At 38.5% G+C, this 144,179-nt stretch overlaps 8 protein-coding genes and 5 non-coding genes across 21 annotated transcripts; 4 read left to right on the forward strand and 9 right to left on the reverse strand.

Annotated features, from left to right (window-relative positions):
* Positions 1-22,062: 22,062 nt before the first annotated feature.
* Positions 22,063-31,448, reverse strand: caly (calcyon neuron-specific vesicular protein). 2 transcript variants are annotated; one of them, XM_056372788.1, is made up of 5 exons: positions 31,239-31,448; positions 27,975-28,137; positions 27,261-27,377; positions 26,534-26,647; positions 22,063-24,183 (listed from the first exon to the last, which is right to left on the reverse strand). In XM_056372788.1, exons 2-5 carry the CDS (start codon positions 28,101-28,103, stop codon positions 23,938-23,940), a joined length of 606 nt encoding a protein of 201 aa, XP_056228763.1. In that variant the 5' UTR covers positions 28,104-28,137; positions 31,239-31,448; the 3' UTR covers positions 22,063-23,937. The 2 variants fall into 2 exon arrangements, with proteins under 2 accessions (XP_056228763.1, XP_056228762.1); XM_056372787.1 differs by having other exon boundaries at positions 22,063-24,186; positions 31,239-31,444.
* Positions 31,449-39,677: 8,229 nt separating this feature from the next.
* LOC130166929 (trace amine-associated receptor 13c-like) lies at positions 39,678-40,673 on the forward strand. Its single transcript, XM_056372782.1, has one exon. The coding sequence runs from the start codon at positions 39,678-39,680 to the stop codon at positions 40,671-40,673; it is 996 nt and encodes a 331-aa protein (XP_056228757.1).
* Positions 40,674-41,360: 687 nt separating this feature from the next.
* Positions 41,361-46,638, reverse strand: nsmce1 (NSE1 homolog, SMC5-SMC6 complex component). 4 transcript variants are annotated; one of them, XM_056372785.1, is made up of 8 exons: positions 46,582-46,638; positions 45,922-46,053; positions 45,334-45,455; positions 44,911-44,988; positions 43,953-44,099; positions 42,704-42,820; positions 41,968-42,094; positions 41,361-41,587 (listed from the first exon to the last, which is right to left on the reverse strand). In XM_056372785.1, exons 2-8 carry the CDS (start codon positions 46,037-46,039, stop codon positions 41,553-41,555), a joined length of 744 nt encoding a protein of 247 aa, XP_056228760.1. In that variant the 5' UTR covers positions 46,040-46,053; positions 46,582-46,638; the 3' UTR covers positions 41,361-41,552. The 4 variants fall into 4 exon arrangements, with proteins under 4 accessions (XP_056228760.1, XP_056228759.1, XP_056228758.1 ...); XM_056372784.1 differs by having other exon boundaries at positions 45,922-46,048; positions 46,438-46,613; XM_056372783.1 differs by having other exon boundaries at positions 46,438-46,613.
* Positions 46,639-47,653: 1,015 nt separating this feature from the next.
* vps37a (VPS37A subunit of ESCRT-I) lies at positions 47,654-55,401 on the reverse strand. The gene is made up of 12 exons (XM_056372777.1): positions 54,934-55,401; positions 53,667-53,741; positions 52,758-52,875; positions 51,593-51,696; positions 51,123-51,348; positions 50,631-50,701; positions 50,352-50,479; positions 50,195-50,253; positions 49,999-50,067; positions 49,565-49,708; positions 49,373-49,461; positions 47,654-49,133 (listed from the first exon to the last, which is right to left on the reverse strand). The coding sequence occupies exons 1-11, from the start codon at positions 55,038-55,040 to the stop codon at positions 49,381-49,383; spliced, it is 1,182 nt and encodes a 393-aa protein (XP_056228752.1). The 5' UTR covers positions 55,041-55,401; the 3' UTR covers positions 47,654-49,133; positions 49,373-49,380.
* Positions 55,402-57,210: 1,809 nt separating this feature from the next.
* On the reverse strand, positions 57,211-57,426 carry LOC130167118 (small nucleolar RNA U3). The gene has a single exon (XR_008827231.1). It is a non-coding gene; the product is annotated as a small nucleolar RNA U3 (small nucleolar RNA).
* A 426-nt stretch (positions 57,427-57,852) lies between these two features.
* LOC130167132 (small nucleolar RNA U3) lies at positions 57,853-58,068 on the reverse strand. The gene has a single exon (XR_008827244.1). It is a non-coding gene; the product is annotated as a small nucleolar RNA U3 (small nucleolar RNA).
* A 736-nt stretch (positions 58,069-58,804) lies between these two features.
* On the reverse strand, positions 58,805-59,020 carry LOC130167133 (small nucleolar RNA U3). Its single transcript, XR_008827245.1, has one exon. It is a non-coding gene; the product is annotated as a small nucleolar RNA U3 (small nucleolar RNA).
* A 740-nt stretch (positions 59,021-59,760) lies between these two features.
* LOC130167134 (small nucleolar RNA U3) lies at positions 59,761-59,976 on the reverse strand. The gene has a single exon (XR_008827246.1). It is a non-coding gene; the product is annotated as a small nucleolar RNA U3 (small nucleolar RNA).
* A 1,163-nt stretch (positions 59,977-61,139) lies between these two features.
* On the reverse strand, positions 61,140-90,702 carry micu3a (mitochondrial calcium uptake family, member 3a). Of its 5 annotated transcripts, XM_056372429.1 has the most exons (16): positions 90,393-90,701; positions 85,516-85,663; positions 84,341-84,372; positions 82,977-83,055; positions 79,319-79,366; positions 78,355-78,437; positions 76,704-76,775; positions 75,427-75,468; positions 73,190-73,285; positions 67,897-67,911; positions 66,393-66,487; positions 66,092-66,263; positions 64,664-64,772; positions 64,357-64,514; positions 63,661-63,725; positions 61,140-62,784 (listed from the first exon to the last, which is right to left on the reverse strand). In XM_056372429.1, the coding sequence occupies exons 1-16, from the start codon at positions 90,651-90,653 to the stop codon at positions 62,778-62,780; spliced, it is 1,482 nt and encodes a 493-aa protein (XP_056228404.1). In that variant the 5' UTR covers positions 90,654-90,701; the 3' UTR covers positions 61,140-62,777. The 5 variants fall into 5 exon arrangements, with proteins under 5 accessions (XP_056228404.1, XP_056228405.1, XP_056228406.1 ...); XM_056372430.1 differs by lacking the exon at positions 67,897-67,911; XM_056372431.1 differs by lacking the exons at positions 61,140-62,784; positions 67,897-67,911; positions 75,427-75,468 and having other exon boundaries at positions 63,657-63,725; positions 90,393-90,702.
* trnar-ucu (transfer RNA arginine (anticodon UCU)) lies at positions 88,020-88,107 on the forward strand. The gene is given in 2 exon segments: positions 88,020-88,056; positions 88,072-88,107. It is a non-coding gene; the product is annotated as a tRNA-Arg (tRNA).
* Positions 90,703-96,129: 5,427 nt separating the features above from the next.
* Positions 96,130-100,794, forward strand: LOC130166488 (fibroblast growth factor 20-like). Its single transcript, XM_056372116.1, has 3 exons — positions 96,130-96,926; positions 97,916-98,019; positions 98,203-100,794. The coding sequence occupies exons 1-3, from the start codon at positions 96,593-96,595 to the stop codon at positions 98,446-98,448; spliced, it is 684 nt and encodes a 227-aa protein (XP_056228091.1). The 5' UTR covers positions 96,130-96,592; the 3' UTR covers positions 98,449-100,794.
* A 20,276-nt stretch (positions 100,795-121,070) lies between these two features.
* kpna7 (karyopherin alpha 7 (importin alpha 8)) lies at positions 121,071-125,742 on the forward strand. The gene is made up of 12 exons (XM_056372080.1): positions 121,071-121,381; positions 121,475-121,618; positions 121,693-121,778; positions 121,933-122,101; positions 122,281-122,380; positions 122,660-122,742; positions 123,368-123,454; positions 123,560-123,736; positions 124,008-124,241; positions 124,980-125,162; positions 125,280-125,426; positions 125,584-125,742. The coding sequence occupies exons 1-12, from the start codon at positions 121,316-121,318 to the stop codon at positions 125,668-125,670; spliced, it is 1,563 nt and encodes a 520-aa protein (XP_056228055.1). The 5' UTR covers positions 121,071-121,315; the 3' UTR covers positions 125,671-125,742.
* A 1,880-nt stretch (positions 125,743-127,622) lies between these two features.
* On the reverse strand, positions 127,623-131,144 carry xpa (xeroderma pigmentosum, complementation group A). The gene is made up of 5 exons (XM_056371992.1): positions 130,740-131,144; positions 130,353-130,458; positions 129,763-129,928; positions 128,958-129,075; positions 127,623-128,859 (listed from the first exon to the last, which is right to left on the reverse strand). The coding sequence occupies exons 1-5, from the start codon at positions 131,020-131,022 to the stop codon at positions 128,705-128,707; spliced, it is 828 nt and encodes a 275-aa protein (XP_056227967.1). The 5' UTR covers positions 131,023-131,144; the 3' UTR covers positions 127,623-128,704.
* Positions 131,145-144,179: the final 13,035 nt, after the last annotated feature.

Raw genomic sequence — 144,179 nt, forward strand, 5'->3', positions numbered from 1 at the left:
TTACCTGTTGTGGGGGTAAAGTGTCAGCTCACCAAAATGAAAAAGTATATATACATACCTGTATATATACTTCCTTACCTCTAGTAGTACTGTATCTAGCTGTGGAGAATAGTTTAGTATGTAATTTAGTAAACATCAACTTCAAAACCAGGGTTACAAGGAGCTGTACAGTGGAAACATTAAAGAAAAATACAGTTAAAATACAGATTAAAAACAATAACATTATAAAAATACTAAGAAATACAATAAATGTTACATAGAGGGCATTCACACATTATAGGGTTTAATGCATTATCAAATAAAGTACATATGAAACAGGTGAGTTTTCAACAACTTTTTTAATTGTCGACTGAGTCAACACTTTTTGTAACTAAGGGAAGATAGCGGGGGCTACAAATGCAAAGACACGGTCACCTTTGATTTTAAACCTAAATCTAAAACCTAAAAACAGCCAAAAGGCATTGGTCAATGGACCAATGTAGTTTTGGACCAACTGGAGCCGAGTTCAAGATTTCTGAAAGCTGCACTTAGGGGAAGTGTGCATGAAGATGTTATTAGAAACCTGGAGCAGAGCAATTTCAGTACTGTGCTTCACATGAAAACCAGACTGGAATTGATCAAAGCTGTCATTGTTGTCAAGGACCTGTACATGTTGTTGTACAAGTTGTTTACATGCTACTTTTTCCAAAACCTTTGAGATAAAGGGAAGTTTGGATATGGGTTGGTAATTATTGGGAAGCAGTGGGTCAAAGCTTGGCTTTTTAAAAAGTGGTTGAATAATCTCATGTTTACGCTGATCATGCACACAACCACTGCTAAGAGAACTATTTACAATAGAAACTGAATTTGGTCCTAATGAACTAAAAACAGCTCTAAAAAAAAGAAGTTGAAACAATGTCGGGGAGCTAGACGAGAGGTGCATTTTGGAGATGATGGCTCTGAGGTCTTCCAGTGATATTAGGCTAAATTGGCTCAATAAGGAAATATGGGCTGGACAGTGAATCTCAGGGGCAAAGGAAGGCAATCTTTAATATCCCATATATCTTATATCATAATTATAAAAACTATTCATAGTCATCAACATGTATATTGGAATCACCATTGATAAAACTTTGTCAAGTTGAACAACCATAGAGGATTGGAGGTAAATCAATACACAGAAAAAAGGATTAGTCAATCCAATCGTGAGCATACACACCTCAAAGGTATTAAACTCACAAATGTCCATAGAGTGGTAGTCAGGTCGTAATGGCAGTCATGCTCCCATACATCATTCATTGCACAGACACTGTAGGTAAATGTAACACTGGCTTCCCTTTTGCCTCGAAGAAAAAGTTGATCAGATGAGATTCAAATAAGTCCCTTAGCATAAAGGTTTTATTTTAAATAAAAATGTAGGCTTTATTTCTCCAAGTTTTGGGATACCGGTCAGGTGTTTGGCCCCAATACAATGGAGGTGAAAAGAACTTCTATCATGGTGGACACAGCAAATAAAAAACGTTCTGTAAAAGTAATATTCTTTAATCTCTTTCCTGAAACATTGTCCTCATTACTCTGAATTATCCTCAGAACTCACTGTCAACTGTTTTAATAGGGACTATTGTGTTTCAATTAAAACACATCACAATTCAGTCATAAAATATGTTTTGTTTAAATTTAGAATCTTAATCTTTTCTTTTTTTTGAAAGTAACTCTAAAGAGTTTGTTCAGCTTTTTGAATGATGTGGCAGTGATACAGCCGCTCCACCTGAGCAGGGCTACTGACCATTGTTTCAAGTCCAAGTCTTTTTTAAAGACAAATGTTTAAAGACAGTGACACAGTATGCTTTGACTACATGCCGCTTGTTAGTTAGTAGAATCAGTTGATTGTTGGGGTTTTCATTTCATGGTATTTCTTGACAATAAAAGAAATATTTGCCTTTTAAAACCATGTTGCTACATGACCTTTTGGTAGGTTTTGTTCTTTTTTTCTATATATTATGTGAAAAATTAAAAATAGTACAAAAGTTTATATTACTTGAAAAAAAAAAAGCGGTATGGACCAGATTTGCAAACCTAACACATTAAATTAACAGAGGCTGTAAATGACCTGTAGGGCCTACCTGAGCAGCAACACATTGACAGATCACATGCTGCTAAAATGACATGGTGAAAAGTCACATCTGAAAGGTCTGTGCTCACAGACCTGGTACTCACTGTGAGAGTGAGCTTTCCCAGTTGACTGCAAAAATTATGCCATAAAATCTCTGAGTAAGTTTGACAGGTCATGATCAAAACCAGCTGCCAATTAACTTAATGACTGGATCTATCACATTCAATTAGAGGGAGTCCATGAGCTGTCAATCCAGCTCGTTAAACAAAAACACAGGCAGAGAATGATCACTTTAGGAGGCATGTCTCTGTCTTTGTGATTCTTATCTGACGGGCCCTGTGTACCATTTGAAGCAGTTGGCCCTGACAGGTCCCACGGATAAACCGCTGTATGAAAGGGGTCACCTCAACCTCTGGAATCCATCGTCAGCTTTCTGTCTTGCACAACTGACAAATGGTTTCAAACAGCATTCAGGGAGCTTTAGAAAGGTATTCCCTTATGTTTGTCTGCAGAGAGAATAAGAGAAAGAAACAAAGAGAGAGAGAGAGAGAGAGAGAGAGAGAAGGGAGAAAGAGAAAAAGATTAGATAGAAGAGAGAGATCCAAGTGAGATAAATGAACCAAAACAAAACAAAGAATGAGAACCACTTTCCCTCAATTGGCTCCTTACTTTGGCAAAGGCCCTACTGTAATCCCCCAGAGGAGCTGCTATCTGGCAGGAGTTTGCTCCATGGTCAGTGTCTTTAACCCCAGATGATAACACTTAGCCCGGCCATAAAGAATAGGCCCTTTAACTGATCCATTAGCGTCCAATCCCCGAGAGTGGACCCACTGGTGTCTACTGAAACTTACCAGGAAGCCTTGAAGGAAAACAGCATGGCAGACATGTAGTGAGATCAAAGACAAACCTCCACCCTCTCCTCCTCCCCATCCAGCTCTATCTCTCTTTCTCTCCCTCCCTCTAAGAGTGTATCTGCACACGAAAATGTATCTTTTTCTCTCCTTTCTGGCCTTCTGTCTGCAAAGCTCCTGGTTTTCCTACTTGAGAATTAAGCATTTATTAAAATGGTTTTTAAGAAATTATGCAAATAACAATAAACTAAATGAAAAACAGACAGACAGACTGAAACATTTTCTCCATGTATGTAGTTATAAGATATAAGCTGTTTGGACCCTAAAGCTGTTATTATTGCAATTTGTGATTCTGTGGTGACTTCCTGTTTACATAGCCAAGTGCTTTTGATTGGATGGTCCCACAGATTTTTCCTAGCAACCGAGTTACACATTGCTTATGTCTTTACAAGCCAAGATATTTTAAGTTTAATGGCGTCACTTGATTCAGTAAATCTGCAGTTTGAAACATCATTAGGAAGGACTTTACACAAAGATTTAGTAATAGATTTACAAATAGCCCCCAACCCCCTCTACACATGTGCAAGATGCTGAAAGATAATGGGGTATGGGCAATTTGTAGTTAGTAGTTTTCTGCCTCTTTAGCCCCTTTTACACGGGTCAAAAAAACCCTAAAAATTGTCGCTTTTTTCGGCAACAGAAAAGGGTACAATCAGCATTCAGTCCCGGGTCAAATGACTCTACAGTAGACGCAGGTGTTTATTGGCTTTGGCTCCAATCGGCATTGATGTAAACACAATACCCGGGTGAGCACGTGCGTGTCCATCTCCAAACAGAAAGGCAAACTTTTGAGTCTTAAAAGGAGTCGATCGCCTTATTTAGGAAGTTTTCTCATGTTTAAAAAACTTGCTTATTCGTACAAATTTTGGTTTAAAAAGGCTATTTTAGTAATTTTGTCTCATTTTTGGTCATTTTGTATCAGTGTGGCTGTTTTGCATCTCTTTGTAGTCATTTGATTTACTCTCCAACAGGAAATGTTGACAGTCACTTCAGAGGTTCTGGCACAGGGCTCCCCTGACCCCTTGGGGACCTGGGTCTGTGCCTGATGGGCCAATTTAGTAATCCATCCATGGATGCAACCCAAGCCTGAAGTTTTAGAAATCATGCTGTAAATTTGTTTTGATATGCTCTTGGGTTGTGTAACAGTAAAGTGAAGGGGACAAATTGCTATCACCAAAATAACTGATCAGACAATACAGGTGTTGTCATTAGCCTGTATTTTATATTAATTATGTCAGCTACCTTTGCAATCATACAGTAGTTGTTCAGTGTCAGCACTGGAAATACCATTCAGTCCTTACAAGAAAAAAAAAACAGCATATGCTGTTTATTGAAATGACTGATATAACCTAGACTTTTGTGTACTATGACTATGACATTGCATCTGTGAGAATGCAAAGGTTTGCGTAGCGTAACTTTTTCGCATCAGAGAGTGTCGCTCGCCAATTTGTGACATCCGCACGGCCACCATGCTACAAGGATACCAAATGTGCATGCACTCCACTGGGTACCATAGTGCGCATGGGTATACGCACGTATGATACGTAGACGACGATCTACTGCACATATATTGAACATGTCCTCTGAGGAGAGTGTAAATGAAAACTACGACGTATTTGCAAGCGAGCATAACTTAGTCTGTCTGTCAGAGACGAAGGCAGAAATAGCATGACATTGTTTTCTTTTAACCCCGACAAGTCTTTTCTTAACCAAGTCATTTTTGTGCCTTAACCAAACCCACAGCGAAGGCAGATCAGAAAACAGTCATATAAATAATTATTGTTAAGGCCATAATGTGTTTTGTCATTTGGTCTGAACGACTTGTTGGTTCGTCTAGTTTACAGGTTGCATGTATGAGCCATGGCTAAACAGCGTTTTATTGGCTGTCCAGTTGTCTAACAACAACAAGACATAGTGTATAGTATGAAATAAGAGATGTAGTTGTTTTCCCATTGTTTTGGGATTCTTCTGTCACAGAAATCTCAAAAAAAAAAGAAGCTATCTGCAATTATCAGTGATGTTGTTTTCACATGTAACCTATATTGGACATGTCCAAACCTCCTCTTGCTCTATATGATCAGATACTGCTCCTCCTCTCCTCCCTCTTCTCCCTCTCCTTTCACTCTCTCTCTTTCTGTTTCTCCATGAAATTCCTCCTCAGCAGCCTTTCCTCCCTTTTCTCCTATCAGCATCCTCTTTACCCCGTCTTTTCCTCTCCTCCTCCTCTATCACCAAAACCTCTTCTTCCCCCTCCCTCTGCCTCCTCCCAACATCCCCCCTGTGCTCCGTCTCCCTCCTCACAGGCCTTTCCTCCCTCTCTTTACTACTAACATCCCCCTGTCTTCCTCCCCCGGTGTTTTCAATTTAGCGCCACTATGAACCAGTTCAGATTGTAACGCTATCAATTAGTCAGCGACTCCAGCACGTTTATTTAATGGGGCCGAGAGTGAGCTATGGTGATTTACAGGCTGCGAGGGAGATGTAAGGGAGAGATGTGCAGACATGGGCTGATATGGTTTTTTTTCCACGTCTGTGGGAACGGAGCCTATGTACTGTGTACCTTGAGGATTTGGTCCTGCGGTTTAAGGTCCCTGCAGTAATGTGGTGAAACCTCCATAAGATGAAAAGGTTCGGAGAGGAAGAAAAGAAATGCAAAGGAAAAAGAAAATGTTTGAGATTTTCTGGAAGGCTAAATGCCCCTTTTCACATGTATTGGATTTCAACCGCAGCCTTTTTTTTGTGCAAGAGCTGCATTCTTGTTATATACTATGGAAATGTTGAAGATAAAAAACAGAAGGTAAAGGTATAAATACTGTATATTGATTCAGTATTATGCTTTCAAAGAAAAAAAAAAAAAGCAACTTAAATCACCCTCACTTTAAAAAAAAAAATTGTCTGTTTGTTGTGATTTTCCTTAACTGGCCAAAAGTAGATGATGTAATGTCACAGGGAAATATTTCCAGTGTAGCTACAAGAGTTTAAGAAGAAAAACACTGATTTAAAACTACTATTAACAACTATTATGTTTGGCGAGAATAAAAAAAACAAACAACTTTTTCTTCTTTGTTGTTTCGAGGCAGAAATTATCATTGAAGACAAGATGATATTAATAACTGATCACACAATGTAGCTACAAGACATGTACTTTACTGAAGTGGTACAAGTTTTTTAATCAGGTAAAGTTTACATGTCCAGAGTATATCACTACACTGAACAGCTATATGCTCAGGCCCATTGTCAGAAGTTTTTTTTCTTGAGAATTCTGGGAAATGTAGGAGATGAGTTTTAATACCTGTTGCACAAATTTTGTCCAAATTTCCAAAATATTTGGCAAAAGGAAATGTTAATCGCTTTGTGTTTAACAACTGTTTTTATGTGAATACTCTGAAGAGGCTACAACATTATGTAATTAAAAAAACAAACAAAGTTTTCCTCCTGAATATTGAACAGCTTTACTGCATTTTTGTTTTTTACTTTCAAAAAATATTTTGTCTCTTTTCTGTCTGGCTGCAGTGTGGACGCACACCTGCTGATGTCAACACTCCTGGAAATAAAACCGTTGAAAAAGCAGATTTATTCATCTTTTATTCAAAATGTCTTTCCTTTATCACATGCTAACTAATTTTCCTCATCCAAACAAAACCCAGTTTTTCCTGGCATGTCCAAAAAAAAATTCATGGTCATTTTGGATGGATACTTGATTGATGATGTGTCAGCTGGTACTTTTATCCCCTTAAGATCAGACATATGCATGACACTTTTATGTTTTGTGTGTTCACATCCCAACATGCATTGATATATACACGCAAATTTCCCAGAGATGGGATTTCCTCACATTCACAGGTGTTACTCATTACCATCGAGCATACAGCAGCTTCCACACACACGTTACTGTCGTACCTGGAGATGGTAGATTTTCTTACATCACCATTGACATCAATGACACTCAGCCACAGGGGACACAACAAGACACACCTGTCAGTATAATGAATGAAGTACAATTCAACAGCACCACAAACTGCAGCATCTCCAAAATGATCACTGAATGAACACTTCTCTCAAACAGTTGAAACAAAAACCTTTGCAGCAGTCGTGTTCATTGAAAGCGTGTTGAATTGGTCTGTACTGGCTTTAGCTTTGTGGACCCAATAAAGTGACAACTGGGTGTATTTAAATAAGCAAGATATGTTTGTCAACGCAACATAGAAATTGGCATGTTGAAGTTCTTCAAATTTATTCCATCAAGGTTCTTATTTTCATGACTTGGCCATCGTTACTATTGATAATAATAACATTGCACTCAACAAGTAAAAGCAGACCACTGTCCTTGTTCAACTTTGACCTTCTTTGCTTGCCGTAGTTGAACATGCACAACATTTATTTCAGAGCAATGAGGGATTATTAGTAACTAGTAATTTTATGTGTTTTTTCCAAATACACGTATGTTTGTCGTCCAATCAGAACTGAGAGAAATAATGGCCAGAACTGCAAGTATCATTAAAATACGTAGACTTCGCATTGAAGAAAAACACCGCACACTCACACAGTGTGTGGTGATATTGACTCCCTATAGTGTGTTGGTTACTAACACAGTATCAGTATGTGGTATGTAGTTAGTTGGGGCAGCAGGTCAGGTATGTGTGTGTATATGTGTGTGTGTTTGCGTGTGTGTGTGTGTGTGTGTGTGTGTGTGTGTGTGTGTGTGTGTGTGTGAAACAGTGCGGGGGAGCAGGCTGTTATGAGAGAACCAGAGAAGGGTTTGTTGGCTTGTCGGTACACACAGCCAATGACCTGTCGCCTGTCACCGAGCCCCCGCCGTGCCTCTCAGTGTCTTCCTCTTAATTACCCATCATTCCTCTCACGGCAAGGCCCCTCACAAATTACAGCGCATTGTCCCCCGCCGATCAGCCTGTCATCACGCGGCTCCACGTTTCAGAGCGCGCCTCATTGTGGATGGAGAGCAGAGCTGGGGGGCCCGGGGAGGGACTCACACACACACACACACACACACACCCACACACCCACACACACACACAGACCTTTAATGTGTATCTGCATGCACACTCACCGATTAATTTGAATAGACATGCATGCAACAAAACCATTAGTGTGTCCACATTCAGACACACACACACACACACGCACACACACAGAGGCCAGGCCCATTAGCTCTGGTGCCAGCTGACTCTGTGACCCAGACGGTTTTCTGCCATGTCAGCAGGACCAATTGACAGTGCTATGGTAGCAATACCCCCTCACACTATCTCTCTCTCTCCCACACACACACACACACACACACACACACACACACACACACACACACACACACACACACACACTAATACGCAATACCACCAAGCAGAGAATCAGACGCCCTCTCTGTCGATCAGCTGAGCGACTGAGATGAGCAGAGAAGTGACCCTCTGTTTATACTCTCGTTCAGCGTTTGCAGCAGGATACTCCTCAAAACCACATACACATGGCAGATGCACATGTGCTGCTAAAGCCTTGATGGATGAAAAGCAGAATCAACAGGGTACATTAAGTTTTAACTTGCTTTGTTTAGAGTATAAGGAATATTACCTATGTTAGTCCATTTCTCAGCCTCAAACCCATTCATTCCCATTGAAGATGAAGACATACTTTCATTTTTATTAATAAGCGAAAAAAGATTTCTAAAGCAAGCGGGCACTTTAGTTTTTAGCAAATGATACTCAAACAATGGTAAGCGTATTAATACACATTTGTTGTTGCTGTAGTTAGCATTTACAGCAGCACAACTGTTTATATGTGAGAGACTGAAAGTAAACTATTTGCTCATGTTCATTTCATGGGCACTCAAACAGTTTTTGGATGCAACACAGATGATACTTCTTCACAGATTTATTTAAGATTTGATATTTTGGTCAAAATCCCAGACAACTTGTTTGTTTGTTTGTATATGTACAGAACTGGTTCAAAATACATATATTTTTACGTATATTTTTTTACATCTCAAGCTCCTTGTTTCTACTTTTGACCTGGTGAGATATTTTCATCAATAAACTGCCATTTTCTCCCCAGTTCTTCCCTCCTCCTGCTCACCTTGACCGGTTCACAGACACCAGTGAGAAAGATGTTTGTGGAGCCACCGTCCTTCTGCTTCATTCTCCTTCGTTCAGACTCGCTGCAGCTCTGTTTGTCTTGCAGGAGGAACTCTCGCTGCTCCGACTCTGCGTCTGCCAAGTTGTTGCATCAGTTGAACGTTAAAAATCTATTGAAAAACAAACACATAGTAAACTTTAATTGTAGGCATTTGCCTTGGGTATGAGGGCTCACAATTTTACTGGTTCTCTCTATTATTACCTAAAATGCAGGCAAAACACTAATTAATAATCACTAGCATATGCTGGGTGAAGTGTGGAATTCTTTTACTGTGGCATTAGGTGCAAATGAGATTAAAAGTGCAGTAATGGTTGTGCAGACCCTCCATCCAACATGTTCACTTTAAACAGCACATCTGACACCTTGTTTTTCTTGGAATAGGCAGAAATGTTGGTAACAACTTTAATTTGATTTCAAATTACATTTAGAATACATTATCACGTTAATATCCCTAAGAAAAGGAGAGCTTAAAGTATTCTTGACGAACTCTTGAGCTCAGTTTTCGTCCTACATTTGCACTGGAGCTTTTGTCCTACAGTGTTGCTAATATGACAAAAAAGTGCCATGTGTATGAAGAATTTAGCACCCCTCAGTTCCCAAACAAATACCTCTTAATTATAAGCAATTGGCCCTCCTTCCCCTCCGACCGCTGACTGGGACACATGAAAGCGTCAGTAATTGTAAGAGTTGCTGCGTTTATGTGGTGGGTGGGAGGGGAAGGGGGGCACTGAATGTGACGCGGCTGTAAAAAATAAAAATGGAAGGCTCTCATTGAATACTTCCCTCCTCTCTCTCTCACTGCCTTTATCAAGCAGGAGAGCGAGGGAGGAAAAAAAAAAATCTCCATTTGGCACTGATTAGGAAAGACGCAAATTTGAAGGAGGGGGCTTGGGGACCACAGGGGTTACACACATGTATCTGAAGCCACGACACTCCGGGCCCCCTCTAATTTAGATGTCTAAGAATTTGCTGTATGTGCTGCCTCATGCCAGTAAGTCTCAGCCTCACTGTAAATAAATGGCACAGGGCAGTGTGCAGTCACCCCCATTTGTAAGTCATTAAAATATTTTCTCTGTGACATATTAATTAGGGTGTTGCGTTTGTGTCTTCTCGCCTGGGCATGAAGAGAGCTGAAGTTCTGCATGCTTGCTAACAAATGTGTGTCTTTGTTTGTTCGTTTGTGTGTGTGTGTGTGTGTGTGTGTATGTGTGTGTGTTTGTGGCTTCATCAAAAATTACGAACTGAACAGGGACAAGACAGCTCTACACCTCTGTCGGCCATCTGTAACTCCTTGCTAAGGAGACTCGGATGTCTTACGATGGCTCTTACTGGAAGTTTAACTGTAACTGCAATAAACTTTCTTATAACAAACAGGGCAGTGTTGGGATTTTAGAAACACAGAGGTCATGATACATCCACAGAACACCCTCAGAAAATGTTCATCAGAAACAGAAAAAAAAACAAAAAAAAAAACACACTGTCTAATGTTTTCTTTGTTTAGAATTTCAAATATTTTATTTACTAAGTTCACTTTCTGTAAACAATGTCTACATGCTTGGAGCAGAACAGGTTGTTTACAGTGGGGTTTAGAGCTGTTTCGTTGCTCTCAACTACACTGATGAGAGCGATGAGACTTCACCAAAACTGTAAAGTTGTGGCTTGTAAAAACAAAACAATGAGCTGAAAGATGCTCAATACTCAGAGCATTGTATTCATTCTCAGTGGGTACATCACTACAAGTGACACCTCTCACATTGCACACACCCATTTGTTCCAATGTTAACATAAAGATATTGATGAGTGCAGCTTTAAACATACAAAAAATACTTGAATCAGCTTATAAATCACTCGTCATTTGTAAGTTTTAAACTGTTGACAAAACACACAACATAAAGAAAAAAAGAAAAAGGAAAAAAAAAAAAGGATGTGGGCATGTGTTTTGAACATTTTAATTCTTCTCTAAATGGTTGGATACTGGACATTTCAAAGTGAAACTTCTTATATGTATTCAATTATCGGGGTCACTCTGGGGAAATATACTGCAGATATATTTACCTTTTCCTCATCAACTTTTTCAGAGATTAAAGTGTAACACAGTCGGCACGCTAATTAGAATAGCAAAGGCAAATCTATTTCAGCTTTACTTCTCTTAACTGGAACTAATTGAAATTGAATTTCTAGATCTCTGAAACTCTTTCTGTCTCAGATACAAACACAGCGTTGATTTCCCTCTAGCGTATCTTCTCTCTCTTCATGACGATTATCTTTGTATCTCTTGGCCCCGCTGAGAGAATTATGGCTCTAATAACTTTCATTCGAGGCCCCTGTAGCATCAGTAAAATGTTTACAACAAGAAGGCAGAAAGGTCTTTGGTGAAGCCATGCGTTCGTTACAGAGCCTTTGACTCAATTCAATGTGTATAAATATACCCATTTCATTATGGAGGCCAGTCAAATATTTGTTTCAGCGGTTTTCCCCCCATATAATGTAAATTGCTGCAAGCTGTTGCACTTGGAAAATGTTTTCTCATAATGCTTTTCTGCCTTCACATAAATCACAGCTAAATGTTGCATTCAAATGACTACAGACAGGCAATTTATTCTTGGCTTCCCTTGTCCCCCTCGAGAGAGGTTTGTGGCGAGAGGGTCGCTTCGGTTTTTAATAGCGACTGTCATTATTTGTTGACAGTTGTTCATCATCGTTTCCAAATTTATTGTGTTCTCCTGAAAGTATTTCTTTGGTTTGACCACTGTCAAATGAAGTGAGGGGTGAAAACATGTCAAGAATTAGGCCACTGTGAGGCAATGAGCACATGACATGACATCTTTTTTTATAGTGAGGTTAAGGGTGATTCTTATAGTAAGACTGAATCTTGTTCAAGAGATTGTCTTATGAATTTCAATAACATTTGGACAAGAATTTCTTGTTTTCTTTCTTGTCTCACATTTGCCTTCCATGCTACACCATGTAACCAGAACCAGAAGCGTGGAATACCACCTTCTATCGACAGTGACATTTTCATTCCCATTACATAGGAGAATAACTTAAATGATATATTATCTGCAATAAGAAGATCCAGTGGTGAAACTGTAGTCGCCTAATAACCAGAGAACCACTGCTGTCCCGTGCAGTGTGAGTTAGTGCTGCTGCTGAGCCGCTCTGTGTCAGCTTTAACTGAATCTCAGTGGGGTTTGCCGACTGTCGGCTCAGTGTGTAAGCGGCCCTGAGTCACCCCACCGAGGGATTTCAGGGAATCTGTCAGCAGCTGCAAGCAGAGTTAATCCTGCAAAAATCTGCTTCTTAGCTGCCTGTTAACTGATGTTCTACATGATAATGACAATAAAGAGCAGAAGTGCAACCAACAGCGTGTTGAGGTATGCAAAGTGCAACCACCTCTGAGACTGGGTGTAGTGAAGTGGACCCACCTGCTAATTGTGGAAATGCTTTGGAAGAGCCCGTCATGTCAGGCTGCTTGTGGTAATTACATACAGGATATGTGGGATTTAAACACACTTCCAATAAAGGCTGAAGACAGCAGATTTGCCTTTGAGGTCTTTACTGGAAGTTACCGTGAAAATGTGAAAACAGTAGTTCAGTCATCGTTGCAAGTCAGAAAACGATGGGATTTGATAAAGAACAATTACACCAAAGGTACTATAAAAATGAATACAAGCAACAATGCAACTGGATTCATAAAATTAAGGCTGTCAAATATTTACATTTTACATAATTTTACATTTATTTACAATAGACTCACGTCCAAATGTAACGCAACTTTCAACTGAATTTCGAGACAATTTGCAAAAGAGAATGCGAATTAACATGTGTGTCTATCCACTTTTATTATGTGAGCACTAGGATTTGTTTTTTTGAGATAAACAGCTGGCGGTGCTAGTTCCAGTTGGGTGCCAGAAAACCATTGCAGAAAACGAAGGTGCAATGAGAATGTTAGTCAAACATCACACAGTTAAAACAATGTAGAAAATATGGTGGAAATATGTTATTTACATTTGTTCCATGTATTCATCTGAGGATTGTGACAGTCTCAGCATCGCTCCCCTCACGTGATGTTTTCATCCCTATTTTCGGTCTCTTCAGCGGACCTTTACGTCTCGTGCTTCATGTATCTCACGGTTTATTCGCTAAGTCTGTTTCCATTGCACTTTGTCGCATTTTGCTTCTTCTCCAACTTCTCCACCTCAGCCAACCATAAAAGCTTTTACATGATTTTTTACTTTTTTTTTTTAAATGAATGGAAACCGACATACAACACTGTACAACATAAGGAAGTACAGCGCAGTAATCAATCTGATGAACATACACAGTCCACAAGGGTAAAACTAAGAAGAATAGAATACATCAGTTTCAGACAGCATAAGCTAACAGCTAACTTGATTAGCATTAAACTGATGATAGGAAAGCTAAATTCTACTGAATAACCAATCACAGAACAGCTGTAATAATAACTGTACCTGCAGATGATGCTTCTGGGGAGTAGATAAAAGTGGCTTTGCTTGGTCACAGATTTAACAAAATGGTGGATGTAACTGCGTCAGTTAAACCACAGCTGCTACAGAAGCTGCATTTTCTCCCTTTGACATTTTCAACTTTTTACCATTTGTGAGTTTTAATGAAGAGCAGAGATGTCACTTAGTGGCTACTCCAGAATTATCAGTGATGTACAAAAATGTTAAATAAATAAATGATCATTTGGTTGTGGTGCATATGTGATGGTTTTCAATGATTCTTGGATTGTGACGCCTTTTTCGAGAAGCCCAGTTCCTGGACGGGGTCCCTGGAACATGTCAATGATTAGAAACTCGTTGGGGGTTGTGAGATGTTGTCAGGGGTCCCAGAATTTGTACCCATGCACACCCCACCCTGCTCATTGGAAACTGGCAAACTTGTCATATCCCTCAAAACAGCTCTTGGATATATGGTCATGAAGAAAAAGCAAGGGAAATCTGATTTGATTAATTTTGAAGATTATGCTGATGAGTCCTAATTCAGTTTTGTCAGGAATATTTGGCTAATGCAGGCTCAGAGTTGGTTTCAGAGTCAGTCTGTAAAGTGCATTCAGAGCTGACAAGCAGCCAGCTCAATAACTAAGCATGCAACAATATTGGGAGGGAAACAAATATATCATTATCATTTAACACGGGATGCTATAGTTACATGATTGTTGTGTATTTTTAGTCAGAGATGAGTGATGTAGAGGAACATCAAGCACCTTGGTGAAAACAGAGCTGGGGAAAGTTAGCAGAAATATAAAGTTTGGCAAAGTAAAGTCAGTTCTGTTAAAACATGATGACGAAGCATAAGAAAATGTTCTCTGAACATTAAAAACAGACAGATAAACAGACAGACAGATAAATTGAGATTCCAGACATTTACAAATGTAAACAACTTTTTTTTTTACACCCATCAAACATCCAAAGTCAGAGCATTGCATTGTGTCATTGTCAGCATTTTCAAGTAGTTTACACAAATAAAATGTCAGAAGGTAAATAGTGAATTATGTAGCATATAGGGAGAGATTTCAGTATCTTTATTTTCTATGTTATGGACAGTAAAAGAGAAATTAACACTTGAGTAGTCTGGTACAGTGAAAACAATACAGACGTGTTCCTTTAATCAAGCGATGGAAGTTGAAATATCGTTTGTGCGTCAACACAGAGACAGATGAAGAAACACAGAGGGAGATAGAGACAGGTCAGAGAGGACATCCAGGAATAAAGAGAAAGATACAGACACTTCATCAATAGCTGTGTCTCAATTCAGAGCCCGCATCTATCAATTACGTCACAATGGAGCGACTAGGCTGTCCCATTTCGAAGGCTCCTCCGACTGACAAATCTGACCTTCTTTTCCTGGGCAAAGAAGGCTCCAATGGGTGGATCCTTCGTTGCCCAGGAAAAGAAGGCCCAACCTATCCCAAGATTCATTGTGCGCCAGTAATGAATATAAAATGGCAGCAAACAACACCGACAGAGAGCCAGAGGATTACACTTTTAAATGCAAGTATTGGGTTTCAGCTCAGTAGAACAGATTTAACAGTACAACTGTTAAAACCATGGGCCTTAAAACATCAAGCTTTTGCAAAAAAAAGTCACATTTTGTCAAGGTTGCTAGGTGACAGAAGTGGCACTTTGCAACACGAGCAACAACAACGGGCACTGCTGGTGACGCAAAGCGAAAATCCTCCGTAAAATCCGATCGTATTCATTTCTGTTCTGCCTTGGCGCTCTACGACGGTTATGAAGGGCCACACCTTCGTAGACTGCGTCCTCCAGAAGATCCGGCCCCTGAATTCTGACACAGCTAATAAATGTTCTTCATGTCGATATATTAACGTAGGTGACATCACAAACAGCAATAATGTATCAGGACAGACCACAAGCAAAACTCTTTAATAAAATGGACAGAGGTGAAAAAAGTGGTCAATTAATCAAATAGTTGAATGTCAGAAAAATTATTAATTTAGTATTAATTTAAATTCTATTTTATCATACTATTTTGATAATTGTTTAAGTCATTCTTCAAAATAAAACTTGTTCCAGCTTATCAAATGAGAGGATTTATTTGTCTTATAAACTGAATGTCTTTGGGTTCTAATCTGTTTAACAAACAAAACAAGCAATTTGTCACTGATCTGACATTTTATAGACCAAATTCATCTGAACATTATAATGACCACAATCATTAGTTGCAGATATATTACAGTGATATAAGCTACATAAACAAGTCATGTCTTCTGCAGTTGCAGGGACACACAGTGGGTCGGTATTGGACTTCCATGAAGTCGAGGGACAAGAGACATCAAAGCAGCAGAAGTCGACAGACACCGACTTTTCATCTGTAGATTACGTCAAGCTCCAAAAATAGTAGCTCCTACATTTCCCATAATGCAGCTCAATGGCATCTTTCATCTGCGTTATTTTTTCAAACTTTGGAAAGCTCACTTCAGAGCCACAGAAGACCTCACACAACTGTTTCCACAGGATAAGCAGTATTCGTCATGATGGGTGAAATCAAATTTGCTAAACAAAATTCAGAATGTGACCTGTCCAACAAGTTAAATATATGAATACTTCAAAGTTGTAGAAATGAGATGTCATTAGGTTTTTTGACAAGGTCCACTATGATGTGACCACAGTGTAATTAGCAGTGATGATTATAATAGGTGTTATGCTCATAGACAGTATATTCATCTTTATAAAATTACCGATACCACAGATCTGGTATTACGACACACAAACCAGACCTCTGGTCTGATTACGTTTAGAAACCATGCTGATTGAAAAACAAATGTACTGTTTGGTAAACCCACTTCGGTTTTAAGTAACAGTTTGATGTTGAGTTTGTTTTATACTCAGAGTTTCCATCACTCAAACTGCATTTCTGCTGCATCATGCTCTGCATTTTTCCTGCAGATGTTCATTTGTTGATAACTCATCCCCTGCTACGTCTTAGCCGGCCGAGTCATGGATTCAGCAGATCATCATTAATCACACCATGACCTTCCTCTCAACCAGGCCCATCTAAAGCTCATTCATCCCCATTTGCCATGCAGCTCTGCGGGTCGATAATTGGCAAAGCAAAACACAGATTAAACCCAATTTAGAGGGTTTCAACTTGAAGCTTAGCAGAGACAGCCGGGCTCAGGCTGAACTGGAGTTCACTGCGCTCTGGTCCTCTCTGCCTGTCTGAGGCTGCACCGGGAGGGGACCGCAAAACCTAAATCAAACCAGTCTGTCCTCTGTGTTTGTGTTTGCATATGTGTGTGTGTGTGTGAGAGAGAGAGAGAGAGAGAGAGAGAGAGGGAGAGGGAGAGAGAGCAGAGAGAGAAAGGAAAAATGTGTGTGTGTGCATGTGCGTGCGTGTGTGTGCAAGGCATGCAACAGTGCACTTCTCCCTGCAATGCCATCACTAATAGAAACCAACTTCCAGTGTTCAAACTCCATTTGCCTCCATTAACCTATTAGCTTAAAGTTTAATTGCAGGATGTCGTAAAATGATTTGGTCTATGAGTAATGACAATATTTCGGCTCTGTAATGGCCAGAACAAAGCAAACTAAAGTTAAGCTAAGCAAATCCCGTTGTTTTTGTTCCTCACGGCATGTCTGGGCTGCAGCTTTGGGCCTTTACATCTCTGTGTCTGTCAGATAATTGTTTACTGGCGAGGTTTTTGTTGCATGAGGGCAACATCACGGCAGGATAACAAACTAATAACTAATTTCATGGCTTTTGAGTCATTTTAAAAAGACCATCATGAGGATCAACTTTAAAGAGCAACTGTGACTAATCCGACTGCAGGTACTCAAGGTATGGACAGTTCCTTGTAAAGTGAAAAAACAACAATATATACAACTTGTGACTTTAAATCCTTTTAAGAAAATGTAAACCGCTTAAATTCTGTTTATCAAACAAGTGGTTCAAAATAAGCAGAGGAGACCACATTCCTCTCTGCAACCATGGGAGATGACCCCTAGGTGGCAGCGAACCTCATGAAACCTCCACCACTGTAACGACAACATCACTCCTATTACAAAACCTCCTCAATTGTCCGAGCTTTTATTTGCTCCGCACAGCAACGAAACTGGATGACAGTGCGCCCGAGCGCTCGATAAGTTATGATCAGCTGCCCTGGCTCTCGCTGCTGCCCTTTAAACAGCAGCTTGATAGGATCTGTGAGGCACGCTGGGCATGTATAGTGTTACTCCCATCAAAGGGGACTGAATGGAGGATGATGTGTGTACTGCCTCTGCTTAGTGGAGGCATTTCCAGCTGGCGCCAGGGCAGAAGAAACCCACTGAGACACACAACAACACACACAGACACTGGGGTCAGCCTGGATTCACCCTCCTTCTCCTCCTCCACCACCACCACCACCACCTCCTCCATGCCTCTTGGCCTCCACCGCCTCCTCTTCTTCTACCCAAACCCTCACCCCCCGCCTTCACTTCCCAGGCCTGGCCGCCTCTCATCTGCTCTTTCTCTCTTGTTCATCCTTTTTCTTCTGTTTCTCCCTCCGTCTCTCTGCTGTCTCTTTTTCTATTCCTCACATTCACCTCCTATTTATCAAACTTTTAAACAATTACGCTTTCTCTAAATTCTATTCTATAAAGACCCAACTTAAAAAAAAGTTCTTTGCTGAGAGTAAAGAATAAGGCACATTTATACTTAGAGTTAAGTGTCAGACTAACTGCCAAGTAATCACATGATTATTCACATGTATGCATTAAACAGCAACAGCTAATCAGAGACAAGGATTTACCCTTCATCTTCCATTCTGTAAAGAATAGATAATTTTAATACTTAAAACATAAATTTTATTTGTGTGAAATATTTTATATCGCCACCAGCTATTAACATGTAGATTTAACAACAACAACCTAATAATATATTCATAATACATATATATCACTGGATCAAAAGGGATGAAATAATTGGAAATTGGCTTGACTGGAAACAAAAACAAAACCAGTTTGGAACAGGAAAGAATTTCTGGTGCTAGAGGAACATTAGAAAATTCATATGATAACCATCTTGCAGATAATGAATATGTATGGGAAGTGATTCCAAAACAAAATTAATATTAATATTAAGCTTTATTCTTGTGTATCTTTCACACGTGATAAATAACAAAAAAATTGCTTAAACATCCTTTTGAATGTTCAAATCAAAAGCAAATAATAGAGAAAAACTATACTCACCGTTATACACCACACGTTGCTTCTGCAAACTTATTACTCCAAATGACCAACAAATATTTTGCCCGATTGATGTCACTCTCACATCTGTCTGTTAAATTTAAGGGCAAAGAAAGCAGCCACTTAGCCTAGCTTAGCACAAAGAGTGGAAACAAGGGGAAACAACTAGCGGGCATGGCTCTGTCCAGTGGCATCAAAACCAAGATATCACCAACTCTAAAGCTCACTGATTAACTCATTGTATCTAGTTTGTTTAAACTGTTCAGAAAACAGAGTGTAAACACAAATAATTGTCATTTATCAGAAGTTATGCTAAAATCTCCACTGGTTGCCTGGCAACAGCCCCCAACCCCCATGAAATACCCCAGCTAGCTTTTTCCACATTCCCATCTTTATGCTAAGCTAATTGGCTGCTGGCTGTAGCTTCATGTTTATCGTACAGACATAAGAGTGGTGTCAATCCTCTCATCTAACTCTATAAGTGTATTTCCAAAAATGTGAAACTATTTCTTTGAGTTTGTGAACAAATATGAAGAAATATTAAATTTTTACTATTTTACTTTACCTAATTCAAAAACTTTAGTTTTGGCAGTTGGATAAATACAGGCCCTGCTCTTTCTCACACCTTTCTGCCTGTTTTCTACTCCTTCCTGAACCTTTGATCCACATCTTTTGTAATTTCCTTTTTTTGTAAACACCGACACCGTTTCAGAAGGAGCTGCATCTTAACACCTGGCTGATCAGCTTCAGATACAAAGGGAAAAGAAAAAGAGGAAAACAGTACTTACATCACCACGAATCCTCCCGCCTTCTCCCCAACATTTGAGTGACATCAGGGTTCAGAGGAATCTGATTCCGGTGGGATGTTAACAGCTAAATGCCTCTTGACTCGGCCCTCCTTCCCAGTCTTCAGGGGGAGCGCTGGGGAAGGGGGGGACTCCGAATGGTCAGGACAAATTAAAAAGCCAACCTGCTATTTTACTGTTCAGATCTGTTGATGCTATAAAGCAGGAAAATGGGGCTTGGCGGCCTTTACGTGACTACTCGGGTGATTTTACGTGATTTTCCCCCGGCCCTGAATCCAAGCCTTTTGGCACAACATGCTATGTCTTGACCAAGCATGGGATCTGTAAATGCCCTAATAAAGATTTTTTAGCACTTTATTTAGTTCCATGCCCTGGGCCAACAGCATCTTAAGTATGTCACTCAGTAACAGTGGAGAGAAGAAAAAACCCTAAAGGCTAAACAGGGCGTAATGTAGATTTAATTAACAAGCCAAGCATGGGCTCACACACATATACACACACACACTAAGGCATAAACACACACTCTAACAGACACAGAAGCTCAAAGATGCACGTGTTGAAACACAAAAACACATGCACAAACTTTAGCAAACACACACATGACTGTAGGTTAATGATTTCATAGTCATACACACACTTCTAACAAGGCAACACACACTCGTGCAAAAACATCACACACACATCCCTGGGTTTAGAGCAATGGTGTGAAAATATGTGAGTGTAAATGAGATGCAGACAGGCTCTCAGCAGTGAACCCAGCAGAGAGAGAGAGAGAGAAAGAGGATGTGGCTTGGCTTTGAATTGCTAAACTAAAGTTTAAGGAGATGGAAGGAATCATATTCTGAATTCTATGCATACTGATCATCTCTGAGCAACAGAGTGTAAGAGGAGCTGTACATTTTTCTTCTGCTGGTTATTTAGGATAAGATATTCTTTTCGAAAAAGAAAACAACCTACAAAAACATGACGTCGCTCTCTCCTGTAGCTGCAGTAGAGGTGGAATAAGTATTCACATCCTTTACTTAAACAAAAGTTGCAATTCAAGATTGTAAAAATGCATTACAAATTTTTTATAAAATTATGTCAGTTTTATCAGGAAAATGTGCTTCAAGTATCAAAAAGTAATATTGATCATTAAGCAGAACAGCCCTTGTCCTTGTTATATAATACTCAACAATACGGTAAACAAAAGAACGTGTGAGGAACAAATCAGGAACTATCATATTATGAATCATCCTGTCTCTGGTTTGTCATTAAGGAACTAATTAAAGATTATCAGTAAAAAAAAAAAAACAGTGGCTATGTATTAGTTTAATAGGATGATTCTTTATTTTACCTGAGGCTGCAGAAAAAGGATATAAGACAATCATAAAGTAATGAAGGTTTACTTGTAACTCCTCAGGATGATGTATCACTTTACTTGTAGGGGCAAAGAAAGTAACTAATTGAGGTAATTAGTGATTAATTAGTCATTATTAGTTTGTGCCGCTCAGCAGCTGATTCAGAGTTGATGAGGAATGACTCATGAGGAGGGTTTTTAGTAGGTCACTCCACCAGCCAGATTAGCAGATATTAAGATAGTATATCCTGGTGTGTTTTCAAATTACTCATCAATATAGTACCTTATTGTTAAGTGTGTGTTGTAGTGTTTGATCGTCACTATTGACGCATTAATGTGTAAGCAGCATTTTACTTTTACAGCTGGTTGAGGTGGAGAGAATAAAACAATTCTTTATGTTGTTAGGTAATTGAATCTACAACAAGTCATATTTATATTATAAGCTCTGTATCTAATATGTAAAGTAACCCTGTTAAATAAATATATTTCTGTTTAAGTTGCTTTATAGTAACTACTTTACTGCAACACTAAAATGCAAATGGGCACACTTACATAATTAGTGCTTTTTCAATTTTGAACGCAGGACTTTTACTTTTAATGGAGTATTTTCAACTTGTGGTTTTGCTACTTTTACTTAAGGTACATCCACCAACTTCAGATAAATGTGGTGGAGTAAAAAGTACATTAAAAGTTTGCCTCTGAAGTGTACATAGAGAGTAGCATAAAATAAAGAGGTCAAGTACCCCAAAGTGTACATATGTATAATAGCTACATGAGTATTTCCAGGCCCTGCATTTATCTGATAGCTATACTTTAATGATTTCACCTACAAAGCACATGATGAACTCATGTACTTAGCTACATTCAACTACTGATAATACTCTAAGTTGTAAAGTTCCTGCAGCATTTTGGTTAAAACAAAAAAAAGAAAAGCTCATGAATGTTTTTTGTTAAATCCAACCACCAATATTTCATCAGTTTCGATGAATCATTAATTCTGCTCATTAGAGGCAATGAATCCAAATCAACGAGGCTCACGGTGAGAGAGAGAGAGCTCAACACTTAAGTCATTTATTCCTGTGCAGTCAGTGACATCAGAGCAGATGGGTCTGATGTAAATGTTTGGCACTTGAACCCGGGGGACAAGCTGTGCTGTGATCTCACATTCCTCCTACTCACATGCAGACTGTTGTTTCAAAATAAGATTTCCGCCATAATGGCAAGACAAAGAGAAACGATCAGTCAGACAAATTACAAGACTTGTCAGGTAATTTTCTCATTTCTGGTTGTTAAAAATCAACAATAGCTGTTTTTTGAGAGATGAACTTCACATGATTGTTTTTCCTCTCTTTAAAATAAATGTATGTAACAGTACCTTCAAAATTTGCAACCACGGGTTTTCCATTCAAAAGACACCAAATAATAAACACATAAATAGTCTGTTAATGAAATAAATAGAAAAATGTAAAGACTATAGACTTGTTTAGGTAGTACATTCTAAGCACTAATTACATCTCTTGCATGATTAACGCAGCTACATTCATATAAAGATCATGACAAGTTAACCCTGTGATTATTACAGTGTACATGTTGATTTACAAGGCTCTTACAGAATACTGACAGCAACGTAAATCAAAAACAAAATTAATGACAAAACTTGGATGGAGGATAATTGGCTAGTTTTTACAGTCACCTTACACACATGAACATATAGCATTACGGAAATGTAGAGGTTTTGTAATAATACATTAACTTCTCAAGTCTCATCCATAATTACAGTAAGTCACACACAGAGAATATAACGTGACAAGATTCTTCAAATGAAGACTTGTTCAGTGGCTTGGGAAAGTATTCAGGCAGCTTTACTTGTTCCACACTTCATTGTGTTTTATATTTAATTTAAAATGGATTAAATTTACTTTTTGGTGATTAACTCCACACACAATAACCCAAGAAAAAAAACACGTTTTACAGACTTCTGATCATTTGATACTTTCCAAAGCCACTGTGTGACTCTATTTTAAAACAGACAGAATGATTGTTGTTGTGTAACTCAAGTAACTTGCTGTGTAAGAGTTGACTTTAAAAACACACTTTCAGCAGACTTTAATTTTACAGAAATGTCATTTTCAGTTTTGAGATAATAAGATCAGGAATCAACTCATTCCATCAAATATTAAAATGGACAATTACAGTTCCTTGTCTTAATGGATGAAGAGTGAGCACATTCACTGCTGATTTCATACATTCCCCTCTAAGACTAAATGAATAGACGGTGAGATAACAAGATGGAGTGATGAGGACTTGTTATCTTCACTTCTTGCTCCGAGGTCTCACCTCGCTTCGCTTCTCTCACCTCCAACTTTCTCAGACAAGTACACAAATCATACAGTGTATGCACACAAACACACACACACTGCACATGAATGTAAATATGCATTTACAGTGTATTTACACGATTGTATACTACACACACACACACACACACACACACACAGAACGCAGTTGGCGGTGTTTTCTCATGACTCAGTAACACTGTAAAAGTCAGGCACATTCTCCAACACTTTAATAACATTCCTGCCTCTAACCACAACAACTCGCCACACACATACATACACACACACACACACACACACACACACCACCACCACAGTTGGGTATTAGCTTATATTAAATATTAACAGAATATAGTGGATTGAAGTTGATTGAACTTCTTTACGTTGTTGATTCAACCGTTTGGCAGATATTCAAATACTTTTAAGGTTTAGGAGCACCACTATAGACAAAAGAGTCAATGGACTGGTCTGGGAGAGGAAAAAGAAAACACACACCCACACACACACTCTCACACACACACACACAAACAAAAAGTAACCTACGTTACTGCCCATCACCATTTCCTCCTCTGATATCTGAATTTCCATCAGACCCTTCACTCCTCTCCCTCCAGCACTCCTTTTGGCGGCTCGCTGACTTGTTTTGCCACCTCAGCCTCCTTCAGAGCGCTGATGACTGGTAGCCATGGCGATGGCAGCTCAGGTCCAGTCCTCTTGACCTGGTTGAGGTGGCTGAGAGCAGCGTACAGCCCGGTGTCGGTGCCGCCATGGACCCCTGGCTCCTGCTGTTGCTGCTGCTGCTCTGTGTAGTACATCTCCAGAGCTGCCGGGGTGCAGTGCTTCTGCTGTGTCAACAGGAAGAAAAGAATATTGTCATTGGTTTCTACTGAGGTGACTGCCCCGACATTAACAGCACAGAAGAAAGTCTCCAGCAGAGGGTCAACACGGGCTCTGTTTGACAAAATCTAACAGCTTGTCTAAGTTAAATGAAGCCTTAGCGAACAGAGAGGTGAAATCATCGTCGTTTGAAGATGCGCGTGAACATTAACAGTTTCCATAGAGTCCTCAGTATATTGTGTTTTAGTTTATGTCAAGGTCAAAACTTTAAAAAAGTCTCAGGGTCAAAATGGCAAATTAATCAAAAATGATTCCAGGTGGGTGTTCCTTGTTCACATTTTATTTGCGGACATGTCAAATAGTTATATGAGTTTGGCTGCTCTATAGAGCTATAGAGCTTTCAACTGTATCGCATGGTCTTCATCAGCGGATGGAGTTTGGTCAGTGGTCATGGACTTAGCTCATCTTCGACTCCAAAACTACAAAGTAAAGTTTCATTTAAGATTATTTTGTCAAACAATCTCCAAAGGCAAGAAGGAAGTTTCAAGCTCATATTAAAAGGTCTGAAAAATGCATAACAGTGCAAGGAAACACAGTATTAAGAAAAGGAAAGACGATTATCAAACATCACGGACTGAAATGCAGAGAGGGACAAAACAACAGTAAATGTTTGTCTCGGAAAAGTCCTGATTTGTTAGTAAGAAAGTTCTTAAATGTTCAGGTTCTTTAAAGTTACATCACAGGCTTTTAAGTTCCTGTGATGTAAAACTGGCAATGGGTGTTTTGTCTTAACAACTTTCAACAGTATAAAATGTTGCACAAATGCTGTTCAAACCACTGCATCAACAGAAACCTGTATCATAAAGTCTTGATGACTACAAAGTCAAAGATGCACTGGAAAAAAACAGATTTTTATCTGTGGGGCCTGTTGCAACTCTCCACCAGCGGGAAACAAGTGAGAACAAATGTTTGTGTGATGGACAAAATGAGTTGTTCTTTAATAATCTGCACAACAAATGTTTCTACAAGTCAGATCAAAGGAGTGAAAATGCCTTCTGACAAAGGAGTTTTTCTTCATCCCAGTGCACAGATGAAGTTAAAGACTCACAGTAGCCTACCAATACACCACAGTTGCCAGGCTCAGCCCTGTTTTCACTTAAGGAAAAAGCATCCTTTGCAAGATATCCCAAGAGATTTTGAAGTGTGGAAAGCTGTGCAGCATGAGAAAGCTGTGCAGCATGAGACAACTTGGGTAAATTAAATAAAGCAAACTCAATGTCCACCCTGTTTATGTTGTATTTTGGAAAGAGCCCACTGAGTTATGCTGACCTCACAGGCGTTTCCCCTCGGAGGATCCACTACCTGACCCTCTCTCACAGCGAGGAGCCGAACTTCTCAAAAGCACAGCAGTGACTACGCCACCCTCCATCCTCACTCCTCTTTTTATGTCTCCAACAACACATTAACAGAAAAAAAATGCTGAAAGCAACTGTAACCGGCAAAAACTTCAAAAGCCTTGCCGGAAGGCCCCCCCCCCCTTCCCCTTCCTTGCTTCCCCCCTCACTGTTAAGCCTTTAATCACAGTTTAGTCACGCTCAGCCCTAATTAAAGACCCCTCCGATTCACAGGCAGGCGTCCCAATCTCTGCCTGACCAGAAAGCGAGCTGTGTCGCTCCCTCTCCCTCCTTCTTCCTCCTCTTCTCTGTCTCTCCCGATCTCTCATTTTCCTTTGCGAGACAGGCTCTTTAACTAACATGCGTGGCAGCGCTGGCTCGGTACATGATGCCTCCAAGGTGTCATTTGGAGATAATGAGTTTGGGTTTTTCTATCTCCAGTTTTCTGAGAATCCTCCTGAAGTGACTGATGTGAGGGTGTGCCGAGAAACAGGGCATCAAATGAGTTGTATTGTAGACTGTGTGAGTGCCCTTTGAGTGGATGTTGCACAGCCTACTACAGCCTGAATAATGTAATAAGAAGCTGATGTCCGAGGACGACACTGATGTGAGCTGCTTTTGTTAGTCTCTGATTTTCTACAGGAAGACAATGTGGCAGAAAGATATTTATCTTTCCTTTGATCATGTGAATCTACAAGTTTATGCATCTGTGTGCATGTGTCAAGTCAATTTTTATTTGTATAGCGTCAGTTCACAACATACGTTATCTCAAGGCACTTTCCAAATAGAGCAGGTCTAGACCCGCTCTACACTCAGTTCTAGCAGGTATAGTGAACATGACATCCAAAAACTCACCAAAACTGCAAAATGACATGAATGACCTGTGTATGTGAGCTTATCTTTTTTTGTGTGTGTGTGTGGGTGGGAGTACAAGTGTGTGTGCATGCCTGTGTGTGCTTACCCTAAGGATAAAACCCTCTGGGCAGGTTAGTTGGTCGTACCACATGGCTTTGTACATAAGCAGGAGGAGCAGGCTGGTCAAGAAGGCCAAAGTGATGAGGATCAGACCTGTGATCTGGACAACATGCACATGAACACACACATATATAATATACACATATATATCTATATGCATATATACAACACTTCAGCAACAAACATCATCAGTACTTAAAGGCTGGTAAAATAATTTTGGTTACTGTCAAATTCCACAAAAAGACCAAAACCTATACTTTCTGATTTCCATAACCCCAACCCCAGGGGTTTCCTACGGAAGATGTAAACATTCAAGAACAGGCAATGAATATAAAATGTCATTCATAAAAACAGTTGGATACCTCCATATACAGAGAACACAGTGTTCTGTTGGGGGCAATTTTCAGCTGCAGATTTATACCTCTTTGGTGCTTCAGTGAGTATTTAAGGCTCTGGTACGGCATATGTGGGACTGACTCCATGTCACCCAGTGTAATGCTGTGAGCCACACTGATGTGTTTTCCATAGTTTTTGAAAAACTATGGAGCTGTGCGGCACAGAGGAGATACCCAGACAATACTTGTTAATAGGATCAATTAATTGATGGTTTCAGTCTTTTTGTGGAATTAACAAGGAAAAAACTTAAAATAATGCCAGACTTATCCTAAAATAAGAATTTGTGCAGATTTCCTGTCGTCAAGTTGTTCTTGTACCTTGGCTTTCTCTGAAACATCACTGTAGAAGTTGATATTCAGTTTCTTTATGTTCGGAACGTACAGCTTGTTCTTCCTCTGCTGCAGCTGGTACTGTGTCGATGTCTTCACAATGATCTGAAGAAGAAACAATGATCTCTCACTGTGACTGTCCTGGAAAAAAAAATCTCAGATTCCCTAATTAGCAATTTGTTTATCCACTGAAAACACTGTTGTGGATGTCTAAAAATACATGTGCATCATTTGCAAAAGCAACCAGTTCAAATTGGTGCCTTAAACACATATTTGGGAGCTACAAAGTGTTTTTTATGTTAATGTGTTAACACCTTCTAATCAGCCTGTGGAACATCCTGTGTTGCTGAGTACATCATCCAGCCAAAATATGATTGTGAGAGCTTTCTTTGTGCATTATGCATTCGATGAAGTGCTTACATCGCATGGGCTGATGCCATGGTTTTAACCCGGGACAGTAAGTAAGGGAAGGTAAATACAGCAGTCTCAGTGTTGGGGCTTATGCTGGAAAGGTAAGTACGCCCACATTAATTTTAATGGTGTGTGACCAGACATGTTCTGCAGCGAGACACAATTTGTTGGCTATTTCTGTAATGCTGTAATGCATGGTTTTGTTGTGGTTGGTGTGCAACTTAGAAACACAGTGTTTCAGTGAAAAACAAAACGTAAGTGGGCAGGCACATAAACACACGCTGTACTTACCTTGTCTGCGAATGGCTGCTGGAGCTGGTTGACCTCCAGGGGTGTGATGAGGGGGATGTTATCAAAGCCGTCGTCCGCAGACGGCTGCTTCTCCAGCTTCTCAGACAGATTACTGCCCAGTTTCACCATGGCTGCTCAGCTGCCTGAAAATGCCTGGATGGATCTGGAAAGCAGGGATGGACAGCTCAAGTCGGACTGACTCAGACTGTGTGTGCTGTGACCAAATGTGACAGCACTGCTTGAACTGAGGGTCCTGCCAGGATATGTAGGACGGCAGATAAAATGACAGTGTGATGTGTAAAAATAGGACACGGTGGGAGTAATATAGACCACACCAAAAGAAGAATCCAAGAAAAAGTATTTCTGAAAACAAAATTCAGTTTTCAGCAATGCTAGGAGAATGGCTCTAGAAATAGCAATGTTGGTTAGTCCACCACTTTGGTCCAACAAATATCTTACATGGACTGACTTTTTATCTGGTGTCATGAACAAGTCAAAATTCAGATGTATCTAGTACACTAGACTAGTTTGTGACCAAATACCTGCAAAATTAGAGCCATCTCCATCAGCCTCAGTTGTACTTTGTGTTTTGTGCTAATTAGCAAATGCTAGTAAGATGGGAACATGATAAACATTACACCTGCTAAATATCAGCATCTTAGCATTGTCATTCTGAGCATGTTAGCATGCTGATGTTAGTATTTAGCTCAAGGCAAGCCTATGCACAGCATCACTGAGCTGCTATCATGGCTGTAAAGTTGTTAGTCTTGTTAGCTTGTTAAATCAAACAATACATTCTACATAATAGAAAAACACTGTGTATATTTGTAACTTATTTGTATCTGGTACTAAAACTGAAGTATAAAAATGACTGGGGAGAAGTCTCGCGCTGGTTGCCTGGCAACAAGAAAAAGCCAGACACATAGGCTACTGTATCCATCCCGTAAAACCACATTGTATTGTTTTTACACTTTAGTTTTAGCATGGATTAAACAACCGAGATAGAGTGTACTGATTTGTGATCTTCAGAGGTCCTGAGAGGGGGATTTTTTTATGTGCGAGCAAAGCAAGGCTAGCTGTTTTCCCCTTTTTTCAGTCTTTATGCCAAGCTAAGCTAACTGGCTGCTGGTTTCATCTCTCATAGCCTATTGACCATAGAGACAAAAGAGTGTCATCTAACTCCTGGCAGGACAGCAAACAAACACAAGCATATATTGAGCTATTCCTTTAACAATTGCCTAGTTACTAATTCAATCAAGTTATGGTAAGCAGAATTCTAATTATGTGTATTAAAGTGGAGGCGTATTTAAATAACTACAGACTTCTGTGTTTGCGGCCCTACTCACAGAGAAGCCTGTTGTCTTCCTGTTTATCAAACCCATCAGTCTAGAATAAACATGTTTCATAACTACTGTGTGTGATTCATCTTGTATAACTCAGCCCCATCTCCTCCACCAGCGTCTTATTAATGTTTGTCATCAACATGTAAATCCAAATCCAGCACCAGCACGACTCTGAACGCCTCCCTGCTCCGCTAATACTCCATTTTCTCTCCTTGATCAAATGATCATCTAAAAGTGGAGGGAAGAGGTGAGGAGCCACTTATCTCATTCACACACTGCAACACAACACCTTCCCCCAGCCAAGGACCCCACGGGCCCACTGACGCCAGTGACTCACAGTGATGATACACACACCAGGAGGCAAAGAGCTACAGTTTTTATGCTGCAGGAGAAATCCCCGGTGCACAGGAAATGTGTTTTTGATAAAGGAGATGCAGGATCATTAACAAAGGCCACGGGACATGTCAACTGAGTGATTTGCTAAAGAAGTATATACAGTTTATAGGTTGTCATGAAGTGGAAACCCTGTATGATAACATTGATGATTTTATGTTTTAATTTCAGGCTTTTCTGTTGGTTTAGAAACTATATGGCATTATTTCATAAAAAAAAAAACAGAATGTAAAAACGAGTGTTAATTCTGAAATTTTGATATTTTGGACTTTTCACCAGACCTACAAACCAATCAATCAAGAATACAGGTGCAAAATAATCACCTCTATTGTATATTGTGGAAAAGACAAAGATGTGTCTTCCTTTGCAGAATCTGTTCATGTATTTCTTTCAAATTTTGATTTCAGTTTGAAATAAATGGATATTGAATTCGGTATATTACTCAAGATTAAATTGTCCTTGGTTTGTGTGGTGAGTGGGCAGTTTAAGTGGTCATTTGTGCTCGACCACCATTTTTCTTCCCCACAGTTGGAGTGAAATGTGGGTACGATGAATCATGCTGAATCTGTGATTAACAAATGAGGCGAGAGTTGCTGTCAAACACCCAGTGCTCCCACAATCTGACAGGGAACAAGTCCAGCAACTGAAAGAGCTACAGATGACTTCTTTTTTACACGCATAGCCACCACTTTTTAATTAAATTTTATCCATTGTAAAAAGGCTGCTGATATCTGAATGATGGCACGACATTACAGTTTAATTCATCAGGGTACCTTCACATACACTCATCAACAAACGGGGCAGTGAAGACACAGCTTTCTGAAGGTGAATACACATGGTGTTAGGAATAGGTAAGAGCGGGCTGTTTGCAGGCTGTGCTTCTCAAAGTTCTTCAGGGTTCACTGGCCATGCATATCCGAACTTGCTGCATTGAAGACTGCTGCAACAAGATACACAGGCTATGTAACCAGAGGAATCAGAGAGCCGAGATATACAGCAGCCACACATGAAATGGATATAAAGGGCTGATAAAAAAACTATTTTCTATGTAATTATGGCTCTAAATGAAGTGTTATATCAGTCAGTCTTTGCATATAGGCTACTTGGATGATTTTCAATCTCACACTGTACATTTTCTAAATTAGGGGGCTTCTTTTGAGGACTTAATTAAAACAGCCCAAAGCCATAAAATCAAAACATACTTATATAATTGTAGCTTCTTATATAATGTGGAGGTACAGCGCAAATTACAACGCAGTTCAGCCTGTCACAGAGACATAGCCTCATCATCCAGATAAAGGTGGCATGCTCGTCCATTCATTCCATAAAGCAGATGAAAAAACATGAACTACCTGTACTAAAGCCATTAAACGCATCATGTGAAGAAACATCTCTCATATATAGCGAAATATTCCGCAGATGTTTGGGCTCTTTTTTTTTTTTTTACCCGTAAACACGCCTCTACAATACACAGAGACACCACTGCAGTCACAGAAAATATACTGAAGAGAAGAGAATATAAACTTACTGTGGTTTTCTGTGCTCTCCGGTCGCCTGTGGATGGGATCGGACCTCGCTGATGCTGACGGGGACTCGGTGTGAGCGCCGGTTGCCGTGGTGATGTGTGATTCACGGCAGGACTGCGCATGTAATTCAGCCTGGAGCGGCTCCGTCCTCCGGAGGAAACTGGCAGCTCAGTGTGAATGCGCATCTCAACGCGGCTCACGGGGATTGTGGCTGATCAGGAAATTGCGTTTTGTCTGGTGGAAAATAATCATATCTGAGTGTTTGTCATCAGTGTGGTACGACACAGCGTGGTTTCCCTTTGAATGGAAAACACTCACAAAAGAGTCTGAATTACAAACCAGAGATTTATTCAATAGCTGCAAAGTATTTAAGCTTTATTTGCTTTTATACTGATGTGTGTTTCCGCGGATCAACAAAACGCAAGACAAAGGCGGAATTAAATGGCAGGCTACAATAAGATAGTTGGCCACATCTTAATATGCAAATGGATTTTTTAAAACCCAGACTCATGCAACAACTTATTCCGTATGTAGAATTAGTTTGGGATATTAAACCTTGTTCTCAATTAAGTTAGTGTTTGTAAAGTCCAGACTGAGTTAACCCTTTTTCAGCATTTCCCTTAGATTGCCACATTACAGTGCAGCATCACGTGTGCTTCTGCTGACCTCTGGAAAGTGTTGGAGAGTAACTTAAATGACATTTACGCAAGTCCTGGACTCAAATGCAGCTTTGAGGTTCTTCTGCTTGAATATTTCCATTTGCTTTCTACTTCTACTCCACTATTTTTTAATTTTTATTTTATAGGGATTCCTTGATAAATACATGAATAAAAACTGATTTCTTATTACAACTACATTATAGATTTCTATTGACCATTTATTACATGTCCTGCTGCTTATAAATGCTAAATAGATAAAACGTCCCAGCAGTATAAGTAATAAGTAGTTGACATTAATATGAAAATTCTGCTTAAATATTAATGTGTTTGTAGTATTAATCCAATAATATAATATAACTCTAAAAGGGACCTTAACTTTACATACAAGTACATTTTGCTGCTGATACTTATGTTCTTTTTCCAAAGTAGAATTATCAATCGTAATTGAGTATTTTTACTCTGAGGTAGTGCTAATTTTACACAATAAAAGACTCTAACTCTTCAACCACTGGCTACAGTTGACTGAAATATTCACACCCACAAGCTGTAGCTGTAGTGATTTTTAATGGTGATACCTTCAGGTTCAAAGGAAATATTCTAGATATTGTTCTATGTATTATTTTAAACACATTTTACTAGAATATAAGATAATGTTCTGGGACTTGGGTTGGTAATGATAGACAGCAGGTCAAAGGTCAGTGGAAGTGGTGTAGCTCAGTGTTGCCTTTGACCTAGTAAAAGATGTCCCGTGACCCTGATGACCTGAGGAATCTTCAAAGACACGTTGAAGCATTTGTTTAACCGTGGGTTATTTACTCCTGAATCAAAAGTGCGTCAATGTGAGGGAGAGTTGGGTGGAGCAGCTTCACCTCACCCAGCGAAGGTGAGGAGGAGGTGAGATGTATGCAGAGGTGTGTGTCAGAGAGAGAAGGGAAAGACAGAGATGTTTGTGTGTATGAGTGTGAGACAAGGCTGTGTTTGAGAGAGAAAGGAGAGAGGGATGTGTTGGAAAAGGAGTGGGAAGAAGGAGCCAAGCTCGTCTACAGATTTAGATCAACCTTTTCATGGAAAGAGGACTCATGCTGTTTTCCTCTTTGGCCGTGCTTGACTGTATGAATTCATTATGCCTTTAGGCGAGCACTCGTCCAAAAATCAGCACTGAACCCCCCGTGCCCCCCTGCCAACCCATCAATTGGGCCTACATTTATTATTTTGACCTTTCCTTTGCGGGGGAGAGACATCAAAGTGAATCCTCGACTTGTTCCTCTGTGAGAAGACGGAGGTGTCATCCTCACAGTGTGAGAGGCAGACTGCTGGCCTGCGCTGGTTTTGTTGTCAGTGAAGAAGAGAGACGGAGTCTGGGTCAACATAATTAAAATGAGAATCAATTAGGCCGCAGTGGAAGGAGGAAAAACTGGGTGAAACCGGGCGTGTTAATGTGGGTGTGCATGCATGCGTTTACTTGTGTGTGTCTGTGTGTTTCTGACATCCTGATTATTTGTCATTTTTTATGATCTATTTTTTCTTGAATATATTACACATTTTCACATTCATTTAGAAAAACATGATTTCTATTTATTGCAAATTGAGTTTTTTGATCATGACCAAACACAATTGGCTCTGTTTCTGTTTTACATTGGGCATCCACACTTTGTGAAATTGTGTGATAGTAACCTAAATATACATTTATTATCTTGAAATATTATTTTGTATGTTTATATGAAAAATAATCTTATTTTTGTTTGTAATCCAAACTGAACATAGAGTAAAGTGCTAATGAGCAGATCAAGCTACAATCTAAAATTACGCAGAAAAGCAGTTTCATTAATGGTAATTTAAGGACCTTTTAGCAACCTCTACAAGCAAGTTTAGGCAGGAAAAAAAGTCTTCCTAGGAAGGACTGGTGAAAAGAATTCTGTTCCTGCAGTTCCCCATAGCTCCACAGTCATTTTGCATTAAACTGGCTTCAAATGGCAACGTGATTGTTGACAATTGAAGAAGAGTCCAAAATCAGGAGCAGTTATGTCTTTAAAACACATAAGAATAAATTATTTCAAATATTATCACTCAATCACTCAAATGATGCATAATCACAATATTAAAATTTACTCTTTTGACATAATATCTTTATCTTTTGACATAAAATGTTAATGTATCCAAAGCCATATACAGTACGTTTACTCAATTTAAATGTCAAATTTATAAGTTTAATGAAGTGAATGGACTTGTTTGTACTGTGCTTTTGTCACGCTGAAGAGGCAGCACTTGAACTGCGGATTAAAAGCCGTTGTCGTTTTATTTGAGGCAGAGTGGTGATGATGTGGTTAAGAGAGAAAGAAGAACAGGCGTTGGTGTTCACCATAAATAATATAGGCACAGTGCTTCCTTGTGTCTCCAGTGTTTTCTGACAGCTGCTAATTTTGTATGAAAAGAATTTTTCATATAATACAAAAGTGACAAGCCCCTTTTAAACATAACTGCAGTTTAAAATGTTTTACTTCAGTTTGATGTTAGGGTAAGTTATTTTGGTTGTGGTGAAGTTTTGGTCGTGGTTTTACTTATTTCACCTAAAATTTACCCTGGGGTCTCCAGCTCCAGTAGAGATGATTTTTATTTTACATACAAATAACTGTAGATTTTCTGTGGGAGGTGATGCATTGATTTATTGAGTGTTATCAAAATACCCAGTGTTCATGGAGTTTTGAATATAGCAACCGTTCAGTGTAACAGGAAAAGCTTCGAGATTGCACAGAGAAAAACAAACAAAGAAAACCAAATAATATAATTAAACTCATTACCCTCATTTCCAGACCACAAATGATGGTGAAGTATACTGGCAAATGGAGGTAACCTAAGCTATAAAGATGCCTATTTTAGCAGTTTACATAAGACACTGGGGCAGGATCAGCAGGATGCACAAAGCGTACAAGATGGAGTCCTACACTGTAGCTGCTGTGCTGTCCGCTCAGCTTTCCTCTGTCATCCACCCTTCAATCTTCTCCACTCTGGCCCAACAAAGCACTAACCATCCATGTCTTCCCTCCTGGACTGAAAACTCATCTTCTAGACAACATCGCCCTCTTCCCACAGAACGATTTAACCTCTGCTTGCTCTCTAAAAATATCCTATCTGGCTCTCTCCTCTGGCTTCATTCTGCCTTCCTCTCAGTATTCACTCCCCGTTCTCTCGTCACACCAGTGTTATAAGGTCACTAAGGCCAATTGCTTTTTCCTATTTCAGGCTGCTTTAGGTTATTTTTGGAGATTGGTGAATTTTATTTTGTAGCAGTCAGCACACAATTATGAATGAGCTAAATGCCTGAAATATAAGATGCATGGTAAAGAAAAACTGGAGTGGGTCGCTTAACAACACTGATGGTTCTCATTGATTTGCTCAATGCTTCCTGTCTGCTGAGCAGGCTCTATTGACATCATAATGTGATTATCAGTTATTGATATTGTCAGGACAGGCCACTCAGTCAATTATCCTGAATACTTTGTATCAGTACATTTCTTGGACAGTTTGGGTGACACACAAATGAAGCTTGAGGTGGGGGAGTCAAAATTACACATAAAATAATATTAAGCACCCAAACTTAAAACTAATCAAACAAGATGATAGTAGCTAAGATATGACTGTAAAAATCCCACATATTATGTTCATATAGCAGAAATGCCTTTCCATGCATTTCATGCTCACAAACTGGCTTTTTTAAGTATACGTAGATTTCTTGGAGCAAAGTGCAAGAAGTTGTCAAAGCTAATTAGATCAGTGTCAACTGCTTTACCAACAGGGCCATCTAGTGGCTGATTATCCAAATAACAACTCCAGCAGAGGCTAAGCCCAACAGGCAGATCAAGTTTCTGTTGTTCTAGTCAGGTTCAGCTTTCAGTTCAACCAGTGAGCAGCTCCACGGTGTGATGCCTTAGTGGAAAGTAGTTAGTATTCACCAAGAACGATCCAACATGGGACTCAAGTGTATGCCCACAACCGTCACTGACTGATCCCAGACCAGCTTATTTAATGTTGTATTTATTATTGTACATTGTACACATATCTCCAAAATTAATGATTTAGAATCTTTCCTCTTTTAAGTTTCCTTTAATGGTTTAACTGAACTCCCACTTCTTAGAAAACCATTTATAAATAAATGAGATACATGAAAAGCTGAAGCTTTGGAGATACATGGTTTTTACAGGACAGCTATGGCAGTGTATTATAAAATATATCTATGTTACTCTTCTCTCAAAGACAATGATATTAGTTTGATTTACCAATCTGCTATAAATTTTAAGGACAGAATTGACTAATTAACAAACACTAATCATTATTATTATGAAGTGTAGATATATAATCTGGCTCTGCCAATAATCACATAGAATCAGACTGAATGGTTCACCAGGTTTTCATGGAGATGTAGAAAGGTGGAAAGGGTGTCAACTCTGCTAATGATTAACTAATAATTTTTCATCAAAGGACGAGTTCGCTGTTTTTCAACCCAGACTTTTATAAAATGCTGTTTTCCATCACTAGCTGAGCACAGCACTGTCTTAGTTTTGAGAATCTTAAAATCATGGAGCAGCTTCTCACTTGGCTTTAAAACATTCAAAGGGGCCAGGTGTTTAGTCTTTTAAAACCACGAAAAACCTTACTTTTGAAAACAGGAAATTAAGTAAATGCAGACATGTTTAAAAGCCAACACATGGTCACAAACTTGGCCTATGCTTCTGATCTGGTTTTGTTGTGTTCATCAAAATAGGTACTATACAGTATGACTTACTGAATTTTGTTAGCCAGATCTGACATTTAGTTTCACCTCATTCCTTTGTATCTATTGTAACTGAATGGCTGAACAAATCTGAGATATGAGCAGCAGTTCAGAGGTCTGGAACTAGGTTAACATTTTGTGGCATAAGCTGAAACTATACAATCAATGTGTCAATAAAGAGAATGAACACTGAGTACACTATTTGATAAATAAAAATTCTGCAAAACAGTAAAAAACCTTAGTTAACAATATGATTAAAATTAAGAATACAGCTTCTGTACTTAAATTATGCTTGAGCATACAGCAGTAAATACACTTAAATGTCAGGATGTCTGAAGAGCAGTCAGTCACACTTCAGACTGTTCAATTAACCTTCATTAAACAGTGATCATTTTAATACTGATGTGGTGTGATGTAGTTTGTTTGGTTACTATTGATCATGTTTCATAAGATAGTGATTGATTTTGATGCATGACATAATTCTACAAAACAAGCAGTAATCACAACAATCAGGTAAATGTTATGTCATAAAAACATACAAAACTGCCCTCTGAGAAGTGGTGAAGTAAATCTATTCATACAATCTGTCACTTTGCAACTTTTAAACAACACAGAGTCCCAAATGCCACAGTCCACTACCTGTGTCTGTGGCCAAAAACTCTTTAAAACCTCTGGAGAAAGACGACCTTAGACCTTAACCAAGTTAAACTAAATGGTTACCAACATCAACAACCAACCAAGATATTATTTAGGACCGAAACTCATAAAGCCATCAAACTCATCAGTGCCTCAGAGGATACATTAGTTTCAACATAGAGAAAAACAAACATTAAAGTTGACGGCTTTGTTGTGTACCAGTGGGGCATGTTAACGCCTTGTAATAATGTCTGATAGCACATTAAACCACAGGTGAATTCCAGTCAAAGGTGTTAATAAACACAGTAAACACATCAACACATGATGCAAACACTATTCCCTTTGCAGATGTGAGCCATGACCACAGCGGACTCAGACAACAACAATGTTGTTGTGTGTGTGAAAAGTACGATGAAAATGTGACAAACGTATCTACAAAGAAGAAAGAAATGCAATTCTGCTTTATCCAAAATTATACAGTTGATATTAGATTCATTAGTTTCATATGAGCTCACAACAGGATATCAATTAATGTTTTATAGATATCTATATTGTTATATAGAGGATGGACGACTATAATTTATATTCACATTGTTTCTCACCAGCACTATGGTACAAATAATAAAAACTGAATTGTTTAAGTGATGGATATTAAATTGTCAAATGTGCAGTACATGTGGAGTACCAAAGTATTTTAATATCCCAACTCTATTAAATCAACTCAATATGCACAGCTGTAGAATCACACAAACACAAGGCCGATGGGCAAATATCCATACACATTTACAAGTCCCAGTTTGTAAGGCTATGGCTCTCAATAAAAACCACCAAGGCTGAAGTCTACTATTGAACTGCACTGTGCCATCAGTATCCAGCCAATCATTCCACACTGACGTTCTTGTGCTTGGGCTGTGGGCCACATGGAAGCCAGTGGCTTCTCTCCTAAAGTGACTAACTGTCCTTCAATAGTGCAGCCACATCGCTGCTGAGAAGTGAACAGGGAGCAGTAAACTCCCCAAACTCTCAGGACTGTGTCCTCTGCCTTGTTTGAGACACAAGGGAGAAAAAGTTAGGGACCTGGGACCAGTGGACAAATTGGTGATTGTAGCTTGCCAGAACTATAAAACCACCTCCTGTCTGTTTTGGGGTCGGCTGGGCCTTTCTTGGTGAAACACCTACAAGCCCTACACCATACACTGTACCTCAACCAACTAAATATACACAGGTTTTCTAGATTGGCCCTACATCCTGTCTGTCGAACTCTGCCAACCTCCACACAAGCTCTGTCCATTTATCAGTCTTAATAATGATGTGACCATAGTAAGCAGAAACATTCACAGGTCCCAGTATGTCAGGTAGTAAAAATTGGCTATGCCTCCATAATAATCTTAAGGGAGGTGTGGTGAATTGGCTTTTTGTTGTAGTTTGTGGATAAAGTGAAGTGTGGCTACAGGGGAATCTAGCATCAGATGGCAGTCTAGAAGCATGTTTCAGATTGACAATAACCCTAGGAAATCCGGGGCTGAAATTAATAATTTAGTCCAATATTTTGATTAAATAATCAACTGTTTAACCTATAAAATGCCAGAAAATTAAAAAGGAAAATGCCCATTTCAGTTTTCCAGAGGCCAAGCTGACAAATTGGTAGTCCAAAAGCCAAAACCATTTGAGTTACACTGATTTACAACAAAGAAATGCAACAAATCACAATAAAAGGGAGAGGCTGGAACCAGTAAATGTTTGGTATGGATAACTGAAACAATCATCTCATTAAATTGTTAATTAAAATTTGTCCTGATTGATTGATTGATTAAATAATTGCAGATGGAAATCCACACAGATGTGGATTGTTGATGTAAAGTAAGTTTTGTTTGCAGGTTGTTGCTGAATTGCTCTTAGCTTTGCTTTGTCTGTTCTCGAGTTCTCACTGATAACATCAAAGATTGATCATGGTTGTCTGCTTAAACCTGTACCTATCTTAAAACTACAACAAAGCTGTAAAGTTCAGAGAAAAGTTTTCCATCAGTTGTTATGAAACCCATATGTTGCATCATGGAAAGGGGTGATGAGAGGGGGGCAGGAAAAGGGAGGAGGGCAGGGGGGGAAAGGGAGAGGTGAAGAAGAAGAGGAGAGAGGTAAGTGACAATGAATAGGCTGGCGGTAGAGGGAGGAGAGAAAAGGAGGACGGAAAAAGAAAAGTAGATAGACATGAGAGAGCAAAGGAAGAAGGAGTGTAGAGGAGAGTGATGAAGAGGATGACTGGGTAGTTGAGGAGGAAGGACTAGGGAGTGCTGTCAGAGATAAATGAGCTACTGTGCGTCTGGTACAATCAGAGAGCGACTCAGCAGGTTCAGGTCATCACCTCTCCTCAGTACTGGATGATGGACGGTCTGAAGGGAGCTAAGCTCTGCTACCCTGAGCTCCACAACTCCTCCTGCAGGGGTTTACTGCGTACTCGCTCTGAGGCCGTCCTCCTCTACATGCTGCTCTCCTCCATCACTGTGCTCACTGTAGCTCTCAACCTGCTGGTTATCATCTCCATCTCCCACTTCAGACAGCTCTACACCCCCACCAACCTGCTCCTGCTCTCCCTGGCCACTTCAGACCTCCTTGTGGGGCTGCTGGTGATGCCGGTGGAAACAGTGAGATTCGTAGAAAGCTGCTGGCTGCTGGGTGATCTCATGTGCGCTCTGTCTTACATTATCGGCTTCACTCTCATCTCTGCCTCTGTGGGGAACATGGTGCTCATTTCCATTGATCGATATGTAGCTATTTGTTACCCTCTGCAGTACCCCAACAAAATCACTCGCAGCAGAGCTGAGGTGTGTGTGTGTCTGTGCTGGGCCTGCTCACTGCTCTACAACGGCTTGATCTTAAAGGACCATCTCAGCCAGTCAGACAGACACAGCTCCTGCGACGGGGAGTGTTTGGTGGTGATTAACTACATCCCCGGAGCCATTGACCTTGTGCTCACTTTCATCAGCCCCTGCTCAGTCATAGTCACTCTGTACATTAGAGTGTTTGTTGTGGCGGTGGCTCAGGCCCGTGCCTTGCAGTCTCATATTACAGCTGTTTCAGGCGGTTCAGTAAGAATCACTGCAAAGAAATCAGAGAAAAAAGCAGCCAGGACTCTGGGTGTTGTCATATTAGTGTTTTTGATGGCATTCTGTCCGTATTACTACCCTTCTCTTGCAGGACAGGACACCTCAAACAGTGCTTCATGGTGGCCCATTGTGTCTATGCTGTTGTATTTTAATTCTTGTTTAAACCCACTCATATATGCTTTTTTCTATCGGTGGTTTAGAAAAGCTATAAAGTTCATTGTCACCCTCAAGATACTAGAGCAGGACTCCTCTCAGGCAAATATACTTTAAAGTCACTGAACATTTTTTCTTGACCCATATCATCTGGCAAGAGAGAGTGTAACAATATTAAACTGCTGTTGGTCCTATGTGAAACGACACAAATGCAGGATGTGATATGTTTGTTTTACTTAATTGACATTTTACATTAATATCTTATTATATATTTTTAGATCAATTGTCTTATTTCATTTGCACCCTTTGCTGACTAGCACCTCAGTCTGTCAGATTTAGTACTCAGCCTAAGTGTAAGAGCTGTTTAGTCTATCAACAGAAATTAATCAGGAAATCTTTAAATGCAATAATTTGCTCCGAAGAAAATAAAATCTGTTTTAAACGTGACTAATTGTGAGCAGGGTTTCCTCTGGGTATCACCTTACACTGTTTCAAGTGTTTCGTTAGGGGACAGAAAATGTTTTATTAAGATTTTGGGAAATGTATTTCATTGCTATGTCAGCAATTCCATTTAACACGGGATTCTCAAGGTAATGTGAATTTTGCATCTAAGCTTCCAGTTGCAATGCAAAACTAATGTCCAAACCATTATCAGTTTGTGAGAAAAATGTTTAACAGCAGACTATTTATTTTTACGTTTTGTGTTATGTCTCCCCTCTGGTGTGGTAAAACTAGCAACACTCTAGTAGGAAGATAATAGAAGTGCAGACATGACATTTATAAAATTACCCCAGGATAACTGTATTAGTTTTTTATTTTTTAATGATTGTGTGAAAACATATACATATAAAAAATAAATTTCAATGAAACACATTCTCATTTATATTTGTAGAAATAAAGATATTTACAATAACAATTTGGTTTATTAAAAAACCTATGTTAAAAATACTTTAAACAATTTCAACCATCAAAAAAACACATTTGATGCTTGAGTCCTCATCTCCTGGACTGAGACTTGGGCCGTCTGACTTCTGTAATGACCAGAACAAATAATGTGTCAAACATACAAGCAGGGAGTGTGTCTTCTTCTTCATGTTACTTGCCATTCATTTTAATTCATGTATATAAAAGACAACACAAAAGGAAATGTAGATGAGAGACAGTGCTTTTCATAAATTCATTTTCTATAAATAATTCAGAAAATTCAAGCAGTAGATCAGAATATTGCGGAAAAAAACTCTAAACTTATAATCACTTGATAAAAAATGAGTGAAATCTCCTGAGAATGGTTCAGGATCAGCTGTTTATTAATTGTATAATAATGAAAAGTGGGACTTAAAACGGACATAAATTATTACTGTGGGAGTAATACATGTGGAAACAACTTTCACAAATAAATAAATATAAATACCAGGGATTTCATGTGGCCAAAAGTCATCACAAGCCGGACATCGCGGCTCTGATCTTCCTTTAAAGTACCTGGCCACACATGGGTTGTGTATTTTTATGCCACATGTAGGATTTTCACAGATTTGGCACTAAAAAAAAAAAAAAGATACAAATCAGATTTAATTAATCCAGTTAGAAATCCCATAAAGAATAATGTATGGTTAGGTTTTATGTACAAGGTTGAGTAAAACAAAATGATATACACAGCTTTCAAAGTATCTATAAAATCATATCATTTAACAAGTGAATTATTGCTCATTTCTATTTATCTAGTTAGTCAATAGTTGTGGCAAGCAATTCCCTTCTTTACACTGTAATAATATATATTTTTATCCTTCAGATGTGTTTCCTTCAAATAGTATACAGTACATATACATATGATTCCAGACTAAATATGAAGCTATGCTTTTGAAACGTGCTCTTAGGGCTGGATCTATCCATTTATAACCACAACCAAAAAACTGCTAATATCAATGGCAAAACTGCTAGTCAGGATTGTCTTCTTAGTATCAGTTATGGATGTAATCATACAACTATGGTAGCCTAGCTTTGATTAAACAGGAAAAAACTGTCTCTTCGGTAAGGCACAGCTTAATAGTAGGAATACTTTATAGTAGTGATTTAATGACATTAGTACAGTAAAGTTTATAAATGAGAGGATAGATTATAATTTCTTTCAGGTATTTATCAACATTTACCTGGAAAGCGATGTTGTGACAGATTTGGCACACTTTGACCTGGTCTTGATACATTGTGCGGATATATGGCTCCATTTCTATAATACACCTGGTGGACAAGGTGTATTCACCCCGTTTCTAAATGAATAAACAGAAATCAATTACACACCAAACCCAACATGAAGAGTTTTTGGACATGTTGTGGAGCAGTGGTTAGGCACAACAGCAAAAACACCAGTCACCTTTTATTTTGCTTTAGAAAAGATAAGCTACTCAACAAAGAACAAACTTGACAAGTTTTGGAAAATATGGAATATTTTCTATCATTTTCTTGAGAACAACAATATGGATGTAGATGGTTGGATGGATGACAAATAGGACTGAGTTGTTTTCATTTTATTTTGATTTATATAGTTATTTACTCTCCGGTCTTTCTAGTTTTTTTTTTTTGTTTGTTTTTTTTTTTTGATTGAAGTATAAATAATGTAATCTTTATGATTGTAATGTGGATTCTGTGTAAGTACAAATCATAGGGCATATTTATGCTTTATTACAAGTCCCCTTTCTGTTTCTGTTTTTGGTTTGTTTCATTATAATGTGCCTTATTGTGCTGTTCTGTATTGTTCTTTGTTTGTTGTAAAATGAACAAAATCCATAATAAATAAATGTTTGAAAAAAAAAAAAAAAAAACACCAGTCAACTTTCATCTGATTACTAGATGATTTATTTGTAAATAAAATTAATTTAGATAGCAAATGTAGTATGATGATTTGTGTTGACACATTTCACATATTGCATGTTCATTATTTGAACAGCAAAGTCTGGATTTGGGAATATGATCAAATCTGTGAAAACTACAGATGGAGTTTCAGATTGTACGGTTGGTTTATTTCTATTGCTAATATTTCCATCTAATCTTTATCTTTTGCCTCACTGAATCCTAAAACTTTTTCCACTTTCAGTGACCTGATTTTTTTTTAAAAGGGAATCAGCTGTTTCATCCTCTGTATATGTATATATTGTATATATGTACACACACACACACACACACACATATATATATATATATATATATATATACAGCCATCTGAATACCAGCATTGCAAATATTTCTCTTAGTGAGGCTGGCTAACTAAACAACAAGTTTAAATCAAATTAAAATTAAAATTCTGTCCACACAAAACGTGCAATTAGTTTGTAGAAAATATGGAGGGAATACAACTTAAATTTGATTTGGAAAATTTGTTGGAGACAATGTACAGTATTTTACCTCACTGAGCCATTTGTCATGCACGAGTCGGTTCAGGAGGTGCTCTGTCTCACTTTTCTTCAGCTTTTTGCTGGTCATGGTGTCTGCGCTGTTCAGGATGTCGGTGGAGGACGCCTTGCCATTCTCAGAGCCCACAATCAGGTCCATCTGAGGTGGAACAGCTCAAGTCAGTCATGACATGATATAGCGGTATTGACGATAATTGTGATATTTAAAAAATGAAATATTGATATTGTGTTAATTATAGATATATGATAATAAAGTGATGGCAAATGTTAGGACTTGTGGATGTTTTGTTTATCAGTTCATCAAATGTAAATGTTCGTTTTGTTCACTTTTGTACGGTTATGGTGACAGACTCTCTCTACACCTCCGTACACTTGTATTTGATTCTAATTTATTTGCCAAAAAAGAGACAAAACACACAATAAACAATGTTAAAGATGAATTTGATTAATAGCATTACTATTATTTATTTATTTCAAATTCCTATAGATGTCGCATTAATATCATTACTGTGAATTCTTTTGACCACAAGAATTGTGTAATGAAAATCTGATATTGTGACAGCCCTAGTCATGACACACTTTCTAGTGGGGAAATCGTTTTTTAAAGCAGCTCAACACTGATTACTGCTGACACCTGTTCCAATGCCATGCGAAATTCTGCCCTCTTCAGATTAATTTCTGTATTTTGATATACAGTATATATAACCAGAGTTTACTCAAACATTAGCTGCCACTCAGCTCTGCCTGGTCACTCCTTATTGCAGTTAAGTGATATTATGGGTGGTAGAAGATTGGTGACATGTGCAATATGTGATCTAATGTAAAGACAAAGGTAGTATTTTATTATAAGACTATTCCACTGGATTGCAATACTATGTTCATGAATTTCTATTCTTTCAGGTCACTCACAAAATGTTGCTATGCATGAATGTCTCCTTCAGTTAACTCACCGTTTTCCTAAACAGCTCCAGCTCATTGTCGGCATAATCTGATGACATTCTGGTGACGTCAGTCTCAGCCATGTTCACCTGCACAGGATTAGAGTAAAACTGTGATTAATAATGCCTCAGGTGGCTCATTGTACTTTTAACGCAGACAACTGTTTTCTTACAGTGTGGCTTTATAAAGCAGTCTATAAACTCGCTGAATTTCAAAACTTTAGCTTCCCTTTTGTTGTCAGTGGCCATCAGGACAGACAGGGAAAAAGAAGTTTCTTTTGTGACCTACTGTAGTTGTGCTTCACATCCCTAAATCTGTACACTGTGACCACACAGGTTCTTGTCCTGAGATGCTCACTATCTTTACAAGCCAATCAAAATTCTAATGACTTTAAATTATGAAACAGGCCCAGTACAGGAACTAAAGAAACTAACCAAGGCGTAGTATTGTTGACCATTATCTTCAGACATCCCTTTTCTTATCTGCATGAACATGGGCTGCAGCTTTGAGTTGATCGTATCAATGAACTCATCCAGTTTGTCAGGAGCGTACTGTGCTGCAAACATAGAAAAGAAATTATGTGTAACCCCCATATTTACAGTTTACTTGTCCAAATGAAGAGATTTCAACAACCAGAAAACCCAAAAACCTGGCAACTCCTGGCAACTTTAATTTCAGATATAACTATGGTTATATGGGCAAAAAATCGCATGTCGGATTTAACATTTACGGAAACATGTGTAAGGCAAATTATTGGCCAAAAACATACATATTTTCAGCATTAAAATTCTGCATGAGATATATGTGTACAAGAATTCACAGTTTATTTAGTTTATGTAGAAAAACAATGGAAATATTCAGTTTAACTTCAGGAATAAATATGAGCTTGCTGAGGGTTTGCTTTTGGTATTTCTACGCTTATCATTCAGCAAACTGCACAGGCCTTGACCTGCTATGAATCATGTCTCCTGATGCACTTTGAATTCAGTTATTTGCAATTAATTATATATAAAATCACTCACTGTTGTGTGTTTCACAGCAATGCTGATAAAGTGTCCTTGCTCCTTGTTCATCAACAATGCCATTGACCATCATGGTCTGTAGAAATCTTCGATGGCTGTCTCCCATCTGTCGTGACATGGCTCAGGTCTGAACTACACATACAGAGCAATGGTGGGTGGATGGTCTTAAACTGTACATGGTGAAATGTTTCTTAAAGTAAAGCACATGAATCCCTACAGAGGCTTCAGAAGATCAGTTAGATTAAGCACAGTTGAGCATGTTTTAAGTTGAATCTTCCTGGATCTTGGGACAGAGAGGACATTTTTCCTTTGTACAAGCTAAAATGCTTAAGACAAAGGACAAACCCCCAAGTGGCTAAATAAAGCTAAAAGTACTGACGCTGCAAATGTCCCATAGCTTGTACTACCGACTTCAATATGATAATAATTACTGGAAATGTAAACACTGATAACTGGCTTTTTAACTCTCAACCACATTGTCAACGTTAAGTTACATTACAACTGAATTCAGCTAACCGTTAACTCTTAACCGTTGACGCCAGCGTAGAGACCTCGTCGGTTGACTTCGGTTATCTGCTGTTTGATCTTACGGTGACTTGCATTTTGAATACTTTGCAGAAAAGAGCCTCTTAACATAAGAGAAGTCATACACAAGTTTACCAGCTCTCCTTCGGCAGTGCGCGCCTTCCTCCCCCTCGTGCTCCTCGGAGATTTCCGGTTGTTTGTGATGCACGGCGAATTACTGCCACCTGTGGCTGTGGAGGGTATATAATCACGTGGAGGGTTTATTGTATCATGGGGAGGGTATCTACCACGTGGATGATATCCCAAGCAAAGTAAAGGTATCTATATTTCTTTAAAATCACAGAACAGCACCTTGGTACCCATGCTCATATTCCCAGAAATGTAAACTCTCTTGATAGTTCTCCAGTGGTAGAGAATAACTGAGTACAGTGACTCAGGTATCATATTTAAGTTAAGTTTAAGTTACTTGTACTTGAGTATATCAATTTTATGTACTCCCTTACATTTTAGACGTAAGTAGTCTACTTTTTACTACTTAATAGTTCATTTTTATTCAAATACATTTCTTAAGATTAAAAAAAACAAAACGTTTTCTTATCCTTTTTGATTTGTGACCTCTGCGGTGTCACTCGTCATTGGTTAGGGGTTTCACCTTTCACCTTCATTTCAATAGCAGTACTTCACAGAAAAATCAAAGAGGAGAGTATGTGTATGTGTCTATGAGAACACAATGAGAATGCTAAATACAGCATAAAATATTCTCATTTCTTTTTGTTTTGTTCCTTCCTTTTGCGAGATGCTATTTTCTATTTTCAACTTCATGTTATTGGATCGATGTAACATAGAAGTGGTAACATGAAGTCTGGAGCATTAGACCAAAAACCTTGCTGTAGAGACTATGTAAATGTAACAGTTAGTCTGGACAGTCACAGGTTTATTTCCCCTTTCCTCTAAAATGTCTAGTTGTTAGTCCCTTGTTTCCCTATAGTCCCCCCACTGTACTTCCATGTAGGTGCCAGTAGAAACCAGTAAGTATTCTATTGGTACCCAATTCATGATTCATCCAACAAAATTACACTGTATTGCTGTATTATAAAATGTTACTGAAATACTTTGTGGAATAGATTTTGGATTTTGTGTTCATTTCAGTCCCAGTGTTAATAGTTTCTTTCTCTGACTTGTTAAACAGTACACAAAACAACCCAGATTTATTCTAAATGCTTTATTACTCTAACAAATTAAATAAGAACATATAATACAAGGTGTCTGAGTCTTTGATTACAATATAGCCTATTATTAACATTATTTAAATACAGTATCCAATGTCATCGAGTTTTACTGCAGCATTTACTCTAATGTTCCTCAACTTTGACCCAAAACTTCGGAGGCTCTTCAAACATTTCAAGTTCAAAAGGTGTCATAAAATAGTCAGGTTATCATAATGATACTTATCAGCAAAAAATAATCATCAGTGTATTTACATACACACAAATAATTCGATTATTGTAAAAAGAATGGAATTAAGGTAATAGTGTGATTAAACCGTTTACAGTACTCTGATTTCCCCTTAAGATGACTTTATATAATTTGTTGTTAAACTGGTCGATGTATGAAATAATCTGTGGCAGTTAATGTCCGTTTTCTGCACTAGTAAAATGAACCAAAACCAATAACAGTAGCTTAAAAAAAACATACAACTGTTATATGTAATTTGGTTTATGGTGACTTTGAAAATAATTTGTAAGAACATACAGTAGATACATCAACAGGGTGTATCAGAGTACTGTCTTAACGTCTTCAATCGAATTATTCATGTTTGTGCAAACACAGTGATATTAAGGATGCATTCAGGAAATCGCCAAAGCTGGAAATGTAAGAACTTAATAAAGAAACAACCACTTCCCAGTTAAAATGCACAGCCCGAGTTAAAAACACTGCTGCGTCCTTGCTTCTTTTCTTTCGTTGGTAAATCCAAAATTTTTTAAATTGCAAACAGGATTGCCTCGGACATATTGACAATGAAACCCCAGTGATGAGATTTATGTAAATGTAAACAGGAGATTTAATGTGCGAAAGTTGCTCCTTTTGTCTGTCCAGTAGGAATAGGGCCTTTATGGTCAAATAAAGCAAGGACAGGGCAATGATCTCAGAAACTGGAAATACAGACACAGGCATTAGTATTTCAACAGTTAATCTATAGTGAACTCAATCACTGCATGGAAAGATTGGGAATACTGTCCTATTTGCAATTTGTACTTTCTGTAAAATGTTTTCACATCACCAACCACTCTGATCAGTTGCACTGCATGAATCTTTGACAGAAACAAATCTCTTTGTCATCACTGTCGAGTCAAAACTGAAAAAACAGAATGTGAAATAAAAATTATCCACGATGTGATCAATCCTTAGTGATATGGTTGAACAGCTAGGCATGTGTCAGTCATTCATCAGTTTTGGCCTCCTGTGGTGACTTAATAGCTTCTCCATTTTGCTCGCACACAATCCAACTGTTTTTTGTTTTTTTTAACCCAAATCTGAGCCCAAACGGGCTCCTTTTTTTAAGCCCACCATTGCCATCACCATCTTCATATTTCTCCAAAGTGCCCTCTGTTGACTCAGTGTGCTTTTTGTTTTCTCAAATGTCTTTTTCCTTTAGTTGGCAGCAGTTGGCTGAGAAAACTCCAAACCTGTAGACATTATGTAAGAAGCAGACATGAGTAAGAAGTAGAGTGAACATGTGACGATGACAAATTGGTTTTTCTTGATAAAACTGGAGGGGATGTTTAGCTGTAAAAAAAAAAAAAGCCATAAGGGCTGCTTGTTGTGAAACTGACAGCTGAGACCCAGCAGTTTCCCTCTGACTGTCTGAATGTTACAATCTTGTGTTTTGCTCGTCGGTTGATCTTGTTAACTGTGTGTGTTGTACCTTGTGTTCTAGTGGCTGGTAGGAAATTGTCCATGTGTGTTGATGGAGTGTTGCAACTTCTCCTCTTTGGCCCTTCTGCTGTGGCAAAGCTGTTGAATAACACAAGAGGCATCAATCTGATAACATTCAGACTCATTAAAAACAATATACTACGACTATCTTCTCACAAATTCTGCACTTTAGGCCTCTCACCGTTCTCTTCTCCATGAAGCTGGTCAGGAATTCATCTATGTCTGTGCGCCCCTCCAGAAAGTTTTCAGCCGTCTCCTCCGACTCCTCCTCTGCCTGGTGGGCTGCAACTTTTAACCGAGCCTGTAAAGTACTAAGACTGCAACTCTAGCAGGGAATAAAAGACACTAAAGTAAGAAATGGAGCAACAGAAATGTTCAGTTTAAAGACATGTTCAAACATGTTTGTGTTGGGCTCTTCAACTTGTTAATATTTTCTCCTTAGGCTTCTTTCATTTGACAAGGTAACAATACAATTAAAAATACTACAACGATTTCTCAAAATCAAAAACTAAAGATAAATGTTAAACATAAAATTGAAAGCAGTTCTTTCAAGAGGTGATCAGAAGCTTCCACCCAATAATGTCTATCTGACGTGTGACGAGTGTAGCCTCTTACCTCACTGAGTTCATGCTGTCTCTGCATCTTTGTCTCAAAGGCCATCTTCATCTGAGTCAGCTGTTCGTACTGTCAACACAGCAGACAGACCCCCTGTTCATTAAGCTCCTAGACAATGACATGAATATGTTTGTTGTGTGTGTGTGTGTGTTTGTGTGTGTGTGTGCATTTAAAAGAAGACGATATAAGAGCGAACCTTGTAGAGCATTTCTTGTCTTTTCCCTTCCAACTGTGGTTCCATCTGAAGATTTCTCTCTGTAAATGACAAAAAGAAATGTACAGGTCTTTGTAAAGCTCAACTTCATTAAAACTTCTCTTTCATGACTGGCCTATGAAGCAGGGGAGGAACTTACTAGCAATGTCCACTATGCTGGTGACCAGCTCTTCTTTATCGCTGGTGACCTGCTTGAGCTGTGGCAAAGTCACAAAGAACTCCAGCAGCACATCCTCGTTTTCAGACATATCTGACAACTGGGTCAGACTGGTGTGGGACGCAGTGGGTAACAGAACAAGAGAACAAAGACATCAATGATGGACACAAAAGAATGTTTCCCTTATCTCAAACACACATTATAACCTGCTTCAACAATGATCAAGATATTTTAAGTTGACAATATTTTGGAATACTTTACTTCATGTCACAGAGTTCAGGAAAAGACTCAGGAATTTCAGGCATCTTGTACATATGTCCGTTCAATCCAGCCTGAGAGAGACACAAGTATTGTAAGCAAGTCACATTCTTTAATGAACCTGGTTTCTATGTAGACACTAGATTTGTCTAAACCCAACAGATCAGTTTCAGGAAAAGATATCTAAACTGCAAAGTCCAGCCTCTTCCATTGAATGGGCTCAACCATAGCTGGATATATTCAGGCTCTACTGCTTGTTTTTATCATATATTTTCTTTATCAGTCTTGGAGAACCTTAATCTTTGCAAATTGCCAAAAGCTTGACTTTGCATTTACTTTTCAAAGCACTGAAGCTAGGGGGTATGTTCCATGTTTACAATACAAATAAATATGTAACTACTTCAAAAGTACCTTGATGGTCCCCAGTGTGTGTGTGTGTGTGTGCAGTCTAGATGGTACCACCCCACTTGTGTACATTATCCATCATCCGTGTACCTGTGAGTCTCCAGTGGGTACAGGCAGCGGCAGCTCAGATATCAGTCCATACGGAGCTGGAGCACGAGGAGGCCCGTGGGGACTATCGACCCCTGGGTGAGGCATGGGAGCTGGAGATGGACCTGGGCCTTGCCCAGGAGGCGGCGTCTGGCTGGGACCCACATGACGAGAACCATAGTGGTAAGCTTGAGTGGGGTAGGGAGCGATGCCTGATGGCTTGTACATACTGTTGCGATACAAGGGGATGGAAACAAGATCAAATGTATTTTTAGAGAAAATAAGAGCCAAAAATATTCTTTTTTTAACAAGCTGGCTCATTATTTTATTCATTTCATTCACCATTATTTGAATTACTATCCAAAATACCTAAATAAGACCCAGGTTGCCAAACACATGAGTTTTCTGTTCTAATGAGGATATAGTGAGACAAGAGTGTCTAATATTCTCCATGAATGCAAGTTTAAACTCACTATGGAAAGCCAGCAGGACCAGAAGACATCAAGGCAGGAGGACTTTTCCAGAACTCGTCCAGCAGACTCTGTACGACCTTACCCAGATCTGAGTGCATCCCAAACTACAATGTACACAACAAGACAAACTTAATTAAACTAACAAAAATGAAATAAGTGGATTTTCTTAATGGAGAAAACAGAAAATGAGAAACAACCAGGAAAAAAACAATTGATGTTTCTACAGCTGAGTAACACTACAGTTTTACTTGATTACTGTAAAACCCAGCAATCAGACCCCCTCTCATCTCCACACTGTCATCTCTGTTGTGATCAGGGTTTTGAAGTATGAGGTTTATTCATTTGTGCAAGTAAACAACACATCTTAGCTTCAGAAACCTAAGTAAGCCCTTTGGCTTTGGTTCACAAATGAGATATAATGCTGGGATGTCGGAATCATGAATAGAGGAGATGGAAAACCAAACTACACTGTATGTTTCTTGTAAACATAATATCCAAAACACTTTATCTGCTTGTCAAATAGTCAGAGCATTATGACTGAGGCTGCATTAAGACAGTTTTTCTTTACTATTCGAGGTCTTGTAAAGACCCTCTGTTCAGCTGTGGAAACCACCTTACTTCAGTTTCAGTTTGATTCAGATGTGATTTAATTATTTGGGATACAACTATAAGTAATGATCTTTCCTTTCAACCCAGCCCCTGTCAGAAGTAATGACCCTGTGCTGAATTTTATTTTCAGTTTCTCTTGATGCTTTACACATAGTGAAAGTATGAAAATCATGTTCACAAGTTGAGGTTATAGTTAACAACACTGAAAGAAAAGTTGTTACTGAGTGACAACAGTCAAAATCATGTCAGCTCACCTCTACCACTGTTTTAATCGTATCACAAAATCATAGTACTACTATTGACTTTGATCAACACAAGAATAACTGTAAAAAATCTGTTTTAGTGTGCACATTAGCTTACATCATGGCCATCTACCCAGCCAACAAAAAGGCAGTGAGAATAGTGGCTTTCTTGAAGGTTTCATATCGTAGATCTAAAATAAATACACCCATTGATATCCTTCCCTTCACCATTCCTGGAATCTCCTCAAAAAACAAACTGGAAACCACCAATTTAACCAAACCCATCAAAAACAAAAAACTAGACGACTACTTACATTAGTGATGAGGGGACTAGTGATCATGGTGCCATTATTGCTGTCAACTAAATGATGACCAACAGGGGGGTAGACACTAACCACCGGCTTCTCCTGAGGGAACTGAGGAGGTAGCAGACTGAAAGAAAGAAAACAGCAAAGTATGCCAATTTATATTAATATTGTAATATGGTATTATGGCAGTGTAACATGTATTTGTCCCTATAGCATAGCCCTATATTCTCTGAGACTTCACATGTGATAAAATTGGAAGCCTCAGCATCACTGGAGGAACTCTGGTAAAGGTTTTCACTAACAGCTCTTAACAGCATAAAGAATTTGAATAGCTCATGCTGTGAGGACTAAAGCCAGTGCCACTGTTGAAGTTGCTAACTGGCTTTTCTTACTTTCGTAGTTCTTCCTATCAAACAGTCTAGTGAAGATATGACAATTTTAATCTAGCTTCTGTTATAATGCTTGTAGTCCTTTGGATTTAGTTTCATGAACAAAACACTGGGTTCACATCCTCTTCTTACACTCCTCGCTGGCATAATTTGTGAGTTGCTGATAAAACATACTTAAATCCTTGTGCTCTAATGCATTTTGCTTTTGATTGATCCCTGATATCTATAAGTTTGTTTGGAAATAAAATAAATAACAAAATTAAAACAAGTTAAAACCATCTACAGTAGCTGCTTCACCTTATATTAAATGACAATTTTATGTTTCTTAATAATAATTAAAACACTACAAGTATGTTAGTTATAAATAGAGAACAAATTCAATGACCTTTGTGTTCTGTGGTTAATTAGTTATTCAACCATAGTCAGAAATCCAACCACATCAGTGGCTGATGTACAAAGTGACTGTGAAGTACCTCCTGCTTTTGATACTCTCACTCTGAGGCTGTTTGTGCAAAGACGTACTCACATGTTAACACTAATGGTGGAGTTGTTGACTGTGAATGGTATTCTATACTCCACATCCTTCTGGATCTCTGCAAGGCTGTTGAGAAAGAGAAACACAGGTTTGCCAGGATATGTAATGTTGAATTTGTAGTCATAGTTGGCACAAATGTTTATTAGAATTCTGCTAGTTTGGAAAGAGAGAGAGATTCATTAAAAGAAGAGACCTTTAAAGCCTATCATCTCTGAGGAACTTTTATCTCTTAGCATGACAACATAACACAGTGAGATGGCATAATAAGTAATTTATTCCTACAGAAGTCAGATATGGTCTGTTGAAAGCTGCATGTCAAGAAGCCCTGGCCTTACACCCTGTCCTGTACGTAGTCTTTGAATTCTCTTTTCCCATCCACTTACTCCTTAACATCATTGCCATGCCATGATTAGCATTCCTCACAGCACATTAGCCATGTGGTCTCTACAATCCCATGAACTGCACTTCCGCAGCAAAAAAATAGTACTATCACAAACATGTGTAATCCAATTTCTGTCACACATACACACGGCATACATTACATCAGGAGGGTGACTATGATTTAAGGCATCTGGCTAACAAGAGATGTTAGAATAGTCTGTCCATGCCACCAGTTTATGTCTAACTCAGTAGAAAGAAAAAACAAATATGTCACTGAGATGACAGGGCTCCTTGGTAAACAAAGGCTAATACTTTAATCCCCACGTCTAATATCAGCCTCCTTCTAAAACTACATGCGTGACAAGTCCAGTCGACAAACACCGGAATGATCACAGAACATGATCAGCCGGTCATAGCTTGTATCACAAACCCTAAAAATAGAAGCTGTAAATGTCACTTGACTTGACTAGCTAGCCAGCTAGCACGGCGCCCTGGGAAACCACATCTAGCTCGTTAGCTATGAGGAAAGGTGGTAATCACCACCCGTTCAACACACACACACTGAGGGATGTCAAAGCAGTGGTATTGTTTTGATATATTAAAAGAAAAGCAGGGACAAATGTGATCGAACACGAGGCTGTGGTCTATTTGTTAGCCTGACGTGTTTCTTCTGACTTCACTGTGAAGTGGCTAGCTACAAGTAAACATCAGCTGTGTACGTAAACCGAGTCAACATGGTCTACTAATTAATGTTAGTTAGTGGCCATGAAACACCGTGTTGGCCATATTCTCAGCTTGAAAAGACAACGTTTATGTTATGAAGCTAACGAGCAGCACCAGGGTCTGGTTTTAGGTTATCGGTCGGCGCGCACATTACCTGGGATGAGCGGCTTTGAGTGACTCGATCTGCCGCTGTCTTTGTTGTTGTAGGCTGTTCAGAGGGAGAGGTCCGGAGCCTTTGGACAGGGGGAAAAACCAGTTCATCCTCTCCTGGCGACCAACCACGGACTGAACTTGGTGACAGAGGCTAAAGGCCGACAACAGACGACAACGAAATGGAAGGGAAAGTGAGCATGAAGAGCGTACGGTGTAGAGATTTCTGGTGCTAACCCCTGTTAGCTGACTAACGACACGATTTGTTGTCCACACGAGGCTTACTTTGTAGTTACGTTACAAAGTCAGATAGCATATCCGCATATGTCGGATAAAACAACAATTCCGTTGTATCTCCACGGGTTTGTGTAATTGTAGCACTGTCATTAACATTGACGAAGCGAGAAATAATTACTGCTCTAGGAAGACAACAACCTTGCGGGTAAAAGCTTGATCAACTTATTTACGTAATACGTCAAACGGCAATTTACGTCAAGCGCAACTTCCTGTTTTCAGCATGATAAAAACTGTAAATATAAAAATGTGATTTGTTTTTAAATAGACATCGAATTTGAAATACACTGTATATGATCGATTCAGAACAAAATGAACATTAAAACTAACATCAAAACAACTTAAAAATGTTTATGTTGTAATGTAATTGCAATGTAATTTTTGAATATAAACCCCGGACTTCAGAGAGACAACGGACTGCATTTTATTTATTGAGTACATTTTTATTGTTTATAGTTTACTGCCTCTTTTGCATTATGTATTGTATATTGTCAAAAAGTTAAAACAACATTTTCCACTTATGTATTAAGACGTTGATGTTTTTTTATTTTATTTTTTAAAGCAAAGGCTAAATTCCTGTGACACAGATAATAATATGCATAACGTATAATATTATTATAATTATTATTATTATAATTATTATTATTATTATTATAGTAATGGGATAACCAAAGGCAATATTTCTATTGTCTTAGATTGCATTGTAAAAAAGTATGCCTCATACAGCTGAAGAGATTTAACATTCAGTGATCAAGTTTAGTGGAATATTACACAGAGATTTGGTGTATTCAAGTTATATAAACAGGACTGTTAAGTTGAATGGGAGATCCTCAACCCTGCAAAACATGCGGACCTGACAGCACAAGGCAGGGGTCAAACATGTTGATAAAAGCAGCGGAGCAACTCGAGAATTCATTCAGAGACCATAGGATGACTGAACCTGCTTTTGCCACTGTTTCAACCACCACAACTGAGTAATGTGGGGAAAAAAAAAACACATAAATCATAGTCAATAAAGTAACATCTGCACATGCCCACACAGTCCTGAGTCTGATGAGTCAAGTGAAACACCTGTGTAACGACATGTAGGGAGAGGCTTTCAAACAATACACTTTTTTCACAGAAGACATTCTAACATGTCATATTACAAAGAGCACAAGTGTAATTGATCAAACGAATGATGGCTGATTTACATTTAGCTGCTTTAGTTTACGGTACTTGCTGTTATTGTTAATGCTGGCTCACTTTCACAGTGTCTCGACTTACTGTGACACTTGAATAGAACAGAGCCATTGTTAATGTTAGTACAAACACCTGTGCTTATACTATGACTAGTCAACAAGTCTGCTAGTTTATTATCACACAAATCTGCTGTCATCATCACTCAAATTTGTGATTAATTTTGTTTGAAAACACAGTGCCTGAGAATTTAAAGGTTTTGTGTTTGTGTGGCATCTAGTAAGTGGACAGCACAATACAAGACAGTCTAGGTCACATATAACCTAAGTAGTTGATTAATTCATATGTTAGATGCAAAATAGATTGAAAGTTATTATAGCTTTGTGTTGCTACATCATAATTCTATGAAAAATAATTCATAGAATTCAATAACTTGCAGGGCTGCTACACACTATTATAGTGTTGAATTACTATACAAATTATTATCTGTATAATGTTTAATAATATAGCCATATTAAACATTTAGTATAGTGCAATTCTTTCTCTTTTTAATTTCATTCTTATTTTCTGTCATTTTAGAAAAACATACACATTACAGTCTGAAGAATGGCACTGCTCATTCTTGTGGTTTGTACCCCCTGAAATAACCTTGACCACCCCGATCCACCAAATTTCTAAATACTTTGAGAATGACGAGTTAAAATAAGTTTCTGTTTTACATCCCATTTCAGATCAGTACAACCCTTTTACAATCACTTTAGTGTTTTCTTTCTTATCTTAATTGTTAGTTTTTCCACTATGGACTACAACCACTCTGATCATACTCCCTCCCTCAATGCTCCACAGAGAAGCAGAGAACAGTCATCAATGACAGAGAACACAGGATGTGAATCATTATTCTCTGTCCGCTTCACGCTCAGAAGGGAATATCGCAACTCATCATCGTGGTTAGCGAGACCAAACACTTTAGAAACACATTTCTCAAGTCAGAAACTATAGAAATGATCCCTGAAAGTATAGTCTTAGTTTGACTGAGGGTGAAAACAGCATGCCATTCACAGGACAACCATTCTCACTCAGGGTTCAGAGGTGTCTTCAACAAGCTCCTCCAGTTGCTGCGCCTGGTTCAGTCACAAGGGTTTATGTAAATAGCACAGCACAGCCAATCATTGAGTGTATGAAATGAAGTACTGAGAAATGCCCATTGCAGGTTTCCCAGAAACTGGACACAGAATGATTACCATTGTTTCATAAAAAGATACCAATTATCTGAGTAGGTTTTTTTTTTTTTTTAATCTATAACAGTCAACACTTTACTAAGTTTTAAATTGTGCCCTTCAATAAGTATACCTAACTTAAATCTATGCTGCTACTGTATATGTGGGTATATATGTAGTTTAATTTATGTAATAGTACAGCATGTATCATTTATTTTCCACATCAATATACTACCACTCTGATCATATTCCCTCCCTCAATGCTCCACAAGGAAGCAAAGAACGGTCATCAATGACAGAGAACTTATGAAATGAATCATTATTCTCTGTCCGCTTCACGCTCAGAAGGGAATATCACAACTCTTCATCGTGGTTAGTGAGACCAAACACTTTAGAAACACATTTCTCAAGTCAGAAACTATAGAAATGATCCCTGAAAGTATAGTCTTAGTTTGACTGAGGGTGAAAACAGGGTGCCATTCACAGGACAACCATTCTCACTCATGGTTCAGAGGTGTCTTCAACAAAATCCTCCAGTTGCTGCGCCTGGTTCAGTCACAAAGGTTTATGTAAATAGCACAGCACAGCCAATCACTGCATGACTCTGAGAGCACATTTGTCATATAGAGAGCTCACAGACAGGAGAGAAAAGTCATATTGAAGTATGACATGGTTTCTTAAATTCCTGGTACAAATTCATGACACTGTACAATTGGATCTTTTTCACATTTGTTTCAAGTGATATATTTTTTTATCATCATTAAACATGATGTTTTTAGATTTGGACACTATTCAACACAGAAAAGATTTTTTTTATATAATAGCATTTTTGCCATCACCATAATCAGAACCCTTTTCTCATATTTACAAATGAAATTCTGTCTATTATTTTTTAATGTAATCATTGAGTGTATGAAATGAAGTACTGAGAAATGCCCATTGCAGGTTTCCCAGAAACTGGACACAGAATGATTACCATTGTTTCATAAAAAGATACCAATTATCTGAGTAGGTTTTTTTTTTTTTTTAATCTATAACAGTCAACACTTTACTAAGTTTTAAATTGTGCCCTTCAATAAGTATACCTAACTTAAATCTATGCTGCTACTGTATATGTGGGTATATATGTAGTTTAATTTATGTAATAGTACAGCATGTATCATTTATTTTCCACATCAATATACTACCACTCTGATCATATTCCCTCCCTCAATGCTCCACAAGGAAGCAAAGAACGGTCATCAATGACAGAGAACTTATGAAATGAATCATTATTCTCTGTCCGCTTCACGCTCAGAAGGGAATATCGCAACTCTTCATCGTGGTTAGCGAGACCAAACACTTTAGAAACACATTTCTCAAGTCAGAAACTATAGAAATGATCCCTGAAAGTATAGTCTTAGTTTGACTGAGGGTGAAAACAGGGTGCCATTCACAGGACAACCATTCTCACTCATGGTTCAGAGGTGTCTTCAACAAAATCCTCCAGTTGCTGCGCCTGGTTCAGTCACAAAGGTTTATGTAAATAGCACAGCACAGCCAATCACTGCATGACTCTGAGAGCACATTTGTCATATAGAGAGCTCACAGACAGGAGAGAAAAGTCATATTGAAGTATGACATGGTTTCTTAAATTCCTGGTACAAATTCATGACACTGTACAATTGGATCTTTTTCACATTTGTTTCAAGTGATATATTTTTTTATCATCATTAAACATGATGTTTTTAGATTTGGACACTATTCAACACAGAAGAGATTTTTTTATATAATAGCATTTTTGCCATCACCATAATCAGAACCCTTTTCTCATATTTACAAATGAAATTCTGTCTATTATTTTTTAATGTAATCATTGAGTGTATGAAATGAAGTACTGAGAAATGCCCATTGCAGGTTTCCCAGAAACTGGACACAGAATGATTACCATTGTTACATAAAAAAATACAATTATCTGATTAGGTTTATTTTGTTTTTTTGAATCTATATCAGTAAACGCTTTACTATGTTTTAAATTGTGCCTTTAAATAAGTATACCTAACTTAAATCTATACTGCAACTGTTTACACGGATATATATATGTATAGTTTAATTTATGTAATAGTACAGCATGTATCATTTATTTTCCACATCAATATACTACCACTCTGATCATATTCCCTCCCTCAATGCTCCACAAGGAAGCAAAGAACGGTCATCAATGACAGAGAACTTATGAAATGAATCATTATTCTCTGTCCGCTTCACGCTCAGAAGGGAATATTGCAACTCTTCATCGTGGTTAGCGAGACCAAACACTTTAGAAACACATTTCTCAAGTTAGAAACTATAGAAATGATCCCTGAAAGTATAGTCTTAGTTTGACTGAGGGTGAAAACAGGAAGCCATTCACAGGACAACCATTCTCACTCAGGGTTTCCTCCTGCTAGTACTAAAACGACCAGTTAATGAATCGTAAAAAAAATAAAGTATAACCTTTCCAAAACCTTGTTAACACCACTTTAGTATAAAGTGCTGTTAAAGCTGTTGATTTTATGACGGAGTTCTGTTCCATCATACCCACAATACTTTGCGAATTGCGTCCCATACGTGTATGAGTTTAATAATTTTAATCGTTTTTTTAAAAAACTGTACGAGCCAAAACCCTCATCGCTGACCAGATTGTTTGAACAATTCAAAACGAGACAAACAGGTAAGACGCTTTAAGTATTGAAAGTATTTAAGTTAGGCTTTACGCTACATCCATGCAAAATACACACTTGGTGGTACGTCGTTTATAATGTTCCTGACTGAAATTTCGCAAAGAAGTGTAGTTCCGTTTACAACCAACGCCAGGCCGCCTCGTTTTGAGGGCTTTCAGTGGCGGTTAGTAATACAAATTAAATCGGTATATATTGACAAAATCTACATATTTTGGTCACAACATATACATAAACAAAGTGGTCTATGGTCGCCACATCACGTCGAAAGCCGTCCAAACAGTTTTTTTTAACACAAGATTTGGTTTTTACCGGTGGTTGGTTTGGTACGACACATGAGGGCAGCATTTCAACAGCTGACAGTTTAACAGGGTAACTAACGAGGCGTGGGTAACTAATGAGGCCAGGTCAGATTGGGCAAACTTTTCCACCTATGTTGTTTGGTACACTGCACACAAACACATATAAACTAAACAAACTACAACGCAAACACTCATGACAATAGATTAAACCACAAGAATGCTACAAGAAAAACACTGCTAACACATTAAAGCTAGTTAGCATTTTGTCCTCCAAATGCACCGTCTTCTTCGTGTCAACTAACTTTATTTCATACTACATTCGTGTCAGCATTTGCATTTACAACTTACCCATATAGCAGGCGTGGGACTGCAGCACTTTTGTTTTTTCTTGCAGGAATATTTAGTTTTCGTGCAATAATTCAGGAGTCACGCTTCGTCAGGAGTCGACTTCGTCAATTAACAAGTGGCTGTGTAAATGGTTTCGCTGCGCATGCGCAGTAAATAAACGGATTTCGCACGTCTTTCTAAAATAGTTTATTCATGCATGAAAAATCATTCAACAGGTCCACTGACGTGACAAATAAACGATTTATTGCAAACATAATGAGAATAATTAACATTATGTTGAATAACTTGGCACAGGCCCAACATCCCTAACACATCTAGACCCCCTTCTTCATTTCAGCATATTCAAATTATATTTCATATTTCACACCAACACATACAGAAATCATTCTACAATTAATTAATATATTACAACATTAAAGACTGATTTGAATCACACATAGTAATGATTATTAATTATATCATTATTGCACGTTTTGTGGTTCTCTTGCTGTTAAAAGCTACACAGTGATGAAATAACTGCTGGAAATCTGTAATGCTATGTGACATTTTTCAGGTGACAAAGGGGATGGACAGAAGGCACCTATATGAAAATCTATGTCATACATGCAACTAACATTTTAAGACACAAAACAATAAGTCAAGACAATAAGGATTCTGTCAGGTAAAATATTGAAATTACATTTAAAAAAATCTTTTTCCTTGGCTTTCATGTTGTAGGTTGTCACTTCCAGGTCAAAAACATCCCAAGTTGTAATATTAGGACAATATATCATTCCTAACTATAGCAATAGTGTTCATATACTCTTGGTGCAATATAACACAAAACTATACTTGCTATTTGAGATTAAACAAAATCAAAAAATAAGAAAGATTGAGGTGATTAAAATCAGCTGAAGACAAAACATTTTCAGAATATGGTCATTTACTTCTGTAATATAATTTTCTGCAGTATGTTAATATATCATTTTATATTGGTGTAATTAATTCTATATGGATAACATGATCACAATGACATTGATTTTATTATTTAATTGTTGTTGTGCTCTTTCAGTTGTTATAGTTTGTAGTGCAGCAGTTCAGTAAATGATTGTTCCTTAAAAAAGCATATATTATTATAGCTTTGATAAGTAACTGATCACATCAATCATTAAGTAAAAATACCTTTCAGTTGGTAGAATTTGTTGTAAAATGTTACAACTTGCTTTGTTATATGTATATAATATTGTTGTAAAATGACTTTGCATTTTAGGCTGGTCAGAATAAGTGAGATGATTAAAACATGTTTTACAGCTTAATGCAAAAAACAAACAAAAGAAGATTTACATTTATCCAAGGTAAAAAATAATTATTAGGTGCAGTTCCACTAACTGTTGTGAAGGTGCCATAATTGGAGAATAAAGTTTAATTCTGTTTGGTTTTATAGTACACTGTAAATCATACTTGAATGACTAGTATCAGATCAAGATGACTGGAAAAACAGCAACCATAAAACAGTCATGTCACTTATTATCAGAATAGAGAGCATCAGTCAGCTGTGTGCAGTCATGCTTTTAGAGTTATTTTCTGCTTTGGAGATCTGCCCTTGAAAACAAACTGTTTCTAACTCGGGCCACTGACTTCAAAGTCAAAGCTCAATCTGATTCATTCCATCATCTGGCTTGTTTTTTTTAATCATCTTCCAAAATTTTTTTCTGCCTTCTGTCCTTGTCCTTGTCTACGACTTCTCCCTGTACCTCCTCCAGAGCTGATGCACTTGTCTTCTGGCCTCAGAGCGAACACAGCTGGAGAAGGAGGTGTAGCGTTGGCCCTTCACCTGGTGAACACAGAGCAAAGGGAGGCAAAGTCATGTTGGGAGCAAGAAGTCAGTTCCTTTTAACTGTGATAACAAGCAACATTTCAGTCACTAGTTAATATCATTTCAGGGGTGGTTTTTCTTTATGTTATCCTGTTTCTGGATGAAAGTGTTGAAGTGAGGGAAAAAAAGTTTTTAAGAGCTCAAAAATAGTCCTAATGTAATTTTGAGCTTTCTCACATTCTGGGTTTCTCCAAAATGAAGACATCCAGGAATCCACTGTTGAAACTCTGTACACCTACTGGTACACTATGTTGAAAAAAGTACAAGCAAGCAAGTACAAGTTACTGTAAATGATGATGTTGATGTTTGTGGCATGTTTCTCTTAAGGAGGTGTATATTCTGAAAGAGACACTCAGGTAAGTGGAAAAGTACTTCCGCTGTAATAATGTGGTTACCACATGACCTAATTCTCATTTACCCATGCTGTTGATGCACTGCACTCGAGTCTAGACTAGTATGATTAACTTAGGACAGCTAAGTGAGAGATGCCAGAGAAATTTGAAGTCATATTGCCCCTTGTATTTTAATATTTCCAGAAGACACTGCAGTGTTATTAGGTTTGAGATTAGTGGTGTTGTCATACTTTCCTAATATAAGGTAAAAAATCATGTTACATTTAATGATGGGAATTTAAAGATCATTTAATCAAAGTCAAATAGTTAAAAAAGAGAAATGAGGGAGGAAAGGTGAGGCGTAGTAATGTGGCTACTGCTGCTATTACTTTCACATAATCAAACTGTAGATATAAAGTACAAGAATAAAATAGAAAAGAATTAACTCCATGAACTTAATCTAATCTTTTTTCTGCTGTCATTCTTGGTTGGCAGTGATACTTATCTGCTTGCCAGCTCCCTCTTCAGACAGGACCTAAAAGAGGTGGCACGCGCCACAGCTTTATAGCCCTGAGAGGTCAGTAGATAGACGTCACGACAGAGGAAAACACAGGGAAGGTTCAGGAGAGAGAAAGGAAGGGGGGTGGGGGGTGGGAGTGGAGAGAAAGGTATGGGTGTTGGCAGCACAGATGAGTGTGGCAAAAAGAGAGGAGATTGAGGATGTAAGTATAACAAGGAGAAAGGGAGAGACAGAGAGAGATGGAAAAAGAGAACATTGTTACGAAGCCAAGACTGTGAAGCCAAGACAACATCCATAAAATACCATACAACGGCTTGTAGCTTTACTATTTTGCATTATTAGTGATTTTTCCAGCATTTCAGGCAAATTATAAGCTTGTAACCACCTGACATGTCATGTTTCACCTCTGTAGAAAATAAGCCTTTAATTTGTAGTAGTGCATGAAAATACACCACTAGAGGGCAGTGTCCCTCCTTGGGAACAACACCATGACATCACTTCATGTAAGTCACTAAAGTTGTTACCAGGTTCTTCCTAAAAATCTGTCCCTCTACATGGCACATACATAGATTTGACCCCCTGAAATGCTCCATACCTTTTCAATATTGTGCCATTGAAGACATTTTATATCCCTGCATCGCTTAGCATTAATCTCTGTATCTGTCACACACAGTTCCTCACCCTGGCTCCCCTGTGCAGCCGGTCCTTCATGATGCCGATGAACTCCTTGTAGGAGAGCTGATCGTCGTGATCTACATCAAAAATCTTGAAGATGGTGTGTACAAGGTGACGTGTCAGCTTCAGCCCAGTGGCTACATACACTGCTCTTGCAAATTCATCTGGTAGGAGAGAAAGTAAAGTCATTTTGCAGGTCTTGGCCACTTACTGCACACCAAGGAGAAAAGGAAAAAACACTACATCTGTGTGTTTAAGAGTAAGTAGAGACTCTCAGTGTCTGCAGTACTTGCTCCCTTTACTCTCTTCCTACCTTGTCCAATGGAGCGAGATGCAAAATTATACATCTGCATGGCAATCGCAAAGTCCTCAAGGTTGTTGAGAAACTGGAAGAAGGATCTGAACTCATCAAAGGTGATTCCCTGAAACAACAGAAAAGAAAAAACACATGTGAAGCAATAAAACTCTAACCAGCCCAGAAACTGACTAAAGGGAGACGTGCTGACAAAAATGTTGTTCTCTTGAAAATGATAACAATGACTGTTTCAGAGCAGACTGCCATCCAAAGTCACCTTGACACACGTGCATTATTACATTCCTTGAGGCACATCAGCTCTAAGATCAGAAATTACTAACCAAACTAACCAAAATGAAAAAAACAAAATGAAATTAAAAAAACAAACAAAACTCAGAGAAAGAAATTCCATGAAATAGACCAATTAATGACACAAGAAGTCATTAATGACAGGACTGTATGAGTGCATGATATGGAAAATTTACCAAACAGCAGTCTTCTTGCAGTGTGTCATGACCCAGAAGTAGCTGCATACAGCAATAAGCTGAAGCCATTCAATATGTAGCTGGCTGTTCAGACAACATGTGATTGTATATTGTAGATGTGACAGTGAAGCTGTGAATGATTTCATATAAAGATATTGTGCTTTCAGTAACAAAATGACTGTGCAAAAGTGCCACATGCTCTTTGCTATGAATCAAGATTATTCTAAACCAATTATATTGACGGCTAGATTGTTAAAAAATAAAATCCATTAATTAAAACAAATAAGGTATACATGAACGGATGCAGATTAAGGTAAAATAAACATGTAAATAAAAAGTAACTAGCTAGCTGTGTATCTTAACCTAGCCATCCTTTATGTGGAGAAACAAAAAGAGGTTGTGACCTAAGAAACAGAAAGAAAGACTGACAGATTGTAACGGCAGGTTTTGTGTTGTACGAGGCAGAGACCAACCTCCTGCTTCTTCCACAGCATGAAAAGGAAAGAAGGGAGGGACAGAAATAGAGTTGGGTTGCATAAGGACTACAGGTCAATGTGTAGATAGATAGATAGATAGATAGATAGATAGATAGATAGATAGATAGATAGATAGATAGATAGATAGATAGATATTCAAATTCACATGTGGCTGGAAGTGCTGTCAAGTGTGTGTGAGTGTTTGTGTGTAGTCAAGTGAAGCAGTGGAGCGCTGAAGTGTGGAGAGCCACAACAGCCTCAGGCAGAGACTGTGGTGGGAAATTACGGACACTCTAGATGGCTGGAAGGTGGAGGTAACCCGTAGAGGAGGAGGAAGAAGTAATTGAACAGATAGATAAAGGGCTAGGAAATGTATCCTGTGTTATCTAAAGAAAAAAAAACAATGAATCTTACTGTTAACTGATTTTCATTTATCACATCAGTGTGCTCTTCCTTCTGTAAAGAACTGCGTGCATGTACTGTACCTTCTCATCAGGTATACACTGGCGGACATTCTCCAGGTAGGCGCTGATGTTCTCCACATTGGTGAAGCGCAGCAGGATTTTGGCAAAGTCTTCTTCACTGATTGTAGTCATTCCTTTAGAGTAGGTCAAAAACTCAATTTCCAACACTTCTGTCTGCAGGTTATCCATAAACCTGAAGAACAGACGAGAAGGGAACGGAGAAGAATTAGATTGTAATCAAAGATTCAGCATGTTTCTGTTTTGTGATTTGGTTACGACTGTTCATAGCTCTCATTTTGTGTTATGTGAGTATTTTCAGTACCTGTAGAAGTCATCAAAGGTAAGCTCTGCCTTCCCTTTCTTCCCAAAGAAATGGACCAGAAGGGTGGTGTCGATCGTAACACTCTCATCTGCTCGCTATGAATCATCAGAGAGGGAGGAATAACAGAGAGGATCAATGAGTGACTAATCAATACTCTTAAAGCATTGTGATTGGAGGAGAAGCAGTGGGCGGGATAAATCCATCATCAATCCAACATGGCGACTGTGGTGCCAGGCTAGCAGGAAGCAGGTTATTGCGGCACGTGTGCAGAACGTGCACCGGATGAGCGACAACAAACTATCAATCAAATGAATCAGCTCAGACAAACAGTCAGCGGCCATTGCGACATCAACATACCAGTCTAGGCAGCAGCAACCTTTAAGTTCAACCTCTTGAGTTGGATAAGTATCAATTTCAGTGAAATGAAGTACGTGCAAAACAGAAATGGGGTAAAGAGGTTAAGTGGACAAAGGCTTCTGAATGAAATCAAGTGAAAGGTATCGAGCAAAATTTTCTCCATGCGGCCTAGACTGGCGAGGAGTGTTGCTGCAGCAGCATGAAACAGACCATTAGACTGGTGAATACACGAGAAGTGCTCAGGTAGCAGCACATAAAGATACGGAGACACAGTGGAAAACAGAGTCATGCCTATAGTCACTGAGCCAGGGATGGAGATCAGCAGGAATGTGGAAAGAAGGACAAAGTGTTTAACAGGAAGAAAGAGAAACGAAGAAAAAGAAGATGTTTGGAAGAACAACTAAGGCCCAAACAGACAAATACATAACAGTAAGCTGGCAAACACACACAGACACATTAAAGCCACCACATCCCATGCATTTCTCTGGCAATGCCACATTGACACACCTGAACAGAGCCTCAAATCACAAACAGCAGTAATTAAAAAAAAAAACCCCACATAAGCACAAATGCAGATAATATGAGCCGATTCCACCTTTTTCCGTCAATCGATGACAATCATGGGTGCAACTCTAAGACTTTTGTGCTGTTTGTTTCTTTATTCTTTACTATGTTCTTACATATCCTTTTATCTTCCCTGCAGTCTTTCCGATTACGTGTTCACTCAATTATCCTGGTCATTTGAAACCCATTCAACAGGCTTTGTCCTGTTTATACTAGTTGCTCACGCTATAATCTGTTGACACAGGGTGACATGGGTACTTTTTATGAGCCTTTGAGTTTAAGTGTGTATTTCACTATTTGCCTGTGTTCATGCTCGCTAACATGTCTGTCTCAGAAAAAAGGTGTCAGCCAGCACCAAGGCAGAAAGAGAGGACGTTTTAAGGTCATCATTTTTCTCTCTCCCTGCCGTGCCCCACCCACCCCACACCCTCCCACCCCGTCAAATCCATGGCCATGCTGAGGAATATGCAGACATCAGATTGGGAGAAATCTCATGTCTTTCTAAGGGGGAAGAGCGTTTATGCCATTTCCATCAGCATCATCATAATTTTCATCATTGCCACGATGCCATTCGTGGTTCTACCTCAAGAGTAAAATCCTAAAATCCGATGTGGGACAAGAAGAAAATGTCAAACAAGATAACAAGTTTTACAAAAGGAAAAAAAAAAGAAAAAGTGTGTTCAAGTCAAGACGTTGCAGTTTTTGTTATACTTGTTTGGTGTAATACACTGTCATTTCTATCAGAAATGAGCAAATGAATATGAAAGAGCTGCAGGGATAATAATTGAGAGAAAACTTTGTATGTTGAGCTGAATGAGACGTAAGCATTGTGTAAGGTTCAAGTTACGTTACAAAGATACTGTAAGTTACAATCTTGTGGGAATTTCTTTATTATAATGGAGGAAAAGATATCAGAAGATAATGGCTACATTAAGATGTCAAAACCTGATCAATCAGTGGTGATATTTATCTTCACAGATTATTGAATTTGATTATTTTTCAGATAGAACTTGTTGAACATATTTTCCCCAGTTGGGAACCACTGGGATAGATGATCAGTCAACTAAAAACTCCACTGGCAAAACTCCCTGTTCTAAGCATTCAAGGCAGTTAGCCAAATCAGATTATGGATCTCAGTTTTGGGTACTTGCATGAGCATTAGTAATATTCTCTACAGTGAGATTTAGGAGATTATGGCACTAACCAAATGCCAAATAAAATTCCCTCTAGTAGACCTTACTGTAATGGATGCGGTTTGGTAACTCACAAGATAAAAATATTTATATCATATTAAAAGTAAACCCTGTTGTCTGACGATCAACATCAGTATGACTGTCTGCGTTCTGTCTGTTTCTGATTCACTTTGCGGTCTGGTCTTTCAGTCTTTGATTAGGGACTGAAAGAAGATTTTCTTCATACAAACACAGACAAACTGAAACAATTACACACTTATCATTTCAGTGTCTTGTTTTTCTGTGTCTCACTTATTTGAGGGTCTTTTAATTAAGTCTCTGATTATGGCCAAACAGGACAAAACGGTTTTTACTTCTTTGTCCTTTAAATGACTCATAACTTATGCCTTTATGACACATGAGCTGTTGTAGACAGCAGCCAGGTGGTGTGTCTTTGCCTCTCTTGCCTCCTATTTGGATTTCCCTCTGGTTTTCCCAGTCTGTCTAAAACTGTTTATCTTCAAACAAGAAAATCATTTTTGTTTATCTTTGATAAAATGTGTACATGCAATTAAGAGATTCTCAATTAATCTGATCGCTTGACTTATCGGTCGTTCTAGGAAGTTTAATGCTTTCTGCTAATTGTAATTCCTATTGGAATTACAATGGGTTTAGTCCACATGTTAAAAAAAAAAAAAAATAAATAAATAAATAAATATATATATATATATATATCAAAACAGTAAAGATGAGAATTGTAAAAAAACAAAACAATGAGCTGAATGATGCTAAAATACTTTGTAGACCTGAGGGAAATCCATTGTTAATATAAAAAAAATATTGATTAGTGAAGCTTTAAAGATTAATCATTTCATAATGAACGCAAGTAATAAGATACTGTATCTATTATATCCTTATTAGACTGGCATCTGACAACTGCTTGACATCGGTTGTTGTACAGCACTCTAACATAATAGATGTTTCTTCCTTATTAGAGCTAGACATTGTTATCAAAACATCAGTTAGTTATTTTCATTAGGTTGTCTAACCAGAGGAAAGCTCTGGTGCTGCTGCACACTTTAAAATGCCGGTGCAAATTTAACTTTTTTCTACTTTAGCTCCCTAAGCTAAGTGATAGTGAAGCTCTCAGAGTTTAAGCAGGTTCAGTAAAAAATATTGGTACTAATATTGGCCTTTCAAGAGCCCACATCAGTGTTACCGTGGTTATACGTGATGCCAAACTGATCATAACAAGCTTATCGTTCCTGGAAGTGTGGTAGCACAGGTGTGAGCTCATCACCCCCATGAAGACGTGATGGTTACCACGCCCACAAGGCACGAGCCAACAGCTGGTGTACACATTTGTCCATCTACGTGTGTGTGTGTGTGTGTGTGTGTGTGTGTGTGTGTGTGTGTGTGAGAGAGAGAGCTTCAACAGACTTTGATCACAAAGTCAAAGATAAAAACAGTCATTACTGATGTAAACACTGAACAGTCTTCCTCATCCTCTGTATCTGTGAGTAATACCTTGGAGGAAGAGCTCATTGCTGATCTTTAGTCTAGTCAGTCAGTTTGTCAGTCAGTCCCACCTTCCAGGGTAAAAACAGCTCACCTTCCTTTCCCTTCCCATGGTCTTCTTTCTCCCTGCACCTCCCTCCTATCTTTATCTCCCACCTTCTCTCTCTCTGTTTCTTTTTTTCCCCCTCTCTTATCACTTCTTTCCCCTCTCACCCTGCCCCTGATCTGATTACTCTGATTTCCTTTCTCCTCATACAACACGTCAGTACCCTCTTCACTTGACAAACATAGAGGTGATTTGCTCTTTCATTCCCTCCCTCCCTCCTTCCCTCCCTCCCGCTCTGCCTGTCAGTCAGTCCCTCCCTCTCCAGACAAAAGCAAAGAGGTATAATGGTGACTAATCTGTTGAGTAAACACATCTTTCTCTAAATACAACCTTCTTCTTTCTTTTCCCCTAAATGTGCTTCCCAAACCTCTTTTCTCCCCACCCACTTTGTTCGTGAACATTTGTTCTCCCTGCTGACCTGTGTCATCTTCTTTGGGCCTCTCTCACCTGTTTGTTGTCTCTGATATTATCTCTTCCTTGTTTTTTTGTTTTTTACCCTGAGGTTTTCTACTTATGTGATTAAGACAGATTTACTTGCAGATTTGTTACAATTCCAGGGTTTTATTTCTTTTTAATTTATACCCTATCCTTCTATTGTCACCATTGTCTCACTTTTTTAGTCAATATACTTAATTTTACGTATTTTGTATTTTAATCCCTCACGCTTTCAATGTCGCTGTTTTTCTTCCTTTTATTCCCCCCCCCCCCGTCTGATTCGTCCGTTCTGTCCGTCTGACATCCCGGCAGATGAAAGGCTGCTCAGTGTAAACACAAGGTCAGCCCCATTACACTCCACTGTCATTACCTCCACCTCAGCTTCCGCTGCCACCTCAGTGCACAGCCTGTCATTAGGCAGCTAGCTGCTAGCGCTGCGTTAGCTGTTATTAATCATTACCACCGCCTTCGCCTTGTGTTAGACATATAAGAGACGCAATTTGAGTTGCACATGAAAAAGCCAATGAAAAGGTTAAATGACTGGGAATTTTCTATGAAGCATAAATCGCGTGTGTGAGAGTTTGAGAGTTTGCTAAATGTTTTGATTTTAGTCCTGTTTGTTTTTAACAGAATTTTGGACATGATGACTCAAGGGACTGAAATGTTTGTTGATTGCTTGGTCAGTCCACCACTTTGCTCCCAGCTGAAACCTCTTAACAATTATTAGATGAATTGCCATCAAATTTTAGAGATATTCATGGTAGGCAGAGAATGAATCCTATTGACTTTTCCTCTAGCACCTCCACAAGGCTGACATTTTTTGTTTTTTAGTCAAATGTCTAGGCAATTACTGGATGGCAAGCCATGTCAGACATTTATCATTTCAACAGGATGAACTGTAATAACTTTGGTGACTCCGTACAGGTAGTGCCGGCATTAGGTGAAAATTTAAATTTATCCCATACGTTTATCACTGAATTCTTAAAAAACTAATAACATTCCCATCAGGCTCAACTGTACTCTGTGTTTAGTGCTGATTAGCAAATGTTAGCATGCTAGCACACTAATCTAAGCTGGTGAACATGGTAAACATTAGACCTGCTAAACAACAGCATGTTAGTATTGTCACTGTGAGTATGTTAGTATGCTTACGTTAGCATTTAGTGCCAAAGCACTGCTACGCCTACACACAGCCTCACAGAGCTACTAGCATGGCTGTAGACTCTTATTTTTGTTTTCCATTTAATTCTGTCCTAATTACTTGAATGTGTGATAAACAACATTTAAGATGTCTAATCTTTGACGTAGAAGCTTTTGAGGGTTGATTTAAGGTATCAATAGCCTGCAGGCCTCATTTAGCTCAGGTCACCAGTTGGTGTGGATTGCTCAAGTCAGTGATGAGTAATAAATTTTTTCTCTAAATATATACACTTTTGTGATTCAAAGTAAGCAACTTAGTCACATAAAAGCAAATTAGTCATAATATGTGATTCAGTGTAAGTGTGCAGTGTTATAATGATCAGGGTTTTTGTATGTGCTCTGCCATCAGCCTTCTTATGATTGTCTACCAGTGTCATCACATGTTGTGGAGTAAACTGAGAATGATCTAACACCAAAGCTACAACACTAGCCACAACACGGCACAGATAGTAAGGCACAGATACACATACAAAAGCAGAACGAAGAGGTCAAATGACAGGAGGCAGGTGAGAAACAGAACAGGTCATTAGAATGTGGAGATTAAAATATCTATCATGTGACTAACAACAATGGATTAATACAGTCACACCAGTACACCACACCAAATCAAAAGGTATAAGAACAAATATAAAGATAAATTATCTTGCTATATTTGTTCATCAGTGAGTGACTGACACAATGAAATGGGTTAGAATGGAAAGAAACTTTTCAGACGAAGCTCAGATTATTATCCCATGCAAATTTATCAAATCAAGTCATGAGTGATTTACCAATAAAATTTCTCTCAGCATTAGAAAAGAGATCGATGTGATGGACATTATTATGTTTAAAACAAGGGAGTATTTTAGAGCTCATCTAAGCAGAATTTATTTCATATGGGAAAAAGGGAATGGACTGATCGTAGTTTCTACACTCTACTGAGAGATAGTAAGGAATCTAAACTTATGTGGAGAGGGACTGGTACAAAGCAGAATGAGGTGGGACAAAAAAAAGAGGGGTGCTGGGAAAGATTGGCAGGTATATCTGAACTAACATTTAGGAAAGAAAGAAAGCAAGAAAGATGACAGGTATCAGTATCAAGCCAAACCAGAATGAGTTAGAACGAGAATAGAGTCCCAACACAGTTCTCTTTTAGCCATGAATATTTTTGAAATACAAAATTTTGGTCACATATGAACACTGAGGCATGACTCAGCTTAACTGCTCCAAAAGTCACAGATTAAAACCTTCAATGCTCACATGTCAAGTAAAGCTTTTATTTTGTAATTATTTTTTTTATTTTGTAACACTACTGGTGTTATTCTGGCCAAGCTTGATGCAGCTACATTACTTTGAGTCTACGGGGAGAGTTAGAGGATCTGCATTAACTAGTGGGAGCTGAAGATGAAGAGTGAAGGATGAAGAATGAAGGGATAACGGGACAGAGGACAGTTGGGTCTATGTACCTCCGCCAGGTCAGAAAAGAGGACTTGACTGGCACTTCGCCTCAGAACGTCCCAGTAACTCCGCGCCACAAACTCGTGACTGTCTTTTTTTAGCACCTGTAGGAGCGGTGAAGCAGGGCCAGGGTCAGTTCACCTCCAACTAAACCACTTCAGGAAGTAAACTCAAGCCTCCAGTATTCCCTGTTCTTTTTACACATAAACAGATTCAGGAAGTTGATTTCTTGAATTCTTTTTTGAAAAAAATCAAACTTATTTTAAAAAACAAACATAAACATGCATTCAACAGTGAATAAGCCAAGAACGGCAGAACAAATAGTGAACAATCATTAAACTGTAATGTACAACTGGGGGGAATGACAAATAAAGCTAAAATGCTTGAAATTTGTGTTCAAATTGCAGTGTAGAAATTGCAGTACTATGCATTTGCAATGTTTGATTCAAAAGTGATTTTACTCTATTCCCTGTAGCAAATAGCAAACATAAAACACATGTTGAACAGGGGCATAGATGGAGGGAGGAAAGGTCAGATTATACACAAAACTTGCTTTCTACATGACAAATAAAGCAAAGGACATTAATGAGAGAAAAATAAATTATTTAATACTCTCCAGTGGCACTGTTTAACATAACGATTATTGATGAGAGCTCTGCTGTAAGGCTACTATATTCAAATCACTGAAGTTACCATTTCATTACTTTGCCTTTGTGCTGAGTCAGCAACGACCACAAGCAAAATTTGAATAAGATTTGAATAAAAATCTCTGATCTTTGAAGCATATTCACAATTTTTACACGCGAAAAAAGGTTTTCTTCTATTCAGCCTGTGATATTCATCTAGCTTGATGCATTGCTCCCTGATGTGCCAAATAGAAATATATTAAAAAAAGGAAGCTGGCCAAACCACGTTGCTGAGCTCCTGACCACCCACCTCGTCCTCCTTCTCTCCAGGGAGAAGCAGCAGCAGCCATTTTAACATGACCCTGCACCGCTCTTAACTTCACAGTGACAATGCAGCTATCCATCACAGCACTGACAGGACAGGGAGTGTCCTGTGTGTGTTAGTGTGTGTGTGTGTGTGTGAGAGAGGGATTGTATCTCAAGTGAAAATTAGGAACAAATAGGACGATTAAAAGTGTCCAAAGTTCACCCATTCCATTATTTCTGTGCTGATTATAGTTGTTTCCAGCCTTATATGTGATCAGTAAGTGATCAACAGAATGTGTAATGGGTTTTCCTTTAATAGGAATTTAAGAAAGTCTTTGTATTATATGTAGGAGAATAAATTCTTCTTTCAATTTATTTTCCTTTTCAGTAACCCATTTGATTTTGGACTTCATACCTTTCCCAAATAGCCAATGTAACCTATTTGCTTTCTTTAGAGTGGAAATGTGAATGTGCTCAGACAATAAAAAGCAGCTCCATGTCTGTAGCCAAGACCTCCTTCAATAAAAATCTCCCCTCTCTCTTTGTACTAACAACCCCCCCACCGCAGCAGGAACACACACACTGCCAAACAAACTATCTACAATCTAAAACGGTCTAAAATGAACAGTCTGATTGTGTTTGAAGCTTTAGAGTGTCTCTGCTCATTCTAAATCACATCACTCTCTTTTTGTAAGAGTACATCTCCCCCGACCCCTTAAATCTATTACTCCTTTTCTGCCATCCCTCTCTCCATTCATCCCACCCAGCCATCATCCCTCGATCAATCACTGATCAGCTGACCTGACAGATGGACACCCTGCCTTAAATCTTTCTCTATTGCTCTCTCACTCTCTTTCCATCCATCCGTCAATCCTTTCAATGAGCCCGTGAGTACATTTTACTGACAACAGAGGATCACGGTGGACTGGGTCAGGGCTAAGGCTTTTTCAAAGACCAGGTCAGGGCACAAAAGTGTGTAACAGGAGCATTAAACAGTCCTGTAAGCATCCCTGAGTAATGGTCATTTATACCTACAACAGCTACTAGAGTATTCAGAAATCTCAATTACTTGAATCAAGGTAAATCTGACTTTATCAGCCAGATGCGCACCTGACTGGATTATAAAATTTCCCCATGGCGGTCTTATTGTTAAATTTGTCAAGTATACTGCCTTTTCCTTTCACATGAAAACATGTAGCTAGTAGCAAACCCAACGGGCGGAAACACCTATCTCTTCACCCCTCCATCCATTTCTTTAACATCTAAAGAAGAAGTAGAAAGGAGACTAAGGGGTTATGGTTTTGGATACATACGCTGTTCATTGGTGCAACCTGATATCCATACAGCTGCATACTCTAACACACAGAGAGAGACATGAGGAAGAGAAAAGAGGAGGACAGATCATGCAGTCAGAGAGGAGGGAGGAGGAGAGAGGAGGAGAGAAGGCAAAAGACATGTTAGTACATGCAAGGAAAGAGGCTGCAGATACACTCTGCAGAAGGATGTGTCATTTTCAACACATCTATGATTACATTTCAGAAGAACACACACTCTGAACTACAACACTGTAATGCACTTCCCAGAGATCGTTGTCAAGCTGTGTGTGGGGCGGACACTGTAACTTTGTCCCCCTTCTTTTCAGTCTCTTCCGCTGTGGTGGCTATCACTGGTCAGGATACCTTATTTATTTCAGATTAACTTTAAAGCTTAAATATATAAGACTTGGTCAGAACAGCTAATGTAGAAACCGTATCACGGCACTATAATAATCAAGTTATGAGTTTAAGGTTGTCAGTGTCTTTTAGCTAGAAGAAGAGTTTGAGCTGTTACCTTCAGAAAGGCTGCAAAGCATCTAAGAACAAAAACTATTTATTAATTACTTTTATTAATAACAGTTACAATAACAAAACCCATATTGGAAACTTGCAGTGTAGTAAGAGCAAAGTGGCCAGTGCAGTACCAGTTGTGCTGAGAAAGACACATTTTCTTCTGAGAGTGTATCCGATATAACAAGTACACAGTAGGGATAACTGTCACGGTAAAAAACAGAGGAGATACCACATTGAGAAAAACTGTTTCCATGAGGCAGCATGCAATCAAACATGGTTACGTGAAGGGTTTAGCTAACTCTAATATCTGCTTCAATACAGATGACAACTTGGATGATGATGTGTCATTTTCAATACATCCACGAGTACAGTTTGACACAGCACTCAGCTTCCCCTCTAGCAACCTTAAAGAGGTGGCACACAAGAGGTACTGTGCCGCATTATATTCATGGGTGTATTAAAATGCCAAAAGCTGTTTAAATGCCTTTAAAGTAATGTTTCCTTTTAACTGATATATTAACCTCAATAAAGAACATTTTGGATTTTCACAGTTCAGGTTTACCACACTGATGATAGCAGCATTACTGACGTCCATGTCCATACAGACTTACAATCCACTGTCATTTCACGGTGGGTAGCACTAAGGGTAATTAGCGAAAGAATTGAATTTTACATTCAAATGTTTCCATCCTCACACAAACACACACACACACACACACACACACATACAGAGTCCCGTCCCGTGTTACCAACTTTCTTACCAACTGTGCTGACTTTTCAGCATCACCTTTCCTCCCTTTCTTCTCATTTTTCTTGCGGAAGATCTCCTGAAGCTGTAATGAGAGAAACAATCAGGATCTCACTGACGACTCAAAGCCAGATCTAAAGGCCTGTTTGAAGCTTAAACGCTCATATGTGAAAACATTCACTTGAGTTCACAAGGTCATTCACTCGTTCAGGCTGGTCTACAATGTGATCTAGCACTGGGCTTTTGACAGGATGACTAAGAGAGTGTTGGTTTTCTAGTTTGGCTTTGGGAGTGACTTATGTTCAAAGATATTAAAGGATAAATCAATGCTGAATCACATACATCAGGAAACTGCAGCTGCACAGCAGTCAGTCTCAGGCAAGTAAGTGGTCACTGATTTGTATTTCACAGCAAAGTATCAACTGCAGCTTTTACATTTTATGCACTTAAATTTTTTTTATTATTTTTATTATTCTATTATTAATTTGAATTAACAATGAAAATTGTTACCTACAGCACAAAAACACTGCCAAATTAATTATAAAGGGATATATCTCCAAGAACATTTTTGAGGGGTGTGATCACAACAGACAACCATTATGTGTTCATTTGGGGTTTATTAATGTAATTATATATTCAGTTCCTAACCTTTTTTTCCAACATGTAAATTCAAGACGAGAAGAAAAATCAGAGCCTACTGCTGAACTCTCAATGTGGGAATTCATTTTTGTTCCCACACCTGTCTGCTCCCACAGGATTTTCCACCATTACCACCCACTCCCGCTGATGCACCATCCCACTCCCACCAGCCTCCACAGAGATCCTGATCACTTCCTTCCCGCGGCAGTGTTTTTGATCGAAAATCTGTCTGTCCCCTCCCGCAGGGCAAATAAGGCACATGTAGCTCTCCATTGAGGTTTACAATCTAAAGGAGTACTCAGCTGTTTAATATAATAAGCTGCCTTTAGAAGATCTGAACTAAAAAAATCTGCGTTTTTAAATGCTTTAAATTTGAAATACTTGTTTGCTACAGCTTGAGGTAAAAAGGTAGATAAAGACATTAATTCTATCTCTGTTTCCCCTTCGTTCCTGTCATTTCCAATTGAAACATCAGAGAAAATCATTAGTGTTGAATTTAGAATCGAGAAAGCGTTTTTAACATTACTATTAAACGACTGACTATATGACGAAACAGAAAAGAGAGAGGAAAAATGCACAAACTTGCCAGAGAGATAAACTCAACTGACACGAAGTGTTATTTGGTATCATATTAGTTGTCAGCTGTTAACTGGGGGGGTGATGCATTTAGATATATAGTTAAGGGCAATAATAACAACCCCTCATGTGCTAAACCTGAGACAGTGATGGTGACCCCACATATCAAATACATACAACTGTGTCTGATGTAAATGTAAATGTGTGTTGAGTCCTGCAGGATCTTACATCTCAAAACTGTGTTTTTCACCGAGAAACAATTGCAATTTTTAAGGAAAATCATAGATCTACATTCTATAAACACTCATATTCACTTAAAACTGATTGCCTGTATAATTAAAACTAAAAAAAAAAACAATTCTTTGTTGTGATAGGAGTAAAATGTGATGTGAATATTAACATATAAATTCTGCAGAGGATGGATTTTCTCTCAGTTATCAGCGACTCACCACCATGAACTCCCTCTTGTCCACCATCTGGTTGCCGTCTGCATCAAACATATTGAAAGCAATCTTAAAGCCAGCATGGGGCTCTAGAGAACGGAGAGGAGAGCACATAGAGTGAGTTTGTGCATGTGTGCATGTGTTAAAGGCAATTTTAAATCCAGAAATAGCATGGGAAGAAGAAACATATAGGACAGACAGGAGGGAGATAAATCTACAGTGTATGGACTGTGAGCTCAAACATTAACATTTGGATTTTTTTATACCACTTGAAACTGGTCATGCGTTTACTTAAAGTTAGTTTCCTTTATCTTCCCCTTTGAATATTAAATCAACAATTAAACTGTTCAGACAGCACTAATACAAACCCTCACTAGTTTCCTGATTAATGTGGTCATGATTAATGGCTGCCCTCTCATTTAATGTGGACACATACTGAGCTATAGTAGACGCAAAAAACTCTTACTGTCTCTCGTAGAAAATTTTCCTGTAATTTTAATTTTTAATCACTTAAAAAATATATAGACAGTTTGGTTTCCAGGTCATTTATATAATTTACAGAAGAGAAGAACACTTTGATTCCTAATATTGAGGGGAAGAAGTACAGATATATGTAATGCAGTAAATTGCTGTTCTCAAAGAGGAATAAGAAAATACATTAACTTGATAAGTGCACAATGAGTGGAGCAGTTATTTGCCTATATTTAACTTTTGAAAGGTTACAAATAGAGCTTTTGAATAGTTCTTTTTTCTCTGTGTCGCTTTTTAATTTGTGTCTTACCCCAAGGGGACGGGGAAAACCACCAGATTTGTGTCATGGTTGTGTCTTGTTAAGTTCTGGGTGGTGTAACTTTGTTCTCTCAAAATAAGAATAGCATACTGCTGGGGGAAGTGGGGGAAAGACTGAACAAGAAAGTGGAAGATGAGGTTCAGTGAAAGGAGGATATGTACAGAGACCGAAGTGACTCACTTGTCAGGATGCAGAGCAGGAACAGGTACTCTGTGTATGAGATGATGCCTGGTAATGAGACCAAGACAGAGAGAGTTAAAGAAAAGGTCACATTCAACACACATACACAATGTTTACAGATGTTCAAAGACCATGGGCCTCCTGACACACACACACACACACACACACACACACTCTCTCTCTAACACACATAATCCTTCCTTTCATGAAGATAGCATCTTTAAATGTGTCTTCTCTGAGCTGAGCTGCCAACAGCCATTTGGCCACACACCGTTTCTTTTTCTACACCCCGAGTGTCCACTGGCTGGTAGGGGTGTGTGCGTGTGTATGTGTCTGTGTTTGGATAAGCAAGTGAAAAATGTTTTAGGAGGTGATCCTTTCTTGCCTCAGGCCCATTTAGGAATCTCTATAGCACCATCTCATCTCTCTCTCTCCCTCTTTTTCGCTTTCTGTCTGATCGCTCAGATAGTTCAGGGTGACTCGCTTGAGTGTTACGGGAGACTGCTTTCCCATGTGTGTGTTTATGCATGTGTGTGTGTGTGTGTGTGTGTGTATGTGTGTGTGTGTGTGTGTGTGTGTGTGTAGGTGAACATGACACTAGGTAGAAGCAGTGTGAGCCTTGTGCTTTCCTGATGCTTGACTTCTTTGTACAGAGGAGCTGGTTTGGAACTGAATTCTCTTTTCTCCATGTAGCCTGAGCTGTGCAAAGACCAGGAGATACACTCTGAAACTCCTCAGGTTTCTACAACACATTCTGCATGTTTACACTCTCACACTGTCAGTGATATACTACTAAATAAAAAAGGTTGGTTAACTTTCATCTCACGAGGGAAACAATAGTCAGTGTGAAGGAAAATAATATTGCTAGACTGTTGATTTATGATTTTGGCTGTACTGAAAACACACTCTGCTAATTTACCTGAATTTGATACCATAATCTATGTTTTCCTATATGTTTTTCTTTATATCTAAATATTTATATACTTGTGCAACTTATTCATAGTGTCTGAGTTTTTACATTTTAACCTTTTATTTGCTAATCACTGTTATGAAAAGGTATTTAATCTCCACTATATCATATCCCTAGTTACATGAAGAGTTAAACATGTTTTTGAGAAGACACCACTGTCAAGCATGATTTATGACCAGACGTGACCTCAGTACTGAAATCAAGCTGATCGCAACTTGATTGACATCAACTGCAAATCATATCACTCCTTGTAATTATTAAGTGTTGCTGGTAAATCAGATCCCACTGAGAATCAACATCAGTCTCCTGCAGCTCTCGGCTGATTTCACACAGCAGCTTTCACCAGCACCCCACATTTCTAGCTAGAAAAGTCCCACAACTTACTGAAACAGTGAACTACCTGCCCAACATGAAATGTCACAGAGACAAAGTAAAAATACAAAATAAAAAATGATAGATAGTAAAGAGAGTTAAGGGTCAAGAGGGAAAAAACTTGAGTTGGTGGGAAATAAAGAATTAAAATGCAATTACATTTTGGGCTTGCACTTTGCACACAAGAGCACGAGAGCCATGAGAATTTGATAAGGTGATAGAATACCAAAATATCAAAGTCAGGTTTATTTGTGTAAGCCAATACCACATACGTTAGACTTTACAGGGACTATATCAGTAACTGTTCCAAATTTAGGTAAATCTCTTTAAGAAGACATGAGCTTTATTAAAGCTGCAATTACTTAACAGTGATGTAATAAAGCAATGACAGGCACGTGAACAAATCTCAAAAGAGATACATTTACATTTACTATTAACTGTAAATGTCTGCCCAGCATGTTACGGTGTACCACAGTAATAATCAACTCATCATAAACTCATCACAGCGCTGAATACATCCAATGTTTCTAAAGCAAAGTACAACCATTACTGTGCCCAGTTACTGTCTAAAACAGACAACCAATGCTGACATACTGTGCAGCCCACAACACACACACACACACACACACACACACACACACACACACACACACACACACACACACACACGCAGTCAACAATGTTCAGGCAGGCAACGCTATGCATTCCTCTGTCTGACACACACGTCTGTCATTCTCAGAAATCTAAAGCCATTCCAAGGATTTTAACTGTCCTCGCTCATCATGGCGTGTTCGGACATCAGCACACACACACACACACACACACACACACACACACACACACACACACACACACACACAGCTTATTCACACAACTCTCAAGGATGAGATTATAATAAAGCTGAACTGCTTTAATGTGTAAATGAATGAATGAGAGGTTCAGATGTAATAAAAAAAATTAGTATACATAGAGAGGTATTGCTGAATGCTAACAGTGTGTGTGTGTGTGTGTGTGTGTGTGTGTGTGTGTGTGTGGTCTTGGCAATATGCCACTAGCAGTTTGAATAGACATGCACTGTAATAACTACAATAGCTCTCTCTTACCATGAAGACTTAGGTTGGTTTACAAACTTTCTCTTTTCCCTTGTTTCATTTCTCCTTGTACTTTGTTTTCCTGTACATATCCATTCCTTTACACATCTTCAGTTTCTCTACATTTCTCCACTCCTCTTTGCACTCTCTCCCATTTCATTCCCTCTCTCATCACATCTTGTTCTATTCTATTCTATCCCATCTCTTTCTCTACTCCCCTTTCTCCTTCCTTCCATCTCTTTTTTATTTTCTCTCTGTCTTTGTCTCTTCTTTTTCTCAGTCTGCCTCGCTGATTTAACAAGAGGATGAAGGTAATTCTCCTGTATACTGGCCCCTGAAGCGTAAACATAACAGACACTCACACACACTTGTTACAAGGTGTAAAACATTATCATGATAGAGGAGAGGGAGAGGGGATGCATCACACAGGGTGCGTTATATTTAGCATATCCCAGTGTGTGTCTGTGTGTGTGTAATTATCACTACGGGGACTCACTCCCAGACTGTTTGATTCCTGTGTTACACACTCCTGAAACAAATGCTTTAATTAGGGGGAGCTTCTCTCCCTCTATCTCTCTCTCTCTGTCTCTGTGGTGCTGTATAAATTATTCTGTTCCTATATGCAGGAGAGGAGAGGAGAGGAGAGGAGGGGAGGGGAGGGGAGGGGGGGTGGGATGGGGGGAGAGGAGAGGAGAGGTTTATTTTTAGTTTTTTCAGCAGGTTGCTTGGCTGTAAGTAGGGACAGCATGCTTCCAACCCCGGATTAGAGCCGCCTACAGTGACACACACACACACACGCACACACACACAAGCTCACAAACACTCTTTAGTCACACATCAGCAGGTAAGCACTGGTACACATACACATAAGCAAATGTACTGAAAAGCTGCTCCTCATATTAACAGGACATTAAAAAAGTGCATAAATTGTATTATGTGTTAAGTGAATTAGTATATTTAATATGTTTATAAAGCAAATAAAACTATGATGGTGAAAACCTATTCCACTGACATTCACTGACCTTGTTATTATCTGACTGCTGCTTATTTACTCGGCTAACAATTAAAAGTGTTCAGGAGTCTGAGTGTGTCTGTGCATTTGTATAAGTAAGTGCAAAGGTGCTCAAGGTGCCTTTGCTGCTGTTTTTCTTTTATGTGTGTGTGTGTGTGTGTGTGTATGTGTGTGTGTGTGTGTGTGTGTGTTTGTGTGCGCACTTTCTCTGACCTCTTTCTCTCAGGTTGCGGAACAGTTTCGAGGATCCTCTCCATACTGGGGGAGTTTCTGACAGGATCTTCTCCAGTTCCTGACACACACACACACACACACACACACACACACACACACACACACACAATTACACACATTCAAAAGTAGATACACTGTTAAACACAGACCTTCACCTTAAAGTTCAACTTTTAATGCTGACACGAACAGAGAGAGAAAAAGAGGGTAACATGCCATGGACAGGGAGGGAAGGACACACTACAAACTACTGATGTGTCATTTACTCTAAGAAAAATATTAGTTTTGTGCAATTAACTGAAAAAAGGTTTTTATGTCAAAACAAGAAGTGTATTGAAAATATAGTTTATCAAGTTACATATGACTATGCTTTTAAGAGAAAAGAAATTATATAACTGAGACAGATGAAGGACAAAAAGATTCAAAGAACATCCATTTCACATTCATTGATCGCATCTGGTGTACTACTACATATATTCATTATACTGTATTTGTAAAATTTTTAAAGTGTGACATGATCTTAATGTAAAGTCTATCGGTCGATCAAGAACATAAGGGAGTGAAACACTAATGTGCATGTGCATAACCGCACAGCCCAGAAGAAAACCCAAAAGCTAGATAGAAAACTTTTTTGTGCTTAGGTGCTTGTTGAGCAATTTTTAAATCCATTGAATGGGCACCATTTTGGAGTCTGGCATACAGATCTTATTATGGATCCATGGTAAACATGAATGTAAAAAAATTCAGGTTGCAGGTATTTAAATATTAAAAATCAATTGGCTTTGCAAATGTTATCTAAGAAAGGACATGCATTCAACATGTTTGTTGAGCCTAAAGGACACCCACAATACCTTTGGTGCAAACACGGAACCGAATTTCCGAAAATGTTTTCAAGAAAACTCCCCAGGGTACCTTTAAGGTTTACACTTGTTATTTCCACCTTACTTTACCAAAAGCAAATAAAACTATGGTCAATATAACTGACCACAACAAAGGTACAGTTTTGTTGAAGGAAATCACCATTTCTGATGAATGAATGGATACGAGGCTGCACATAAAATATATATTTTGCTGCTTTTTTAATACACATTTAGAATTAATTGCCAAAAACTAATCTTAATTAATATCATATTGAAATTACAACACAATAAAGTGTGAAAACGTAAAAGGTTCTGGCCTTCTGAAGCCAGTCTCTAAAACACGTCGACTGCTCTGCGTAGTCTAATGCCACAACTTTGACTCAAAGTGTATACATTGTGCACACAGCCTGCAACAGATGTAACATGCAACAGATGCCTGCAACATGGAGGAGCAGAAGAAAGAAGCATTAAGAGTGTGTCTCCCACCTGTTTGGTCAGGGACCTCCAGGGCCTCTTGTCTGCCAGGGAACGAGACAAAAGAAGAGAGAAGAAGAAGGGAAAGAGGAGAAGAGCGTTTGGGTGGGCTTGGTCAGATAGCATCTGTATGATCTAGAAATGGGTCTTAATGTGCCCGGTACAGTCACAACACACACACCAACACACACAGACACACTCACTATATATACACTGTCATCATCACAGGCCCATTTGTACGGTCTAAAGTGCCCTATGCTTGTCTTTGTAGTTTGTGGAATGTCCCTGTAAAAGCACATACTACTTTTGCTCTGTTTTATACAACAAAGTTCATCTAATTCAACTTCAAAGGGGGCATTAGAGGATGTCGGCTGCTGAGAGGGTATGTGCGGCTGTATCGTGTGTCAGTGAGCCACAGTAGATGTAAACACACACATACAGGTGCACAGTTTGCACGCAATACAATCACATGGCTGCTGAAGAAAGGAATGGTGGCTTTTTTGGACGGGTGTTTGTGATAACCTCAACCTGTGAGGACATTTTTAAAACAGTTTGTGCATGTGTGTGCACGTGTATGTGTGTGTGTGACTAACATTAAACTCAGACTAAACAATAGCTGTAAAACCATCTGCTTTGAGGCTGGCTGGCGAGGACTAATCTGTTACGACTGGCAGCAGGCTGACAGAAACAGCAAAGACCTGTTTAAACCCAGGATTTTAAAGGGTTTTAAAAACTTTGTTTCAGTAAAAAAAAGAAAAAAGGGTCTGTTTCACACCTGCCACTCACATCCATGTTGTTACTGGCAGGGAAAGAGAAATTTAATGCATAATGCCAGAATTAAAATCTAGATACAGTCGAGATATGAGCCACATGTTAATGCAGGATAAACATGGGGCTGATGTAATATATAATATATAACAGTATGTCTGTGTCAAATTGAAGCGTAAAAATTGATGCAAATGGAGAATGTAATTTCTTAACAATCTTTATACATTTTCTAACTGAAGTTCATATTATTTTGGGGTGTGACAGCATGTTCCCTACACAGCAACTTTAATGCGTTTGAATGCACTAGGTCTCAATGTGAATACAAAGACCATTAACTTTAGTATATTCTGTTTCTCTGTTTCACGACGAGTGTTTTCGACACAAAAGCAAAGGATGATTTGTGAGTGTGTGATACATACTTCTTGGTTCACTCATGGTGACCGACTCGATGAAGTTCTGCGGAGTCATGTACAGCTGGCCTTCATACTCAACAGAGCTGAACATGCGGAAGCGATGCTCGTGGGACGACATGTACACGTCTCCATCTTCAAAGTCAAACGGACGTGCCTGCAGACATCAGTAAGGCCGAGAGCAAGAGCAGTCATGTTCTGGTTATTGCAATATTATTACACATTGAGAATATCACATTTAGTGATTTGAAAAGTGCGACTTCTTCAGCTGTGATAGTTCTCTGTGAAGGAAGAACTCTGTGCCACTCATGCAGACAGATTTTGAACTGTATGCGCCTCTTCTGTGCTTTTGAACCTCCATAATGAGGAGGTCCATCTATTCTTGGCATCATCTCTCTCCATTTAGCTCTCTGAGATTATAAATAGAGTCAGCACCTCTGGCGCAATGCAATAACATTAAAACAGGGGAACACACACACACACACACACACACACACAAATACTTTGTCACTACTTTCTGCTTGATTAGCATCTCACTCTCTCTCTGTGAGGAGCCAGAGCTTCAACTTGATTAGCTGCAGTGTAGGAGAGCTGCTACGCCAACAGATTGTGCTGCAGGAAGCTGTGTAATTAGCAGAGAGGTTTCCAAATTTAAACCTGTTTGGCCGCAGGGCCCAGCGCACCGAGGTTCCTTCTCAGCTCAGCTAACATGCTAATGAGCACACAGATTCATTCATAAAGCTTTGATGCTGCTTTCACCAAGGGGCCTTTTGAAGGCATGAATAGGAGATGAGTGTGAGGCTTCATAGGAATGCACTGTAATCAAGTCTAAGAGCACAGACACCCATGGCTCTGACTCTCACTAATGAATGAAGTTTACAAAGTTCTGCAAAGGCAGCTGGGTTCACATCCCATGATGCACAACATGATGTAAAAAGTAATGTAAGCTCCTCGGAAAAAAAAAAAGCCAGTTATTTGAAATTACTCACACTGCAGTACACCGTGTTCTTTTGCAGCTTTAATGTCATGTAGCCACAACTCAACCTGTTTCTGTTGCCTAGTCTTGTTCTCCTGGCTGCACAGCAGATGCTCCAGGTGTTTTCCCCTCAGGCAACCTGGTATTCTCTGTTCACAGCTGCAGCTCTTTAGTCCATCTCCTGGGTTTCCTCACAGCTATACTGTCCTAATTCTAACCCTCCTGTGTTCCCTCCTGACATCAAATTGAGTTATTTCAGTTCAGGTAAATTACAGTAACGCTTAGCCAGCCCCTGCAGAAATCAACCACCTCTTGAATCGGAGATGTCAGAGATTGCCAAGGCTGTTTGTCAGCTCCTTTTCTTATTTGCAAGACATGATACAGTTTCAAAGAGGAAGCCCGATGCTGAACCATAGTCACTCTGCCCTCTTAAAGAGTAACTTCAACAGCTTTACCAATCAAAGTCTATTTACAAAAGTTGGAGATGACTACTGCATATATGAAAAAAGTTGTATAAAGCCTTTTATGGCTCCAGAAGGAGCTGTATGAACATTGCATGTCTTCTGGAACAGAGCCATATTACAGTATATGCATATAACAGCTACATATCTAGTTCGAGTCTAGCTGACCTTTGTTGCATGTCATACCCCTGTCTCTCTCTTCCCCTGTTACCTGCCTGCTTATTCACTATCAACAACACTATTCAATGAAGGCCAAAATGCGAAAAGAAAAATTGGCTTAAAAAAAAACAACAATGCACATCTCCTGCTTCTATGTATATGTTTATTTTCATTGAGAATCTTTGGCACAGGAATTTTGTTTAGGAACAATTTAAGTGTGTTCATTAGGTTCATATAAATACCAGCACTTGGTATCAACAGATACCCAGTACCCTAATCTTACTAATCATGAAGCATATCATATGTATAGCTATTGTTTCACTAGTTATTTGCCTAATGACTAATGTGAAGTTAGCAGTCTTCATGACATATGGATGCAAATATTAATGTAAATGTGCTCTGAATATGACGACTGAAATCTTTTTGGAGTTTGCTGTTGGCTTGTGCCATTCATAAGCTACTGGTTAAAAAAAATCTATCACTGACCAAACAGCTGTAGGCTGAAACTGTACCTTCTTAAACCCACCATTCAATTTCTGAACATGCCACACACTCCAGACTGCAGTAAAGATCCATATTTTCTTTCCATTTTTCCACCTCCTTCAGTTCTTCTGATCGCTCCTAATTTACAGACTGCACCCCTCGTACTCACTCTCTCACCTTCACATGGGGCGGTAGTTCTGGTAAGAGGAGTTTATCTTACTCTTTACTTCTCATCCTATGTACATGTTAGTTTAACTTTATTTATACTTATTTCTTAAAGATGGACATGTGCGACTAATTTGACTTGTGTTTTGACTTATTGTGCAATTCCTTTGAGTTTTGGAGAAAATAAACCTTGTGTCATTCATAAGCCCCTGGTTTCAAGTAAATCTTAGTAGATAGCTATCCTTGTCAGTTCAGGTGATATACTATGTGGCTCTGTGGCGTAATGGATAGCGCGTTGGACTTCTAGGCATTAGTGAAGTAATTCAAAGGTTGTGGGTTCGAGTCCCACTAGAGTCACTTTCTGGAGCTTTAGTTTTGTTGCTTTAGATAAATGTGCCTTTTGCAAAGAACTGCACTTTCATGCCTTTATTTCCATGCATTCTTATATGACGACCACAATGATAGTCACCTTTTCATATCCACTAAGAATTAAGTACATTAATTCGAGTTCTTTACAAGATACTTGCTGTATATTTTGCTGAAAACGGCAAAATACTACTTCTTAAAACATCCAAGTACTTCCTTCACCAGTGAAGTCATTAAAAAAGTACATAGCAGTCTGTTCTCAAGTAACTTAACATTATTGCATTTTTAGAAATTGCAGGAACTACTAACTAAGCTATTCAATGATTAAGCCTTGTAGGATAAAGTAACTACCCAGAAATTACTCTACCTCATTTTAAAGTTTTACTCTTGGAATTAAGATGTTGTTGTCTGAAATATCCTAGAATGCATCAACCAACTTAGTACATCTAGTCCATTACTGTACTGTAAGTACAATTTTGAGGTACTTGTATTTTACTCAAGTAATTCCATATTATTGTACTTTAGATTCTACTACAGCACATTTCAGAGTGAAATATTATACTTTTTAAAGTGATGCCTATACATGTGCAAACACTTTAGACAATTTCGATGTTTCTTAACCGTCACACAGTACCATCAGGAAGGCGTTTGATCTGTCCCAAATTCATTCTGCAGGATGACAACAACCCTAAAGCGTATGAATTTGTGAGTTATGGTCCAAAATGTGTGAGAGGTCACAATGACCTTGACCTTTGACCACCAAATTCTAATCAGTTTATCCTTGAATCCAAATTAATATTTGTGCCAAATATAAAGAAAATTTCCCTGGAAGCAAACTGGAGATATAACATTCAAGAGGCCAAAAGCATGCTTTGTAAGGTCAGTGACCTTGACCTTTGACCTTTGATGACCAAAATCAAAGCAGTTCATTCTTGAGTCAAAATTAAAATTTGAAGGGATTTCTTTGAGAGGTTCTTGAGATATTGCGGTCACAAGGCCAAAACCGTGTTTTATGAGTTCACCGTAACCTTGACCTTTGAACTTTGACAACTAAAATCTAAACAGTTCATTCTTGAATCCAGTTACATGTTTGTGTCAAATAGGAAGAAATTCCCTGTAGGCGTTTCTGAGATATCACATTCATGAGAACGGGATGGACGGGCATACTAGCCTACATACAGATGGACAACCCGAAAACATAATGTCTCTGGCCCTGGCTGTTGCCGGTCTGGAAGCATAACAAGGAGTCCTACAACAGATAGTATGGCTTCCTTATCTCAACATCATGGTGTCAGACTGGGATTACTTGAAGAGACAGAAGTCACTGAGACAGTCTAAATCCACAGAGGAACTGTGACAACTTCTCCAAGATGCTTGGAGCAAACTATCTGCTGAGTACCTTGAAAAAGGTGTGCAGGTGTAAGGAGAATTAGTGCCGTGTTACAGACACAGCATGGTCACACCAAATATTGATTTAATTCAGGTTTCTACTGTTTACTGCACTTTGCATTAAATTAATTGATGAATAAAACTACTGTACTTGTGACATAATTTTTGAAAGTATCCGCAGTTTACTTCTAGTGGCTTAAACTTGCACACTACTACTTTTGGTGCTTTAAGTATATTTTGCTGCTAATATCTTTACTTGTGTAAAATGTTGAGTTCGTGTCTTTTACTGAGTATTTCTACACCGTGGTAGTGTAACTTTCACTGATGTAAGTAAAAGATCTGAGTACTTTTTCCACCACCGGCATTTACTGTGCTCAGTTTTGAGCAGTCCCTTCACAAAGCGATGCACAGCTGTAAACAGCTGTACACAGCTGCCTGACGGACAGTAACATCCTCGACTCATTGTCATTTCAGCACCAGCTCGAGCGGAGAGCGCCATTCCTGCATCTGCGCGCGCACATCGTCCTGCAGCCAAACAGTGAGCAAACTGTTTCCACTGGGCGTGCTGGGAATGAATGACACAGTCTATCCGCCCGAGAGGAAAACATATAAACTGCCAACCACACCATGGCCACAAAACAGAAGAAGCCCCGTCTGACTGGGCCCGTGAGTCTAATTTTAGTGGAAGAAAATGTGAAAATACCCAGCGCTCTCTGCCTTTTCTCTCGGTGGTCTCTTGTTGTCACCTCCACACCGAGGCCCCCATGTCAACACAACACTTTTCCTTTTCCTGCCAACGACCTAACGAGTCGCTGCGTGTCACTAAAGCCCTGTAGCTTTTGTGTTCTCGTTAGCAGTCTCAGCCCCAGTATCAGTCAGCCTCCTACCTTTTCCTTGGCTTCCACGGTGGGGATGGATGGTAGTAAATCGTTGATGCTGTGTCTCTCCATCCTCTTCCTTCCTCTGCCGCTCGTCATGTCGCTGTAGAAGTAAAGTGCCACGGCGCCTCCCGTTGCGAGACACATCCCGACTGCAAGACACCTCCGCGCCCTTCCTCCACTGGTCTGACTAACGACGAGCTCGTTTCTCGCCGCCGACCAGAGGTTTACCTTCCCAGCCAGCGCTGCCACTCTGCGGAAAGCGGCCATCGCTGCTGCTGCCGCTGTGCTGCTATGCTTGTAACTTTGCAGGCAGCACAAAACTCGCGTTTCCCTGCTTTCATCGCGAGATGTGCGGCCTCTCTGATGATGCTGATGCTGAGAGCAAAGTCCTGCGCAGGGTGGAGAGGATTTGATGTTTCACTGAGGGAGGAATGAAGTGAAAGATAAACCTGTGTGAACTCACTTCATCCACTTTACATGAGCAGGATTTATAACAAACATCAAACAGGAGCAACATACATGTATACATGCAACAAATATGCAACTAAGAGAGTTGGCAACATCTCTCTTGGAAGACACACGCATCATAAAGGGCTCCATAGGGGCTTTTTGGGGCAGCAGTGGTGCCCTTTATTGGAGGCCCCTTTTCCCAATTTTTCTTGGGTGGACCCAAACTTAGCCTGGTTTCTAGGGCTGGGACAGCATGCTTATGCTGCTTTGGCACTGTCACAATACTGGGGTGCCAAGTTGATACATCTTGTGATTGTTAAGTATTGATATAATTCAATTTACTACGATTTTCGTTTACTTTTTTATCGGTAGACCATGGGAAAAACTTGAATCATACACTTCTAGAGACTATGCATCATGCATCATTTCCAAAGACATGACAAATAACATATCAGTCTTTCTGAATTTTATTTCGGCTGAATCATTGCTATAAACTCATTGGCTCTGTCTTTAAGCCATGCCAACAAAAACTCTGTTACTCTTGTAACTCTGTCAAAAACTGTTAGCTAAATGAAGAACTGTTGTAATTGAATTGAATAAACTACTGTTACAATAAAGTAAAATAAAATACTTTCATAAAGTTAAAGTATTGTTATAGTTAAGGTAAATAAAGTTAAACAAAATAATGAAGTAATAAAGTTAAATAAAGTACTGTTAATAAAAGCCACTGATGCTTTTATTCTGAAGGATCATGCTCATCTTGGGCAAGCAGTGTTGAGGAAGTTGTTGTGAACTTGAAGCTTTCAGCCAACACATGGTTGGACAGTGACAGTTAGCTGTTTGCAGTTAGCAGAAAGTCAAACTGTTACTGGTCCTTGGCGGCGTTAAACATGAGGATTTATTCAATGTGCAGGAAATTGACAACCTCTGGCCACTGTTCAAACAAACAGCTCTCTAGTTCTTGCGCTAGCTGTTATTAAACTAGCTCAGTGTAAATAATAAAATGAATATTGATTCAAAAATCAGCATAGCAATTAAAAAAGCATTAAAAAAAGGATAATTCTTTGATGGAAGAAGTTTGGAACAAACATGAATCATCCTAGAGCTGGCCACACAGCCAAACTGAGCAATCAGGGAAGAGGGGCCTAGGTACGAGCTCAGGAGGTAGAGCGGGTCGTCCACTTATCAGAATGTCAGTGGTTCCTCTGCTCCTCCATGACCAAGGATCCTTGGTCAAGGTACTAAACCCCAAACTGCCCCTCAGGGCCGTTCCATGAGTATATGGGCATGATGTTTGAGTGTGTGTGCAAATGGGTGAATATGGCAAATATTGGGAAGAGCTTTGAGTGCTTGATAAGACTAGAAAAACGCTATATACAGTACCAGTCAAAAGTTGGGACAAAGTGGCAAACTGACTTGGACAAAGTGTGTCTAAACTTTTGACTGGTACTTTAAGTGTAGTCCATTTACCACCATGGCTCAGCTTCAGAGATCCTGTCAGGAGAAGGGAGAAACTTTGAGAAGAACCATGTTGGACATGAAACTAATTTTTATAGACCACTGTTGGGTGGTTTAATCTATAAATATGCACAATATTTTACAAACTTATCTCATGCTTGCTATATAAAATCTTAATCACAAGAATAACTAGTGTCATGGCTGTAGATGTAATGAGTAAATAGAACAGTATTACCTTCTGAAATGTGGTAAAAGTATAAAGTAACATGAAATGGGAATACAACAAAAGAACTACAATACCCCTTTGATGTACGCTACCTAAAAGCTGTACTTACCTTCCAGCACTGCATTTACTGCCAAGATAAACTGGCAAACTGACTTCATGCTGATGTGGCACACATGCAAAATTTGCAAAATTTAGCAAATCACATTCAAAACCACTCAGCAAAGTGACATTTGTTAACAGGCTTTTACCCAGAATATACTCGCAACAAGAGAATCTTAGTCTTCACACTGTAATCAACATGACAGTCATCTCAGTTTACATGTGGGAAATTGTTAGTGACCAACAATATCAACATTTGTCAATCTTCACTTTTTATTGAGGGTCAGTGTGGTATCAGATTTTCAGTGGGAAGTGCAGCATCAAAGCAACTAGTGGAGAGCAGATATCAAACGAATATCAAAGATGAACTCTTCATTTAAGTCTTTACATGTAGGACTAATCTTAACCTGATGGGGCTTTTCTCATGACTTTGATGCTGAGAGAATAAAGTAACGAAGTCTAATAGATGGGCCTGTCACCTGTTCACACATGAAGCACTGTGGATCACTCTAACCTATAAGCTCCATTTAACCAAAAGTTGAAATTAGATCAAACAATGACTATCAAAACCTCTTGGTAGAAATAAACCCTTTAAAGGGTCAAGTACAGCAATTAAGCCCTTAATTAGTTCCTTTGATTTCTATTTTGTTCATAACCCAAGTTTGATTAGCCCATTACAGTGACTAATCCTGGCAATATGGTTCCCTAACTGGTTGATTGATGGAGATTATTAATTAAAAATACAACTGATCTGTAAGAAAAGATCATTAATTGTTAAATGTACCCTAATATTAACATCTTTGACAAAGATTCAGTATTGGCTGCTTCATAAAATCCAACCATTTGAAATATTTACATATAACAGAGCTCCAAGCTGAAAGACTTTATAGATCCCGTCATCTAAACACAGTTTGTCCAGTAAGGGACAAAAGGCTAAGCAGCTAAAAGTGGGCACTTATTCATTTTCTAACTGGCAGTTTAAATTATGATTAAATTAAACATGCCTATATTTTGATATGGCCCTTATGAACCCTGCTTTCAAAGACCCCAGGAGTTCCCCAGACCTCGGTTTGGAAACCACTTGCATTAATAACCTCTAGGCTACTTATTCAGTTATTCCATTATCCAGGCATTCGATTAGGTTGTAATTTCTTTGTGTGTGTTATATGTGTGTGTGTGGGTGGGTGCAGGGTGGGGTGGGGTGGGGGTGTAACCCTGGGGGCCTCCTCCTCCTCCTCATTTCCCTCCTCTATGGCTGCTGTGGTGGCTACATGCTTGGCTTCACTCTACTGCCCCATGCCACAATCAGGGCAGTAAACCCATAGAAAATGTATTTTAAAGCAAACCATGTGACCCTGGGAAATGTTCACTTGCTCCTTGTAGAGTGGAAATGTGGCGTTGTCGTTGACGTCTTCATTGTGGCCAGGTCGATATCCAATACATCAAGATCTGATCAGCCCGCAGGTCATTACGATCGATCCTGTCTCCTTTTAAAAAAAAAAAAAAGTTCCTTTTTTTTGCTGGCCATGAATACTAATGAACCGAGGCAAAGAGGGAGAAGGACGCACGCCACTCACGTAGACGCCCTCTTAGTCTGTCTGTCTCACACACACAGACACACAACCGGTGAACACCCACGACATAACAAGTCTCTTTTATAGGCCTCAACAGAAAATGAAACAGACATACCATATATGTGCCGCTGTCTTTCTGTCATGCTGCAGAAATCAACATTAGGCGTGCGTATAGCGACCACAAAAACACCTCTGCACCTTCAACTCATTTATCAACGCGACTCCCAAGGGAGGGGGCAGCTGTGTGTGCGCGTGCGTTTGTGCGCGCGAGCCTGTAGCCTATAGCTGCCAAAATCAATTCCATATAGGCTGGAATCATGAGCCCCTTCGCCCCTGGACCAAACCAGTCCAAATCAACCATGTAAGCTGCGGTTTGACCCCATGGCCATGCAACTCAGACCCGAATGTATAAAGAAAAGTGGTAAATTAAATATCTCATTAAGTCAACCCCTCATATTTGGAGGGAGGTCTTTTGGGTTCATTACTAGCTGGCAATCCACGGTTGACCAAAAAGCTGGACAAGCTTTTGAGTGGGTGACCATAGGCAATTTAATGTCTTATCTTCATATTTTACAACAGTTTATACGAAATACTTGATGTAAAGATTCACAAATGTAGCTAATCTTTTTTCCCTGCCAAAATTTTCATTTATAATCTTTATCTCTGCAATGAGATCAAATGCATTTTCTTGCCTAGATTACAGCCTGCAGTTAGTGACCATATGCATCGTGGACAGATGTTGCTCAGCGTTTGAAATCGGACGATGGTCAGTGGAATATGTTCAAAGTTATGATCAATGAAAAGATGTAAATGCTTAACGACCCCCGTTTATTTACAAAACGAATGAAGAGCCACTGTTCTTTTTTCTGAAGTCCTTCAAGTGTCAAGTGTCGGGGTATTTTCTAAGCTCGCAGTTCAAACAGGTATATTCCCTTCTTCTGGTTATTATTGCCTGATCCCCTTACAAGATCCCCGCACTTTGAAGCCTCTGTAGGTCTTTGATTCGTCTTTTAAGACCACAATTAAGGATATACGGGCTCCCGTGCTGTTCAAAGCATCATGGAAAGATCAATGAAGGGATTGACAGTCAAGTGATGTCGTTTGCACAGGTGTGTGTGGGGGCGTGCGGTGCAACTGTGTGTGTGTGTGTGTGTGTTTATATCTGTGCGGGTGCTGTGAACGTGCGGCTGGGTTATATAAAACAGGGGCAATAAATCAACATTGGAGTGCGAAAATTACGCAAATGGGGGCTTTCCTCTCTCTCCCGCCGCACCTGAGTCATTTCGACAAGGGGGGCGTGGGGCTGTAAAGCGTTTAGGGTAATAGCAATATCACTTTCATGGTGTTTGACACACACACACACACACACAAGCGCGCACACACACACACACACACACACACACACACACACTCTCTCTCTCTCTCTCTTTCTCTCCCTGTCTATGTGTCACACACAAGTTGTTGCGGAGTTGCGCACTCCACTGCGACTCTCACAAACACACACAGTTTAAACTGGCAGGTATATACGCACTGCTGAAGTGCCTATGAGCAATGTGACATCGAGTCTCTATGAGCGTCAGGGAAGCAGTCGTGTAGCTGGAGGGCAGCAGGGAAAATAAGCCTGTCAGGCCAATTTTTATTAGTAGTTTTTAATTTCCTCTCAGAGTCCCTGCGCTCTCGGCACTGAAACTGAACATCAAAGGTGAGGCAGGGGAACGACGAGCTCAGGGATGAAGGGACTCTCTTTCAAACGGGAAACCGAAATGAGCCATAAAGGGAGGAGATCGGGGCGCATTTGCATAAAGAGGCAACTTAGGGTGATTTTCTATACGGAGTTGTGCTTTATATAGGCTGGATGTGGAGCGCAGTGTCCTGGTCTCTCTGCGTTACATCCTGCTGCTGGAGGAGCTGAGGCAGCAGAGGGTACCGCAGAAATACAAGGCTGAAGTGAATTAAGGAGGTTACGAGGAGAGAGAGGGAGGGAGAGAGAGAGAGAGAGAGAAAGAGAGAGAGAGAGAGAAAACCCTGATGTGCACCGGAGTAAAGGGGAGTATCCCGAGGTGATGAGGAGAGAGAGGGAGCGTACAGAGGACAGGAGAGAGGGATAAATAGCAGAGGAGAGGAGGAGACGGGACACGGGCAGCTGCAACCGGGGACACCTGCATACATCAAGATAACGCGGGAGTTTAATCTCAATTAGATGACAGTCTAATCAGCGGTGCTGGTGACTGCGCCAAAACGCGCACTCATTGGGGATTTTCTCCGCCTGCACGTCTAACTTTTCTTTTTCTCCGCTGACCCCGGCTCGCTGGGTCGTACCGAGGCTCTCTGCACATCACTCGGATCTCGACTCGGATCTCCTGTATTACTGCAAACCGGATCGGGTGTCCTTATCTGTGATGGGGGCAGCAGCCGAGGTTGGGAGCTTCGGCAACGGATTTCTGGACAGCTTTGGTCTTGCGGGTGCCGCTCCGGCTCCCGTTGGCTCTCATTTCGTTCTCACCCCAGCCGGGGCGGTGGACTACAACTCGGTAACCGGACTGATGATGGGGGGACAGGGGCAGCAGCAGGAACACATAGTGTCCGCGGAAAGACTGTCCCGGAGCCTGGCGGACCTCAGCCATCTGAAGGGGATTCTGAGGCGGCGGCAGCTCTACTGCAGGACCGGCTTCCACCTGGAGATCCGTCCCGATGGCACGGTGCAGGGCACGAGGAAGGACCACAGCAGATTCGGTACAGACCCTTTAACAACTGAAGCTATTATTGTCATTATTATTATTATTGTTATTATTATTTTTGTGAAATATAGGATATTGTCTTTTTGTAAGATATGTAAGATAGGCTGTTGACAGGTATCCTTATGGTGAGGCATTGAAACACTTTCACACACACACACACACAGACTAAATGTACTGTAATGATTTTATTCTCAATGCTCTTTACTACACATCAGAACCTGGACTAAAATTAGATTTAAATTGCAAATAACTAACCAACTCACTGTATAGGAAGACACAGCTGTACCACCTACTGGAGCACCCACTTTATATAACCATCAAATATATCTATGCTACTACAGCCACACAAGTCACTATAATCATTTCAATATACTGTGATGGCAGCTGGTGCTAAGCTGTAGTCAGTGGTGCTACTAGTAAATGTTATAATGCACCCAGTGAAACATAATTTCTTTCCAGATAAATGAGCTTTCCAGGTGGGACAATAGTTGGAATATTATATGTTTGCACATTCATAGCACATTTCCTCTTTGAGATTAGATTTGAAGCTTTTCTTTACTTTCACCAGCTTATCTTCAGGTATCAGCATAAACACCTGCAGATCAAGAGTATACCTCTCAGAGAGCTCTTTTAGTTGCTGCAAGGCTTAAGCACTTCTGGCACTTGATTTATTCCATCTGAGACTTGGATGTAACTTGCCAGAGGCCATTCCAGACACCCAGCCTAGCTTGTCAGAGTCAGCTGGTGTGTACTGGTGTGTGTTTTTGCACTGAGTGCTGGTACATTTTAGTCTCACCATCAACCTTCCTATTTTAAAAATACACAATATTGTAGGACATTGTGCAAGTAGCTGTGAAACAAACCTGTGATATACTGTGCCCAGAAGGTGCTGTTTGTGTTAATGAGGTTGAAATTACTTACCAAAAATTTATTTGGACAAAAGCATCTGCCAAATGAATGTAATGTAATGTAATGTGTGTGCAGGTATTCTGGAGTTCATCAGTCTAGCTGTGGGACTGGTCAGTATCAGAGGGGTGGACAGTGGCCTCTACCTCGCCATGAACAGCAAGGGAGAACTGTACGGATCGGTGAGTACACACGCTATTGAACGCACCCTAAATTCATCTACACTTGCACAGCGATGTGCATTTCAAAATACAGTATGTACCAGTTCTTCACGTATCTGATGTGTAATCCATTGCCAGCAGGTGGCACATTTGGCACCATAAAATTCATATTTTCTCTTTCTCTGCTCTTCTTTCTTTCTGCAGGAGAAACTGTCAGCAGAATGTGTTTTCAGGGAGCAATTTGAAGAAAACTGGTACAACACCTACTCCTCCAACATCTACCGGCACGGAGAAAAAGGTACATTTTACTTTGTTGCTCTGAACAAAGATGGGACGTCCCGTGATGGAACGAGGTCAAGGCGGCATCAGAGGTTCACTCACTTTTTACCGAGGCCTGTAGACCCGGATAGAGTACCAGAGCTGTACAGGGACATACTGGGCCAGAGCTGAGACTGATGGGGTGTTTCTTTGACCCTGTCAGAGCTGGTCTGAGCTAAAAAGCAAACCCAGTGCACCTAATCTTCTTCTTGAGGAAGATGGGAGATCTTGTTGATCTAGACAAAACAGGATCATAAAAAGTGCACCAAATCAACACTCCCCATCGCTGGAATGGAGGAAGGGACCAGACCTTCTTTAAACCAGACTGCCCGTGGAGTTTGACAGAGCACCAAGGATCTTCTGTGGAAGATGTGAAGGCCCCTTTACAGACACAGAGGCTACTTTGACCTTTCTATTGGACTATGCAGAGGCCCTGGTGGCCAAGCAGATGTTCTATGGATTTCTTTTGAGTTTCCACTAATGGAATCCAACTACCTGCTAGTCCAAACTGCATGTTCAAGAGGACAAAAGTGTGGAACTCATAGTTGAAATTAACACCTGGCTGCTTTATAGCTTTTTACTGCTGTGGCTGTTGAGTCTTGTCATTTTCACTGTTTTCAGTAGGGCTTTTTATTTCATTCTAAACACTACTGTGGCTGCTATGTAAACGATTTATTGAAATGCATAATCCAGTATACAGAGTGGCTGGTTTACACTAAAAGGTAGTTTCATGCACTGGAAAGCAGCCGTGTTTGTTCTGGGAAGCGGGTGTGTATCGGGCTGACTGTTGTGATGACATGGATGGATTCTCCTTGAAACTGCCCCAAAGACAGAAGCTGCTCAGAAAATGTGCATGAGGAATAAGAGAAGAACAGGCCCAGAGGGCTTTTATATGGACTTCCTCTGTGGTGTCCCGTGGCGGAACACTGTGCGTTCTGGTGGAACTCTGGAGACTCAGTCTGGAACCCAGTGAAGGAATTCTGTTGTTCTCCCACTGACTGCACGGAACCGACAAAGACACCTTTACAAACATGTTGACAGATTTTATTCTTATTTATGAGGTTTTGTTATCTAGGACATACAGTATATTTATTTCATATATTTATTTATTTTGAGAATATATTTTTGCAGGTATGAGATAAAATAAAATAAAAATATCCAGAACAAGCCATGAGAGGTTATTCTTGTTTTGTTGTTTTTGGTTTGTTTTTTGCATCATCACAGCATATACTTTTATTTTGAATTCTGCCCATCTGACCAACTGTGTTTACAACTGGAAACTGTAAAATGATAGGTTTAGCTGAAAATGAGTCACATAGATCATTGATGAAAAAAACTCTCTTCACAGTTAAAAACAGCAAAGTTTCATTTTACTGCCACAAGACCTGTTATCTGTATCTGTACTGATTTGACTGATGAGATCTGCTTGTTAACAAACACAGATCAAATTGTTCATTACTTCATCATTTATGTGGTCCCTAACCTTAATGCCAGTGTCCAAAAGAGTTAATGTCTTCAATTTGCACTTTGGAGATTTTGTATTGCACTTCAGTAAAGTTGGGGAATTTGTAAGAGGCTGATTAAAAAAAGAACTCTTCAAGTCATTGCAGCAGAGACAGTGATATGCTGACTATTATTCAAGTGTCAAAAACACTATTTACCAAAAAAATGGCATAATTCCCATGATGTGCATTGCAGACTTTCCATATCCTGTTTTTGAGAAATCGAAATGGGACTGCCCTGGTTGACAGTGCCCATTAAGTGTGTTTAAACCAAGACATTGAGATAAAACGTTTCACATCTAAGATTTGCAGTGGCCAATTCACATAAAGCAGCATGCATGACCTCCACAAGAGCAACACACCCTTATACAACCATATGCATCCTACTACTCTTCTTTTGGTCTTGCAGCTGCAGAGGGCAACCTGCAGCAACACCATGAAATATTAGACAACTAACACAAACAAGCTGTTGGGTTTCTCTATACTGCAAGAACAGTGATGTCTGAAAACAACTGTATGTAAATGTTAAAAAGAGAACATCCTTGTCTAATCAAACAAATAATAAAGAATGGGTCCATGTCTATCCAAATCTGTTAACACATGCCTCAGTCCTAAATTTACTTATGCAAGTAGCTGTTGGTGAAAAGGACTGTGGGCCACCAGTATGACTACCTTGTTAAAGGGTAGATAGTGCTACAACATAAGATAGCACCATCTAGTAGCTCACAGCTCAAATTATATCCAATAAAAATAGAGACCCAGGTTGCATGCTTTGCTTTGTCTCCCGACACCTTAAAGGACCTTTCTTTGTGATACCATGAACTGATCCTTATGGTAAAGTTTATTTTCCAGGCTCAGTTCCAGTTACACACCTCTGAAGCTGGACTACCTTGCAGATACTACAGACTCCTCCATGTTCTACATATATGACATTAAAACTTCCTTTGATTTCCATCAAATCTTTTCAAACTTAAAAGTCAAACCATTCCTCTACATTATTTAGTCTTTTAGTGAAAGACACATGTGACTGTGTTACTCTCTTAGATAACAATAAAAGCCTTGTTTTTCCTAAATTCTTTCCAGTTTCATGCATTTTTGTATTTCCAAATTGTGCTTGTGAGCTGTTTCCATTGAAATGGTTAATAGTATGGCTGAATTAACAGAAATAGACAGAGTAATGGGGAAGGAGGAGAAAAATAACATGAAGTCATCTATGTGAAGAGACAGCACGCGCTTCCTCTGACAGACACTGCAATTAGACAAGTGACTGGCAGGACGAGTGATCTGCTGCGCTCTTTCATCCTCCCGTTCATCATCCCTTTATCTCGCCCTTCGTCTGCCTGGCTTAGGTGAGTCATCCCTTGTTCTTATGACACCTGAGACTGAATTGGGCAGATGTCACTGTGGTATAGGTGAGTGAGAGAGAGCGAAATAAAGCACAGGAAACAGACAAAGTAGTGCTAGAGTTAGAAAATGATGTAGCAAGACAGCGAAGGAGGACAATGAGAAAGACGAAGGTGTGGGATAGTTGTTTTGCAGACAGAAAGTACAGCTGAAGGTATTGTTAACGGGATATTTTTTTAAGGTTCAAGCATTGTGGTATGTTGAGTCCATTCTTTATCTTGGAAACAATTTCACCCAAAGGTCCACTTAGCAGTTGTTCTGCAGCTTTTGATCACACAATCTACCTCAGCCGATGGGGTTTTTCCAGTTGTGGAATTGCAAATGTTTAATTTTCTATTTTTCTGAGCACTTTAAAGTCCTCTCATCCATTTTGGCTTCAAAGTTGAGTTTCAAACGTCCTTCTTTATATAGATTATTCTTAAGTAAACAGCTGTTAATGCTAACGTTGGCTATGTAGCAATAGCAAAACTTACAAATAGCTCCTTGAACCAAAACCACAATATTTTCTTAACTTTAACCAAAGGTTCAGAGTTCAGAGGGTGACTCGTTTCCAAAACCAATAAACACGAAAAAGAATATTCAAGAAATGGATCAAATTGAATGTTTGTCTGCTGAAACATAAGCTGCAAATGTTAGTTTGTCCAGCTAAGTGGCTTATTACTTACAGTAGTAACACATATTATTAGCTAACTACATTATTTTGTGGGGTTACAAGTTATGTTAGAAAAACCCTGTTCAGGACTGGGACATCACAGTGTAGTATTTAATCACTGTGTAGCAGCTGGTTATGAATGCTTTCAGAGTTCAGTGCAACGTTAGTGGCTCTAATTTGCCCTAATTTGGGTAGGTTGACAACCTGAGTCCAGCTGTTATGCAGAAATGTTTGCCAAACACATCAGTTAGCTCGCTTTAAAAAGTATAAAGTATTTAAATAGCGCAAAATAAGTGAAATGTTCCCTTATCATACTTTGCTGTATGTAATGGCTGACTAGCTCTATGAAGTACAAAGCAAAGCTGTCCCTTTATTTCCATGTTCCATTCTGCATAAATCATTAATTGGTGAGGATGCTGGCAGCTGATAGCTTTGTTTCTCTTAGCAATTATATTAAGCATGTAGCCAAGTTCCTTTTTTTTAAGCAAGGTCATGGAGCATGGAAGAATAATTAGCTACAAGTCCGCCAACCTGAAAGATCATATAGGTTGCTTGTCCCTATCCTTGGATACAACGTATGTGAGCATACCAGCGGCAGGTGTACCAGACATGTGTTGCCATGGTAACAATAATAAATACGCAGTTAAGATTGTTCATGGATTGGTTAGGGTTAGGCACAAAAATCACTTTGTTTTTCCACAATTATGATATGATGTGGAAAAAAAGAAATAATAATGAGTATCGGATTCACATTATAATTCAAGTGGGTTATGATTAGTTGAAGATTGTAGAGAAATGGAGTGAAACTGGAGTAAGCATAATTCAGTTACTTGTCAATCTTTTAATTACTTTGGCACACCTTAAGCCCTCTTCGCACGGGACTAGAATTACTTGGGGATCACGTGTGATTTAGGGATTTATCCCCCATGTAATGTGTAGTAACCTTTGCTCTACTTCATACAGGCTAAGTGCGCTAACAGGCTGCATAGAGTTGTGTGAGTGAAGTACAATGCTTGGACCCCCATCTGTGGCCCCCAATGGCCCCTGTGTACTGGGGACGGGAATGAAAAGGCTCAATAAGGCCTGGCTCACCTTGCGCAGAACTGAAGCAGAACTCAGTGCTGCCTGTCAATTTTTCCCCTTCAGCATCTGGCCTATGTTGGACTGACACCGAAGAACCACCAGTTCTGTCATATTCGTCTTGAAATTGTTTTATTTCTCCAGCTGCGTTTCACATCAAGCAGATATTGCTATATAAAGGTTGGTGCCAGCATACAGGCTCATTGGCTCTGCAACATGTTTCAGATAAGATTACGGAACACTGCGGTTCACATCTGCCCAGTGGTACAGGCCAGAGCATGGTTACATTGTGTCTAGTTAAGACATGGTTCACTGTGTATATAATCCTCTGATAGGGGTGTACAGTGTAGGATGAGAGGAAGAGAACATCAGAAAGACAGTGCTTGAGTACCAGCATACGTACACTGAACGAGAGTGTCAGACAGGGAGAGAGAGAGAGAAAAACCAGTCAAGAGAGAGAGGGGTATGACTTGAAAGTTTGTAAGAAACAGGTGGGTTTCCGTGAAGAAGAAATAGAAAAAAATCTGTATGTGGGTTCTTAGTGTTGCCGGCCTGTCAGGCTGCAATCTTCCTTTGAAGTGTGTGTGTGTTTGCTGGGAGGGGGGAGGCATGTTTATGTGAGTCAAAGTGACTGCATAGATTCATGTCAGCACAACGTCTCTCTCTGTGTGTGTGTGAGTGTGTGTGTGTGTGTGTGTGTGTGTGTGTGATCTGTGAATCTGTGTGAAGGTGAGCCAGGGGTTCTCCTGACTTGAGGGCTGTCTGACTGATGTGTGAAGGCCCATGCGTGTGTGTGTGTTTATGTGTGTGTAGTGCCGTGCCTCCACCCCCTTCTCTTCCCTCTGTCTGTCCTCTGTGGGGTTTTCCATTGACTGGTTAGATCTCCACTGCTGGATCCAGCAGGTAATGGTCCATGCAGAGATAACCGGTGCAAAACAAGTCGAAAAAGGAAAACTGATGCTGAAATTCTCTTTAAAACACTTCTCTTCTTTCTTGTATCTTTCCTGTTACTCTCCTCAGCATGCTACCTAAAAAGCTCCATTAAAATTACATCACATTGTCACTCATTTTGTTGTATAGACTGTATGTTGTAATCAGCTGCTTGTACCCCAAAACACCAAAACCTTTAAAGCCCAGTTTCAAATGTATAATTTCTTTTCCTGTTAAAAAATATTGATTTTATGACAGCAAATCTTACAGTTTGAAGTTAGTGTGTGTGTGTGTGTGTATGTGTGTGTGTGTGTGTGTGTGTGTGTGTGCGCGTGTGTGTGTGTGTGTGTGTGTGTGTGTGTGTGTGTGTGTGGTCTTTCTGTTTTTCTCAACAGGCAGGTGTAGAAGTCAGTGATCTCTGCTGGTACGTATCTACGATTCGCGGAGTCCACACAGGTGTTCTTCCTGCAGTCCTCAACACACGCGCACACGCTTATGACATGCGTACACTGTCTGTCATCACTTTTCTGTGCGTGAGATTAATGGTGCAGCAGGAGTGACTCAGCTGTGGTGAATTCAGACAAAAAAAAAAACAAAAAAAAACTATGTGTCCTTCCCAAATTCTTAGACCTACTAGAAAGCTATGAACTCAGCCAAATGGCAAATGACTAACAAATGACTTCAACTATGATGCTACGTTATCAGTGGCTACATTTCTGCTGACCCAAATTGTACAACTAACCACTGTTCAAATCCACACAATTTAAACTTAAGTCCTATTGAATATCCTAAAATTTTAAAGATAACAAATTCAGTGAATTTGAGTTGAAATACAAGATTGTCAAATGTGTTTGTCCTAACTGAAGCATCTCTATGTGAACATGCAAACACCTTAATCCATGTGTGTTCATGACTGAAGTTCATGACTGGTTTTCACACTTTTTGCACTCTTTGCTACTGGAAAAATTTCAAAGGATGGTGTACAAAACAATGAAAATGATCTACAATTCCACATTTCCTGTCAGCTCCACAGAGCATTTTAGCATCTTTCGGCTCATTGTTTTGATTTTACAGCATGCCACTTTACTGTTTTGGTTCACTCTCACAGATGTCATCCACCTCATTTTCTGCCACACCGGGCATCTGCTTTCAGCTTAAAAGCCCTAAAATCCTTCTGTACGCTCCTGGCCCAGCACCATCATAGATAAAGTTAGCGACTGGCTGGCGGTGGAGCATTCAGCAGCTAAAGAACCAGATATTTCCCTCTGGAATTAATGAAGGCCAAAGCAACGCTAAAAGTATTAAACTGTCATATCAGTGAATATTGGACTCACATTCGCCAGGTTGCCAAAGACACAACTACAGATCAATGCTAATGCTCCATGTCTGCTAACAACTTCTACATATTAACCTCATAGGGTGATAATATAAAAGTCTGTTTACAGGTTGCTCCACTGCCCCCATGTGGGAAAAAAAAATCAGTCAATGAAGGCAAAGTATTCAAAGACTGCTAGTTACATGTTTTGTATTTACTATACACTAAATAAAAGTGTTGCCGTTGTTAAATTACTATTTCACACAAAAAAATTTGAATTGCAAAAGCATAATTATATGCAAAGTGATTACATTAAAAAAGAATAGAGAGCACTGTAGAAAGAGTGTAAAGGAGTGTAAGTGGTAAATTATCTCAGAAAGAAAAACAATACACAGTTAAACCACATCATAAGCTGAAGTAAAGCAAGTGTCCCTGACGTGTACCTCCACACCCCCCTGCTATTTTCGCTCGGTCTGTTTCAATGAAAGAGCGTTGCCTGACATATTGCAGATGAAAGATTCATACCAGTGCACATATTTTCAAACCTGTTATCATAGATAGTTCTAAAGCAGTCGCTGAACATGTTGTTGAGCAGAAGGCAGATTCCATGTCAAATACCCATCCAACCACTGTCTTCAGCTCATATTCACAAACCTGAAAACCACAAATTACACACAACATGGTTACGGCATGAAATTGGGCAGAGAACGAAAGCTAGTGCTGTCAGATCTAACTATCTATGTTTGTTCCATACATGATCATGACAATTACAATGCATGTTTATTAGTTTACAGTAGGTGTTGCCATTAAGATTTTGATTGAGGTCACAAAACAGTGCCAGCACATAAAAAATAATGGTGGTGCAAAGGTTGCACATGAAATAGGTTGGTCTATGACTGTTAACTGCTTGTACCTTCTAACTTTAATTAATTTAGCTGACTGAATGATGCTGGTTGGTGCCCCATAATGCATTTTTGCCAGTAGACACAGATGTATAAAACAACTCATTGAACCTGCAGGTGTGATCATACATACAACAGCAGTGGATTTATTTTGAAAGTTGTTCAGGAAACATTGTGGGCGTGAAAAAAGTCAGTCAAAAAAGTAAAAAAAAAAAAATCTGTTTGATACTAAACCAGAAAAACAGATCTCTGGTGCTATCTGCATCATTTGTTTGATAATTTACCAGTGGTGAAGTGAAATGACAAGTAGTGCAAGAGTTGCAAGTGCAAAGAAAGAGGTATTGGGAACTGAACTGATAGGAGGGAAAAGAAGGGATTAGAGATGAGACAGCAGACACCTATTCCCCTGTGGTTCTCCACCCTTGTGGTCTAAAATCATTTATGTGGCTTACGGCGGACATGTTCGTTCAATGCTATGGATTCACAGACAAATTCACTCCTAAATTCTTAATAGGAGTGGAAACAACCATTAACATGCCAGACGAGGGGGGGGGGTTACAGGGAGGGAGAGGGTGACGAGGGGAGGAAGGGAATAATACTGTGAAAGAAGGTAAAGAAAAGAGTATCACATTATGACCAATCAGAGGAAAGAAAGAACATTCAGATGCTTGATCAGAAACGTTGCACGGCACATTAATAGGAGCGGTACCTGGGGTAGGGTTTGTACCAGTGAGGTCAGCATTTTGTAATATGCAAATTCAGGAGAACACAGAGACCAACTGGGAAAATTGGTGGTTAAAATTCAAACAAAAACCGCGAAAGATGATGAGATGGGTGATATGAATGTCTGTGTTACGTCACATTTCAATTGTATCTGGATTAAATACTTTGAGATCTGGTTGTTATGTATGAAGTGAAACACAACCTTCTTAATAAACGCTTACACTCTGAGCATAACTTGATTTGTGTCTGTCGTAAATGAATCGTCTATACTGAGCCAGGCCTACATAACTTTTTAACATTTCAAATAATTAATATAGATACCATTGTACGAGATGAATGTCATACTAAAAAGCCATTATATTTTGCCTTTAAGAACTTGATAGATTCACCAGAGTCAGCCAACCAGGCTCTTCAGCAACAAAGAGCAAACATTATTTACCAACCTGGACCTGACTGAATATTCCAGTCAACATAAAATCGTCTCACTGTTAGCAAGGACATGTGTACATTGCATCTCCTCAACCACTCTGTCATCCTGGTCGTAACACAGCAGTTGAGAGATCACGATAAAGCCTGTGAGATTGGATTGTTTCATTAATATTTGTCCTTCTAGGCTCATTAACAGTGCAAACTTCTAGGTAGCTACATGCTCTTAATCACCGGAAAATTTATTATTTTACTAATAGGATTGCAAATAATATACGATATGAAATGGACATAATGATTAAAAATATTCCATGCTCTTCAAATAAATGACTTTCCCTCCTAAATTCACACCTTGAGGGGTCAAAGCCCCCAGGACTCTCCTAAATACTCAGCAGACCCTGAATTCAATAATGGCCAGAGCTATATTTTTATTATCAGCCTTCATGGGTAGTCTAACACCACTCAGCCTCTGGGGTACACACACACACACACACACACACACACACACACACACACACACACACACACACACACACACACACACACATACAGAGTGGAAGTAATTAAAGCAAGTGGAGCTAAATTGAAGTATATTGAACTCATCTCTCACACGCTCCCACTCTGTCGATAGATCACTCGCCAAGCGCTATCGACCGCTGCAAAGACTTCCCTCTGCAAAACACTCCTCTCTGCAGTGTGTATGTGTGTGTGTGTGTGTGTGTATGTGTGTGACAAGGTATGTGTGTGTGATGTGAGCTGGTGAACAGGAGAAAGGGACAGGCGCATTGAGAGACAGGAGAATTTGGACAGAGACAGAAAGAGTTGCTCTGTGCAGCAGAATTTGCAAAAACTAATTTTAGAATTGTCCTTCATGCTATTCTCCTTCTCCCCCTGTCCCTGCCTCTTCATCCGTCATTCCCCCTCTCTCCCTCTCTTTCTCCTCTTCTTCTCTCACCTCGTCTGCCTTCCTCTCTCCATCCAACCTCCTGTTTTCTCCTTTCTCTCTAAATCCCTTTATCCCTATCTATCTATCAGGAGGGGTAATGATTTTAACTAAATGAGAGTCTTGCACTTCCCCACCCCACTAGATTAGTGGATCAATGGAACAGCGTTTGTGTGCTGATCGGAAGGGGGGGGGGGGGGGGTCTGTGATTGTGTGTGTGTGTGTTTGCCCAGTCCACACAGACTGTATAGTCATCATAAATACCCAGCACCCCAGGTGACTCCGCACTGCACTGAGGACAAAGCCCTGCTGATGAGAAACCACAAGAAAAAAAATGACAGCGGAGATTTTCCAGAAACGGCAGGGGAGAAGGAAGCCATGGATTTTTATTGAATAATCGGTAGGAATTCTCCACAAGGTCTCGACATGACAAATGTGTGTCAAACACACCATCAATGGTAGAGGAGAAGAATGCCTCAGCTGCTCTGTTGAAATGCCTTTCCCCCACTGCTTGATGTGAATTCAACTGGAGTTGAATTGATTATCTCCTATTTGTGATCAATCCTAAGTGGGTTTGCATCCACTGGCTGAGTCCTTCCAATGTGTGACTGAGCCTCTCAGTCCTTTTTCTCCTCCACCAATTCTGTTTGCTCACTTTCTCCACCCATCCCTCTCTCTCTGTGTTGTTTGATGTCATGCATAAGATTGATCAGCAACTAAACTAAGCCCCTAAGCTCCACTGAAGCAAACCAAGATGGAGGGTTAAATAAACTTAAGTCAGCTACAGTGAGTGAAGCATCACTCAAAACACAATGACCACAAAACAAACGGGTCAATGGGGAAAATTGTTGGTTCAGCCTAATTTGAAAAAAACATATACTGTACAAATTCTATTTTTGTTTTTCATTTTAATGGCTTTATTTTTTCGTGATTTGGGCAAACCAACTATTTAAAGATCCCTCGCAGAGTTTTTTCATGGACAGGAGAACTTTTGACCATGTTGCAAGATGACAACCTTCCAATGAAAATTTCTCACGGGGCACATTTGTCAAAATGTTTCTTAGACAGAACTTTGGGGCACATTAGAGTCCATCTCTGGCAAAGTTACATTTACTACCTAACCCTAATCATACCATAACTTTTACCATCCTTTATAACTGCCATGTGCAGATTTTGTTGATAGAAGTTATACTGAACCCATTAGCATGAACACAACCCAGGATTTTGCAGAATCGTACAATATCAACATTCCTGATGGCAAGAGGGTTGGTTTGCATTCAGTGTTTCTCACCAAATCACTTTTATCCATATCTAGGTGTAAATTTCTCAACTTAAACTGATGTATAATATGATATGTTGATGCACAGCATCCTGCGGACATCAAAGAGTCGGGCAGTGCAGTTCAGCATCACCACTATCTAATATACGTTTAGGTATCAACTAGGCTTATTGAGCAATGGAACCTGAGAATATGTAGCACACAGACACACAAACAGATGCGCATGCACTGACACACGTCCATGCATGCTGTGTGCAGATTTCTGTTCAGCCTATCAAAGCATGGTGGTTTCCTCCTGTTGGTGTGACAGCTCTTAAGCCTCACACATGAAAGACTGACAGGGAAGTTTTATTATACCTTTTCTCAAACCAAGTGTGTGTGTATGTGTGTGTGTGTGTGTGTGTGTGTGTTACTGTGTTCTCAGCTGGGAGAGGTGTAGACAGCGGTCAGGCTGAAGAGTTGCCAGATTTTCAGAACAAAACATGACTTCATAGCAACACAACCTTCCTCTGTGCTTTTATCTGTTGCTCTTTTATGAAACATGTTGCTGTCAGTGCAAACACGAAGGATTACTCCTTACACACAAACACCCACATATGCAGACCTAGACAGGGTTTGGCCTAGAGTTTTGAATGTTTTCTCTATTACAAAAAGAAAATAAAGAAGTCAAACAATTGAGCATTAATTCCAAGATTTTATTCTTTAGAAGGGCGGAAATCTTTAGGTAGATATAAATATTTACATTATCCCAAGACATTTGTGTAAACTGCATGTACTGGTCTAATATATGAAAAGAAAAAACTGAGGTGGAGCACATGCCCTAACATCATTAAAAGAAAACGCTTTTATCAAATAAAACTTTATTTTCCAAGGGAAAAGAGTGGTGCTGTTTTACACAGTCAATGTCATGTATTTAATGAGTGTGGCTATTATTTTGAAATACAAAAAAATTCCATAAAAAAAACGTCAGTAACTGAAAATCACTGAATGCACACGCTAACTATAATGATTATGATATCATTCACTGGGCTTGTTGTTGTCAGTCAGAGCTGCTGTACGAACTACCACACATACTCACAGATACAAGGTATTTGGTCATGTCTTCTTTTGTGGTTGTGTCACCGTGTGTCTCACCGATGATTTCTGATTTCTCTAAACAAGGAGAGAGATAGAGAGAGGTGTTTGCCCGTGATGACAGTATCCATACCTGAGGAGTTACGACATGTGGAGGTGACAGACAATAGTTGGAAAAGCAACTGTGTGTGTGTGTGTGTGTGTGTGTGTGTGTGTGTGCAGAGCAAATGGCTCCAGAGCTATGGAATGCTTCTCTTATACATACTGTAGCCGCTCAACTCATGAACGAATACAAACCGTAACTATGGCAATAGAGAGCAGCTGAAACACTGTAAGAACCACACACACACACACACACACACACACACGGACACACACACACACATACACACAAACATGTTGTTATCAGAAGATCGGGATATGAGTGATTACTGCCTTTCTAAGCCAGGGAGTTTCCTTTCCTGGCTGCGGTGCTATTAAATTAGCGTGTGTGTGTGTGTGTGTGTGTGTGTGTGTGTGTGTGTGTGTGTGTATTCCTTACCACTTCCAAGCAGCTTTGACCTGCCATTCACACACACACACACACACTCTCTCTTTTACTCCAGAGTAGAAGTGTATCATATTTTTGCTCTTCATTGACAAACCTTAGAAGTGAAAGAAAGCAGTGTGCTCTCATTCAGAGCGTCACTCAGTAATTCCATCACTTGCCATATCAGAATGCAAAGCTGTAAAAGACACTGTAAATCATCCAAGTCAACAGTATAACTTAGATTTATGAGGGCAAACATCATCTGTAGAGGAGAGTTAACCCACCTAAACCCTAAGCTAGCAGTTTACCCCAAAGTCAGGCTAAACACAACCTAGACTGATCACAGTACTCTCGATACCTCTGACCCCGAGTATGATGCAGAAACCTTCTTATCTGACTGGTGTGTTTTTATCCTTATACCGTTACACCCTTCGTACATATTAAAGGAAAGCAGCTGCCAACAAGAGCATCAGCCAATGGGAAAACTCCAACTCAGTCATGTGGCATTCGGCTGACCAATGGTGGAACTATGATCACTCAACTCTATCACTCAGTCAGTCAGTCACTGACTTGAGACTCAAGTCCCAAGTCTACAGTCTTAAGACTTCACTTAGATGAACTTTAACCCCCTAAACCTTCCCATAAAATTTCTCTGCAACATTACAGATAAAGTGGAGAACACTCCAGCTACAACTATGCACATAAAAATACTCCTCATCACCTTGCTCCTTTTCCCACCTTCTCCAGAGAGGCTGAATTCAGGCCCATCCTGCCCAGCTGTGGTGCATTGAGTCTGGGCATGTCTGGACATGAAGCACAGTGTGCTTTAATCACTGACAAACACACACTCATACACACATACAGGCGCAGACGCAGTGACAAGTGGGGTTTGCAAATACACGTGTATGTGAAAGAGTCCTTCCATGTAGTGTGGGTCAGCATGTGTTTATTTCAGTGTTCATGCATGTTTGTGAGTTTATAAGAGTGTGTGTGTGTGAGTGTGTGTGTGTGTGAGAGAGAGAGAGAGAGAGAGAGAGAGAGAGAGATAGAGAGAGAGAGAGAGTCTATGTGTCCCTGAAGTCAGGTGGGCTGGCACATCTAGGGTCCCCTTTGAAGGTGTGTTCATGTACACACACACACACACACACGCACACACACACACACAACACACACACACACACACACCAGCTGTTTCTCTCTTCCACTGCCCTTTGATGTTTCTACTTTTTCCATCCTACCCAATGTAGTTGCATCTCTGTCTCTCATACACACACACACACACACGCACGCACATTTATTTATTGATTGTTTTTATTTAATTTTTTCTTATTCTCTTTACCATTAACCGAGAGCAGTGGCATTTTAATCCAATATGTCTGACTACCGACAAACTAAATGCTTTTAACATAACAGTTTTTATTGCTTTGCCCAAGAGTGACTGAAGAACATCCTCTATCATCCACAAACCTACTTATGTTAAAGAATTTTCAAAATAGTGTTTTAATGACACCAAACTATCATTGCTGCTTGCGTGTTTTGGACCTTACTCTATCTCGTGCTGAGACATTATACGCTTTCTAAAAGTCTATGAAAGTCAATCAACAAGGGAATCATCACTGAAAACCATGGAAACAGAATAACGTTAGCACAAAGGCAGCATTTTTCTTTGCTGAATAATAAATATAGAATTGTTGAAAATTAAAAATGACAGATGTTTTTGTGGTGAGTCTACTAACAGTGTATTGTTGTTGTGGCAATAAAATAATCTTAATAATCTTAATAATCTATACAATAATCTTTATGAGTTAAAGCAAACAACAAGAAGCTTTTGTGCACACACACATAGACACTCAGACACACACACACATCTGTCTGTCTGTATGTCAGTCAGGTATGGTAATTATTGTTTAGATTCAGCCCTCTGCAGTACGTATGTGTCGGCAGTAAAATGTTCCGAACAATGCAGAGATCAACATGCTTTTTAATTCATAAATATCACTGCTGTTGTTGCATGGGATGTCCTGGCACTAACATCAGGATCCGTTTCATAATCACGCAGAGCTTTTATGTTGGCTCAAATTTTTTATGTAAGGCCACCAAAACAGCCCGAGAAGGCTAAATCACATAAATCGCCAGGCTGACATGACCATAGTGAACTACACACAGCTTGCTGATTAATACTTAATTACATAAATGATTCATGATGAACGAAAATTACTAAACATCAGCAGCTGTCAACAAAAACCTGAGATCAGTTATACAAAGTGCTCCCATGAACCTGCAACTTGTTCACGTGTCTACATATATTGTCTAACAAGTACATAGAAAGCAAAGAAATAACAGATTGGTTAACACTCTGCTGGCACCAGACATCAATGTAACGTCAGAAAAACGTTAGACCCTAATGACTCGAATGCTGGACAGATGTTAAATCTTAGTTGGAAATGAAAATTGGATTGTCAAAAGCCCAGTGTTGGCTAATTGTCATTGTGACATTTAGCTGATGATGGCTATCACCATACTTCACGACTATAAGGGCAGTATTCTAAGTCAATGTGGCGTTGGCATGAGATATTTGGAAGATGCTGGATTTTGGTAATTGAACACCACAACTTCAAGCCAACAAAATATCAATGTCAGCTGTCGTCAGTAATCTACGTCAAATTGGCGCTGACATTAGACGATGTCCTGACACTGAATTTTGGTCAGCCGACGTCACAATCTACATTCAACCAAATAGCAACATGTAGCAATGTTGTAACACTTTGCCTTCCTGCTGAAAGTTAGATGAGAAGATAAATTAGTGTAGCTAAGCACAAAGTCAGGAAACTACCAGCTCCTCTAAAGCTCACGTATTAACACTTTGCCTATATTTTGTTGAATCTGTACAAAAACCAAAGAGTAAAAACAAGTTGTTTGGTGGTGGATTTTTTTGTGTGCTTATATCAATATTCTCATCTCACTCTTGGCAATAAAGAAAATAAGCAGATTTCCCAAAATGACCAACTTTTCATTTAAATTGGTTTTCTTGTGGATTTTATGTTTTTTGTTTTTTTTGTTTTTTTGTTTTGTCTTTTAAATAAAAGCTTGTTGTGTATCCTGCTGGAAAAAGGACATGTATTGCAAACAGAACGCTTATATGGAGAGGGCAGCTCAGAATATGCTGCTGGGAAGGAAAATTACGGGGGAGGAATCCGCTGATCACGCTGCAAATGAGACAGTAATGGTGAAACTGTGCAATGTTCGTGCAACAAATGCTTTAGTAATGAGATTTCCATCTAATTATTTGTGTCACAGTGATCAATGTCTGAGTAACACAATACCGGTATTATAGTTAGCATATTGATTTATTCCGTATGATTTTCACTGTGTTTGTATGTGAAATAAATAAATACCTGAATCACACAAATAAACAAAAATAAACATGTAGATTCTGTGTAGCATTGCCATGTTCTGTTATTCAAAAGGGCTGCATGGGAAAAAGGTGAATGTGTTGACGGTGGAGTCTCAGATCCTGTTTTTAACCCAACATTTTCCCATGTTGTAATCTTCTTCTAACCATCTTCCCTTCATCTTGGGGCCATTAAGACCTTCTAGTGTTACCTGGCCTCTGCGGCTCCACTGCGCCACAGATCCTCAGAGCCCCAGCCTTTGTCCGGGTCCGGGCAGCAGGTGAATAGGATGCCCATGCGAGGGGCCTTTCAGCCCAGATACACCTGATACCTGGCTCATACCCCCACAGAAACACCCGCCCACCATCTCTCCCTCCAAAGTCCCCGCTGGACCCCCAAAGCCCCCAACTCCTCCTCCTCTTGTCTGCCTGCCAGCTGGCTTTTTTACTCACAGACACACAACAAGAGTGAAGGATGTTATTGTTGACAGTATTGGCAGCTTTGTCTCCCCCCCCCCCCATCACCCACTGTGTGTATGTTATGTGTACGTTCTCAGTTCTGCCCTCTCTCTCTTTTTTGTAGTCTATGAGGGCTCTGCCCTGTTGTCTGAGCCTCATATCTGTGTGAACTCTGTGTTCACCTTTGAAGTTCTCTACCATGCATCCCTGCGCCCCCTCTGCCCCTCCCCGTCTCTCCTCCACTGCTTTGATTCCCTTTCTTGTTACGGGGAGTTGGCTGATCCACAGATAATGCCACTCAGTCTCTTCTCGTCTGCATATTGAAAAAAATAAGCACACACGGCTCAGGTGCAGAGCAAATAGAGAAGTATTTAATCTTGTCTGATCTGTTCCTTGTTGCATGTGTTTATTTGTACATTTAGATGTGTGAATATGGGCTGTAGTAATATCAAATAGAGGCTAATGTATGGGAAAGTGCACAGAAAATGCATGGACAGTTTTTCAAACTGTCCATGCATTTTCAGTAACTTTGTTTGCGCTGGTTCATTGGCGTGCTTTCTCCACAAACTGTCTATTGCTTTCACTTTTTACTGCATGTCACCAATGTGCTGAAATAGCACAGTTGCTTTGAAGGCACACAGGTGGATTAAAACAAGCTTCACATTTGCATGTTGATGATAGTTTATCTGGGCTGGCTTAAGGACAATACAGTGAAACCGTTTCATTGCTTTTTACTGCCCTCACAAACAGTAGTAAGCTTCACAGAAGTTTCCTACTAAGGATCCGTCTCATGCTAGTATCTCCAACGAGTTAACTCTCCAGGAACAGTCTTACTTCTGGTTTGAACTGCTGTGCACTTGCAAGGTTATTTAATGAAAATTGAAATCATTTTATTAAAGGATTGCAGAATGCAACCTTACAGAACTATGGGATTCTTTGATTAAAGCCACCACAACTAGCATGCACAAAAAACAAAAAAGAAAACACAAATCCACACATCTTACGTATAAGAGGGACAGTTTCAAATAACAGGAGGTCATATAACTTGGTGTTACTGTGACACTGTGATCTAGAAACCGCACACAGGTGATGCTTTATGAAGATGTGGTCTTCTCTGCCCCGCTGTTCAGCTCAGATAAGTAAACAGTAATTCGAAGTAATTTCATCCAGTGGCCAAATCTTCGTCCATTGAGGATACTCGGTTTCACTGCTCATGTTCTTAGTCCTCTGTGCCCAGGTCCAGACAACTAGGCCTCTCTCCAAACCCCAACCTGACCACTGGAAATTATTTTATACATTTTACATAGCAATGAAGACAATTAAGATTAAATACGACAGTAAACTATTATTTAATTGTCCTGTCATCCATGTTAATATCTCTGAATTAATTCCTCAAATTCAGTTTTTGCAAACAATATTGGCAAGTTTTTCCCTTTGGTTCACAAGCTTTGTATGAACTAATATTTGTAAATGTATTAGCGGTCTGTAAGTGATTCATTTATTCAACTTTGTTTCCTGCTTCTATTGCCCTGTAAACTTTTTATTTTTTGACTGATCTGTATTGAATTTTCAAAACTGCAGGCCAGTAAACGTGTGTGAGTGTATGTGTGTGTGTGTGTATGTGTGTGTGTGTGTCTACAGGAAATGATAAATGGCTTATTTCGATCTCTCAGCTGTTGAGCCTTCAGCCCGTTTATACAAGCCAACGACAAGGGCTTTGTCAGCAGAAACAAATGATCTATCAAAACACACACACACACACACACACACACACACACACACACACACACACACACACACACACACACAGCTTGGTCAGTGTTGAGTATGATGGATTGGACCTGAGGTGTGTCTTGTCTGGGTTATTGATAGACAGGTATTGGAGTGGCAGCATGAAATATTAATAGAGTGGAGCTAAACGCCGATCTGACAAAGAATGAGAAGGAGAATGAGAAGGGCAAAGAGAGAGATGTATGAAATGCAAAAATGCAATGACAAGAGCTGTTCCTGAGGGATTACAACATGAAGAAGTGATGAGTACCATTAGAAAGGCAAAGCACTCTCATACATGTGTCTGAGAATTCAAAATATGTCTGATATCAGTATCAAATTTTTTCTTTTCTCAATGGAAATTCCCTCCATCCTTGATACATTTCACAAACACACACACTCAAATCTTTCTCTCTCTCTGTTTCTGTCACTCTAACCCACATCCTGTTGTGGTTCTTGTTCTCTCCTCTGCTTTGATATCTGAGAGCCGCTGACTTACGTGGACAGACAAAGCACACCTTTGTCTTTGCCACACTGCAAGAGTGTTTGTCATCATTTTGTGCAATCTATGTTTTGCGCGTGTGTTTGACTGTGTCCAGGTTCTTCCTACCATAATGCCAGCAAGACACAAACACACACACACACACACACACACACACACACACACACACACACACACCAATCTCTTACCAACAATTTGTCCTCAGTATTACATCTAAACTGACGAAGAAGGTTGAAGCATACCACAGCTATTAGATGCAGAGAGGGCATATTAATACACAAGTTTGTGTGTGTGTGTGTGTGTGTGTGTGTGTGTGTGTTTGTGTGGTGTGTGTGTGTGTGTGTGTGTGTGGTGTGTGTGTGTGTGGTGTGTGTGTGTGTGTGTGTGTGTATTGACGCAGCACTGCAGCACAATCTATACTAATGATTTCCCATAGACACCTCAAGTTGATCTGGGAACCAGGGAGGATGGGAGGGAGAGAAGTCAAAAGAGGCGAGTGAAGAGATTGAAGGACAGAAATACTAAAGGAAGAAGGAGGCAGCATAGAGAAAAGTAAGGAGGGTATAAGTACCAGTAATGCGAATCCACAATTAACAGTTGAAACAATGTGGGCTAAGATTTTCTACTTTTTGCTGAGAACGTGGCACCTATTATTATAATTTACATATACGTATATATGTGTGTTAGAAAACAAAGTAATTTCATCCAGTGGCCAAATCTTCGTCCATTGAGGATACTCAGTTTCACTGCTCATGTTCTTAGTCCTCTGTGCCCAGGTCCAGACAACTAGGCCCCTCTCCAAACCCCAACCTGACCACTGGAAATTATTTTATACATTTTACATAGCAATGAAGACAATTAAGATTAAATACGACAGTAAACTATTATTGAATTGTCCTGTCATCCATGTTAATATCTCTGAATTAATTCCTCAAATTCAGCTTTTGCAAACAATATTGGCAAGTTTTTCCCCTTGGTTCACAAGCTTTGTTTGAACTAATATTTGTAAATGTATTAGCGGTCTGTAAGTGATTCATTTATTCAACTTTGTTTCCTGCTTCTATTGCCCTGTAAACATTTTATTTTTTGACTGATCTGTATTGAATTTTCAAAAACACACCAATGTCTTGCCAACAATTTGTCCTCACACACACACACACACACACAAATGAAACGCATTATTCCCTCTCTGCATCTAATAGCTGAGGTATGTTTCAACCTTCTTCGTCATTTTAAATGTAATACTGATGACAAATGAATGAATTTGATTAAGTAATTCAGAGATATTCACATGGATATATATATATATATATATATATATATATATATATAAATATATATATATAACCTGAGTGGTACCACAAAATCTGCCTGGCTATGTTTGTGAGCTTTGACTTGAAGCTAAGGTTCCTTAATTTAGTGTTTACACATTTGGAAATAATTATTCAGAATATGAAAACAGAGGGACTTATAGCTTTGATGATTTGGGCTAAAATGTATTTTTTCTAAAAGTAATGAAGTTTATTAATATTAAAGGGAGCATTCAACAGTGTTGCATTTCTGCCATTTTTATGACACTCACTGCTGAAACATGAATGCATTACTTTTAATCCATAATTAATCGATTCTTGAACCTGGAACTCGGCTAGCTGTCTAATGTTACTTTTATTAAAAGTTAATATTTAAAAACATGTTTTAATGTCTGTTTATCCTTGTTTTCATCATATTTATTTAAATTTGAGATCATGTAGCTTAATAGTCTGTGTTTCTGCTAGTGTGTGTGTGTGTGTGTGTGTGTGAGTGTGCGTATGTGTGCTTGAGTCCGTGTGAGTGTTTGTGAAGCCTGGAACCTGCACAGAGGAATTTCCTCCAATCACCTCACATTGTTCAGACTAACAAGGAGTCAAAGACGAGAGAGCAGGACAGAAACACTCCACACCCTTCAGGGTGTCTCTGAGGAACCATAAGCACTTCCAGGTCAAAAGGCCAGCAGGATGATCTCACGGGCAATGAGAGGAGCAGACACACATACTGTACAAAACTCCCCTTCAACAGGTCATTATGCCAGAAATTATATCTTGAAATTGCATATTTCTTAAATTTCATCATCGCTGCCATAAATCAACACCTCTGGTAAAAGCTCACAGTAGCCCAGTCGTCCTCTGAAGGACATTCTGACCTTTACAGCAATGATAATAAAAGATAAAAGTAGCTAGAGAGCATGAGAAGAAATGAAATCATCCATCTGTGTTTATCCTCTTTGGTTTCTCACGCCTGACAGAAGGAAATCACTAATAGTAAAGCATGGGTAAGAAAACAGAACAGAGGTAGAGAAAATGTCAGGGGCGGTGTTGAGACAAGTGAAATTTCCTTTTCCATCCATTTTATTTGATGATTTCAATTTCGCCCTGTGAGATGACTGATGCTCCTTACTTTAACATGGTACTGACCTGCTGCCAAAGTCCTCACTAACGCTATCTTTCCCTTTAACAAGTCACTAAACTGGTCAAAGCTATAAAGCTGTGGTTGTATAGGAAAATACAAAATTAAGTCAACAAATCCAATATCCTGTCAGAAACATTCACAGTTTTCTATGAAAACCACAAACTAAGTTTTCAAAAACGCAGCATGACTGCAGCTTCTTAAAGCGGCATAAATGCATTTTTGGCCACTAGGGGGCAGAAAACTCCTAAAACAGGCTGAGAGATACATCCATCCCTTTGGTTTGAGCCCAGAGCCTTACTTGATGTGAGGCGACAGACAATATGAGCGACAACCACTGCACCACTCTTGACAGATACACAGACAACATCACTGTTACTCTGTGTATGTAGATACACTGGTAATGTTGCTGAGGAAGACCCAAGCCATGTCTGTGAAGGTTGACAAAAATATATCAGTGTTTTAAAAGACTTGTTTTCCCCATCCACGCCACTATGTGAGATTTCAAGATTGATCACCTGTGGAGAGTGTTTCAAAAAGCTAACCTAATTTTTAGAGGCGGACATGAGTAGATAGAATGACAGAAATGCAGAAGTGAAAATGTCTTTTTATTAAGGTTCTGTGTTAAGGAAACAACCATGACGAGGGCTGCGACCTACACTTAGGTAGGTGGTGGTATAAGGCTGCAGAGGGTGTTTATACTGTACATGAGTCTGAGCACTCATAATCACATGACCCTGTTTTGTGCAGCATATGTATGTGTACGCATGTGTGTATGTGTGTGTGTGTGTGCATGCTATCAATAGGAAGCCATTGTAACTTGGTCTGGGGGAAACCTCCACTTTAGCTGCAATTGTTCAGCCCTTCCTGGCTGTTACAGAGGAAGAGCAGACTCCATCACTGTCACACTCTTTCTCTGCCGTGCTTTCTCCCTCACCCGCTTTCTTCTTTTCCACTTGTTTGAGCCACTTATTTTTATCTCCTCCCTTTTTTTGTTTTAACTCATTCTTGACCTCCTCCATCTGCAATAATGTAACTAAAATATCCCTGCACTATTAGGAAGTAGTCACTCTGCTTTTGGCAGATATAAAGATAGAGATACAACATGAATTCAGAAGAAAAATAAAAAATGTCCTCTGATTTTGCATATGTCAGATTTCATCACAGTTACCTTAACACACGCTTACACAGAAATGCTTTATATAGATGTCAGTTATGTTATGCTGCCATCTATTGCCTAAGACACGCAATGATAGGTTACAACAGCAGCATTTGCAGTAAAAGCACGTAACTTTTCAGACTGTGGAATTTCAAACCTTCTTGTTAGTAATTTAGAGGTAATCAGTAATTAATGACATTGAATTCATTCCTTAATGCCTGTAGTTTTATACCATTGTTCTTACGGCAAAGACTGGGACATTTGCTCATTAACACACAGACGTTTAACAAACCTTTAGCTGGCACCAGAGGGGACCTGTAATCTTTGGTTACTTGATTGAAGGTCGCACAGCTGCAGGTGAATGAACCAATAGGGGTGTTACAGCAATCAGAGCTAATTAGATTCACCTGGGGCGGCTCTGCTACTTATATGCTCCCTGCGCAAGTTTTCATCAGTGTGAGGGAAGCAGTTCCGACGTGTTCGACGTGCTTAGGAAAAAGAAAAAAAGCAGTCCACCATGCCCACCAAGAACGTTGTGGACGAGCGGATCGCCAAATTCAAAAACAAGGGGAAAGATCCAGCAGTAAGTTGATGTTAAATTATCAAATTATGTAGGCTTTTAATGCGGTTTATTTTATTTTATTTTTTACCGACACTGCATATTGTCCACTTGCAGAAACTTCGTGATAAAAGGATCGCGGAGTGCGTGGAGCTGCGCAAAGCTCACAAGAATGAAAGTTTCCTCAAGAGAAGAAACATTACGCTGTCGTCTCTTCCGGATGAGGAGGCCCTCTCTCCCGACTACCTCACTAACGAGATGGTTAGTTCACAGAGACCTCTAACAATTGAACTCAAACTAGTTTCAGTTTTAACATATTGCTTAACATTTTATAGATCCCCTCTTATTCCATTGAGGAGATAGTTAAAGACGTGAACAGCGGCCGGATTGAGTCCCAAACCCGAGGCTGTCAGGCAGCCAGGTGAGCCCTCAGTAATGATTATCTAATGTCTGTACTTCATTAGATGTGAATTCCTTTAACCCCTCTTATGTCATAAGTGACTACATTTGAGTTTTAGACTGTTAGTTGGGAAAACGTTTCTCTTGAAGTAAAGTTTCCTCCACCCGTTCCCCAGGAAGCTGCTTTCTCAGGAACGTAACCCTCCTCTGAAGGAGATCGTTGATGCTGGTCTGCTGACCCGTTTTGTTTCCTTCCTGTCTATGGACGATGAGCCGACTCTGCAATTTGAAGCAGCTTGGGCTCTGACAAACGTTGCGTCTGGAACATCTTGGCATACACAACAGGTGTCGACACTGTATTAAAACCTTTGACGCACAACTATAGTCAACTTAATGTTTAATATGACGTAACCATCCAGCTTCACAGTAACTTGGGTTCTCATGGTCCATGATGAACTTATGTCTTCAACATTTTCAATCTCTTTCAGAATAACCTGAAAATAAACCTGTACTTCTGTCATCAGGTGGTGGAACATGGTGCTGTACCTGCTTTCATTGCCTTGCTGGCCTCACCAATGTTGCATATCAGTGAACAGGCTGTCTGGGCTCTGGGAAATATTGCAGGTAAAATGATAAGTTAATGTCTTATGTTGCCATCATATTCAAATAAGACTTGAAATTAATGCAACTGAGTGTTCAACAGAAAAAGTTTGTTTCCAATGAAAAATGTTTCCAAAAGTACAAAACTTAAGTGGTTGCCCACCTTCTGGTGCATTTAACTAGGAATGTGGTTTGTTTCACTGTAAAGGGCTCAGTGTGGAAAAATAAAGGCACTGATGGTGTAGCCAGAATTTGTGCATTTTACTGACTTGCTGTACGACTGTCACCAAATGCAACTCACAGGCGACGGTTCGGCTTATCGAGATGTCCTGATTGAGTGCAATGTTGTCCCAGCCTTGCTGGCCCGTATATGCCCAGACACACCAGTAAGTCAACTTTACAAGACCAGCTCCAACTGTGCACCCAAAGTCTATAATTTGTCCATTTCACTTGTGATGAATTTATCATAAATTGTTAAGAAAACTGGCTTACAAAACATTTTTTGCCATGTGCAGATTTACCTACATTTACACTGACTTCTCAAAAGGCCAACACCTGGTGAAGCATGGTGTATTCCACCAATTTAGCATAGCACTCTTAACATTGTCAAACTTGTGATGGACAGTTTAAATGTCTAAATTGAAGGAGAACAAGGTTAATCCCACATTCTTCTTCCATGTCAACTTGACTGGCAAATGTAGTAGTAGGCCTCAAGATGAGTGGGCTACAGGTTTCTAAGGTCCAAACCTCATTTTATTTTCCAACACGAGTCCTCAGTCCAAACTGATCCTGACTGAAATGACAACATGGTAATTCATCAGATTTCATATGGCTTCCTCTGAAGCCACCAAAAGCTTTAACTTTCACATGTGCAGTAGTCCTCAACACCTGTAAACTGACTTTGTGATCAGTGGTGTATCCCTTAGTGAAGTGAAACATTTCATCAACTATGTGGTAGTAGTTTAACTTATGCTACTGTAGAGTCCTGTTACTTATGATTTATCTCCCCAGGTTGGCTACCTGCGTAACCTAACATGGACTCTGTCCAACTTGTGCCGAAATAAGAACCCATTTCCACCCTTGTCTGCAGTCCTGCAGGTAAGTGACCCCCTACCCATCCCAGCTTAGTTCTTGCTGTTCTCCAGTCCAGAAAGGTGCCCACAATACCAGTGAGATGACTAATATGCTGCACTTGTCCTTCAGGTGCTTCCCTCTCTGATCCAGTTGCTCCATCTCAGTGATAAGGACATCTTGTCTGATGCATGCTGGGCCATCTCCTACCTCTCAGATGGCGACAATGACCGTATTGATGTTGTAGTAAAAACTGGCGTTGTCCCCCGGCTGGTGGAGCTCATGAGCCATGAGGAGCTCATTGTCATGGTAGTGTGTTCTCAAACAGTAACAATCGACTGTCCTGTAGCAACTTGTATCAGTGAGGTAATCCAAGCGTACCTGTCAATGCTCATTTTTCCTGGGACTCTCCTGTAGTTCAAGGTTTCTCTGGGGGGAACTCCCATAATTTGCAGAAACCTCATGAGAAAACAATATTGCAGAACACCACCACCACCTTAAAATGTTGTCAGGTATGAATCTAAATCATGTCTGTCTTTTTTTTAATTTTTTTAATTTAATTTTTTATTAAAACCTCCAGACCCCAGCCCTCCGCTCCATCGGGAACATAGTGAGCGGCTCTGACCTGCAGACCCAGACGGCAATTGATGCTGGAATTCTGAATGTCCTACCTCAACTTATGAGGCACCCAAAGGCAAGTGTGCAGAAGGAGGCAGCTTGGGCATTGTCCAATATTGCTGCAGGACCATGTAAGCAAATCCAACAGCTCATCACCTGCGGACTGGTCCCTCCTCTGGTAGAACAACTTAGAAATGTGAGTACATCATGAACTGGGATTAGTTGGCATGTGAAACTACTTGTATACTGTATAACAAATATGTAAAGGGATTTCCAGATGCATGTCACAGTGTACATCAAAATTGATGGCTGAGCTCATTTAGCTGCTTCAGTTTCAGGGTCCTGGTATTGTACATGTTGGCTCAGTGTCCTGACTTACTGGAACAAAAATGGAACAGAGCCCCTTAATGTTAATGGTGTCTGTACTTCTATCATGAATCCAATTTCTTCAACTAAGTTGCAACTTTATTCAGGGACTTTCTGACTTGAAATTTAACCAGCTACTTAATCTTTCTAAGCTAGAAATTTAAAATCATTGTACTTTGTGACAGCACTACAGAGATGCAATGCCCCTCAAATGACTGACTGAACTGACAAAATGGATTCAAATCCCTAATTGATTAAATTGTAGAAAGTTAAGGGACTGTAAATGGCTGTCTGGAGGCCAGTGTCTATACAAAGACAGTGCACTAGACCATGTGGGGTTTTTCTGCTTGTCTACATGGTGACATCATCTTACATGTTGTTGCACTCCTGTGACAATCATCTTAAACAAACTTGCAACAGCCAAGAAAAACAGTGGGTCTTTAAATTTTTAGATGTTTAGGGATAAGGAACACTTAATCCTTTTTGAAATTAAAAACGGCATAGTCTTCACTGGTTTTCAAATGTTAAGCAAGCAGGTGAACAATTCACATTTTTCTTTCCCCATCAGGGAGACTTTAAGACTCAAAGGGAGGCAGTATGGGCAGTGACTAACTTCACCAGTGGGGCCACTGTGGAGCAGGTGGTCCATATTGTGCAGAGTGGAGCCCTGGAGGCACTAATCAACCTTCTGCAGGTCAAAGATGCTAAAGTCATTCTGGTCATACTGGATGGCATCAACAACATGTTCATGGTGAGGAGGGGGTGGGCTTCAGAGTTAACACTTGCATCCAAATAGTCTAAAACCTCAACTAGAACTCTGAAATGACCAGATATCAGATGGTTTCAGTTACTGTGTATGACTTCTCAGGCAGCAGACAAGCTCGGTGAGACGGAGAAACTTAGCCTGTTGGTTGAAGAGCTGGGAGGGCTGGACCGCATTGAGATGCTGCAGAACCATGACAATGAAATGGTGTACCAGGCTGCGCACAGCCTCATAGAGAAATACTTTGGTGATGTAAGTGGCTGATACATGGCAAATTGCATATCTAAGTTCTTTGCTGCATTAAGCTCATTTGTGTCTGAAGGTGAAGTAATCCTTGTGGAAGTCTTGGCAGAAGGGCTTTAGAAGTAATGTCTATTTGTAATTTCACGTTTTTTTCTTGTCTTTCTAGGATGACATTGAGGGAGTCAAGGTTGCCACTACTGATGATGCATTTGAATTTCAGTGCTCTGATGTTCAGAGAACCTTTGAATTTTAAACTCAACTTGTGTATTGTATGTGTTTTTTAATTCATGTGGGAAAATAAATAAATCTAAGACATTACATTCCATATTCTGTCTCAAGCTGGTAAATAAACCAACAGTACCAACAATAGGCCTCCTGGGTACAAGACTAAAATGTAAGCTTGTATGTTGAGGTGGAGCTATATGTAAATTAAACTATAGCAAAGTCCTGACTAGCTGCAGTTCAGTTTCTAAGGGGAGTTGGAAATGGTAAAACATGTTCCTGAGTTGACAGGATATTGTCATCAGCATTTATTTTTTGAACTTTTTTTTTTTTTTTTTTTTTTTTTTTTTTTTTTTTTTTTGCCAGCATTGAAAATTCATCTGTTTTTTTGTCAATCTGGAAATATTTAAACCATAAGGTCTGCAGCTTGTAGATAATGGTGGCCTCTGTAGTTGCTAAAACTAACAAAATTAGTAATTGGGTACACCTAGCTAAAATGTAGTCTAATAGTCAGTCTACCTCATGAAGGTTGTCTTTGTCAAGTGTCACTGTCTGTTTGGAGGATGTGGTTTGTCATGTTTTTCTTTAAAAAAAAAAAAAAAAGTGATATGGATTGTTTGGTTTTATTTGTACAGTTATAAGAAATGTGATCAGGGATTTCTGGAAACATTTTTAGACACCATGGCACCACAACACACTCAGCAGTTTCCATGCTGACTTTCTGTGTTAAGTTTTTCTTGCTCTAGGCTTTCAACAAGTTAAACCAAAACATGGATGGATCCCATGTTAAGTGTTTTATTAATTTGTGGTAACTGACCCTTTAACCTTGCAACTTCTTTCTTTCAGAACTGATAAAATAGGTTTACAGGATACATAGGTTTGTTGTTAAAACAAAAAAAACACCCATGCCACCCTTTGCTCTCGCTCGACCTCGCTTTAAGACATCTGTCGTCCAGACTGAACACTTCACTGACTGACAGTTATAGCACCTGCTGCACCATTATCTGGTAAGATCAGTTATTTCATCTCACCTTTAGTTGGTAACATTTTTTTTCTTTGCGCATTTAAGTATATTGAGTGGATGATTAGGCCATAAGCAAACATTTTTTACAGCTACTGTGTCAAATCTGATGAGTGAATTTTTTAAAATTCAGATTGTATTGTAGAAAAAATGTTTCTGCTGCTAATGGCTTTATGGCCTGACTAATGTGATTTGTCTACTGTAAATAAGCAGAAGCCAGAACTGACTGTTCTATTTTTTTCTCTCAGACCCTGCCAATCATGTTGAAGGATAACATGTCTATTTACTGTCTGCTGCCTCTGTATAAGGCCTCTAGATGCAAAAACATTAAGATTACAGAAACATATGCCACTATCCACTGATGTTGATATATTCCCCTAGCTTGTAAAAACCTCTGTACCTTGACTGGTATTTGAAAATGACTTATGCTGATGCCTCCCTACATCCCGGTTTGAATAGATAACATAGCTGCACTTATATCAACGTTTACTATGCTGTGTAGATTCAACATGAATTTGCCCTTTCATTAAAAACCACTTGAAACAATGTGGCCAGCTTTGTGGATTGTCTGAGAAAATTAGATTTCACTTAAGTTCTGTTTCCCAACTGTATAAAGTACATGTTGTTTTTCTAGTTGGATGTTGAGACATCTCCACTGGAGGCTACAATGGAGCCATCTTTAACCTCTGATGATCCTGAAAAGGTTCAGAATATCACAAGACCACCCCACCACCTGCCAGGAGCACCAGGAAAGGTCTGGACACCACATACACAAAACTTTGTGCCCATAAAGCCATGCAGAACATGGAAATGTACGACACTTGTTTCAGTTCCATGCCCTCCACTTCCTGCTGTCGGACGCCATCATCTTGAACTTTTGATATCATCACATCTGTCACTGAATGGTAGTTGAAGTGACTTAAATGTGCAACTCGTACAAATGAAAATCTGGCCAAGACAACTTAGAATATATTTTTATTTACAATAAACTAAGCATAAGAGTGCAAAGCATGCGCAAATATTTCATTTTGTTTTTTAATGTGTTTTATTTGCCATAAAACATTTGAAGACTTTCCATAGACAGAAAATAAAAAAACAAGTTATTTTCCTTAATATATTTGTTTTTCATAATTTATTAATGAGCATTTCTAACAAATGAAAAGTGACATAAACCTACATCACAGCTGTGTAACTTTTTCCATGAAATCAATTTTTTTATTTTACAAAGATATAAACATTTATTTTCAATCTCATAGTCTTGAATAGATCTAAATAACCCCTGAGAGAACCCACAACACTGTTCCTTTATCATCCCCAAGTGAATATCTGGACAATGACATCCTGTGTCTTTACTTGATAACAAATGGTATCAAACATTTATTCAGAAACCAATATTTATTAAATAGTCTGAAATCACACGCTTCAGCGCAGACTGAGAACTATACACCACTAGATCTTTGTCCAATGACAGATAGCTGAATGTCTCAGATTATAATTTAGAAGTTGATGTTATAGAATGCATGGTGAGATGGTCCCTGATAACGGCCAATTAAACCACCATATCGTTTATAACCTAATACAGTCAGAGTGAAAAAGGCCACAAACAGTGATGAGAAGTGAGTGAAGAGTTTTAATCTTAATGCTAATATCGGTTTCAATAATAAAGAGAAAGTGGCCCCATAATTCACTGTTTCGTTCAGATTTCAATATCATGCCTCCCTTCATTTGCCCAACATAGAAGGGAATTCCTAACAGGAAAAGAGGCAAAATACTGAATCAACGTTTACGCTGAGGTGAGGGACAACCATTTAAAATACTATTACTACTGACCTAAAAAAGTCTCTGTCACACAGAGTGATTTTGGCCCCCAGTAAATGATCAAGATGGAGTGTTTTATATATATATTTATATAATAACAAAAAAATAGTAGTGGAGAGTTTTTGAGAGGCAAGGGTCTCCACATAAGCACCAAACATCTTCTCCTTGTCAACTGTAACTGTGTGTGTGTGTGTGTGTGTGTGTGTGTGTGTGTGTGTGAGAATGTCTACATTTTCTCATAGTTGAGTTCATGTCCGCAGGTGGTGCAGGTTTTCTTGTAGAGGTCCTCCTCTGGATCTACCACCTCCTCCGGTCCATACTGATGTTGGTGAACGCTGGTGTCTTTGGTCCACATGCTACTCCTCACCGCCCTGCGCAGCTCTGACACAGACACACACAAATGTTGATGTTTAAACTCCACACAGTGTTACTGTAACTGACTTGGCATTTGGGAGTTTTGTCTCAAAAAGGAAACCAACCTTTGACCTTCTTGTTGAAGCGTTTTTGTTTCTGCACCTCTCTATTCTCTTCCCTCGTCTCCTTGGCCTCCTCGAGAGCCTCCGCTGAACCCCACACCTCCATACATCTCTTCTCCACCTGGAGTGCACACACACACAAACACGTGAAGCAGACTCATGAAGGCATAGCTGGGGCAAGAAAAACCTTATAGAACAATCAGGGTTGTTTGGCCTTTGACCAAAAAGTTTCTGGCTTTAGTTTAGGAATACAACGAGCAATTCATTTCACTTTTGTTTTGATTTTTGGTTAACTTATTGATTATTTAGTCTTGATAAAATGTTGGAAAATTTCCTAGAGCCCAAGATTACATGTTCAATGTCTTGTTTTGTCCAATCAACAACTCAAGTTCTGAAGATATTTTATTTACAAAAAGCAGCAAATACTCACATTGAAACTGGAACCAACAAATGTTGATTCATTTTTTGATTAATGAATAATCGATTAGCCAATTTATCATTTCAGCACAAGACGGACAAAAAAGGACAATGAAAGGGACAGTAACCTCGACCTACAAACTCTTGGGACAAAAGTCAGTCAGAAGTTTTGAAATGCAATGTTTGCATTTTAGTGTTAATTTGCAAAATGTGCAACAGTTACTGTTTGTGATTTAGCACAGTGTGGTATAAGTTAGTGTGCACCTATTTAGTGCAGTTATAATATGCTACATTATTTTTGAGATCATAATGAACACCTGCATTCTTCAGGCGTCAGTCATAGGACCCCCAATACCCCACACACACACCCGCATGCATGCATGCACGCCACCTGTAGTTTGAGGTAGAGCTTCATATCTCCCCAGCGTGGGTTGTGAGGGTTTTTCTTCAGTATAAACCTGAGCGGAGGCTCTCGCTTATCCAGGTCACAGTTCTTCAGCAGGTAGTGCTGCATGGCCTCAGTTCTAGAGATCAGCTTGTGCTTCTCCTCATTGTCTCTGAAGAGAAAGATGCTTAAACTTTTAGTCTATCCAATCAAGAGATTCAAGGAGAAAGGACAGGAAAACAGAAAATGCCACTATGTGCCTGGATATGTGCAACTTTCAGTATTTTAAATTTAAGCCTAAATAAGCAGAAGATTACATGACATGTAGCCCATCTATGATGTAAACCAAATATTCAAATTGTAGTTGCTTTAAAATGGCAAAGACTTAAAGTGATCCGTTAGTCCTTACTTTGCACAAATAATAATAATAATAATAATAAGAAGAAAACATAATCCATTACTGCAGAGACAAAGGACTGTGGTGGGGAGGTTAAAAACAGAGACAATTAAAAAAAAAAAAAAAAAAGTATGTAACAATGACTACACAAATGAAATAATGCGATCATGAAAAACAAACATGCTCATTGTGTGTGTACCTGCATTTGTCACACACAGACAGGTCAAAGCTGTTGCTGAGGTAGGAGTCCATAAAGGGTTTTTCACATTCATCACACACCAAGTAGTCTGGCTCAATCACCGGAGCTGGAATGAATGAATGAGAGAGTGTGTGAGAGTGTGTGTGAGTGTGTGTTAGTGTGTGTTAGTGAGAGAGAGAGAGAGTGTGTGAGTGAGTGAGAGAGTGTGTGTTAGTGAGAGAGAGTGTGTGAGTGAGTGAGAGAGAGTGTGAGAATGAATGAGAGAGTGTGTGAGAGTGTGTGTTAGTGAGAGAGAGAGAGAGAGAGTGTGTGAGTGAGTGAGAGAGAGTGTGTGAGTGAGAGAGAGAGAGAGAGAAGTAAATATTGTATGCATGCACACACACGCACCTGGCTGATGCACCACCTTCCTGGCTTTCTGCTCTTCCTCTCCGTCTTCCTCCTCGTCGATGAAAAACCCGGCTCCGGAGTCGATGGTCTTGGAGACTTTGGCCGAGGTTGCGCCCTCCACAGCAGACAAAGGGCGGCTCGCGAGTCGAGCTTGCCGGAGCATCAACGCGCGCTGCCGGTTCCTCTCGATTTTAGCCCGCATCGCTGCAGAAAGCTCGGGTTTAGGACTCTGCTCTGGGTCGGGACAAGCAGCGTCCACCCCTTCTGACTCTGAGCGATCCATGTTGTTCCCTAAAACACCGATCACCGCATGGAAATGAATGAAGCCACTCTACAAACCGGTCGTTGTTATGGTCCATACAAAGCGCAGCGCCAGGTTGTTGTTACAAAAGTGACAGCTGCACGCTTCCGGCTGCGCCTTCTTCTTCGTTTTATTTTGAACTCGTAGGTGTATTGCCGCCCCCTTGCGGCCTTATGAGGCTACTCGCTAGTGCTACATTTATGTGCTGGTTAATAACACCAAACTAATGTCAGTATAAGGCTTTATATCAAAGCTTGCTTACTTAATACTCCAGTTATGATGTAATCGTCGAAATACCAGTGCAATACATACTTATTCATATATAGGTATTGGGAAACAAGATGTAAAGCTATGGAATAAGGGGGTATCAATTCGCGATCTTACAAAGATCTCATACTGTAGTTATTCTTTAACTAATCTAGGACATATGATTACATTTAATTGAGTACTATACTTAAGTAGTCTATATTTTTCATGTATCTACTTTATTTGAATTATTTTTTGGGAGGGAAAAATTACTTTTACTCCACCCCACTTGAAGACAAATATTGACTCCTCTACATTTTTATGAAGTACTCTTAATCTTAGTCTGTGGAATGAATTTTATTTTATTTTGAAAATTTGATAGACCATACACTGTGTTCATTACAGGGGAAAAACCAATCAAAACCAACTCCTACACTGCCAGTCATCTTTTGACATCTTGTTATAGTATGACATTTTTATGCCTTACTATACTATGATGTTTTTTTGACATTTTATGCCTTACTATACTATGATGTTTTTTGACATTTTGATGCCTTACTATACTATGACTTTTGACGACTTGTCATAGAATGACATCTCTATGCCTTACTAAACTATGACATTTTTTGACATTTTTATGCCTTACTATACTGTGACTTTTGACATCTTGTCATAGTATAAAATTCTTATGCCTTACTGGACTATGACATTTTTTAACATTTTTAGACCTTACTACACTATGACATTTTTATGACTTGCTATACTATGATGTGTTTTGACATTTTTATGCCTTACTATACTATGACATTTTTTGACGTTTTAGACTTACTATACTATGACATTTTTATGCCTTACTATACTATGACTTTTTACGACTTGTCATAGAATGACATTTTTATGTCTTGTTATACTATGATGTGTTTTGACATTTTTATGACTTACTATACTATGATGTGTTTTTACATTTTTATACCTTACTATACTATGACTTTTGACGACTTGTCATAGTATGACATTTTTATGTCTTACTATACTATGACTTTTGACGTCTTGTCATAAAATAAAATTTTTATGCCTTACTATATTATCACATTTTTTAACATTTTTAGACCTTACTATACTATGACACTTTTATGTCTTGCTATACTATGATGTGTTTTGACATTTTTATGCCTTAATGTGACTTTTGACGTCTTGTCATAATATAAAATTTCTATGCCTTACTATACTATGACATTTTTTGACATTTTAGACTTACTATACTATGACATTTTTTTTTTCATTTTTATGCCTTACTATACTATGACTTTTTACGACTTGTCATAGAATGACATTTTTATGTCTTGTTATACTATGATGTGTTTTGACATTTTTATGACCTACTATACTATGATGTGTTTTTACATTTTTATACCTTACTATACTATGACTTTTGACGACTTGTCATAGTATGACATTTTTATGTCTTACTATACTATGATTTGTTTTGACTTTTTTAATCTTTACTATACTATGATGTGTTTTGACATTTTTATGCCTTACTATACTATGACTTTTGACGACTTGTCATAGTATGAAAAAATATATACCTTACTGTACTATGACGTTTTTTGACATTTTATGCCTTACTATACTATGACATTTTTATGTCTTGCTATACTATGTGTTTTGACATTTTTATGCCTTAATATACTATGACATTTTTTGACATTTTTATGCCTTACTATACAATGACTTTTTACGACTTGTCATAGAATGACGTTTTTATGTCTTGTTATACTATGATGTGTTTTGACATTTTTATGACTTACTATACTGTGATGTGTTTTTACATTTTTATACCTTACTATACTATGACTTTTGACGTCTTGTCATAGTATGACATTTTTATACCTTACTGTACTATGAGGTTTTTTTGACATTTTATGCCTTAATATACCATGACTTTTGACGACTTGTCATAGTATATAACATTTCTATGCCTTACTATACTATGATGTGTTTTGACATTTCTATACCTAACTATACTATGACATTTTTATGCCTCACTATAGTAAGATTTTTTTTTTTTTAAGTATGTTTTTTTCGGATTTTTATGCCTTTATTGGATAGCACAGTAGAGAAAACAGGAAATGGGGATGCAGAGAGAGGGGGAATAAAATGCAGTAAAGGATTGTCCGATATGGGATTCGAACCGGGGCCGACTTTGGTGAGAACTGTAGTCTCTACATGTGGGGTGCCTGCTCAAAACACTGCGCCATTCGACACCCAACTGTACTATGACTTGTGACGAATTGTCATAGTATGACATTTTTATGCCTTACTATACTATGACATTTTATGTCATTTTTATGCCTTACTCTACTATGACTTTTGCCTTTATTGGATAGCACAGTAGAGAGAGACAGGAAATGGGGAGGCAGAGAGAGGAGGAATGACATGCAGTAAAGGGCCGTCCTATGCGGGATTCGAACTGGGGCTGACTGCAGCGAGGACTGTAGCCTCTACACATGGGGCCCCTGCTCAACCTACTGCGCCACTTAACGCCCGTACTATGACATTTTTTGGCATTTTTATGCCTTACTCTACTATGTCGTTGTATTCCTTGCCATACTATGACGTTTTTATGACCTTTTATGCCATACTATACTATGACGTTTTTTAACATATTCATGCCCCACTATACTATGACAGTTTTTGGCATTTTCATACCTTTCTCTATTATGTCGTTGTATTCCTTGCCATACTATGACGTTTTTATGACCTTTTATGCCATAATAAACTATGATGTTTTTTTGACGTTTTATGCCATACTATACTATGACGTTTTTTAACATTTTTATGCCACAATATACTATGACAGTTTTTGGCATTTTTAACCCTTTCTATACTACGTTGTTGTATTCCTTGCCATACTATGATGTTTTAATAACCTTTTACGCCTTAATATACTAGAATGTTTTTTAGACGTTTTATGCCATACTATACTATGACATTTTTTGACATTTTTATGCCTTTCTGTACTATGTCGCTGCATTCCTTACCATACTATGATAATTTTATGACCTTTTATGCCATAATATACTATGATGTTTTTTTTTAATGTTTTGTGCCATACTATACTATGACGTTTTTTAACATATTCATGCCACACTATACTATGACAGTTTTTGGCATTTTTATACCTTTCTATATTATGTTGTAGTCTTCCTTGCCATACTATGACGTTTTTATGACCTTTTACGCCTTAATATACTAGAATGTTTTTTGGACGTTTTATGGCATACTATACTATGACATTTTTTGACATTTTTATGCCTTTCTGTACTATGTCGCTGCATTCCTTACCATACTATGATAATTTTATGACCTTTTATGCCATAATATACTATGATGTTTTTTTTTTGTTTTGTGCCATACTATACTATGACGTTTTTTAACATATTCATGCCACACTATACTATGACAGTTTTTGGCATTTTTATATCTTTCTTTACTATGTTGTTGTATTCCTTGCCATACTATGATGTTTTAATGACCTTTTACGCCTTAATATACTAGAATGTTTTTTGGACGTTTTATGCCATACTATACTATGACAGTTTTTGGCATTTTTATATCTTTCTTTACTATGTTGTTGTATTCCTTGCCATACTATGACATTTTAATGACCTTTTATGCCTTAATATACTATGATGTTTTTTGGACGTTTCATGCCATACTATACTATGACCTTTTTTTGAATTTATATGCCTTTATATACTATTTCGTTGTATTCCTTGCCATATTATGATGTTTTTATGAATTTATATGCCTTAATATACTATGATGTTTTTTGAACGTTTTATGCCATACTATACTATGATGTTTTTTCAATATTTTTATGCCTTACTATAGTATGACTTTTGACGTCTTGTCACAGTATGACATTTTTATGTCTTACTATACTATGACATTTTTTGACATTTTTATGCCTCATTATACTATGTCATTGTATTCCTTGCCATACTATGATGTTTTTATGACCTTTTATGCCATAATAAACTATAATGTTTCTTGACCTTTTATGCCATACTATACTATGACGTTTTTTTTAACATTTTTATGCCACACTATACTATGACAGTTTTTGGCATTTTTATACTTTTCTATACTACGTTGTTGTATTCCTTGCCATACTATGACGTTTTTATGACCTTTTATGCCATAATAAACTATAATGTTTCTTGAGCTTTTATGCCATACTATACTATGACGTTTTTTAACATTTTTATGCCATACTACACTATGACGTTTTTTAACATTTTTATGCCTTTCTATATTATGTTGTAGTCTTCCTTGCCATACTATGACGTTTTTATGACCTTTTACGCCTTAATATACTAGAATGTTTTTTGGACGTTTTATGGCATACTATACTATGACATTTTTTGACATTTTTATGCCTTTCTGTACTATGTCGCTGCATTCCTTACCATACTATGATAATTTTATGACCTTTTATGCCATAATATACTGTGATGTTTTTTTTTTGTTTTGTGCCATACTATACTATGACGTTTTTTAACATATTCATGCCACACTATACTATGACAGTTTTTGGCATTTTTATATCTTTCTTTACTATGTTGTTGTATTCCTTGCCATACTATGATGTTTTAATGACCTTTTACGCCTTAATATACTAGAATGTTTTTTGGACGTTTTATGCCATACTATACTATGACAGTTTTTGGCATTTTTATATCTTTCTTTACTATGTTGTTGTATTCCTTGCCATACTATGACATTTTAATGACCTTTTATGCCTTAATATACTATGATGTTTTTTGGACGTTTCATGCCATACTATACTATGACGTTTTTTAACATTTTTATGCCATACTACACTATGACGTTTTTTAACATTTTTATGCCTTTATATACTATGTCGCTGTATTCCGTGCCATATTATGATGTTTTTATGACTTTGTATGCCTTAATATACTATGATGTTTTTTGGACATTTTATGCCATACTATACTATGATGTTTTTTCAACATTTTTATGCCACACTATACTATGACAGTTTTTTAACATTTTTATGCATTTCTGTACTATGTCGTTGTATTCCTTGCCATACTATGACGTTTTTATGACCTTTTATGCCATAATAAACTAAAATGTTTCTTGACCTTTTATGCCATACTATACTATGACGTTTTTTTAAATTTTTATGCCTATGATGTTTTTTGGACGTTTTATGCCATACTATACTATGATGTTTTTTCAATATTTTTATGCCTTACTATAGTATGACTTTTGACGTCTTGTCACAGTATGACATTTTTATGTCTTACAATACTATGACATTTTTTAAAATTTTTATGCCTTACTATACTATGTCGTTGTATTCCTTGCCATACTACGACGTTTTTATGACCTTTTATGCCATAATAAACTATAATGTTTCTTGACCTTTTATGCCATACTATACAATGATGTTTTTTAACATTTTTATGCCACACTATACTATGACAGTTTTGGCATTTTTATACTTTTCTATACTACGTTGTTGTATTCCTTGCCATACTATGACGTTTTAATGACCTTTTATGCCTTAATATACCATGATTTTTTTTAAAATGTTTTATGCCATACTATATTATGATCTTTTTTTGCATTTTTATGCCTTTATATACTATTTCGTTGTATTCCTTGCCATATTATGATGTTTGTATGACTCTTTATACCTTAATATACTATGATGTTTTTTGGATGTTTTATGCCATACTATACTATGACGTTTATTAACATTTTTATGCCACACTATACTATGACAGTTTTTGGGATTTTTATACCTTTCTATACTATGTTGTTGTATTCCTTGCCATATTATGATGTTTTTATGACTTTTTATACCTTAATATACTATGACGTTTTTTGGATGTTTTATGCCATACTATACTATGAAGTTTTTTCAACATTTTTATGCCTTACTACAGTATGACTTTTGAGGTCTTGTCACAGTATGACATTTTTATGCCTTACTATACTATGTCGTTGTATTCCTTGCCATATTATGATGTTTTTATGACTTTTTATACCTTAATATACTATGATGTTTTTTGGATGTTTTATGCCATACTATACTATGAAGTTTTTTCAACATTTTTATGCCTTACTACAGTATGACTTTTGACGTCTTGTCACAGTATGACATTTTTATGCCTTACTATACTATGTCGTTGTATTCCTTGCCATACTATGACGTTTTTATGACCTTTTATGCCATAATATACTTTGATGTTTTTTTGACGTTTTATGCCATACTATACTATGACGTTTTTTAACATTTTTATGCCACACTATACTATGACAGTTTTTGGCATTTTTATACCTTTCTATACTATGTTGTTGTATTCCTTGCCATACTATGACGTTTTAATGACCTTTTACGCCTTAATATACTAGAATGTTTTTTGGACGTTTTATGCCATACTATACTATGACATTTTTTGACATTTTTATGCCTTTCTGTACTATGTCGCTGCATTCTTTGCCATACTATGATAATTTTATGACCTTTCATGCCATAATATACTATGATGTTTTTTTTTTACGTTTTGTGCCATACTATACTATGACGTTTTTTTAACATTTTTATGCCTTTATATACTATGTCGTTGTATTCCTTGCCATACTATGACGTTTTTATGACCTTTTATGCCATAATAAACTATGATTTTTTTTGATGTTTTATACCATACTATACTATGACGTTTTTGGCATTTTTATGCCTTTCTATACTATGTTGTTGTATTCCTTGCCATACTATAACTTTTAATGACCTTTTATGCCTTAATATACTAGAATGTTTTTTGGACGTTTTATGCCATACTATACTATGACATTTTCCAAATTTCTATGCCGTACTATACTATGACTTTTATTGGCATTTTTATGCCTTTCTGTACTATATCGCTGCATTCTTTGCCATACTATGACAATTTTATGACCTTTTATGCCATAATATAGTAGGATGTTTTTTTTATGTTTTATGCCATACTATACCATGACCTTTTTTTGAATTTTTATGCCTTTATATACTATGTCGTTGTATTCCTTGCCATATTATGATGTTTTTATGACTTTTTATGCCTTAATATACTATGATGTTTTTTTGACGTTTAATGCCATACGATACTATGACGTTTTTTAACATTTTTATGCCACACTATACTATGACAGTTTTTGGCATTTTTATACCTTTCTATACTACGTTGTTGTATTCCTTGCCATACTATGACGTTTTAATGACCTTTTACGCCTTAATATACTAGAATGTTTTTTGGACGTTTTATGCCATACTATACTATGACATTTTTTGACATTTTTATGCCTTTCTGTACTATGTCGCTGCATTCTTTGTCATACTATGATAATTTTATGACCTTTTATGCCATAATATACTATTATGTTTTTTTTTTACGTTTTGTGCCATACTATACTATGACGTTTTTTAACATATTCATGCCACACTATACTATGACGTTTTTTTTAACATTTTTATGCCACACTATACTATGACAGTTTTTGGCATTTTTATACTTTTCTATACTACGTTGTTGTATTCCTTGCCATACTATGACGTTTTTATGACCTTTTATGCCATAATAAACTATAATGTTTCCTGAGCTTTTATGCCATACTATACTATGACGTTTTTTAACATTTTTATGCCATACTACACTATGACGTTTTTTAACATTTTTATGTCTTTCTATATTATGTTGTAGTCTTCCTTGCCATACTATGACGTTTTTATGACCTTTTACGCCTTAATATACTAGAATGTTTTTTGGACGTTTTATGGCATACTATACTATGACATTTTTTGACATTTTTATGCCTTTCTGTACTATGTCGCTGCATTCCTTACCATACTATGATAATTTTATGACCTTTTATGCCATAATATACTATGATGTTTTTTTTTTGTTTTGTGCCATACTATACTATGACGTTTTTTAACATATTCATGCCACACTATACTATGACAGTTTTTTTGCATTTTTATACCTTTCTATATTATGTTGTAGTCTTCCTTGCCATACTATGACGTTTTTATGACCTTTTACGCCTTAATATACTAGAATGTTTTTTGGACGTTTTATGCCATACTATACTATGACATTTTTTGACATTTTTATGCCTTTCTGTACTATGTCGCTGCATTCTTTGCCATATTATGATGTTTTTATGACTTTTTATGCCTTAATATACTATGATGTTTTTTGGACGTTTTATGCCATACTATACTATGACGTTTTTTAACATTTTTATGCCACACTATACTATGACAGTTTTTGGCATTTTTATGCCTTTCTATACTATGTTGTTGTATTCCTTGCCATACTATGACGTTTTAATGACCTTTTATGCCTTTATATATTAAAATGTTTTTTTGATGTTTTATGCCATACTATATTATGACCTTTTTTTGAATTTTTATGCCTTTATATACTATGTCGTTGTATTCCTTGCCATAATATGATGTTTTTATGACTTTTTATGCCTTAATATACTATGATGTTTTTTGGACGTTTTATGCCATACTATACTATCAGGTTTTTAAACATTTTTATGCCACACTATACTATGACAGTTTTTGGCATTTTTATACCTTTCTATACTATGTTGTATTATTCCTTGCCATACTATGACATTTTAATGACCTTTTATGCCTTAATATACTATGATGTTTTTTGGACGTTTTATGCCATACTATACTATGACCTTTTTTTGAATTTTTATGCCTTTATATACTATATCGTTGTATTCTTTACCATATTATGATGTTTTTATGACTTTTTATGCCTTAATATAGTATGATGTTTTTTGACCGTTTTATGCCATACTATACTATGATGTTTTTTCAACATTTTTATGCCACACTATACTATGACAGTTTTTGGCATTTTTATACCTTTCTATACTATTTTATTGTATTCCTTGCCATACTATGAAATTTTAATGACCTTTTATGTCTTAATATACTATGATGTTTTTTGGACGTTTTATGCCATACTATACTATGACATTTTTTGACATTTTTATGCCTTTCTGTACTATGTCGCTGCATTCTTTGTCATACTATGATAATTTTATGACCTTTTATGCCATAATATACTATGATGTTTTTTTTTTACGTTTTGTGCCATACTATACTATGACGTTTTTTAACATATTCATGCCACACTATACTATGACAGTTTTTTTGCATTTTTATACCTTTCTATATTATGTTGTAGTCTTCCTTGCCATACTATGACGTTTTTATGACCTTTTACGCCTTAATATACTAAAATGTTTTTTTGATGTTTTATGCCATACTATATTATGACCTTTTTTTGAATTTTTATGCCTTTATATACTATGTCGTTGTATTCCTTGCCATATTATGATGTTTTTATGACTTTTTATGCCTTAATATACTATGATGTTTTTTGGACGTTTTATGCCATACTATACTATCAGGTTTTTAAACATTTTTATGCCACACTATAATATGACAGTTTTTGGCATTTTTATACCTTTCTATACTATGTTGTATTATTCCTTGCCATACTATGACATTTTAATGACCTTTTATGCCTTAATATACTATGATGTTTTTTGGACGTTTTATGCCATACTATACTATGACCTTTTTTTGAATTTTTATGCCTTTATATACTATATCGTTGTATTCTTTACCATATTATGATGTTTTTATGACTTTTTATGCCTTAATATAGTATGATGTTTTTTGACCGTTTTATGCCATACTATACTATGATGTTTTTTCAATATTTTTATGCCACACTATACTATGACAGTTTTTGGCATTTTTATACCTTTCTATACTATGTTGTATTATTCCTTGCCATACTATGACATTTTAATTACCTTTTATGCCTTAATATACTATGATGTTTTTTGGACGTTTTATGCCATACTATACTATGACCTTTTTTTGAATTTTTATGCCTTTATATACTATATCGTTGTATTCTTTACCATACTATGACATTTTAATGACCTTTTATGTCTTAATATACTATGATGTTTTTTGGACGTTTTATGCCATACTATACTATGACGTTTTTCAAAATTTTTATGCCTTTCTGTACTATGTCGCTGCATTCTTTGCCATACTATGATAATTTTATGACCTTTTATGCCATACTATACTATGATGTTTTTTCAATATTTTTATGCCTTACTATAGTATGACATTTGACGTCTTGTCACAGTATGACATTTTTATGTCTTACTATACTATGACATTTTTTGACATTTTTATGCCTTACTATACTATGTCGTTGTATTCCTTGCCATACTATGACGTTTTTATGAGCTTTTATGCCATAATAAACTATAATGGTTCTTGACCTTTTATGCCACACTATACTATGACAGTTTTTGGCATTTTTATACTTTTCTATACTACATTGTTGTATTCGTTGCCATACTATGACGTTTTAATGACCTTTTACACCATAATATACTATGATGTTTTTTTGAAGTTTTATGCCATACTATACTATGACGTTTTTTAACATTTTTATGCCACACTGTACTATGACAGTTTTTGGTATTTTTATACCTTTCTATACTACGTTCTTGTATTCCTTGCCTTACTATGACGTTTTAATGACCTTTTACGCCATTATATACTATGATGTTTTTTTGAAGTTTTATGCCATACTATACTATGACCTTTTTTTTGCATTTTTATGCCTTAATCTACTATGTCGTTGTATTCCTTGTCATATTATGATGTTTTTATGACCTTTTATGCCTTAATATACTATGACGTTTTTTAACATTTTTATGCCACATTATACTATGACAGTTTTTGGCATTTTTATACCTTTCTATACTATGTCGTTGTATTCATTGCCATGCTATGACGTTTTTATGACCTTTTATGCCATAATATACGATGATGTTTTTTTTATGTTTTATGCCATACTATCCTATGATGTTTTTTAACATTTTCATTCCATACTAAACTATGACATTATTATGCCTTACCCTACTATGTCATTTCATGCTTTACTATACTATGATGATTTAATTATGTTTTAAGTCTTCCTATTGGGATGAAAATATGAAAATAAAAAGTTGACAAAATGATCAAGTTGTCTTTGTGTCTTTTAATACCATCTTTGCAAAGGATCAGGCTACAGTCCCAACACAGTGTAATTTCAAACTGAGGTCTAATAAAGAGTTTCCATGCACTTTATAAAGAAAGGAATAAAGGAGACATTTTTATGCCATACTATACTATTAGGTTTATTGGCATTTTTATGCCATACTAAACTATGACATTTCTTGGCAATTGTATGCCTTACTATACTATGTCATTGTACTCCTTGCCATATTATGAGGTTTTTAACACATTTTATACCTTAATATATTATATTTTTTTGACGTTTTATGCCATACTATACTATGACATTTTCCAAATTTTTATGCCATACTCTACCATGACTTTTATTGGCATTGTTATGCCTTTCTGTACTATATCGCTGCATTCTTTGCCATACTATGACAATTTTATGACCTTTTATGCCATACTATACTTTGATGTTTTTTTTTACATTTTATTCCTTACTATACTATGACCTTTTTTTGCATTTTTATGCCTTTATTTCCTATGTCGTTGTATTTCTTGCCATATTATGATGTTTTTATGACTTTTTATGCCTTAATATACTATGATGTTTTTTGGACGTTTTATGCCATACTATACTATGTTTTTTAACTTTTTTATGCCATTCTAAACTATGACATTTTTGACATTTTTATGCCTTACTCTACTATGTCATTTTATGCCGTACTATACTATGATGATTTAATCATGTTTTATGTCTTCCTATCGTGATGAAAATATGAAAATAAAAAGTTGACAAAATGATCAAGTTGTCTTTGTGTCTTTTAATACCATCTTTGCAAAGGATCACGCTACAGTCCCAACACAGTGTAATTTCAAACTGAGGTCTAATAAAGAGTTTCCATGCACTTTATAAAGAAAAGAATAAAGGAGGCATTTTTATGCCATACTAAACTATGACATTTCTTTGCAATTGTATGCCTTACTATACTATGTCGTCTTTTGTCTTACCATATTATGAGGTTTTTAAGACTTTTTTTGCCTTAAATACAATGATGTATTTTTGATATTTTATGCCATACTATACTATGACATTTTTATGCCTTACTCTACTATGTCGTTGTATTCCTTACAATACTATGACGTTTTTATGACTTTCTTATGACCTTTTATGCCATAATATACTATGATGTTTTTTTTGACGTTTTATGCCATACTTTACTATGAGGTTTTTTTTAACATTTTTATGCCATACTAAACTATGACATTTTTTGGCATTTTTATGTCTTACTCTACTATGTCATTGTATTGCTTACAATACTATGACGTTTTTATGACCTTTTATGCAATAATATACTATGATGTTTTTTTGACGTTTTATGCCATACTATACTTTGACCTTTTTTTTGCATTTTTAGGCCTTTATATACTATGTCGTTGTATTCCTTGCCATATTGTGATGTTTTTATGACTTTTTATGCCATAATATACTATGATGTTTTTTGGACGTTTTATGCCATACTATACTATGACGTTTTTTGGCATTTTTATGCCCTACTCTACTATGTTGTTGCATTCCGTGATATATCACGATGTTTTTATGACCTTTTATGCCTTAATATACTATGATGTTTTTTTGACATTTTATGCCATACTATACTATCATGTTTTTTAACATTTTTATGCCACATTATACTATGACAGTGTTTTTGTACCTTTCTATACTATGTTGTTGTATTCCTTGCCATAC

This window comes from Seriola aureovittata, chromosome 3 (genome assembly GCF_021018895.1).
Source record: "Seriola aureovittata isolate HTS-2021-v1 ecotype China chromosome 3, ASM2101889v1, whole genome shotgun sequence".
NCBI lineage: Eukaryota > Metazoa > Chordata > Actinopteri > Carangiformes > Carangidae > Seriola > Seriola aureovittata.

Excerpts from the sequence above, each read along its gene's own strand:
- LOC130166488 (XM_056372116.1), top strand. The coding sequence starts at position 96,593 with ATGGGGGCAGCAGCCGAGGTTGGGAGCTTCGGCAACGGATTTCTGGAC. Across the intron at positions 96,927-97,915 it reads GAAGGACCACAGCAGATTCG|GTATTCTGGAGTTCATCAGT; the intron begins GTACAGACCCTT and ends ATGTGTGTGCAG. Across the intron at positions 98,020-98,202 it reads AGGGAGAACTGTACGGATCG|GAGAAACTGTCAGCAGAATG; the intron begins GTGAGTACACAC and ends TTCTTTCTGCAG.
- vps37a (XM_056372777.1), bottom strand. The coding sequence starts at position 55,040 with ATGAACTGGTTTTTCCCCCTGTCCAAAGGCTCCGGACCTCTCCCTCTG. Across the intron at positions 53,742-54,933 it reads CTCAAAGCCGCTCATCCCAG|CCTTGCAGAGATCCAGAAGG; the intron begins GTAATGTGCGCG and ends CTTTCTCAACAG. Across the intron at positions 50,254-50,351 it reads CAGCATAGTGGACATTGCTA|AGAGAAATCTTCAGATGGAA; the intron begins GTAAGTTCCTCC and ends TGTCATTTACAG.
- micu3a (XM_056372429.1), bottom strand. The coding sequence starts at position 90,653 with ATGGCCGCTTTCCGCAGAGTGGCAGCGCTGGCTGGGAAGGTAAACCTC. Across the intron at positions 83,056-84,340 it reads GGAGGTCCCTGACCAAACAG|GAACTGGAGAAGATCCTGTC; the intron begins GTGGGAGACACA and ends TGTGTGTGTCAG. Across the intron at positions 79,367-82,976 it reads CCGCAACCTGAGAGAAAGAG|GCATCATCTCATACACAGAG; the intron begins GTCAGAGAAAGT and ends TCTCATTACCAG.
- kpna7 (XM_056372080.1), top strand. The coding sequence starts at position 121,316 with ATGCCCACCAAGAACGTTGTGGACGAGCGGATCGCCAAATTCAAAAAC. Across the intron at positions 121,382-121,474 it reads ACAAGGGGAAAGATCCAGCA|AAACTTCGTGATAAAAGGAT; the intron begins GTAAGTTGATGT and ends GTCCACTTGCAG. Across the intron at positions 121,619-121,692 it reads ACTACCTCACTAACGAGATG|ATCCCCTCTTATTCCATTGA; the intron begins GTTAGTTCACAG and ends AACATTTTATAG.
- caly (XM_056372787.1), bottom strand. The coding sequence starts at position 28,103 with ATGGTGAAACTGGGCAGTAATCTGTCTGAGAAGCTGGAGAAGCAGCCG. Across the intron at positions 27,378-27,974 it reads AGCAGCCATTCGCAGACAAG|ATCATTGTGAAGACATCGAC; the intron begins GTAAGTACAGCG and ends TTTCTTCTTCAG. Across the intron at positions 26,648-27,260 it reads ATGTTTCAGAGAAAGCCAAG|ATCACAGGTCTGATCCTCAT; the intron begins GTACAAGAACAA and ends CATGTTGTCCAG.
- nsmce1 (XM_056372785.1), bottom strand. The coding sequence starts at position 46,039 with ATGTCACGACAGATGGGAGACAGCCATCGAAGATTTCTACAGACCATG. Across the intron at positions 45,456-45,921 it reads TTGCTGTGAAACACACAACA|CACAGTACGCTCCTGACAAA; the intron begins GTGAGTGATTTT and ends CTATGTTTGCAG. Across the intron at positions 42,095-42,703 it reads GTCACAACATCGCTTTCCAG|TGCCAAATCTGTGAAAATCC; the intron begins GTAAATGTTGAT and ends TTTTTTTTTTAG.
- xpa (XM_056371992.1), bottom strand. The coding sequence starts at position 131,022 with ATGGATCGCTCAGAGTCAGAAGGGGTGGACGCTGCTTGTCCCGACCCA. Across the intron at positions 129,929-130,352 it reads TCTGTGTGTGACAAATGCAG|AGACAATGAGGAGAAGCACA; the intron begins GTACACACACAA and ends CTTTCTCTTCAG. Across the intron at positions 129,076-129,762 it reads AGCTCTACCTCAAACTACAG|GTGGAGAAGAGATGTATGGA; the intron begins GTGGCGTGCATG and ends TGTGCACTCCAG.
- LOC130166929 (XM_056372782.1), top strand. The coding sequence starts at position 39,678 with ATGATGGACGGTCTGAAGGGAGCTAAGCTCTGCTACCCTGAGCTCCAC.